This window comes from Leptosomus discolor, chromosome 12 (assembly GCF_034619465.1).
Source record: "Leptosomus discolor isolate bLepDis1 chromosome 12, bLepDis1.hap2, whole genome shotgun sequence".
In the NCBI taxonomy this organism is placed as follows: Eukaryota; Metazoa; Chordata; class Aves; order Leptosomiformes; family Leptosomidae; genus Leptosomus; species Leptosomus discolor.
Genome location: NC_141402.1, coordinates 11,023,626 through 11,153,307, shown reverse-complemented (window position 1 = coordinate 11,153,307; position 129,682 = coordinate 11,023,626). Strand labels below are relative to the sequence as shown.

Sequence of the window (129,682 nt, the reverse complement as noted above, 5' to 3'; positions counted from 1 at the left end):
AAGCCTCTCTGCGGCTGGTGCTGTAGGTTTTGCCCAGAAGCGATGTATGGGATTCATGGACAGTTTGACCTTTCTGCAAATGCTAATAAAACAACAGAGTGGAGGCAGCTGGGTGAAGCCAATTTCCAAGGAGATGGTTAACCCATTCTCTGCCCCACAGAGATGAAAATGGCCATATGCACAGGGGCATGGCACTTGGTTACGCCTCAGCTGAGGATCTACCCTGATAACGGTGGGTATAAAGGTAAAGATTCACCCCTTCCTATGGAGGGGTTGGCTGTGCTACGCAGAACAACTTTCCTGAAATGCCAGTGTAATCTGTGCACTGGAAAAGGGTGAAATCCATGCCCTGAGGAGAGACACCTCTTGGCTGTCAGACCATTGAGGGGGCCACAGGCGAAGTCTTGGATCCAGGGAGTCAACACTCCCACTCCCTGTCCCGAAAAAAGAAAGAATTGGTCTGAAGGTCCAAGAATTCCAGGATCGTGGAGAGGATATTTCTGATATCTTGTATCTTTCTCATTCAGCGGTGACAGTCACAACAAAATACTAAAACCCTCAGATTTCTACATGACAGAAAACTAAAGAATGTTTTGAGCAGCCACAAGCCCTGAACTACTCCTCTGCAGAGTGGGATAACACGTGCAACTGGAGGGCACATGTTCCCTGCACACCAGGCACAGCTTAGTGCAAGGAGCAATGAAAGCAAGGAGCAGCATTTGAAGCAAACTCAGAAGCAGATGCTGCCTGAGAGGTGCTTTTGTACAACTGTTCTGGAAAAGGTGAAATTATGGGGGGGGAGGAACATTCTCCACTGACAAAAGCTGTCACTGAGTCAGAAGCCCACAGCAGCAACACTGATGTAGGATTACAGAAAAAGGAGGGGGCAGGGGGGGAGGGGATAGGTATACTTGTGAGAGATAGTGGAAAATTTCCTCACAAATGTTTTTAAAGAAGATTTTCAAGGTCTTTGCAAAGTATGCAGCAGAAAAATCCTCAGTTTTCAATCTAACCAGCTCAAGATATCGATTATTAAGAAAATGCCACAATCCCACCTATTCTAAGCATGTACTTTTTCCCCTTTCCTTTTGAAAACGTAACCATTGAAGCTATTTATTTTAAATCAGCGGCTTCCCAAATCAATGGGTCACTAGAATTAGTTAAGCAACCTGCAGAACCATATCAGAACAGAGAGCAAGTTTCTTCAGTTCAGCATTTGCAAACTGAAGCATTAACCATGGATGTTAATTAAGCACCTCCAGCTTGTGAAAACAAATCAATAAATTTTCCTTCCTCCATCACAGGAATAACAGCCGTTTTCTGCAGTGATATACAATGCCACTGCACTTGGTGAGTTCGACTCCGCGGCTTTAAAGCAGGAAGTCAGAACAGAAAGTTCCAAAGGAGAAACTCTGCTGAGACACAGCAACTCACAAACTCACTCAGACTTCCTTCCCAAATAATTCCTTGCCCAAACGAGAGGGACCTTCTTCCCTCCCCTCCACTCTGTTGCACGACCTCATTTTCTCTCTCTGCACGTGTCCCCAAATACCTTGAGCAGCAGGACAGTATCGCTCCCCTTCCCTGGATCCAGCGGGATATTCCACAGCAAAAAGCTAGCAGAGAACAAACACCACCACCCCAAACAGAGTATCAGAGCAGGTCCAAGCTAGGAGGTGTGGTTTGCAATGCTCCCTACGCATCTCGTCCCCTTTCCAACACAGGCAGTAGCCATCGGTTCAGAAAGCAGCACAAGAAAACCTGCCATTAAGCTCCCGAGGTAAATTCCTTGTAATCCTGCCTCAGCTGTGAAGGAGAAGGGCTTGTTTCCGAGCTGCCTTAGGCAAGAGGGGAAGGGGTGGTAAGAAAGCAGATGATCCCTCGCCTCATGCTGAGCTTACCTTCCCTGGGAAACTCTAGCTGTGCTGGCAGGCAGCTCGCTGCCTACCTCCCATCTGATTTCAACAAGGGCAGGGCTGGAAACTACCCCTGTGAATCCTGCCTCAAGTTCAGTTCCACTTCTACGTAGCTGGCAACTTATTTCACAGCAAGAAGCACCGAGAGCTTAGGAAGAAAGGCAGGCAAAGCATAAGATGACAGTGCAAGGAGCATCCTTCCAAAGCACCATAAAACACATCCCAGGGGTGGGGTGCACACCCCAGGACTTCTTCACCAAAGCAGCCCTCTCCCCTGCCGCTGACCGTAGCGCCCCTCTATCCCACCGCACCACAGAAGGAAGTAAAGCCACCCCTGCCCGCTGGCAGCCGGAGATGCTGGCGGGGATTTGTCACTCAATGGCAGCTCCAGGGCCTCCAGGCAGCATGAAGTTGCTCTCAGCTGTGTCAGCTCCCACTAGTTAAGCCTGAGGACTTCTTGGAAGGTGACGAAGAAAAGAAAAAAAAGAGCATGTTGAGACTCTGGCAGGCTGGCTCGTCATCACCTGGTGTGGCTTTGTCCCCTTTGCTCACCCCTACCCCAAATGCCTCTTTGTATCAGCCCCCAAGGATGGTATCTGCCCAGCAAACAAGCTTCACCATACAAGTCGCAAGCAGACAACCCCAGCCTCTACAGAGAGCAAAACCCATTCTTCCACCAATTCCCACTGAGAAGACTTCAGCTGGTATCTCAACAGCAGGGACTTCATCAGCTCGCAAACAAAGGAGCTCCAAATAGCCCCACCCTCCCAGCAGCAAGCCATGATGGGACCTGCAGAAAGCAAAGGTAAAGGCGGGTCCTTTCCCACCTATTTTAAGATGCTTATTTCAAAACCCAGACTAAAAAAAGGACATGAAGACTAGTACAAACCATCACATTTGTCTTTAATAGAGTTTTAACAGGGACAGCGAGCTCCCCTGATCCACCCGGGAGGGCTCTGTGCTGCCAGAGGGGAGCTCTGCTTCTCTCAGACCGGGATGATCACCTCTCCACTCCTCATGGGCTCAGCTTTGCCTCAGCCTCAGGACCATATGTCCTTTGGGGCAGGCTCTAGCAGTGTAGCCAAAGCAAAAAGACTCAAACCAACACATACAAAGTAAGGTGCCTGCCTCTGAGCAAGAGAGTTTACTCACCAGTTTGGTTACCATTGCTGCAGAGGTGATGCTTAACACTGAACTACAGTCTCGGCTGCGATGCTGCTGGAACGGCACAAAAAAGGGAGCAAACTGCTCTTCTGCAACTCGCAGCCTGTCCTGTCTCTAATCTCCTCCTGGGGTCCTTTATAAAGCTTCTCTTAGTACTGACCAGAACAAAAAAGCTTATCAAACACAAAAAAATAAAGAGCATTTTGAATCCTTAGCATTACATGGATAAAGGTCAGGAAATACAAAAAGTTATGGTTCCCATAGTAATGCTAATTCAGCCATATTGCACATCCTGTGTATTTAGTGGTACACATTGAAAAGAAAAAGGCTTCATCCACTGATGCCAAAAAGGTTTTTCATTTAGTAAAGACACTTGAATACCACCCCCCACACGCAACATTTATTGTTCAGAGAAGTGGATTTTCAGATAGAATTGGATTAAGCCAATCCAAGCATCATTACAGCTGCCCATATCTAGGGCAATAGCAAGAGCTCTCAAGCATGATTACAGACTGAACGTTATTTGCCCAACCTGAATAGAGGAATGGGATCCAGGCGTCAGAAGGGGTTGAGTCACCAAATCGCAGTCAGTGCTCATTCTGCGCTTGGATGCAGCGGGGAGGTGGTGAAGAGAGAGGGGAGAGAATAACTGACCAACACCCCCCTCCCCGCAACTAGTAAATGTTAATCCATTTCTATAAATGCTCAATTACTTTGATTCTAACAGCTTGAAACATCCTCCTGCCCAGTATCTCACCTCACGAGTCTGGCAACAGGTTGTGAATGAACTACAGCCACGCTGACCTCTCCGCAGCACAAATCCGCGTATTGCTCTGCTCTCCAGCTTCTGAAGCCTTATCTTCGTGCTTTACATAGAGCCCACACCACTCTTCCCAGAGGGAACGGCTACAAGTGGTCCATTTGCATGTAGCAGCTTCGAGTGAGCAACCAGATTTGCATGGGAAGCAAAAGACTCTTTTTGTGCCATAGGAAACGCATTAAATCAAAGGGATTTGCGCATCTGGAGCGGAGGATTACTCCTCTGGCTATGTCCCTAGGAGGAAGGAAAGGCAGAGCAGGGATCTTGCAAACTCCTTTAAGGAGCAAAGAGGGCGAGAAAGAAGGCAGGCAGCCCTCAAGCACAGGAGCAAAGCGTGCAATGGTAGAAACATGTACATTGGTGGGAGCATCTGCACGTGTCCTTTTTTGCTCCCATTGGTCTGAATTCTTTCCCTAGTTCCCTGATCTTAGACAGAAGGGACAGACATCTTTGAGCTTCAGAAACCTGGCAGGTGAAGAGAGAGGTTCCGGCAGCGCTGCTGCTGAAGGTCTTCAGTCCTGCTAGCCAGCAGGGCACCCGCACAGCCCTGCTCAGAGGATGCCAAGCTGATGGCGCTGCTCATGGAGCAACATCAGCCCCACAGTCTGCAGCACGACACAGTCACAGGAATGCACGGCAAAAGTCCTTCTGCCCACAGCGTTACTGGGTGGCTGTCCCTTCACTCACACCCCTCAGGCCCTTGCTGTCACCATCCCTTGGGGGGCACCCACCATCCATTTTGAGCTCCAGCATCAGGTCTCCACGTTTTAAAGAGGCTTTGCAACCCTCCCCACAGCTGCAATGCACAGCTGCTCCTCAGAGCTGTGCAGATCCCAGTCAGCACTTAGCCACACCCGCCAAGGGTAACAAGGATTTGGTCAAGCTTTATCTTATCTAAGCGGGGATGACGCTCACCTCTTCTTGGGCAAAGCTCAGCAGCTCTGCATCTGCCAAGGAGGGGAGCTGGGCAGAGGCCAGGAGCTTCAGCCTGTGGTGATTCACACCAGAGCGAGATGGCTCTGCTGGCCTGCCTGTCCCACCTCACAAACCACCAGGCGTTGAGTCCACAAGCAAGAGTTATGGGGAAAATAAGGGTCAGCAGCATTTACCCATCTCGTCTCACCTCAGCTGCTAGCACGGACATACAGCTCACCCTCCCTAGACACAGCACGGTCATGCTAGTCCTTGCCAAAAGATAAGCCAGTCAATTTTATTTTACAGGGAGTGAGACCATTTGTCCAGAGAGAAGACTTCAACATCCATCTTGCTGTCAACCTACAGATCACCTATGGCTGAAATTCCCAGCTGGAGATGAGCTTGGTTTCCTCCTCTTCATTTTACAGAGTGGAAACTGAGGCAGAGAAAAGCACTACTCTTACTCAGAGATGTTTTGCTGAATGAGATGGAGAGCTATTCAGCTACTATAACAGTGAGGGCCACCAAGTCTTCCTGTGTTACGCATTAGATCTGCCTCTCCACACCTGCACATCTCCCAGGCTCCTGCTACAGCCCACCAAGGGCTTAGGGCCAGCCTGCAAGCCTGCGGTCTGCTCCTAACCCTCCTTTTCCAGGGGCTGGATTCACCTAGCTATGCCCAGACATAGCTGGATTTTTCCCAACAGGTTTGCTTTCCATAGCCAAAATCACATATTTAGACATTCCCCAATGTTATTTTTAACACCACACAGCTCCCAGCCCTACTCCTCCAAAGGTCTGCAGATACCCTACTTGGTATTCTTTTGAAGAGCTTGAGATAGGGAGCAATAAAAAGCTAGATACTGTTACCTTGATTGCACAGCTCCAAGGGGACTCCACATTTTTCAAGCCTTCACTGCATTGCTTTAGCCTTCACCCAGCTCACGAGCTGAAGGCTAATTCTCTCAAAAAGCTGTAGAAGAGGTCTTAAGAGCTCTCGCCTTATTCATGCTCTCACCTCGTCTTCAGAAACGCAGGTTGCCTCAGCCCATGGTACCTCATCTGCTGTCAACAGTGACATCTTTCTATCTGCCAGGATCTTACCAGCATCACAAGCTCGGGCCAGCCCCACGCCCAGACAGCACTGGACACCACAGTAGATGTCAGGAGGTTCACGGCTCCCAGTCACGTTTTTAGAGCTCTCCTGCCATCCTCAGAACAACCCAAACCTCTCCCGCAGGGCTTTCGGGTGTATTCTCAAACACCCTTCTGAACCAGGCAGTCCCTTCCACATAGATGGGGCCGTTAACTGGTGCAGAAAAGTGATAGGAGGTCTTGTACCAGCACAGGGATTAAAACTACAGAAGCAGGGACAACAGCTCCTCCTTCAGATGACATCTCTGCTAAATTAATCACAAGCGCACACTTCACTAGATGGAAAGCAGGGATATTACAAGCCTCTTTGCTCTCAGTCTTATTACTTGACAGATTTTCCTCCAGCTATGCCAACCAGATGAGAGCACTGTACCCTTCCAGAGCATTGTACCATACACCATTTCCTCCACAACAAACCTACGATTAAAGTCACAGGCTCTAAGAGCACAAGAGACAGTATTTGCTCCTGCTTCAGGGCTCTGAGACACACAGTTAAACAGAAAAATACGCAGTTAACAAGTCCACAGGGCTTCCCAATCATGTTACCCAACCTGAACAAGGCACAGGAAAGCCCACCATGGCTCCAGACTTCATTTGAAAGTTCACAGTACCACAACCTAAGCACAACCCGAAACAGCTCTTAACCTGAGGCTTGGCATCGTTTTCTCCCAAAGCTCACAATATTTGTTATTCCACTTGAGGCCTCTGGGTCCCGCAGTCAAGTGAAATACGGAGATTCAAGCTTTCCTGGCAGCTTATACAGACACACAGAAATCTCTAAGACAGAAATCAGCATGAGAAAGCAAATTAAGAATATAATTTTTGAAAAAAAAACCCCACACTTATGTCATGCCATGGCACTTTTTTTTTTTTTTCTTTCCCCCATGTCTGGCTGATGGGTTTTTAGAAGCTTAGGGCTGGCAAACTTTTTGAACATATGGCCCAAGAACAGCACGTGGTGCTCCTTGCCACAGCAGCAGCGCAGAGGGAATGTTTAGTGGATCCACCCCAGTGCTCCTGGCACAGCTGCAGAGGTCAGGTTTGATTACCAAAATGTGCAGTTAGGCCTACACACAGGGAAATCCTTGTCAGCATCAGCCAAGAAATTAAAGCTTTAGGATGCAGGATGGGGGAAAGAGAACACTGCTAGAAAAATACTAAGAGGAGTAATCAGAACATCAACAGCACCTCCCTTTCAAGCGGCTGGGCTGTCCATGCCTTAAAGGATACACAGTGATAAAGGACAGACAGCCTTACTAACTGTTGCAATTCTGCTCTTTTGATGCGACAACAAAAGAGATCATTCAAGAGTCACACTTCAAAGTAACCCAAGTATTTTCACCTCAGACTTTCTATAGACAGCAAGCAAAGTGTCTGGCAGGAGCAGGGAAGATGCTACATTCGCTACAGCTGTCTTTAAACCCCAGGTGAGCTCCTGCAAGCAGGTGAGGAGAGCTGGGAGGATTCGGTCCCCAAAGCAGCCTTATCGAACCAAAAAGATTTAGACAGCGAGTAACACGTGGGCTATATCATGGAAACCAAACCCAGTTTACTGTACATAAGGATCAATATCTGCGAAGCTCTGTGACCATGAAGGACACTGTGCATGGAGCTGTGCCCATGTGATTTGTGTTACCACCGATTGTCCTCATCCCATTAGTTCATTCTCTGGGGCTGCCTGGCAAAGTCACGAGTAACAGCAGACCCCAGCACTGTCTGTGTGCTGCTAAAGACAGCCCTACATGGCGTTCTCCTCTGCAACACAATCTTCAGATCAGTAGATGGAAGGGTCTTGATTCATTACCTGCATGAAACTGGGGTGGGGGGAGAAATTTTCCTGTTTGACGGTGACAAAACAGACTTTCCAGTTGGATAGTTTATATTACCCAGCTGAGCTTGCCACAGCAGAGAAATCAAGGGAAGAGTGATGCTCTGGAGAATGAGAACAGCAATGTTGCCCAGAAAAGTAGCTTTGGAGAGATTTTATACCATCTTATGAAGGAGGCTACAATTTTATGCCCTGGGACGACAATGCCTCACTCTGTGCAGCAGGATGCCCTGGCAAAGAGAGGATTCTTCCACTCTAGCCCACGGCAGTTTCTCAGAACCTCCTCTGGACCACCTGAATTGGCCAGAGGACGACAGACTAGACTGATTATCTGTTTGATCTAGAAAAGCAATTTCTAGAGCTATATAGATACACATACCTCTCAGGAGGTGTGTGTGTATATATATATACATACACACATATTCATCTGTATATAGCTGCTTATATGAGCCTCTGACATAAATATAGATCTAGAACACAAAAAATAAGATGCAATTGGCCCTGAACCTGGGTCAGGCGAGGCTAGAAGTTACCAGTTTTCCGAGAGCCCCTTAATGCACGACAGCCATCATCTCCACCAGAATAAGCAAGGACTCAACGGGTCACGTCTAAACAAGCAAGCTGTGTTTGGATTATCTTGCCTCCTCAGGGTATTCCTGAGCACGGCCATCTCCCTGTGTCCAAGGCTGGCAATCGCTGGCCTCTTTTCCCCTTGGCTGTTTTCAGGAAGTCCTACAGGAAGGACCTGAGGTTCAACACACAAGTTCACCGCAGTGCATCCCACACGCGCGGGGTGTTAAAGAGAAAGACGCTGCAGTCTTAGGAGAGGGAAAGCGCTGGTATTTTTTCCTTCCAAAGAGGAGGAGAAGCAGCACTAACGCAGCTGTCCTAAGGACCTGCAGCATCTTTATCGTGCAGTGTCACCTGCACCCGGATCGTGGCAAGAATGAACATTCCCTGAATGTTGATGCTGAAGGAAAAAAGAGAAAATAAAAGATCTCCATTCAGGTCCAGCACGCAAAGCCCCCGGCCCTCATCTCAAAAGAACCTGCAGACTTCAGCGCAAGAGAGGAGGGGAGACGGCGGAAGGGCGGGCAGCTCCTCAGCGCGGAGCCCCCCAGGGCCGCTCCCCACCCCGCACCCCTCAGGAGCGGTGGGTGCCCGAGACAGCGGCTTCGCACCGCAGCGCAGATCCTCCGCGCCCGTCCCTTGCCGGCAAGGGGCCGCCGGCAGCCGGGCACGGGGCGGGCAGGTCGCTCCGGCCAGGCGAGGAGCCCCGCAGCCCACAGAGCCTCCCCGCTCCCCGAGCCGCCGGGCGGCACAGCTCAGAGCCGGCGAGCCCGGGGCGAAGGCGCCGCCGAGGCCGTTCGCTAGGGCGGCCGCTCCCCAACACCTCGCCCGCCGGGTCCTCGCCGGCTCCCCCGCCCCCGAGGGGGGGTCCTGCCCGGCGACCCGGGCGCCACCGGCCGTACAAAATGGCGGGGGGCAGCCGCCCCGGTGAGGGGACTCGTCCCCAGGGGCAACGCGCCCTCGGCCCGCCCCGGGGAGCCCCTCACACCGCTTACCTGGTCCGGCGCCAGGGGAGCGGAGCGGCGCGGACACCTGCGGCCGCCCTGCCCGGGGGAGCGGGCGAGCGGCGCCGCAGGCAGCGCGGGAGGCGGCCCCGACCCGGAAATGAGCGGGGCCGCGGGCGGGCGGGCGAGGGGAACCCGCCGGGCGGCCGGGACGGGGAGCGGGCGACGGCCGCCCCCGCGCCGCCGGCCCCCCCCCCCCCTCCCCCCTCCGCCGCCCGAGGTGAGCAGCAGCGCCCGCCCCGACCGCAACACCCCGCAAAGGACGCGAAACCTGCGGGCAGGGGGGTCGCGCCCGCAGCCGCTCCCCCGGCAGAGCCGCAGGCATCGCCCAGGCCGGTGCAGGGCAGAAAGATCCCCTTCAGCCCGTAACGGCACCGAGAGGGGACGGGTGGGTTTTGCTGTCACTAGGAGTGAAAAAGCTGTTCGCCGCATCAGCTGCTCTAACACTAATCACAGCACTTGTGCCTGCCCTGCGAGAGCCCGTAATAAAGCGTCTTCCTACGGTTCACTGGGGGGAATGAAAGCCCAAGCCCTGCAGCACCGCTCAGACACCGCAGTAAGGAGCCCCCGCCCGTGGGTGTCACGGTCCCTGTCCCCGCGGACCCCAGCGCCGCAGGAGCCATCCTCGGCTCCCTGCGCTGGCCCCGAGGACAGCCCCGGGGTCCAAGGACCATTGCTTTTCATGTGCCCCAGCTAGAGATACACCAGGACGGACCTGGGCACCCGAGGGACACACCGCAGCCAGGACCATCTGTTCCAGCGCCTGGCCCGCCGAGGCGTAAGGGACAGGGCTCCATTTCCCCAGAGACGCCCCCGAAGTGGAGAAGTTTCAAATTCATTAATACCTTTTTATTAACCCTTTCACAGGTGCCAACCACCTGCAGCTCCCAAAAGACGGTGCTTCATTCCTCTTGGAAACCAGGGTCTACCCAGAAGCTCCAACAAAACAGAGACTAATGTAATTTGGGGCATTTTGGGTCAAGGAAGTCAGAGCTGGGCCAAAATGCACTATTTTTCACCTCTAGGTCAATGCCCCATTCATTGCATGCTGATGCGTGTTTACCCCGAGAGGCTTTTGAACAGGATAGGACCCAGCAAAACAAACCCACACTGTGTGCATTCAAAAAATGTTTAATAAACCTTTAAATGGCACGGCCAGCAACCTATAACAGCCAGATAAATATATTGAGAAAGTTTTTATTAGAAGGTATATTTTAGCCAAAATAAATAGTTACATTTTCTTCAGCAAAACATTAGAAAAAAAAAAGAAACAGGAGGGAAAAAAAAAAAGCATCAACACTGTAATACTGAACTTTTAAAGTGACTGTGAACACTACTTAGTGACATTGACGTGTAAATGCATGATTTGGGTATGCTATTGCTGGTCTAGTTGCTGCTCTGATATCAGTAATTTCCACAGGATCTCCACGTGTGTCATGTGCTACAGGGTCTTCTCAAACTCAGCGACAGCAGTGGAGTCCCAGGATACATTTAGCTCAAAGAGCTGCTTTAGATGCTGTTTTCAAGAGCGAGAGAAAACCCTGGCAGAAAGAGGTATTCATTTCAAAGTTACGTTTCTCAGCCTTCTGTTTGGAACTAGAGGCTTCCCTGCCCTGTGCAGGAGGGCAGACGTGGATCCGCACAGGGAGATGGATGCGGTCAGAGACCAAGTGGAGCTGCCTGGAAGCAGAGCAACGTCCCTCCGGCAGGCAGGGAGAGGAGAGCAAGTACTGCTGCATCCAGAAAGGCGGATGCCGCCGGGACATGGAGGGCAGGCAGGCCAGAGCCTGCTGCAAAGGCATGGGGTGTTTGGCACAATCGAGCTGGCTGGCGGGGCAGCCGGGTGAGGTGGGCCGTTGATTCAAGGGGAAGACAGAGACAAAGCTCGAGAAAACTGTGGGCAAGGCCCTCCGACTTTGGCAATGCCCGGCCCTGCCCCCACTGCAGCCCGTCTGCGTCCGGGCACAACAGACCCCTGCGAGAAACACACACGTGGCCTTTCAGGTGTTTCTCCCACAACGACCAGCGAAAGCAAGAGCTCTCCTCTCGGAGGAAGGAGTGAGTTGCTAGATTCACTTTTAAAAATGGACAAAACCACCAGGGAACATACAATATGCACTAGGGACACCCCAGTGCTGGCAGACAGCAGATTCTTTTTTATTCTCTGGTCTGAGTGTTGCAGGTATGCAGCCCTCCAAGAAGTCAGGAGAAAGCAATTCCTAGGTCCTAGAGACAGTGGTCAGAAGCAAAGTCTTTCCTCCTACCCCTTGAAAATTGGCTTGCACCAGGATTAGCAGTAGGGCAGGCAGCAAACCAAACCCAACATACCACAGAAATTGTGAGCCTGACCTAGATATGGGCTGTGGTGCACAACAGAAAACAATCCACAGTGTTGCACAGGTAAGGGGCTAGTTAGATGCACAAGAAACTCACTGTTAGCCTTGTTAAAGGCAGCAAGTAGTATCACAGGAAGGAGGAAAAAAAAAAAAGTGGATTCCTGAATGCACAGACCCTTTATGTGAGACAGTGGAAAGGGCAAGGGTCAGGACCCTTGCAGAGTTCAAGTGATTGCTGTAAGGACAACTGGACATGGACTGCAAGATGAACTTTTGGTCCAGGAACCTGACCTCTCAACCACCATATACCGGAGAGCAGACAGGCCCTGACACCCACACACTGGGCCGCCCAGCCACCCATTTTGCTGAAGGGACTGCTACAGATGATTACCTTGTTCCTATAAACTTGACAAGTGTAGGTTAATCAGCAACTGCTGCCCAGAAGATAACGCATACCACGAGGTACACTTAGAACAAAGGCTTGAAGAATTCCAGATAGTAGTAGCACAATAAACCCCTCCATATCCAGTCCAGAGCCTATCATGAGGTTTCCAGGGATTTCAAAGAAGCGGGGTCTGATCTAGGCAAGGCAGCGCCACACAAAAAGGTGTTCTTCAAAAGCAGCCACAGCCCTTTTTCTGCATCAGCAGGCAATATCTTCCCTGCTTTCTTCATCCTTTGCAATCTGTGCGAATGCATGAAACTTGTCTTAAGGAAGAGGAGGGTAGTTTGAGGTATTTGACAGATCTGCAGTTCCTCTATCAGAGCTCCACTCTATAAAGCCAACAAGCTACCCTACAACAGCCATTGCATCACTTGGGGAATGAGCACAGGCAAAGAAAGGGTTAATATGGAGTGGTGTTTTCCCAGTATCCGTTCACACCCGGCAAATTAGCATAGGAAAAACAGGAGTTTCCTCCCTGAAGAGTTAGACCTTTATATTTAAAGCCAGGCTTTGGTTTGTGGTTGCAGTTTGAAAGGTACAAAAGCTTCTCTTTGCGAGGTTAATACAACAAACAGAACGACAGATGAGGTGAAACACAGACTGGAACGCAGGCCTTTTACCAGGCACAGCGCTAGTCTCTTGAAATGCACGGACCAGAACCAGCAAGCCTTCTGGGTCAGGGAGCACTGGAAGATGGTGGCACCAGCCCAGTCAGTTCTGATGCAAAAGGAGAACAAAGGAGATCCAGGGGATAAGGGTGCCAGGCTGCAATTTCTTAGTGCGCTCTGTTGCCAAGATAATTTTGTTTCATAGTTTAGTGGTTGACATAATCACTCAGTGGTTTTACCAGTCCAGGAAGAAGGGATTAAAAAAAAAATAGTTGCATCATTTTCTCCACCCATGTATTAAACACAAACAAGGCAAGAGTCAAAAGGGCAGCAGCTTCCAAGCACAAGATTTTCCTTATCCAGCTTTGCCCTTCACAGATGTTTTGCTTCCGTATGAAATGCCTTCATTTCTTGCCATTAAATATCTATAAGTTCTTGCAACTGCTTGCCAAGAGATACGCATTTGGCCAACTAAGCAGCTGTGCATGTGCCATTACCCTGACGAACATAGCCCAAAGCAGTGGGAGAAATCCCACACCAAACCACAAAATAAACACCTCTTCTCAATTCCAATTTTCATCAAATTCATCCTGCTCCCACTAACTGACAGCAGCTTGTTGCTGCTTCACTTTGGTTAGCATAGTAAGCTTTTTCCACAGGCTTTAGACAATCCCAAGATTGACTTGTTTTATAATCCAATGATCCTATTCTTGTTTTGGAATCCCCCAATTTTCTCTCTTCCTGCAGTGACTTCCCTGTTCCCTCACTGCCTTAACGACGTGAAGCTTAAGACTCAATCTGACTGCCCGCTTCATGAGCGGTGCAGGCCCCCATGTTCCACAGGCAGGTTACATCCAGGAAGGGCAGCGGGGTGATACCCTAATCTGCACCGGTGTCTCCCAGACAGTCGGTCAGCACCACAGCTGCCCGGTCTCTTGCCTCCAAGCTTGCCACAGCCACAGCAGAAAAGGCCTGATGCTCATCACTGTCTCCACCACAAGCACCCAAACCCATGCCCAGTGCATGATGGTGCTGGTAGGAAACAGCATCCACCACCTCGTCCACACTGCTCATGCAGGTGGGATCAAACAGATTCACCACTTTCTCCAGCTATTAGTAGAACTTCTGGGGTTATTTTCCCTTTCTAAATCAAAGGTGCAAAAGAGAGTCTGTTATAAATCACTGTTCCACAGGCTATGTGGTGTACGTTTGCTTTGGCCAGTGGCATACTGTTTGTGCTAGGAGAGGTAGAAGACAGCTCACGCTGCCAGACACACTGCAGAGAAAGTTACCAGGAGCTGGTTTTGTGTCATAGTGCAAGGACTTAAGCTTAAATATGTGCAATCCCCACGGGAAGCCACATCTCACCCTGTGAAGAGCAGAGTTCATGCTTCTGCACAGCAAGTCACAACCAGAGCATCACGGAGAAGTCAGTACCTCACAAGGCACAGCCCTGCCCTGCTACAGACCCACCAGCTCTGGTCTTTTAAGGGCCAAGACAAAAGTAGCCAGTTCCAAACAGGCTGCATGTGCACCAACACTCCCACCTTCACTTCTACTTCTCATGCTCCTGCGATTGCCAGCTGCAGAGCTGTACCTGTGAGCCACAACGCCAGACAGGCAAGCTGTGAGGCTGGTACAGCTACAAGCCTAAATCCTTCTCGCTCCAAAGCCTCAACGTCCAAACTCTTTGAGCAAAAGACAGAGCCAAGCCTCAGTTTGGCAGGAGATCCCTTCTGTATCACCCATTTGGTATTTCCTTCAGTTATATGGTCCCCTAAGGAGCAAAGCCCGACCCCCATCAGAGGCAGCCACTTCCCCAGCACTTGCTGTGACACTCCACCACAAGCTGCTCAAAAGTTAACATGCCCTGCACAATCTCACCTTCCTACGAGCACTTCCCATTGCTTCAGCTGCTAAGCTGATCCTGAGATAGTCAGGCTGAGCTTTTCCAGAGCAATCCCACATTAATTCCATTCACAGTGACAGGAATGGGGCCTCAAATTCAACCAGTTTCCCTGGAAAAAAAATTCTGTCTAAATCGCTTCTTTAAAATAAGTTCAATTACTTACTTAACACTCAAAGAGTTCAAGCTGCAGCAGTTCCATGAGGATGAAAATCAAACAGGGAGAGACCATGACAATATGAATCGGGGTAAACACAAGACTTTTCTACCACTTCTGCAGTCCCAGTGCAGTCTGCAGCAGGGCCAGCTCTGGCTTCCAGTGGGGATGCAGTAAACAGAGAGAGGAAAGGACATGGGTTCAGCAAAGAAGAAAGTCCAGAGGAGATTTGGAAGCTGTGAGGAAAAACTGGTTTGGCAAGAGGCTACTTCATCTTTCAGTAGCACAAAAAGCTGAGGGGATGTCAGATGATTTAAGAAAAAAAACAAGACTCACGCTCTAAAAACCAAAGGAAGCTAAAAGCTGTATGAACTTGAGAGCGTCATCTACGTCCTGATTATTTGGCAGTAAAAAGCCAATGGCAATTCAAAGTGCGTTATTTGGGAGAGCCCAGCTGGGTCAGCATCAGCCTGGCCACAGGCAATGGCCAGGCCTCAACACAAGTCTGCAGCAAGGTACCGGCCCACAGGTGTCTGAATACAGAGATCCCTTGCTTGGCCCAGTGGGCAACAAATGGCTACAGTTGATTCCACCAGTCTCCATCCTGGGGAAATCCCCTTTTCAGCACATTCAGGAGCACAGAGCAGCCTGCTGCTGAGGAATGAGACTGGTCCCACCCTATGCCCGCTCCCCTTCCTTCCCACCCACCCGTACCCCCTCACGGCAGCAGGCTCAGAAGAGTGGCAGGCACTCTTTCGCACAGTCTAGAGGTGGAAGCTTTATCTGAAACCCTTCCTGAGGGAAGAGGGAGGCCTGCATGTCCACGTTGATGCAGAGTAAACCCAGCATGATCTGGCGCTGGTACTCCTCCCACTTCATCATGACATCAGACAGGGAACGGTTGTTTCTCATCCACACAGGCAGTGCTTCACCACAAGCTGATGCAGAAGAAATTGGCAGGCTCTGGGGCCTTCCAAGCTCAAGGTGATAGTAGAGCCTGAAAGGCAAACACATGCAAATAATCAGTACCTGGGAAGACTTGGGCAGGTCACCAGACCAGAGCTCCAGAACCACAGAGCTACCTCCTTCTACCACCGACTGCGTGATCTTAGTCAGAAGTCTCTGTGTGTGCCCATCCTCCCCCTCACATCTCCTGATTATTCAGATCATGAGCTCTTGTGGGTAAGAATCAGCCCCTCGTACTAGGATCTGAACCACAGTTGGGACCCTCTGCCTACTACTGTAATACACCGTTTCCCATCCTCTTCCAAGCCACACGGTCTTGCCTCAGCCTGAAGACACAGCCTGCTGCAGGGAGTTCCATTCAACAGCACACACAGACCCAAAACACTCCGTCTCATCTGGAAACGCTGTCATGGCCACCCTATTGCCTCCCCACCCTAAACCAGGCCTAGATCTTGAGGCAGAAAAGGTCATTCGGACACAAGTACCTCTTCGAGGAACTTTTAGGGGACCCTGGGCCAGCAAGTGCCACAGAGACAAGCACCTCTGTCTTCTACAGGGAGCACGGAATAAGCTAGCATATTGGTTTAGACCTACATGTTCTGCCCTGTTGCTGTAGTAACTGCTTCATTACAGGGTCTGCCTTCTAACAGGAAGAAGGAAGAAGACCATGTGCTGAGTCTATCCAACAGTTAAGGAAGCCAAGAGATCACGGACCACATTTGCATTTTAGGTTGGGCAGTAAATCCTTCTGGTCAATTTGTGCTTTACTTGCTCTGCTCCAGTGGAGTAGAGTCTGTAGAAGTCAAAGGTGAAAGGGGAAATGGAGGGCTCCTCCAGAGCAGTGCTGTACCTGGCTGAAAGATGGCTGCCCAGTTTCTTCTTGGCTTTCTTCACAAGATAGTTGCAGATTTCAGTCATCTGCTCCCTCATCCATCTAATATCCTCAGGGATATCTGGGAGCCATTCCAGTAACCTGGGAAGAGCCAGGAGACAACCATCAGTTGGGCCACACAAAGGACAGGATGAAAAGAACACCGGTTTTGCCTCCTATCAGTGGTTACTCATTATTTTTAGTGACAAATGCATTAAAACCCATTTACTCTACCATTCATAGAATGGAGATAAGCCATGAAGGTTGAGAACAGTTCAGGAACTTACGCTTTACATTTTGCCTGCATTTTCCATATTTTTCATTAATTTTCAGATCTGGAAAGTGTTTTTCCCTAAGCCTTTCCCTCACAAACTATCTCCCTCCACAAACTTTTCATAGGGTACTTTGTATAAGGACAAGTCTGACAGACCCATCTTCCCAGCCATGTCAGTGTAGGGCTGGAAATGGCTGGGGCTACTCTACCCTCTCGCTCCAGAGGAGAACCACCTCTTGTGCAGTTCCTACTTTCATCCCTGCACTCCCAGTTCAGAAGTCTCTCTCCAGGCTCCAAAATCTATCACCATTTTCTAGGGCAAGTTCCATCACAGACATATTCCTTCGACTTGGAAGTACTGGCTGTAGCTAAATGGCACACAAAGGCAGGAAAAGTTCTGGGTTGGTTTGTTGGTTTTTTCTCATTTGCCTGGTAAGTGGCAGGAACTCTTTCCCCAGAAACTCTGGCACTGCAAAGTTTGAGAGGATCCTCCTCTGTCCATTCATGCTCCACCGGCTACACAAACCACTCCACTGCACTGGGAAGACCACCACCGAGGGGACCAGCCACAGGCCCACCTGACAGTGAAGGAAACAGCAGACTCCAGAGGCAGCATATAGGGGACCATCATTGCCGTGGCCACACGTATAGGCAACATATTGGTGATTCCGGTCAAGAAACTTCTTCTTTCAGCACAAGCCTCCAGAAGAGCTGAAGACAGAAGAGAACACGTCTGAATCCCCCCAATGGGACTACCCCTTTCCTTGCCAGACCCCAGAAGTTACCCAGCCTGAGGTCTCCCCTCTCTACCTTCCACTTCTTAAGGAAGTCTTGCCTGGGGTAGCAATTCTCTCAGCACAGCTGAGAACAGCAGCTTTTAGCTTTATCAGACTCCCACAGGAGCAGGCGACAAGATCCCCTCCTCTCCTTACCACGCAGAACACTGCCAAATGAGCCAGCCTCTCCCAATTCCGCCTCCCCAGGGCAAGCCACAACTTTATCCGAGAGGCTCCGAGTCCATCGAACCACCAGCGGGTGCCAGTTCCAAAACCCTGCGCATGGCCAAACCCAGCCACAAGCAATACCCCCACATCCCAGTAACCCTCTGAAGCGGGCCAGGCAGCACAGGAAGATTGCCTAGGCTCTCTCCCTTCGGATCACACCTTGGTTCAGTCTGGGAGGCAAGTGTTCAAAGATGTGCTCTTCAACAACAGCAAGGGCGGTGTTGTCCTCTAGTTGGTCCTCAGCTTCTGTTTCTTCCTCTTTCTTCTCTCCTGGGGGGGCTTCTATGGCAAGGAGAGGACGGGCAGGACTTGGACGATGAAGGAGACCTGAGGAGAGAAGTGATATCATAAGGACAATACAAACTAGCTGCCCTGCCTTGCCTGGCACTCAAAGTGTCAGTCCTCACTTCACCCTGACTCCTCTCAGACAGACAGATATCATACCCAGCCTCTTTAGCTTACATCTATTGTAATGCTTACCACAACGAGTTGGAAACCTTGCTGCTTTAAGATCATCCTCTCTTTTCCCCACCAGAAATTCTAATTTTCCCCTTTAAGTACTGCAGGATGCTGTTTGGCAGCGTTTTGTTGCTACAATCTGCCAGTCGCCAATCTTGCAGGCAAGATTTTCCTCCTGCCCCTTAATGCACAAGCATAGCTGCGTGACTGCTCTCATCCCAGGTTAAGGTACACATCACAGAGCCAACAAATGTGCTCGACTTGCTGCAGATTGACGCTAGGTGGCACGAAACACACACCCAACCTGCTCCAACAGTCGGGAGGCAAGAAAGTCCGGAGCTTGCTCGAAGAGAGCGAAACAGCATCAAACTGCCGGGCGCTGGGGGCTGCCGACGGCATGCCTGCCCCCTGCACTGCTGTGCCACATGAGACCTACTCTAGCTGCACAGAAAAAGGAGCAGGGTACCTGCAGGAGGTCCAAACAGCACTGGTGCCTAACAACTGTGCCGGTGCAGCACTGAGCACTTGCTAAGCAGCTTCAACACTCAGTTGTGCCAAAACCACTGCTCTGGTATCAAGAGCGGTTAGAGTGTCCAACCCACCTCTGCTTCCTGAAGTGCTAAAACAGACTTATTAACGGAAATTCCATACTCTGCTATCTGAGGCACAGCTCAATTCTGCCCTTCCAGCTTTCACACGCACCACTGACTATCCTCAAAGCCGAGCACCAAGCTTGGCACAGAAGAGGCAAGCCAAAACACCCCGTGCCTCACCATTCCTCTTCAGGAAGTGCAGTGCGTCCCGGTAGCCCTGCTTGCACATATCCCGCAGCACCTGTGGGCAGAGGAAGGCAAAAGCAGGTCATTTGGAGACTGCCTGGCTGAGCAAAGCAAACACCCAGCTCAGTGCAGACTTGAGAGGAATTCTCCTGACTCCTGAGCTATCCCAAGGACAAGTCTCATCCTTGCCAGCAATTCCCAGGCTTTGAGCAGCAATGGGACGTATAACATGAATACACTGGGCATAGGAATCACAGGATAATTCAGACTGGGAGGTACACCTGGAATCCGACCTAAGTTTGGGCTTAGAGTTGCGGGCATCTCATTTCCCCATCTAGAGCTGACGCTGCTGTGGGCAGCCTTCAGCAAATCACTCTGACAAGCAGCCCAGAATACTTCCCAGCAGATGCCAGGAGGGGCCACCAGATTTACAGATAGAGCCAGCTAAGACTAGAGTGGGCAGGAAAAAACTTGTCCAAGTAATTCAGCACATCAATGCATGCTTATTGTGCCCAAATGCCAGGGCTGCGTGAGGCTGCATCTGCTTCTGCACACAAAGCTGTTTGTGATGCTACTTGCTCCACTTTTTAGGAGACAGTCACTGGCTGCAGGCTGGCAGCTCCAGCTTGACCTTACAACACTCAAGAGCACGTTGATTCTGACAGCTGATACAGCCTTGTTTACAAAAGAGCCTAACTTCCTGGCAAACGCTGCTCTGGAGAGCGCCACACAAAAATACTTTTCAAGCAACTGCTGCCACCTGAATTCCAGATCTCCCAGCAGCGAAAACGAAGCCACCTATACAACCCTGTGTAGCTGTGGTCAAGGTTTGCCAAGTCACTGGGCTGATAATGTCAAGGTTAAAAAAACAGACAAACAAGAGATACAAAATGAACAGCGTCTGGAATCTTCTTCTGTCAAAGTGCACAGTCTAGCCAGTGCCTACCTACTGTCCCCACGTTCTGGTGCTGCCAGGACACTCACCTGCGGCTCCGGAGGAAACAAGGCCTTCGAGAGGCGGTAGAGGTTGCGAAGGTTGAACTGGATGCTTGTGTTGGTGACTCTCAGCTCATGCATGTTTGTGGAACTGTCCCTTGGACAGATATCGCTCTCTCCTGAGAACGGAGACACCGTGATGGTGTTCTTCAGCTCATACCGTGGCAAGTTGTCAGAAATCCCTCCATCAACATATCTCTGCAATCAAGACAAATGAAGTACTCTTCATTCTCCTAACTGATCAAGCGGCTTTTTTACCCTGTGCCCCTGTTCATATTTGTGCCAACAACTTGGGAAGAGAACGGAGAACACCCACCAGCACTGGAGGAGTCAAAACCAGCGACAGCACAGCTGTGTTGACTACAGTCTCCTATTGCTATGTGTCTTTCTTCCTACGCTCAAGCATGTTGGTCACAAGTGTTCAATGAGAGGCACATTCACTTGTGTGACTGCTGATTTACACCTCCTATGAGGTCTGACTGCTGTCCAGTTAAGTAATATGACACACCAACAACCACCTGCAGCGCAAATCAGCAGTGATCTAAGCTGTCACACTGTGTCACCGTGACATTTTCCACTTGAGTTTAAAAAGAATAAGCTCAGGCATGAATCCCCACTGGCAGAAGTTCTGTTACCTAAGAGCAAACCCATCTGATTTGCTGTTAGCAGGCTTACCGAGCAGCAATCCCAACACACGCGTATACATTTGGAATCTACTTGCTGCCGTGTGGTAAACAGAGCACAAGAGACTCGTGTCTTGCTCTGAACAGGCACCCTCTTATCAGAGAATGTTCTGTACCTACATACCATAAACACATGTGCGTCACCCTTGCAGGAAGGGCAACCCCAGTAGCCTGTACTTGATTCAAAGTATTCGTTGGAGTACCACAATTGCACAATGAGCTGAGCAAGACAATCCCTACCACAGGCCTTTAGCAGAGTAAGCAACATGCAGAAGATAAAAGGAAGGGGATGTTGGTCAAGCGAAAAGAGCAGGAGGTTTGAGATCGTTGCAGAGCAACAACTCAAGCTCTTGTGAGCCTCCGTTACAGAAGAGTCCTACTGATCTCAGGGCTGATCCTGCCATTTGCTGCCTGGAACCCTTCCCCCTGGACAGGCTCAAACACAATCATCCTACAGGAGCTACACAGCCCCATAAGCAGCAGCTGTAACACCTTTCAGCTCTCTGCTGGCTGAGGAGCTGAGCTGACAGAGGCTGAACCCAGGCAGAGCACAGAAATGCTGACCAGCAGAGGAGGTGCCCCATTCTGCACCATGCTTTGCCTTGTCTCCCAGGCAAGACTGACCACTGACATCAGTCTTTTGTTGCACAATGCCCAGGAAAATACTGGCTGCTTCACATTTTGTTCTCTCTTGGGTAGCAGACAGGCAGAGACCTCTTTGAGCAGCTTCTTTGAGCCTGGGAACAGTTCACAGGCTGAAAGCAATCAAATTCAGCTATAGGAATCCAGCTGCAGGCTCAGGGTGGACTGCACAGCAGGTTTCTTGGGGGCAAACTAAACCTCAGGGCTACCTCTGCATATAGCCTACAGGTTCAAGGGAGGTGGCTTGTGAATACAGATGTAGGCTACAGCAGCACTAACTCACAGCACAAGGCATTTTATCCTCGTGTCAGGCCTTATCAACCAAACAGAGTATCAGGACAGACATAGAGACTCCTGCACCACTGGATTTGGGCAGTGAAGAAAGTGGAAGGACGGGATAGATTAAACTCAAGAAGCACACCCTCTCAGAAACAGCAACATTCAGCTTGCTTACAGGATGCCTTCCAGACAACAGAGGTTCCAAAAAAACCCAATTGAACCCTTGCTCCCTTTTAAAGCAAGCATCAGTTTTCCCTAAGCCAAAAGCAACCATAGCAAACTCTCATTGTCATCATCTCCCCAAAGCTGCTCCACTGAAAGCCAGAGTAGGCATGGCTAGAGCTGGAGACGTCTGGCTGACTCCCGCTGCAAGGATGAGATCGTGACAGGCTGAGTGGGAAGAGGACAGAGCAAAGCAGGCAGGACCCGCTTTGCTTAAAGAAGATGGAGGCAAGTGTTTTGGATACTTAAATGACACCACCAGTTTTGCGGTCAGGGTGCAGAAACATCCGTTCCCCTGAGGGCGGCAGCATGAGCGCACGGATGCCATTAGAAAGGAGGCTTAATTACAGTAAGGCTGACAGGCAAAGCCTTCTCACTGCCTGGAAATCTAGCAGTACACGTGCAGACCCCACTCTCTGGTCCACCGTTCCCCAAGCAACACCAATTACTATTCCTTACTCAAGATCAGCTGCCACTTTGGACTTGCCTGAACTTCGAGCAACCCAAACCTAACCACCCTCCAACCTCCCACAAAGCCCCTAAGAGCATAGAGCCAAGGCTGAAGCCACCAGCTGCTTGCAGGCATGAGCAGCAGCAGCTTTTGGGGATGGTTCACGAACTGGGGTAATTTCTGGGGTGCCCAGTTCCATTTCCTTATCATGTCCTCCCACACACAGGGCCCCTCACTCGCATGAGCTGACAATTAGCTTTTTGACCCTTGTTAAAGGTTCATCTCACCCATGTGCTGCAGACAGTTCATGACCAGAGCATGTATTTCCTCCCCCCAACCCATCTTCATCATCCACCCCATGAGGCTACCAGAGGAAGCTGGAAAAAGATGAGGAGGAAGGCAGAATATAGATTTTATGCCTTGCACACAGTCATATTGCCTTGAAAACTGGTCCTCATGCCAGACCTGTCAGTCTGCCCTGTGGTAAACAGTCATCACAGGCACACTAGGAACCATGCAGTCCTGTTTCAAAACCTTTCCCAGGCTCATACCCAACCTAATTTAACCTCTCCCCTTGCCAACCCCTCCTTCAGAGACACAGAGAGCCATATTTTCTGGGGAAGAGGTAGGAATTAATTTCCTCATCTCATGTAATCCCTCCTCACCCTTCCCCATGAGGAATCTTGACATGAGAAGTCATCCCTCAGCGTGCCAAGGCAGCTGGCACATTCCAGACACCCTGATGTTGTACACAGTTTTGGAATTTTGAGATTTTGCCTGATCCACACTGACCTCAATTAGCCCCCAAGGAGGTGGCAGGCAAGAGCCACTGCTATGCTCCCACCAGCTGTGGGACAAAAACCCTGCCTGCAGTTGCTGAGCAAAAGCCAAACTATTACCAACTCTGTCACTTCTCTGAAGGGCTAGACACTAGACATTCCTTCTAGGTCATTTCCCTGCTCAACATGCTTGTACAATGTCAAAACCAGCCATGTTGTACATTATGCAGGAGCAAAACTGACCTCACTTTTAGAACACAGGGAGCAACAGGAACAGATTTGACACTTTGCTCTGACAGACTGAGGCATCTTGGTCAGGGCACTTAGGGGAAACCAGGGCACACATACACTAATTTCTCCTTCCCCCGTTTGACTACCTAGTTTGCAAACAAACTGCCTTTTAATGCATGCATTAACCTGTGTAGCACAAGGGGAGCCCAAGCTCAACTGAGGCCCTGCAGTGTGACTGCAATATTCAGAGATGCTCCATCTCTGCACAGCTTTCAGATGTTTTCACCTCTAACATGCAAACACAGAAGGGGGAAATTGCTCTGGACAGCCTTGGAGAGGTTGTCAAAGCAAGCTCTAACAGGCAGCAGAACATTATTATCAGAGGAAGGACAGGAAGAACTCCATGGGAAAGAGGTCTGGTATCAGCACCACTAGTTAAAACCCCACAGAAAGCGTCAGGCGTGCACAAGAGGGACTACATTATTTCTACCCTGGAGCCAAGCTCTTTCCACATGCAGAGGGCTGGAGCCTCAGTGATGGACAGCAGAGTACCAAGCAGCCAGGAGAACCACTTGCCAAGTCAGCCAGCACCTGCCCAGATTGCTATATATTAACATCATGTCAAACCCTCCAGTCTTTGGGACATTTGTAGGCAACTGCAGGCAGCAGTGGAAAGAAGGCACATCCACTGTTGGAAGTTTGTTTATTTGGGAATTTCTCATGCCTCTTCAGGCTAATTGCTGACAGCAGACTGCCAAAATCAAGTACCAGCATTTCTGCCTTCTTATCCGTTAGTACGTGATTCAATGAAGGAGAATCTTAAGAGTCTTACTTACCACTCCGCGCAAGGTTGGAGGTATCAGCCCACAGTAGACAGGGATAAAGGTGCTGCAGACACAGGCCTGAGGGAAAGAGATGCAGAATGTAAGAAGCAGATCAAAGCCTACTGAACCTATTACTCTTCTCAGAACACCACGCTGGAATTTACTGACAATTATACTCCAGTACTAACGACATTTGGAGACCGAGGCAAACCAAAACTACATTCAATTCCTGCCTAGCCCTCTGCAGGAAGTATCCTTTCACCTGGATCAGCTCCTCCTTGGAATTGAAGTCTGACAGTATCACGTTTTCTCCATCGGAGACCCGTGTCAGGGAAATACCCAAACGTCCTGCTGCAACCTCATGCCCATTCTCTGGCACTGTCTTGGACAGGCAGAGCCGAATGATCTTCACCAAGTTGAAAGAGGGGTGGAGGGGGCCCAAGAACCTCTTCCGGGCTTCTTTCGACACTCGAATAATGCTGGCACCAGCCTCACCTGCAGTGAGAGAAAGAAATAAGCACCATGAAATCCTAGCAAAACTAGCCTTCTGCTTTACAAAATCAGGCACAGAAAAGCCTCATTCACAGCTTACTCGGAGGTTTCTCACCCCTGGCTGATACGTAACTGAAGATGAGGGGCTATTATGGGCAGCGATACAGAAGTCATGGAAGTTGGCTGTCTTGGCCCCATCGCAAAGAGCTCCCCTCATTTTACATATGTTTTATAAAGTCAAGGAAGATCACATCATCTGGCTAAGGCCTCGCACTTTTTCTTAGCTCCTGTTTCACTGGCCAATGCAGGCCTGGTGAAAACACAGGCTAACAAAGAAAACAAGGGAGATGCTTTAACAACTTTGAACTTATGGCTCAATCCGCTTCAAAGCATCTTCCACTGAAACTTTTCTAGTAAGCATCATCTTTTTTCTGACATGAAAAAAGTCATCTGCCTGCAAGCAAAAGTGCCAGTAAACAGGAACGTTCGTGCTCTCTAGCAAAGTGACTGTCGTCCCATCTCAGGCGAGCAAGATGGACACTATGCTCCGTTAGGGAATCAGTGGCTTAGTGCCTCCTGCAGAGGCTCTGGTGTCCTGTCCCTTCTGTGTCCAACTCCACAGCACTAAACTAGGCCCTGACAGCAAGCAGGCCTCCTGAAGGCATGTCTGCTTCACCCTTTCACACAGTGACCTAGCTGGGTTTGGAGGAAAGGAGACATCCCATCTGCACAAAAGGGAAGGCATCTGCTAAGCCCATTATCTCACGGTCACTAGGAGCCCGAGCTGGCAAGAGCATCAGAGCTCTCCAGTGGGCAAGGAGAGAACAAGGAGAAAACAAAACAAAAACACCAACCCAAGCCAAACCCTCAGCGCCCAGCGTGCTGCCCTTTGCACACGCTGACTGCTGCTCCCACACGTATCTCCCAGACGTGGTGAGGGACAAGACAACAGTTCCTCTAAGTCCCAGCCAACCACTGTACTCCCAGGGGCAGCGGGATTACACACAGGAGAAGAATGTGAGGGGAAAAGTTAAAGAAACCAGGAGAAGAGAGATATGCTTCCAGAAATTAAGACTTCTCTCCAATCATACTGAAGTTCAGCTCCTGGAGAAAGATGAAAGACTAAGTTCAAGACAACTGGAAGCCCCTCCATTTTGCTCTCTTACCCAGTCTTGCAATTGCCGAAAGGAGGCAGCAGAATTGCCGAAAGGAGGCAGCAGAACGAAAGAACCCAAGTTAGACCCAGGTTAATAAATACAATAGAAATAACAGCAACACCACCCTCCATGCTATGTTTACACATCCCACTCTTTTGCAATACGCACGAGCCAGTAACGTTTTCCATCAACGCAGCCTGGGAATGAGACTGTGCTTAGGAAACCCATCAACACCAGTAGCCCAAGCACACACAAGTACCCTTGAACATGAGGGGTCAGGATTTTAGGCACTGAGCTAGCAACTTAGCAGAACATCCAAGTTCCCCCCTCTGAAGCAATTTTTAGCACTATAATCCCAGTCTTTTGCACTGTCCTAGAGCAATGTTTAGCAGCCTAATTCTGATCTCTCTTACTCAATTAGCAGTAAGCCACTGAGCCCAGCCTGTTCCACATAGTAGCCACAAGGTTCAACATCTTTCCCAACATGAAGGAAGTCAGCCTCACAGAAATTACATTTCATCAGCACCACGACATTAGCACTTGTAACACTCCCTAAAACATGATCACATCTGGCAGGGGGAGGAAAGACACAAAGAAACTGCAACAGAGCCAAAAACTGAATGAAGCCGAGCCCAGCACCTTGGTCACGTGACCCCAGGGAAGCCCACTCCACTGAGTGCATTGCAGGGAGTTGCTGGCTTAGCTGAAAATCCCAGTGGGAGGGTGGGTGCTGAGCACGCAGCTGTGGGGAGGCACCCTGGTTACAAAGGCAGTGCTGGGGGCCAAAGAAAGAGATGGTGCTTAAAGAACAATGCTTTCAGACTTGGCACCTCAGTGCGCAGAAAAGAGTTGATACCAATACTGAAAACAACTGCAATTAAATGGAGATTATGATGGTTGAGCTAAAAGGTGAGCTGGAAGGTTTTTTTAAGAAAAACTAAAGAACAAAGTCCCAACTCTGCCAGGAAACAGACTGTCTCCACATTTGAGGGGAGGCTTCAGTTGCAGCTGCCTGCTCCATCACCATTTCACAGCCAAGAGGACAAAATAAGAATTATTGCTACTTAGCAATTTCAGTCTTTGAATACTTTCTGGGTGTTTGTTGGTTTGGGGTTTTTATACGTGTGTGCATACATGTGCACACACATGAGCTTCTGAGGTATCCCAATTTAAGGGCACCTGCGATTCTGTTGGACTTGCACCAAAGCCAAGTGCAGAACGGCTCTGCGGGAAGAGATGGGCACAGGGTGATCTGCAGCATCACCAGCTTTCCTGGAAATAAGGCCAGCTGAGGGTTCAGCCAAAGGAGTCAGGTTTACGTCGCCAGATCCACCACAGATGACAAGCCCTCTTGGAAATACATTTGGGAGAAGAGGTGAGAGTATTTTAATCCCATTACTACCAGAAACACTATTCCAGGAAAACCAGCTCAAACTTTGCTCACAGCCTGCCAAAGGGAGCAGCTGAACGAGAGGTGGTGAAGAGAGACGAGTCCTACAGGAGTCAGCCACAAGCCGGCAATTATTACTAGGACTAATCCAGTGCCAATTCCAGTCCACAGAAAAGTTTCCCATGGTTTTTGATGGATCAGGTGATTCAGGACACAGGGTCATGTGAAGAAGCTAAATGAAGTTCCTCCTCCCTTATTGAGGTAGCTACCAAGGGGCAGAGACAAGCCCTAATAGTTTGTATTGCTTGCTGAGGAAATACTTCATTCTTCTCCCACCACAACTAATTCCACAGTTGTCCCTATACAGACTTAACTAAGCCAATATTCCTCAAAAAATTATATTAATACATGGAACACTCCATTTCCATTAGAAAAGCCATATCCTCCTTCTTCCCTGCCCCCACCACCGCTCCAGTGGGTGCTGTTGCACACGAACCTGAGTACTTCAGGGCCACCATCCTTATCTGCATTTCAGTTGTGATGACGCAAAGGAGCATCAGGCAGTTGTGTCCCAATACAGCCCACGTGTCCCTTGCCAGACAAAGGAGGCCTTAAAGATCTGGCTTTCACCCCCACCAGGCATGCTCAACTCCAAAATAACCCAGTATCTAAGTCTCTAATGCCTTGTGTCCCCTAAACTACTCTTCTCTAACCTGAAAAGCACTCAGGCAGCATGTGCTATTTATAACTGTATACAAACACCTCCAGCCACTGCAGCCTGCTGCTGCTCTGTCTCTGGAAAAAGAGAAGAACCGAAGATCAATAACCTAAAACTGTTGTTAGCCGGGCTGCTGGGAAGACCCTTAACCGCAGGTAAGGGCTCCGAGATGAAACAGAAAGGCTACTTTACGCCTGCGCAATGCATAAATGAGGACCATCGCAGGAGGGGTGACGAGTGGGGAAGAAGGGCCTCTTCAGAGCCACATCTTCAGCAGCAGGGCTTTTGCACAAAGGGCACCATGCTGCTCTCCTGCTGATGTTTAGACCACACTGATATGCATTTGCCAGGCAGCAAAAGGACAGTTGACCCATAAAGTATTTCAAGTGGAAAAAAAAACCAACCCTAAGACACAAACAAAAATAGGAGCAGACCGGGCTGAAGAGGGAGAGGGGTGTTCGGGACATCCCACCCATCAGCTCAGCCATGAGCCCCCTCTGGAAGAGCTCCACATCAGCATGAAGATACAGGGTTATTTTGGAGTCAGGCATGACTGGTGGGGGTGAAAGCCAGTTCCTCAAGGCAACAATCTTATTGTGTCAATAAGCTGATGTGAAGCTGGCTTGATATAACTTAAAAATGTGAACTAGCAGATGCTGTCAGGTCTTTTCCCACGGCTAACAGTAACCTGCCCCTTGTAGCCACTGCAGAAGGACCACAGGATGAACCAGCAGAGGTGGAGCCGCTGGCTCCCCTTGTCTGGCAAGGGACACGTTGTGGTGTTTCAGTACACAACTGTCTGATGCACGAGGGTCATTCCTGCTCTCTGGCTAGTGCAGCAGTAAATAGGATGCAAGCTTAAAGGCAAGCTTTTCCATCAAGGATGGAGAGCCGAGGATGGCACCAACAGCGGATGGATGTAGGGATGGCATCTCCTGTCCCTCTGGTAGGAGGCACAGACAGAGAGGTCACACCCCAGACTGCAGATGCCATACCTTGCCTGGGGTACCGGGGCAGCCAGGGAACTGTGCAGATCCTCACTAAACCTGCTTCTCATTCAACACCAACAAGAATTGAAATGGACTCCTTCCCACACATCAGCAACACAGGAGGCACCACTCCTCTCCTCTTCAGTCCTATCACCCAGCTAAGGCTCCAGACTGGCCAGACACACCAATGCCAAAAGCTCTGAAACGAAGCCAGCTAGCAAGAAGGAAGTCCAGGTGCTTCTGGCATTCCTCCAGCACCTTGAGGGCCCAATGCCTTGTTAGTTTGAGAGGGCGTAACCCAGCTGTTTTGACCGCAAGATTTTCAGGACAGGAGCCAGGTCCTGTGTACCGTAACCAGGGACCTCATTCTGGAGCTGCTTAAGTTCTGCTTAGCCATCTGTTTGAGCGATGTTTGTGTGATCCTCGGCACAGATGCTCCCTGCAAGAGTCCCCAGCTACAATCGTCACACTTTGCTTTCAGCTCAGACGGTTGCTGAGCATCACTGGAGTTCTAGAGTTTCCCATTGGCAGATCCCAGTCCAGATTTGAATTTAGCAGCAGGATGAGTCAGGAGTTTCCTAGCATGATGTCCATCAAGGTTAATTTAGCTTGGTTGCCTGTCCCTTGCTATTGCAGCTGTTCCTGCACCTCATCCATGAAAAGCTAAAACCCAGTCTCTAATGGTGAGCGTGGATTTCAGGAGAGCTGTCCCACGTTCTTCCTGGGCACAAATGCTGAAGCCGCTCCAGCTCAGCACACCCAGCTCCTACACCTGCCTCTTCTCCAAGTACTGAGAGTAAGCAACGTACATAGTTCTTCTGCCTGGCCTCTCCCAGTGGATGATACAGTCCTAATTATAACACAGTCCTGTCACCAGCCCAAAACCGTAAAGCTGTAAGCAAGAGGCACCAAAACAACAGTCTGCAAGCTGACATCTAGAAAATATTTAACAGAGAACTTTATTGGATGTTTCCTCACAGGTAGCTCAGACCGCCAGAAAGTGCCTGTTCATCCACCCCAAGGAGCAGTGCATAGCAATGCACCGGTGAACCAAGGACAACCCCAATTCTTGTGGGCAGTGACCTCAGTTTGTGAGAAACCCCACTGCTTGACTGGACTGCTGTTCCTTTTCCCACACTCGCACTGAAGTGACCTGGTTTCCACTCATTGTCCCAAGACAGCAAGAACCAGACAGACCTTCAGCTGAGCGAAGCTGAACAAAGGCCAACTTGTCCTGAATGGGAACCTGACCCAAGATGTTCTCCAACTGCCCAGGAGACCGGATGGATGTCAAAGGGGGGCCCAAAGACACGTTCATGCCAGTGGGAAATAAAGTGAGAGCAATGTCTTATGATCTGCCCTTACAAGACATTTTCAGGTGATAGGTGTACCCCACAGCTGGCGACAGCTCTTTAATTTCAGCGTGAAATCCTGGACAGATGCCTAAAAGCATTGGGTGTGGAAGGGATCTCTATCCCTCACTTGCCAGAAGTTGTAGAACTCCCACTATTTAACACAAAGAAGAAATGCCCACTTTTAAACATTTGAGGCTGAGGGATGACAGCTAGCAGAGGAGTAAAGATTCTTTTCACATTTGTGCACATCTTCCTGTAAGCCAGTAATACTGAGAAACACCATGTACCAAAACAAACTGTTCTTCTGGGACTTCCCTAATTTTTGTTGTTCTGCGGTATAGTTCTCTTAAGGTTTTCACTCAATCCTTCTCTCCTATTTTGCCATCAGATAAGAAACAGCTTGGCTGACTTGGCTCCAGATAAGACACACAGGAAGGAAGCTTTTCTTTTTTTTTTTTTTTTGGCAATACATAGGTAGCAAACACAACTCCCCCCACGACACACACCCGCTCAGTCTGCAGACAGCTCTACTGCTTGACCGGCCAATTCCCTGTGGCAGGTAACCCTTCCCATCAGGGGCTCTGTGCAGGGATCGCACCCCAGAGCTCAACGAGCAAGTGACTCTGGGAAGGAGATTCCTCAGAAAGCCTGGCCACTGGCTGTCAATAATGGTCTTTCTCCCCCTTTGCTCGAGGGTGAGGGGCACCAATACAGACCCTATCGGAGTAACTCTTAGGGATCCCCATCAGACTACAGCAAGCAACACCTATCCTGACCTTACAGGTGGGGCAGGTGGAACACTGAGAGGAAGAGACTGCTTTTCAAGTAAGGCCAGCTCTGACAGCCAGAGACAGGCGCTGAAGGAAGGGCTCAGCCCACACTGCTTTCTGGCTCGGATTCTCAGTGCTCGGCATTGCAAAGTCTAGACACAGGCGGCGTTAAGACACAGCCTGCAACAGGAGGGCCAAGTAAATCCTGATCACCTGCAACTGCTTCAGCGCCAGAAGCCTCCCTCTTAACGTGTTTGTCCTCAAGATGTTTATGCTTCTTTTTCAAGTAGAATTTAGGAAAAGCAAAAAGCTGTTAGTCACTTTATCTATTCGAATAAAGCCAAACCAAAAGAGCAGTTTTTTCCCCTTTGAGCCAAGAGAGACAGTCATTTCATAAGCTCTGGATACCAGTTAACAGATGAACTAGAATTATTGCCACGTCCCAGATGTGAGGAGCCTAAGGAGCAGATCTGCTTTTACCTTGCCCCAGTTTTTCCCTCTTGCACAGAGCAGCTCACCAGGCAGCCCACAGCGCCTGTTGCCTGCCTGTCCACCCACTGGTACCCACGGGGTAGGACCCTTGGGCAAGACAGAGCGCAGATGCACAATTCATACCCCATCTCACCTTAAGGCAGGTTGCTCTGCTTTGCACAGAAGAAAAAAAAGCTTTGGAAGAACAGGCGCAAGAGCTGTCAGGCTTGATTATGTCTCTAAGCTAAACCTTTGCACTGGACTTAACGTAGTGTTTGCACATCAAGGCCTCACCAGGCAACTGATGTTCTGCAAGCTGAAGCCCGGACTTTGCATTTGTGGCCAGGACTGGAGCATTTACTCTTGCAACACAAATCTGAAAACAGCACAGCTGCTGCTGCAAAACAATCAGTAGGAAGGCCAAGAGGCAGCTCGGTGCAGGCAGGCTGCCAGGATCGTTCTCTGTCACAACCACAACAGCAATCCCCACCAGACTAATCTTTCTCCACTGTAATTCCCTAATAGGAGGCTTAATGCTTCATTTCTGTTCGTTACGTTAGAGAGAAATTAAATGGTATAGAGCTCATAAAAAGGAAAAGCTGCTCAGGACTCCAGGCAAGCTGTACTGAAAGCCATGTCCCGTCCTCATCCATCCATCCATCCTTGCCAATGCTACAGTGCAACTTGAATTGCATGGGGTGACAAGAAAAGGGGATTCACAGAGTAAGAGAAGGTGCAGCTCAGATCCCTGCTGCTTGCTCTGAGTCAGAGCAATTGCTGGGTATTGGGGTCACTTTTTAAAAGCAAGTATTCAGCAACAAAAAGCTAGCGGAGGGGAAAAACAGACTGAAAAACATGCTGTAGTAACACAAAATTGCCTTTTTCCTCTGCCCCACACAGAGGCAAAAATGCAACCACATCCAACCCTTGCTTTATTCATCCAAATAAAAACCACTAACACAAAGCTTCCAGCGGTTGTTATTCTGTACAGGAACTGGTGCAGAAAGACCAAGTCTCGCCCACACGCACAATGTTACACACACCCCTTCACACCCCTTTCTTAGGGTTTCCACCTCACAGCACAGGTATTGCTAGAGGCAGGATGCTTTGGAAGGAGACCAGTGCTATGGGACAGTAGGTAGCTTTGCCAGAGACCTGTACCACAGACTGATGAAGACAAAGTGGAGTGAGGAGTCATCACTTCTGTTTCCAGAGCCTGAAGAAACAGCTGCCATGCCAGCACCACTTCAGCTTTATCACACACTAGCCATCACCCCCAGCTGGCTCACCAACACCAAAGCAAGGCCCCCACACAACTTTTGGTGGCTTTCAGTCCAATGCCTGCTAAATGCTCTCCTGCATGCTTGCAGGCAGTGGTTGTTTTGTGTTCACCGGAGATGTTACCAGAGACACGGCTGGCTCTGTCATGCAGAAAAGGGCAGCCCGTCCCCCTCTTGCCTGTCCTTTCTCACTGTACACTCATGTGGCTGCTCAAGCACGAAGCACGGTCTCACCCTGGCACAGAATGAAAGGAATAGCTCTGCAGTCCTCCACTGGCCCTCAGCCTGCATCATGCCCGGCTAGCCAGCTGCTCCAACCCATGCCAAGCACCTCCTTGTATGTCACTTGCTGTGCCCGCTTTGCCCTTCCATCTCACACAGGCAAGCTAAGCGTCACCTTACACCCCTGAACTTTTCCCCACTTGCCATGGCATGAGCAGAGCCTGCTACCAGGAATGAGAAGCTTCATTCCAAAGCAGTCCTCAGAAGAGACACGGGCGTTTTGTTCTAGAAGGCATCTCATTTTGATGATGAAGCTTATTTGGGAAGGATCTTCAGTCACACTGCGGGGCAGGCTGCATTCCTTGGGAGCCATGACACATATGTTACCTTTCTTCCATGGACGTCAGCAGCAGTCCCCCAACCACAACCCCTGGGCATCAAGATGATTCAGGTTCTGAAAGCAGCCTCATGAGCAGGACAGGACCTGGGGAACTCTCCTGCAAGGCTGAGCAGTGCACAAGCAAGGAAAGCACCAAGACAGACGTAGCAATGTCCACCTGAAGCTCACATGCAGAGAAGAAACTCTTCTGTGTGCAGAAGCTAGTGGTTAAATGGTTAGGTTTCACCAATCCCACTATATAAGAACACTGGGCTAGATAAATCAGTGTTAACTCCCCCTGTGCCTACAGCCCACGCTGAAACAGGGCTTTAACTTCCCCCACGCATGACATAACTGTGGCAGTCTGGATCCACACCCTGCCTCCATGATACACAGGAATAACTTTCTTGCCAGGCCCAGCCCTGAATCAGCAGCGTTCAATGAAGTTGGCAAGAGCAGCTCTGTAACCAACATACGTAAAGGGCTCCCCGATTCATTTACACTCTCAGATGCCACCTCCTCTACTTCAGGATGCTAAATTAGATAATCCACAGAGGTGGCAGCTCAGAGGCGCTGCCAGAGCCTCCAGTGCTAAAATGATACTCAATCCTTTAAATCCTAACCCAAAAGGCTTTCAAACCCAGTATCCATCCGAACAAACTGCAGTGTATGAAGAGGAAGAGATCATTCTCAGAAGAAATCCTCCAGGCACAGCACAGCCGAAAGCCTGGGAAACAGCTGCAGAAAACACTTCATGAAGCTTGCTGATTGTCAGACAGAAGCCATCGACGCAGATTTGGTCTTTGTCTGTACCAGAAAGCACCACAGTTTCAGGCCTAAGCAAGTCCTAGAGGGCAGCACAAAGCCCTGGGTTCCTCCAAAACCAGCAGCTTCCACATCTGACCTACCCCAAGCACCAAGAACCAAGTGCACGCCACCCACCTGGACTCGTCACCACAGGGATCACATGGAGATTGGCTTCTTCTGAGCCTCTTAGCTGGCGAGAGTCCCTTTTCCCAGGAACACTGAGGGCAGCTCTCCCAGACACACTGTACTGCAGCCCAGCACAGCCCCAGGGACAGGATCAGGCCTGTCACAAGCAGCACACAGGCAGAGCTGCTGCAACCTAGTGGTAGCAGCAGGAGTTTGGAAGACAGAGCAAGGGATCAGAGGAAGGTTTTTGATTTATCAGGACTAAACTTCCAAACGTAATCAATAATCGGACATAGGACCCTGAAGACAGCTTCTAATGTTGAATAGGGAGGACTTGCACGTGCCTTGAAGAGTTTTGGAATGTGAGAGGCAGAAAGAAGTGGATCAGCCTGGATGTGCTATAAGTTCAAGAGAGATGCTGCAATTACGGGTCAGAAGAATGACCATGCAAAGACTGCTTGCGCTGCTGCCACTGACGCTGCACAGCTGATGGAGCAAGGCTGGGCACCAAGCTGCCCTGCACACCTCCTGTCTGTGTGCAGTGACCAAAGAATAAACCCAGGCCTTGCTACGACTCTGTTTTTTGCCAAAAGTGGCTGCTTGGCTTCCCTTGCACTCATCCAGCGAGATGCCTGCAAGAGCACTTTTCCTCACAGGGACTTCCTTTGTAGAGCCAGGCAGACACCAGAACAAGCCCCTTCCCTCCCAGCAGAAGGTATTGCAGGGTGATCCAGACACAGCAACTTCTCCACCAAGCCAGCAAACATTTCCAACCACATCAGCACAAAACATCCCCCCACCCACCTCTGTTTTCCACCAGAAAAAGACGCAGCAGCTTTACTGCTTCCAGGGAGTACCAGGAGGTTCCCCATGAATTACATCCACGTCTCCATGTACATACATAAGAGTGCGTCTCCTTCCATTGACTGGGCCGGGGCTGCTGAGCTCAACAACTTTTTCCCCAGCGAGGGCCTTTGCAGGAGACACAAATTAGTCTCCTGCACAGGGAGGGACTCGAGTTTTGTGAGGCCACAGATGCTATGAAGCTTTCCTTCGTGCTCCTGGGGAGATCTACGGATCTCTTCACACAGCCACACAAGACAGCATCACATATACCTCCCCTAGGACAAGCTTCACGCTTTGGCCAGCAGAAACTGGCATTCCTCCGAGAACTCCATAGAGACTAAGCTGATTTATTCCCCTCTCTCAATCTGGGATTTGGTTCTGACTCCACATACACACAGAAAAATAACCTCCATGACCAGTCCTTAAACCTTTGCACGCACAAAATCAAATTTCAGGAGCACAACATTTAAGATGCTGCTATTGCTCATTATCTCAATTTCAAAAGGTAAAAGAGGGGTTTTGGGGTTTTTTCCCTCCTACTACCCAATGGAAAAGGTCTCTACAGTTCAGCAGCGTATTTCCTGGTGGTCACACAGCGACAGCTGACAAGCAAACCTGAATGTCAAATACCTGTTACTTCATCCCAGGCCAAGCCTGAGACAGAGCCCTGCCCAAGATGCTAGTTTTAAAACCCCTCCTTTCTGTATTCTTCACAGTAGAAACATCCCCTCAGCTTGTTTTACTATTTTCTGCTGACAGCACCATGCTTTACAAGAACAGCACAGGTGGGGGTTCGATAGACAGCTTTGCCTCTGGCAGCAGAACCCACCTCTTCTCCCCACCAAAAAAAGAAGCAATTCAGCAGCTCCAACCCACCCTCAAATGAGAGCCATATAGGACAACCTTCATAAGCTACACAGACCATAGAGGTGCTGTTGATTAACTATGAGTCACAGGCAGAGCCTGGGACCTTAGCATCAGCTCAAAACCAGCTTTTCAGTGATTACAGGTTCACATCCCGTCATTTATCCAGGCTGCTACGCTTCCAAAGCGGGCACACCAAATCCCAGCTCACCAGAGTGAGATGATTCAAGACCCTTACCAAAAATATATCCCCTGCTCTGCATTAAGAACTTAAGAATCTTGACATTGGCTGCATTTTAGTATTAGTAGTAACTGAAGAAAGGACAGTCTTATCACCTAAGCGAGGTTTACTCATCCAGGCCCATTGGCTTAAGGATTTATTCAGACAGGTAAGTCCTCAGAGCTCCAGGCTTCAAGTCTGTGAAAAGCTGCAGGATTTCAGGTACGCATAAGGAGACTGCAGAGCCAGCACAAAAGGACTTCTCAGTTGCTTGGCATGTAAAGGTGCATTTCCTGGTGTGCTGCACTCCAACGGCCCCAAGAGAAGACACACACATGACAGAAAGCCATTTCCCAGAAAACCCTCAGGACAAGAAGTGATTCATGCTACAACACTGCAGTATGCACCATCAAGTAACTTGTAAACACACAAGACTTTGCCTGATGCACCTTGATAGCCACACAGATTATTCTAGTGGAAAAACAGCAATGAGAACTGAAGCACCTCAAAGCTGGAGAGAGCGCGCTTCAGATGTGGGACAGTATCACTGTTGTAGCCCTGAAGAATAAATCCAAGACCCCTACAACTTAATGGTAAAGTGCTTAACAAGAGCTAGGCGGGGTCACATCAGACCTTAAATACCTCCTGGCCTCTTATTTAGAAATATGAAAGCCCAATGTTATTTCATTTGGTTTTCTCAAATGCGCCTTTGAAGTCCACAGCAAGCTCTCAAGGCTGCAGGTCATTTGGCCGGGGCTTTCAGCTCAGTGTTGGCCCATACTGAAGCCTTACTGCCATATACAAATGATGACAGCGTGGTCTTAGTTCAGGGAGAAGGCAGAATCAGCTCAGAGGCAATCTGAACAGATGTAAAGGCCAGAAGGAAAAAGCTGGAAAAGAAAACAGTAAGTGAGATCTTATACTCTGAAGTCCACAAAATTTTCTCTTCTCTCTGATCAAGGTCACAAAGAGTCGGAACCAAAGAAAAAACCCAAAGGAAGAGGTTTTTCCACTCCTCCCCAGGAAGTACTTATCTTTGCACATTAAAGTCTCCTTAAATTCAGAGCCAAGTACAGATGCGTGAAGGCACCAACCTTATCTACATATAGACAAATAAGTAAGGCTTCTGCAAAACTCCCCTCTGCTTGCCACCCACCAAGAAACATTATTTAACCTTCCACTTTGATGGACAGGGCAACAGGCAGTGCAGGGTAGCAGATGCCATACGCTTCAAGGCCCGCAGGCACCTACTCTCAGGCAGAAACCAGCTGCACAGCAAACCCAGATATGGGGATCCTACAGGAGCCTGTACTGGGACAAACGGCTCTCCTAGCACAGGCTGCAGCTGTATCTTTTGCCCATCCCCTTCTTCCCTATGATTTCATTCTAACCCCTGGACCTCAGCCTGGAATCTGCACTGTCAGGAGGGTTTAAGACAGGGACAAAGTGCAGTGATACCGTGCCCCAAACAAGCACCCATTTGCTTTTACTTTCAGAAGTCAGCTCTGTTGCCTTAGAGCTGCTCTCTACTCAAGATCCACACCAGCTACACAGGCAGAGTCAAAAGAAAACTCTCCCAGAGAAGCCAAACTTCAGGAAAAATCTGAACACCCAAGATCCAAGCCTTGGCTGGCTTCAAACAGCATGGTTTGTCCTCTTTGAGGAGGGAGGTGAATGATGCCTAGAGGGCGGCCCCAACTCAGTCCTCTTTATCATGCCTCCCCTTGTACCTCACAGGGAGTGGGAAAACCTACTCTAACCCTGATTCACAGAAAGCTGGGTGACTCTCTGAGGGCAGCACCTAGCACACCATGGATGCTCTTGACACCTAAATAGCAAGAACAAGGCAGACATGCTAACATACTTGCTCAGTGCTGTAATGGCATGTGAGCAAGGCGAAGGATTTGGGTGCTACAGCCAGCCTGCCTCATTTCGTGCCACGCCTCTGAGTAGCACAGGGACCACCCAGTTAGCAAACTAATTGGGCAGCCACCTTCTCAACAGAACCAACAGCAAGTAAAGCAACCAAACCCCTGGCAGCTATCAGCAAATGGATCCCTGCAGGAGAAGGGATTAGAGAAGGACTTTTCCCTTCTCCGTGGTAAAAGCTGGCACCACGGCATAACCACTGCCTTTGAGATCCCAGACTGGTGTTTGAACAGCAGGTAAGAGCTTCCCACCAAGCTCCAGAAGCTACAGTTACACTTCATTGGCCCTTTCTGTAAACAATATGCTAAGGAGGGGGAAACTTAACTACACAGAAAAAGCTAACTTCTGCTGCATGAAGGCTACATCTCAAAACTCTACCTGTCCCCAAAGAACAGGGAGTGCCATGGAAAGACACCTGTGCTCAAGGCAAGACAAGTTCAGCAATAAACAGCTCCGGTTTCACTTGGCTCTAGGAGAGACTCATAAATAGATATGTCTGATTCCCCTCACACCACATTCACCTTTCAAGTTTAATGCAGAAAAGTATCTTACTCTCAAAATAAAAGCTTCCACGTACAGACTCTAGCATGCGTCTGTTGACTTTTCCCCCCATACGCAAACCAGCTGAACTTCAAAACAGTAAAAAGCCAGAAGGCACCACACACCGCTCTCTTCAGCTGTTCCCTAGACATGCCCTGAGCAGTGACAGAGCACACTGAAGCAGCACACAGATAAAGATTTTTAAGCTTTCTTCTGCAATTTGAAAACAGAGAGAACATCTACCTAAACTGGAGATCTAGCTCTTGCAGACAGCAAGAAAATCCCCCACTGTATTCCTGCACCCCCAGGAATAACCCTCTTCCAGAAACATAAATGCTACGAAAGAACAGAGATCTCCTAGTCACTTGAGATCCTATTCAGCTCTCATCCGTACACACAACACGCTACTTGATGTCTCTATCTCTGGATGCTTCGCCTCCCCTTCGCAGCCACCAAGAGCCGGTGCCCACACATCCAGAGGTCGGCTCCTCTACTCACCGAGCAGCTAAGCCCCCACAAACACAAGAACCGAACCCCCAAGTAAGTCCACATTACCCTGGTAGGGGTCAAAACCAGGGCCCCAGCGCCGCCTTCGCACCATCTCGGCGTGCGGCACGGCTCCCCTCCGCCGGCACCTGCTCTGCGGGACGCCGCCACCCACCCACCCACGGGGGCCAGGTGCCCATTTTGGACGCGTGTTTCACAGCCTTATGGGGCTGAGGTGCCTCAACTTGAGGCATGCAGCCCCCCGTGAGGGACCAGCGGGGGCTGAACACCGAGGTAAAGGCCTTAAAAACAAAGCGCCGCACGCATTCAGGAAGGAGGAGGGCGGAGCGCTATTTCCACACACCCCACCCCACCCCCCGCTGCGGTTTTAATTAAAAAAATAATAACAACGAAGGGAAGCCTGGGAGGAGCGCTCGGCTCCACTAGCCGGCCGGCCCCGCCGCGACAGCACCTCAGGCCGCTGGTGCCGGGGCTCCGCGCCCGCTTACCGAGACAGGCGCCGCTGACGAGGGCGGTGGCGGTGAGCGCCCCGGCGGAGGCACCGTACACCTTCCTGGCGTTGGCGACGAGGAAGGGGGCATGTTCCTGCAGGCAGCTGGCCACCCCGACGTGGTAGACCCCCAGGAAACCGCAGCCGGCGAAGGAGATATTCCAGGGGGAGTCCAGGGGGAACATGGCCTCCCGGGGGGGGGGGACGGGGGACGGGACGGGGGCGGCAGCCGCGGGGCTCCTCTCACATCACACCGCCCCTGGGCGGGCGGCAGACGCTGGCGCTGAAGGAGGCAACCGCTGGGTTGCTACCGGCTGCCGCCGAGCTTATATAAGGCAGCCCGGCCCTCGGGCCCGCCCTCGGCCCCTCCGCAGGCCCCGGCCTTGGGCGGGAAGCAGCCGGCTCCTCCTTCCAACCCTTCCTCCGGTGAACCGCCTCTTCCAGAGGATTACGGCTTCTCGCAGCACCCGAGTCCTTGCCGTGTAGCGGGGCAGCAGCCTGTCTTCCCCCCCCGCCAAAACATGCTGTTTTCTCTGCTTCGAGTTCTCGGAGTTTCCTGCAAGTGCTTTGTTTTTTCGGGAGACGGGCAAGAAACACGAAGGGAAAAGCTTTCCCCTTTCCTAAGAAGCTGAGGAGCCAGGGGGAGGCAAGGCTTGGCACAAGGAGAGAAAGGCAACCCTTCTCTCTTAACAGCTCTCTCAGCCTCTAAATTCACCAAAACACACAGTTGCTTACCGTAAATTTTCTTTACGTGGCTCTAAGCTCACCAAAACACTTAACCTTTGGTCAGCACAACTGTGATTTTCAGCAGTTCTTCTGCACAAGCTCGGCACAGGCAGGCCCCAGGGGGTATCAGCGCACCCGAGGGCAGCACTGGGTGAGAGGCCAGCACTGTTAGGAGATCAAAACAGATTTCAGAAGCTGGAAAGATCCCCTTGACATAAACAATACAGACTATAGTCATTCAAACAGTAAAGCTAAGTGTGAAAGGTTACAGGGAAAAGGATCAGCATAGCAAGAGGAGCAGCTCCTCAATTTGAAGCAAGATCAGCAGGAGGGAGGTTTGGCAGCACAAAACAAAAAGCCTAAGTGGTTTTTTAATGGAATCAACACAGGGCAAAAGCACTTTCTACCAAAGTTAAAAAAAAATAATAAACTACTTCATTCATCTTGGCATAAAGCTATTTGCATTAGGTTTCTTATAACTGGTTGGAAGTTTCTCATTTGGGACACTGTTATACCTGTCCCTGACTAAGCAAAGGTAGGCCTTCCTCCCCACAGGAATTTCACCAATTATGTTAGTGGAGGTTATCCAAGTAGCCCCCCTCCTGTTCTTTCCACTCCAAAAGTCCTTTCACAGCACACAAGGGAGGCCGGTACTCTCCCCCCAGAGGGGCCATCCGCGTTGTAAGAACAGCTGTCTACTGCCTCACAGTCAGCGCACTGAAGCGACCGAACTCAGCAGGTAACCCTTGCATAAATCCAATGTTTAGGCTCGAGTTGGGCCTCATACTCCAGCCTCTACAGACAGAGTGCTTTTTCATTAATATTTTGTGCTTTCTTTCCATCAGACGGGCAGGAGCCCAGCCTTATCTTTCTTCCAGGCCCTACCCTGGAGCCCACCAGCTCACCTAGCTGCCAGGAACTACCCTTGGTACGTATTAGCTCCATCCTGGAGCACCTAAAGAATTAACTCCACTTATTTCAAGTTCTCTGTTTATGCCCTGTACTCACCCCTCTTTCTCTTCTCATACGTCTACTTGCTTTTGTAATTTCCTTCCTCCCTTGCCCATTACCTCTTTGCGTAACCTTTGTCAGCCCTCATCTCCTCCACCTGAAGGGGTGAGGGTTGGCACACCTGAGCCTTGGCCCTCTTGAAGGCCCTTAACACCAAGACAATCATAGCGCTTCCACCCCACGCTCCTGGTGACATAGAAAGGTATTTCCATGTAGCCAAACCCAAAGAAAACATTGCATCTTGCATTGTATAGAACAGGGATTGTGCTGCAGAAGAACTAGTCAACAGGCTGTGACTTCAGTGGAAATCTGTGGCAAAACTGAGCGCGGAATCTTGTTTGCAGATACCACCCTAACACTTGTAACCACAAGGAGAGCTTTGTTCTCAGGCTGATGCTGCTTCCTCTTTTTTTCAGCATTTCACAAACCTTAAGGTTCCTAGTGTATCTGGAAAATAGAAACAGCAATGCTGCAACAATGCTGGGCTTAGTTTCACTTGATTTCTCAACCGCAATCTTATCCTGAGTTGTTTACATCACTCTGCCTTGGCCCTCAACGTTACCTGTTTGAGGAGGTTAATGCTGCCCTATTGAAACAGGTTAATGAAATAAGCCATGTGAACATTAATCTCTTGCAGAGTGCTGCCTGGGTACTGGCACTAGTGGGCTGCCAAACAACTGTGTTTTACTCAAAAATAACTTATCCCCCAAAACTAATCTCTTTCTCCTCACTAGGAAAATACTGCCATAATCCTGCAATTGCTCATAGCCCCGCAATGAGCTGGGTCAGCAAGATCCACATGGCAGCTTTTCATGTGTATCAAACCCCTGTCAGAACGCTGCAGGTTCCCTCATGCCCTTACGCGTGATGCCACTGAAACAGCTTCTCGTGCATTTTGTTTTCTAGTCTCATGAACGGTGAGCAGTTAGGACACGTGAGATAATAATACACAAGCAAACAATCTCTTCTTTCAGGTAAGACCTTGGTTGGTGGTGGCCAATGGGAATTAAACGGAAGCTTTAAAGAGGCAGTCTGTTATACTGGTGTCTTCAGCATGTTACTTAAGTATTGTTGCCTGTAGTCAGCAAGACTGGGACAGTGGTCATGAAGACCAGCCCGAGTGCTGCTGACATCACTGGAAAGCCTGACTTTGATGTCTTTTTCTTGCCTGTGATGGTCGTGTATGTCGGACAGTTCCACAGCAAACAGTTGGGACTTGCTTCAGAGGAGCATCCCCTGAGGCAATGGAGCTGTCCCTTTGTCCTGCCCTCTTGGGACTGAATTTTCCTTCTAGGAAAGCTGCTACAGATATCTCTGCCCTATGTAAGTCAAACCTACTGAGCTGAGCAGGTCTGCCTCCACGTACCAGCTTGCAAAATTGGGCCTTAGTAGTAAGAGTGAAACCAGTTATTTTGACAGCGGCCCCGGGGAGCCATTACTTAGTACTTTCCAGCAGCGTCCAGGACATCCTTCCTGCTTTCCAAGTAGCGAAGATGTCACATCACTCTCCCTGGCCCATGGTGTTTGTAAGGAATTATTTTTGGTCAGAGCTGATTAGAGGTGGCGCAGCATTTGTGTCCCAGTGAGGAAAGCTCACGTGTTTCAACATCAAGCCTACGACTAAATCACTCTCCCCTACCGTCAATCTTGTAATGATCAGTTACCAGTGTAATCTCCAGGCACAAGGCTACCCTTTCCTTTCCTTTCAATGCCTCTAAGCCTTTCTTTATGAAGTCAGGAAAAACCTGTTCTAGCTAAAATTGTTTCTAGGCCACCACTAGGTGGACACTAGTTTTCTCTGAGAACATCACGGAATGCAGCACATCCATCCCACCGCTGTTGCCAAGTCTGAAAAGGCATCAGTGACAATTGAAAATGCTCAACAGTGTCCACAGAGCAGGAGCAGGGATCCTGACTCCTTCACAGCTGAAGCTCACTGAGATCAGCAGAACAGAGAGTGGTGAACTCCACCGGCAGCACCAAGCAAGTCTGCAACAGACTTCCAGGCATGTCACTGCTCAGGTACGAAGCCATCAGGTGACAACTGTTTCATAAATAGGTACGGGAGGAAGAAAGCTTAAAATGCTTTGATTTTGCATTTGGAAGAAATGTCCACCATACAGAGGTTTTAGCAAATTCTGTAAAATGTGTGTGAAATCTTGATTTTCCCCCTGACCTTCACAAGGAACACCTATGGGGCGGTTACATAAAACACACTGGCTCCCTGTGGCAGTGTAATGAATACTGTCTTTTCAGGGCTTTCTCTGAGAGCTGCCTCCCAAAAGTTTCTTCTCTGAACAGCTTACCAGATGAGCTGTCTTCCTCTTTCTCAAAGCAGATTGAGCAACGGTTTATATCAAAATGATGCACTTTCAGGAAGGAATTTAAAGGTGATAAGAGAACGCCCAGCACAGGATCAGGTCCATTACTCAAGGTCTAACAGGACATAGGGAGAAGATAGAGAATAGGGGGAAGAAGTTAGTCTAGACGTAGCTGCAGTCCTCCCATCACAGTAGCCAGCAGCTGGCACCACAGGTTTCAGCCTCTTCCCACAGGCCTGGGCACAGCCAAACTCATGGAATAGCTCAGTGCCACCGAAACAAACTCCTTTGCTCATGGAAAACCCTGCCGAGCAGTGCAACAGGGCAGGTCCTTCCTGGGAAAAGTGACTTTGCTCTTGCGGCGCAGGGCGTGGGGGGCGGGGAGTTACCTCTCAGTAAAAGGACATCCAAGAACCACTCTTCTTCAGTGATCTGGAATGGAGAAATCAGCAAGGAAAGGAACACTACCTGCACCCCTCCCGGCGCCAAACCACAGCCCTTGTGAGCCTGCCAGAGAACTAGTGAGTAACAGACCGTTGCTGCTGCAGAGACCACCGTGCTAGGACTTGAGGCAAAGTAGACGAAAGGTATTGGCCTGTCACCCCGTCACCTCCTTGCAGCAGGCACGGGAGGGCAGCAAGGGTTAGCTGCTTACACCACAGCCATTCCGAGGTCTGCGGATGTGACTTCCAGCTGCTCTCCCTTGGCTGCTGTGAAGTAACGGGTGTTTTCTCTCAGTACATCACAGGGAGAGAAAATAGTTTTTCCCACTTGGACTTCACCCATGTCTCCTCTCAGAAGTACTTGCCATGCTTTGTCCAGTGACTCATAGCCAACACAGCTGTATCAGCTAGTGCTTTTTTTTTTTTCCCCACGACAACTATGTTAGAAAAGCTTCACAGTATAGTCTGCTCCAGGACACCTCTTTTTGACACTGCTTGTGCTACTTGTACTCTGCCTACTTACGGTGACAGCCAGGAACCGCTATAGAAGTCAGGGCAAGCTGCCTGCCAGAACCATCTCCTAGCAGAAGACACTTTATAAAAGCAAACTTTACTGTCCTCCGAAGCTGACACCTTCTAGGCACACCAGAAATCTGTTTCAATTCTCTAAAAATACCATTCTCCTCATAAAAGTTTTTTTTATTCAGATCAAGGTGATTCATGTCCTGATAGTTCAGCTACCCCCAGAAGAGCACCTTCACGTTGATCTCAGTGTCCCATGAAGAGCAGGATGCAGTATCCCTTTTTGTTACAGATTCTACATTAAACGTACAGATGAAACCCAAGCAGAAACAATTTTATTGGTGTTGTCCCTAGATCTTGGAAATCTGACACAGCAATGAAATTGGTGCCTTTAGGTATTTATAAAAACTAACTACTATAACTAGCTCTGAAATTATGTTTCTGGACTAATTCAGACCTGCTGTCCCCTTGGTTTCATATGTTTTGGAATCGATTAAACAGATCCTGAAAAATAGTCTTTTTCATCGCTGAATAGCTGGGACTCTTTCCTGAGTAACTGAGATGGCAAAATAGCACGGGGAAGGTGAACTTAAGTTCCCATCGGGCAGATTCAGCTTCCACATACTGTTGAAGGAACAGCAGTGTCAAAACAAGCATCCAGGTTCACACAAGCTTAGCCAGAGTCCCACAGCTCAAATTCACATACCTGTTTCAGAGAGAGATAAAAGCCAAAGCTTTGTCAGAGCTATTTTAAGAAGAGCTGTCTGAATCCAGTAGCACTTGTATGGTTGTAATAATAAACTCAAAAAACATTTAAAACAAAGAATTTTAATAACTTTTCTGTAACAAATAATTAATCAAATAGGCCAAATCCCATGTCATCGTCAGATTCTTCAGATTCCTCCTTCTTCTCTTCTTTCTTCTCCTCAGCTGAAGGAAAAAAAGAGACCAAGCCAGCAGTCAGTATTTACATTTTTTGCACCACAGATTTTTCAAGACCCATGTTTTGGTATTCCCAGCTTCCACATCATTGGTATTTCAGCCTCCATGGTCCATCTCATTCCCTTTCAACAGCCAAATACAGACGCGGGGGGGACACAGACACTGAAGGGATGTGCTTTACACAGTGAGGTCTGTTGGATTCTCCGTTCCAAGCCAGACCAATGCTAAGGTGGACAGAGAGCAAATGCATCTGATCCCCCAAAGGAAAGGGAACTGTTCAGTTCACACTTCAACCACACAGTGATCTGCCTTGAAATCTGGAATCAACTGTTAAGATTTTCCCAGAGAGAAAGGGAGCTGGCCTGTAACCCTGCCTCTTCTCAAACTCACCGGCAGCAGGGGCAGCGGCCGCAGCAGGAGCGGCGGAGCCCCCTCCAGCAGAGACTGCCACAGCTCCCCCGGCCGGCATGCTGGCCAGTTTTCCATTCCCTGAGTGGGACAGAAGAGAAGGTGTTTAAATGTCATTGCAAGCACAGAGGGAAGGTGAAAAGGCAGAGACATGAGAGTGCAGAACACACACACAGTCTCATGGACTGAACCTGTCACTATCAGCTGAAAGGAACAAGAGGCTGCACCTTTGATAAGAAAATATAAACTACTCTGTGAAAAAAAGAGTTGAAGATTCACAAAGGCTTATCCCAAGAACACTGACAGCACATTATTGGTAAGTTGTCTCCTGTACGCAAAGTCCCCTGTTGTTTTTTCCAAAACTGTCATATAAAAATAGTGGCAAACACATCCAATTTTACAGATGGAAAACCTGTGTTTTCTGAATACAGCATAAAAGCCCAGAAATCAACAATTTCAATATACCTCAAAAATAACTTAAAGGCAGCACTGGCTTCCTCCCCCACCTCCCCTTTATTTTTTAACAGTACAGAGAACTGCAAGGGCATGACTGGATCACACTTACAGGAGAGAAGGGGGGTGTAGGGGGGGAAGATGTATTTATGGCAGAGAGTACAGTATTTCAAACAAATTCTCCAGCACCCTATGAACCCTATTGCACCTCCTTTGAGATTAGCAAACTGCTGATTTATGCTCCCCTTCGGAAAGCCAGTGAGTTCTCTGGCATCTGCCTTCCACATACCAAGGCTCCCGCGGCATTCAGAGGTCACGTACGCAGTATGTTTGCCTGTATTCCAATTTCTGGGAATCAGTTTCTCAGTAATTCCCCATTACTTCAAACTCTCCCAAGCTAGCCAAGTAAACAAACATGTTTCATATGTATGTCAGTGTGTTCTAGGAAACCATTTATTTAAAGAAAAAGTCTTACAGAAAGAGAGAGCGTAAGTGTGTTGTAAGCACGTGCACAATGGCTCTCTTTGGTCTTCAGACCACACGGATAGAATGCCCAGCTACTGCTTGTAACGGCAAGACCAGGCAACCTTTAAGCAAATATATGCCTAAAAGCTCCCTCGTGTCTATGTGCTTGCAAAAAAGTAGAAATTAATGGATTAGAAACCTTTGCACTACCCCGGCTCTGCTTTATTTCAGCCCTATGACCCATCCAATTTATGTTAAAAGTTCCAGCTTTGGGAGGAGCACAGGCTTCTACAGAGTCCTAGCTCAGAGACAAGGGAACACCAGACTTGGGGAGCTCAAGAACAGCTGTGTCCTGGAGAGGCTTGTACTGATCACAGAGGGTGTCACCGTACCCTTAACGTGAACAGACACTCACATTTAACAGTCCGTTCTTCCTGTTTTACACCATCAGCACATCCAAGTGGGTAAATGCAAAGAAAAAGTCTCTCGGGGAACTTAAGGACACCTAATTCTTTCTCCAAACATGTCCAGAAAACTATGTCAGAGCAGACTACTGGTAAGCTCATGCATGCTTAAGTTTTCCAGTTTAATGTGGTCCACAAGCGAATCCCAGCAGGTACTGGCACTGACCTGCAGGGAATTAGAATGGACCTGGACTTCCGTCACTTCAGCTGAGATCCAGCATGGAAGCCCTCAAGTGCAAAGCCAAACCGATGAATAATCAGGGAGCTGGCAGCAATTCTACACGCTCAGGTCTAAGTCACCACAGGAGCAGAGGCAGTTACCTGTGGCTCTCGGAGACTGTACTTACCCTGAGCAATGACATCCTCAATGTTTTTTCCATTCAGCTCACTAATGACCTGTGTAAATTAAGTTTAGAATGTTAATAGCTCCAAAACAGCATGAGTACAAGCTACATTTAAACAAGGACTGATTCATCATCAAGTACAATGCCTCCATCCTGCTGCTTATACAGCCCCAACCCGCCTCATTTCTCAGTGCAAGGAACAGGATGTTGAAATGAAAACTTCAGCCAAGTCTCTTCTACTTTCCTGTGAAAGCTTCTGCATGAAATCTGTTACAATAAAGTCATGACTCCAAAGACCTTGCAGAAAGAAAGATACACAGATGTTCTGAAGCCAGTTAGGAAACCCCACTAATGGTGTGTTAGTCACTGAGGGACTGTTAAATGTATCTTGCCCAATATCCACTGGGAGGCTCTGAAGCACTGGGCCCTAGACCAAAACCCCCAAGGTCCTGCTCCTACAGCCAAGCTGGCTTTTTTATCCTTGCACTGGAACAGGGAGTCCCAGCTTCATTTTTGCTGCTGTTGTTGTATAAGCAGGGATGAGGAAAGCAAGACACAAAACTTGCTAAAGCAAGCAAGCACTTTAAAAACAAAACCAAAAAAAACCCCATGCCACAGACCTTACTGGAGGGTCCCTGCTACCAGGAGTCAGTGCTGAGCACTGCCCAGTCACCAAAGGACTTTCCCCAAGAGCTTTCCAACAGGCACCTCCTGGTGCACAGGGGGTGTGTGGGCTGTGACACACCGTGCCCAGCTGCTTCCTTCAGCCTGAAGGAAGCTGTTTTTAAGACTTCATTAGATTTACACTGGCATAAGATAAAGCCAATGCAAATAGAAAAGGATTAATTAATCATGACCAGAACAAATTCCAGAGAAGCTTTCCGGATATTGAAGGATCAGAGAAAACAACTAACTTATAAGGGTATTAAACAAGCACAAACAAGCCAAATCCAGAAGACCTGCCATTTCATCAGGAGCACCACGAGCTCACACCAACATCCCAAACCGTAACAAGGATGCTGTCAGCTCAGTCAACCCATCGTTTTGTGGGGCCTATGGAAAAATGGTGTCTCCAGCTGGGAAAGTGACTTGGTTTTCCCTCCACCTCTCTGGAAACACTCTGCATACAAGCACAGGGCAGGCGATAAGACCATTTTTGTGTGTTTTTTTTTTTTTTTTCCCTCCATGGCCATTTATTTTTAAATTCACAAGGCTGGAAGTCTATTATATCACACTCAAATTTAGATAATTAATTTCCAAAGTCTTCCCACATATTATTATTGAATACCTTTAACGTCCACGCTCTAATTTGCCTATGTTTCTTGGGGAAGGATCAAATGCTGCTTTGCAGTCACTAAGTAAGAATTTATTACTGAATATCAGGCCTTCAAAAGCGTTGGCTTTGAATCAGCACTGACCAAAAGCCAAAATTAAACATTAACTGCAAACTATACACTGCATCAGAGCAGAACTCGTTTTCAACACATACTTCTCTGTAGCCACCAAAATTGAACAGTCACAAGTGAGCAGCAACTGAGAGTGATCTTTGCGGAGGCCAGGTGTTAAACACAGAAGCCAGACCTTGACAAAACCGTTGTAAACCCAGTTCTGATCGGTTAAGCAGCGTTTCAGAAGTCACACATGTCACGCTCAGCCAACGCCTGAGCGGAGCAAGACCAGCTCAACCGCGGGGCCGCTGCAGCAACCCCGAAGGCAAGGGAACAACTGGGCCAGGCCCGCCGCAGCCAAGAGGCACCACCACCTTGTTCATGCGCTCGTCATCCGTCTCGATGCCAACGCTGTCGAGAATCTTCTTCAAGTCCTTCGACGTGGGAGACTCGTTGCCGCCGAGGACCGCGAGGAGGTACGCTGCGACGTAGCGCATCCTGCAGAACGAGAGACCCGGATCTGCACCGCTGGCGACCTGGTCACGCGTTCGGTGGGAGCGAACCTCGCCCTCCCGCCCACAACCGCCTTGCGCTGCTCTTCACCCAGGACCCGCGTTACCGCCCTCCCGCCAGCACGGCGCCCCAGTAACACCCCGAAGCCGTGGCGCTCCCGCCCTGCGCCCCGGGGCGCTGCTGCCCGAGGGTCCGGCACCTCCTCGCCCCCCGGAGAGCACCCCCGCTCCTCCCCGCCTGCCCGCGGCGCTCGCCTCAGCCTGCCCCGTCCCTCCGCTGGCTCAGGCCGGAAGAGCACATGGCCGCCATCTCCCCCCCCCCGAAATGGTCTGGCCCAAGCCCCGCTACCGGCCGCGGGCTGGAGCGGGTGGGCCGGGAGCGACCATTCCCGCGGGGGGGGGGGGGGGGAAGGCACCGCCACGCGCTTACTTGGGAGGAGGCGGCGGCACGGGAGACAGGCCTGGGACGTGCGCTCGCAATGGCAGCCCGGCGGCGAAAGGGAAGAGGCGGCGCCTCGGCAACGCCTTCTTCCCATCACCCCTCAACAACGCGCGCTGCCATTGGGTCAGGCCGGCGGGGAGCGGACAGGCCAATGGGGAGCCGCGGGCGTTGCTGCTCCAGCTGCCGCCGCCGCTGCGCTGACGGCCGCTGCGCAGAGCGTGACGCACGCGCCGAGGCGCGGGGGCCCCCTGAGCACAAGGCCGCGGCTGCTGATTTTCCGTCTTCCGGAGTTTTTGCCCCCAGACTGCGGCATCCGAGCGGCGCCACCCGCCGTTGTGCCCTGTCTTGGTGGGGCCTCCCGGGAAGCGCAGCCCCCCCCTCGCCGCTGAGGAGAACTCTCCGCCGGGGCGCGGGCGGCCTGTCCTGCTGGGGGCGGCCGGATGTCAGGCTCGGCGGGGTCACGGGGTTCCCGTCCGCGCTCGGGCCGTTTGAGTTCCTCCTGGATGAGGGAAATGGAGTAAAGTGTCACATCGTGCCGCAATGCTGCGGGCACGGGCAGAGCAGGAGCGCTGCGGCGGCGGGGCTGTGAGGAGGCGGGGCGGGCCCTGCGCCCCAGAGAGCCCCGGGCTGGGCAGAGCGCGCTCCGCTGCTCCGGCAGCTCTGGGGCCGCCGGGTTCGCCGTTCCCTAACGGAGGCAACGCTCCCGGGCAGCAGCCGGCCGTTGGGGTTCCCTCCCTGTGGGAAGGGGAGCGCCTCGGGGCACCGTGCGGGTTGTGTTGGGCCTTGGGCCAGGGGCGCCTCTCCCGGGGCACTGGTGTGGCAGTGCTGCCCGAGGTGCCGGCTGGAGGCTCGCTGGGATAGGGGTATGGGAGCGTCTACAAAAATCTATATAGCACTGTTTACCCAGGCTGGTACAAGGTACCCCAGACCTAAACAGTGATAAGGAGGAGTTTTTTGCAAGCACATGGCGCTGTTCATCCAGAGGAGACGTGTGTTTAGTGAGTAACAAGGCTAAGACAAGGGGATCTTGACAGATATACGACACTGTTCAGCAGGCCTGGTAAAACAAAAGGTGCCATATATCTCAGCAATGAGAGAAGCTCAACAGGAACCAAGGACAAGACTACAAAGCTCTGTTATGTAAGATAACGCAAAAGAAAAAACATAAAAAAATTTCCCTTGAAAAAGTCAAAGGAAGTCAACTTTTTAACTTTAGGAAACAGTGCGCAGGCTTAATTGGCTTATGAATATTCACTTCTCTGCCCAGGAGATGCATAATGACATGATAATGAAACATAGGATGTGTGATGCAAAGGGGGGTACATGTTAAGGGGTAAAAATGTAGTCTATGTAGTAGGTGGGTCAGGAAGTCTGTGCCTTCCTAGTACCTCAGGCAATGGGGAACAGGAGAGGGTCCTCTGTGGCCGAGAAATTAGGATAAAAAGGGGGCTGTGATCCCAGCAACTTCGAGAGACCCCACGGGATGTGCCCAGTGGACTCCCCCTTTATTCGAATAAAGTTTGTTTTACAGGACTCCTCTGTGAGCACTGAGCGCTGGTGCCAGGATTCCCCACCCGGCTTTGCCCCTCCGAGCGACGCGGAGCACGGCCCAAGGGCTGCGGGGCCTGGCCGGGATGCGGCGCTGGGCCGAACGCCGCGGCCCTCGCTGCGGGCACAAGGCCGGCGCCCTCCCGCAGCCTGCGGGGCGGCCCAGGTCCCGCCGCGGCAGAGCCCCGCGGCTCCCGGCGGACCGAGGGCTGGCCGCGCCGCACCCGGCCCTGCGCCCCTCCGGGCTCGCAGCCCCCGCAGCGCAGGAGCACCAGGCCGGGAGCCTCCCGCGCCTCCCGTTCCCCGCCGGCTGAGCTTGAGCCCAGCGGAGCTGCCCCGGGACCGCCCGGGGTGCCGAGGCCGCGTTAGGAAAACCTCATGTCGTGACATTTTCGTGGCGGGCCGCCCGAGGCCGCTTCCCCGGCGCGGCCTGCCCCTCGTCCCGCCGCATGCAGGACCTCCTCCGGCTCGTCCCGCCCCGGCAGCGCCGCTCGGCCGCAGCCTGTGCAGGAAGTGCCGGGGCTGAGCCGAGGCGGGCTGGGCCGAGCCGAGCTGAGCCGGGCCGGGCTGGGCCGGGCTTTCGGGACGCACGTTTTGGGTGCCAGGGACCGGGTGCGGAGGGGGTGAGACACGCGTGGCCGCGCTCAGCGGGGCCGAGGGCCTGTGCCCTGGCCTGGCTGCGGCCGGGGGGTCCGTGGGAGCTGAGCCTCGGCTCGGGGGGCGCTGTGGGGGCCCAGGGCCGCCGGAGCTGGCGGCGGGGCAGGTGAGGACAGCCCGGGACAAGTGTGTGCCCGTGGGGTGGGTGTGCAGGCGTGCGTGCCCGTGGGGCTGTGCCCCGGGGTGCCTGCCCCTACGCCTGAAGCTGCGTTCGTGCTCTCCGAGCCTCTCCTGCCTGGCCAGCTCAGAGCTGCCCTCTGGTTCCTTCACCATCAGTAGCTTTACAGAGTTACAGCAGATGGTCTTTTTGCTTACACGCGAGTTGTGTGTGTGTTGGGTACAGCCTTTTTGTGAGAAATACGCCTGTTTTTCCTGAAGCGGTAGTTCCATTTCCCAGTTCTTCCAGTCCTTATGTGTCCGTGAGGTTTCTGCTTTTGCAGGGAGCCGGGTGTGATGCCTCCCCCCAGACTGTGCCTTGGGAACAGCAGTGCTGCCGTGTCCCGCAGGGTAACAGTAAAAAGCGCTGCTCTTCAGGGTGTGGCAGGGCATTAGCTTGCTTCTGCTGGTCTTGGGCGTTAAAGCCGTGACAAGTTTTTTGTAGTTCTGCATCACTCAAAAGAAACTTCTATTTGCCTATTTGATCCGTGGCAGGGTTTAAAAAGAACTCCTGAAACTCACACCATAAGCTAGTTTAATTTCCAAGCTCAGGAGGAGTTGCAAAAGATAAAGGAAGTGGAAAGAGCAGAAACCAGGGACCTGGAAGTATGTGAGTACTGGTATAAAAACAAGCATGGTGCCTGTTTACCTTGCACTACCAGTGTGCTATGATAATAGTGGCTGACTTTGAAAGTCTTGGGTGGATGAAGGCTTCTTCACACCAAGAAAGCACAGGAATAATTAATTTGTTCCAATTTCATACCTCTGCTCCTTTAGGTTTAAATCCTTCTTAGCATGCACTACGTGATATCTACTTTTCCCCTTTCTCTTTGTCCGTGGAGGGTACTGTGAGGGGAGGAGACAAGGACAAGCTGGTAAGTACCCAGTGACTAGCTGGCCATGGCTTCATGCCCGGTTTGCTGAGTTACAGCATCCCTGTGGAGGCAAATCTGCAAGAGCCCCGGTCCTACGGCACAGTCCAGTGCTCCCGTGCCACAGGTGTGCCTTTCCTAACCCCCTCCCTGGCCCTGCCACTGTTGCTCTGCTGCCCTTTGCCCATTTTCATCTCCGCTCACTTTTATCTGTTGGCGCCCGGTTTCACAACTGGGTTTGATGAGGACCCGTTGCAGCCTGCGAGCAGCCTCCGGGCTCTGCTGCTGGCTCAGCTATCCCTGCCCTGCTTTCCCTGTCCCCTTGTAAACCTTCCCACTAAGATACTTTGAAATCTGTATAAGGCGCAGGCGTTTGCATTTATATCTTTTAAAGTTAATATTATTATTTTTTCTGATGGTGGGTCATTGCTCCATTCCCTGCCGAGATGTCAGCTGGGAAAACTCAGAGGTTTTCCCTCAGGGGAGAAGCCTCCGTGGCATCCATCACCTGCATTCCTGCGCTGTCTGCCCACAAAGCTTTCAGCAACGCGCATGTAATCCCTCCTGCCCTCTCGCTGGGATGATGAACTGTTTCCAGCCACTCTGGGCTAGGGCAGGAGGCCTTCATCGTGCACTTGTGTTCTCTTTCAGAGCCATCTTTCCTCCTCCTCCTCCTCCTTGTCCCGGCTGCCTTGTGGTGCCGCTGGCGCCTGCCTGCCTGGCAAGTCAGAGCATGTCTGGACCCCGTGGACGAGACGCAGAAGATGGCAGAGCTGCTGGGGCTCGGGGACAAGAGCGGGGAGGGGGCTTCGGGGGCTGCTGCGCTTGCTGGCTCCTGCCTTGCAGACAACAGGCTGAACCTGGATGTTTATCCTGACGGCTGCTGCTGGTTCCTCCAGCTGTTTGAGGGGCGACGGGGAGAGGTCGTCCAGGTGGAGTTCCTCCGGCTCAGCAGCAACGATCGCCTCCTTGGCAGCACGCTGGGCATCCTTCCTCATCTGAAGCACCTGAAATCCCTGGTGCTCAAAGGTAAATTCCTGGGCCTGTCACCATCCAACTTTTCTAGGCTCAGCATTTTTTTTTTTTTTTGATCCTTCTCTCCACATCAGCAGGACAAACTGGCCTTGGAATTATTTAATTCTGGTGCCCCTTACTACAGCTTTGGCTCTTAGCCTTGCTCAGAGCTGCTGCACACAGGTTTCCACAAGACATATCTTCTAGACCCTTATTTCCTTCCCTTGTTTCTACAGCTGCCTGGGAACCGCTTTTTGGAGTCTGCTTGGGTTGACGCTGCAGCATTTTCTTTAGCCATCCTCTATAAGAAGAGCAATTTTTTTGCAGAGTTACGCAAGAAGAGGGGGATTGAGAGGTGTTGGATTTTTTTGGAAAATGTTCAGCCCCTCTTTCATTTTTGGGAGTATAATGAGCTGTCTTCGCTGCGTTTCCAGCTGAATCAATCCCAGCTTAATCCTTGCTTAGTGTCAGCGAGCATAGGTTTAGCAGAATTCAAGACAGACGAGAAAAGGCTGCTCAACGTTTTATCAAAATGACTCAGGGCATGCAGGTAATTTGGCAAGCTGTAATAACTGTTAGACCTATAAATACTAGATCATTCTTTGACTTTCTCATCTCGTTATTGTAGGAGGATCTCAATATAAATGGTGCAATTTCTGTATCAGGCTGAATCATATGCTCTTTGGGAGGTGGAACTTTAAAAAGAAATAAGAGAGAAAAGGGGGAGTTTGTGGCCAAAATTCTGGGTTCTAGCTGAGAACTAAAAAGACTGAAGTTCATTTCTATATCTGCCACAGATTTCTCATGTGAATGATTTCATTTGTCTTTTCCGCCTTTAGTAAGGTGAGGATAACAGCGATACCTTCTCTCAGGCTTGCTTTGTGAGATGGGCACACACCCTGAGCATCCTGAAGTGCAATAAAACAGTTTGCCAAGATTTCCTTCTGTACAAAGTGCAATGTGTCCGTTAGTTTGATTGTTCTCATTTTCCATCATTATGCAGCGTAAAAAATGTTTGCTGCCCTCTGCTGTGTGTGTGTACAAACGGACGAGAGTGGAGGGAGAATAGATGATGATGGAGAATTTTTGGTTTCCTTTTGTTTGCTCAGCTTATTTTCCCATGGGTGCAGCCCTTCTTCAGATTGAGTGTCACAAGCTGGGCTGGGGGACTTGTATCCTTCCCTCTCTGTGCTGCCTGACCTACACAACACTGAATTATCTGTTTTTTTTTCTACATTTTCACTGCTTTCCTCATGTCTGCTCTCCAGTCTTGCAAGGGCAGATCTCAGTCCTCAGGGCTGTTTGTCCCTCAAGAGCACGGGCAAAGCCTGGGGGGCAAGGAATGTCTCCTTAGTCCATAAAGTTGTGTGTTGGCCACATCAAGTATTGTGTGTTGGTGGGGAAGGAGAGTGGGAGGCTTGGACAGGTGTGGGCCACCCTTCTGAAGGGTGGTAGATGTGTGGCATGGCTCTTCCTGAGCTTCGACTCCAGATGTGTTTAGCGGAGCTCTGCTGGTTGACTGTGGTATCGCTTGATTTCATAACAGGTTTTCGCCATTATACCCCTTTCGCTGATCAGGAAACTGAGGCAAGGAGCAGAGAACTAACTTCTCTATGAGTCCTTTGTAATCAGGGCTGCTCACGGTGATCAGCAACTTGCCATCTTCTGGGTCCCTGTGCTGAGGAGTCCCACGTGAGGCTGGTGAGGTGTCCCTGTGTCATATTGACCTCTTCCTGCGCTTCCCTCCACACCCAGGTGGCCATGCCAGGGATGAGTTTGGTTCATGTCAGCGCGGCTCCCTAACAAGCTTGCCACCAGACGTTGGGAACCTGAGGTGTCTCACCCACCTGGATCTCAGCTTCAACAGCCTTTCCACCTTGCCCAGCTGCATCCTCCACCTCCCCAGCCTCCGCGTGCTCCTGGTGAGCCACAACAGCCTGGTGGCACTCCCTGATGACTTTGGCGCTCTGAGCAAGCTGACTTTCTTCTCTGCTATGAAAAATCAGCTGAAGGACTTACCTCAGAGCATTGGGGACCTGGCAGTGCTGCAGGACCTGGATCTCTCAGAAAATGCTTTGGAATTTCTCCCCAAAGAAGTTGGGAATCTGCACAACTGCACAGAGCTGGATCTCTCTGGGAATCGCTTATCGAGCATCCCAGACTCCTTAGGTAAGTGGTTTTGAGGGGAAAAGAAGGACCTGGGCTTGCTGAGCTTTTGGTACAGTCTAGGACCCCTGAGGCCCTCGGTTTCTGTCCCCAGATTTGTCAGCCCAAACCATCTGTTACATTAAAGCCAAATGGAAAGGACATCCCAAAGAAACATCCTTGGTTCAGTCAGTCCCTTTGAGCGTTAATGACTCTCTGGACCACGCTTTCTGCTTCTGTGGATCAGCAAGACTGCTAAGATGTGAATACTGCTCATGATAGCCAAGGATCTGGCCTGGCTCGTGTTTGGTAGCACCCAGGATTAGAAACAGAAGAGCTGGGGTTTAATGGGATGCACATCTGGGCTTGAAATCACACTGTCCAGTGTGGACCAGTCTGCAGAACTGGGCTCTGACTTCTGCTGCCCAGCTTCCAGGCCCTTGGGTCCTGTACTACTTTGTGCCTGGGGCTGTCGCTGATGCTGTTATGGAAGCGTCTTATATCCATACTCCTAGCTGGGTGCTGAAACGCAGAGGACAGAGGAGGGCACGTTGCCTCTCAGCTAACTCCCTGGACCCCTGTATTTTGTGAGCTAAAGAAACGTTGGGCTCTTGTGCTTTTCCCATAGTGTGTGTGCGTGTGTGTGTGCGTGTGCGTGTGGTGAGGAGGGCGGCAGGGGGTGAGCGCTGACACGCGATGCAATTAACAGCACAGAGGCGGGGTGCTTCTTCTTCTGACCCTCAGCCAATCTGAAGTCTCTGCGGCGGCTGCATCTCCACAGCAACCTCCTGGTGACAGTCCCTGCCTCACTTGCCAGCCTGCCCAACTTGTCCAGACTTGATCTGCAGAACAACTGCCTCCGTGCTGTCCCCCCCGAGATCCAGACCTCGCCGTTCGTGCGCCTCCGAGGCAATCCCTTAGGAGAGACTGAGCCATCCCCGCAGGCTGGTAATTGCAAGGCTTCTGCTACCCAGCTGTTCCCTCACTCAGTGCAGCACGGTCCCTCACTCAGCCCAGCGTGGCGTGGATGGGGTTGGACTAGAGAAGACAAGCAGGGGGGAATCAGATCTGTGTTTATTTGTCTGGAATAATGACTAGGTTGTAAGGCTGCAGACAGTCCTAGTTCTGTTTTTACAAGCCCAAACCTGGTCTGAAGGGCTCAGCGGTCGCTGGAAATGGGCTTGCTAGGAAAGGTTTTACACTGGAAGTGAAAATGGGATTCACAAGAAACGGATCATAGGAGGCCTCTGAAGGGGTCCAGCCTTTTTAGCAGAGGTGAGCACCAGTTCTTGGACTTGCTGCATGGCCCTAAGGCTGTGGTGGTTCCAGCTAGGAGCACAGAGAGCAATAAGAGGTCATTCTGCTGTGCAGTCCCCTCCTGCTTCCGTGGGGTACTGTAGAGGAGCAACTCTTTATCCAAGATGAAGGTGATGAATGAACAGGAATCTGAGCAGGGTTTCCCAATGGTGCTCACATTCACTAGAGCAAGTGCTGATTCCCAGGGGTGGCCCCAGGCAATCAAAGGCGACCCTTATGGCTGCAGGTGGGGTAGATTGAAATATTCCCAAATTCCCCCTGCTTCTGAGTTTTCCTGGGGGACAGTCAGCATTTCCAGTGCATCTCGGGAGCCCTAGGTCTCTTCTGGTCCTGCTGCTGCTTGATCTGAAGCCTGCTGCAGTGTCAGCAGCGTTCTGTTCATGGCTTCTGTCAGATTAGGATTAAGCCAAAACTGAAATACAAGTTCAGCCTTTCTTGTCTACCCTGATTTAAATAACCTCTGTCTCCTCCTCCTACCCAACCTGTTGTATTGCCGCAGGTGAATCCAGTGCCGGAGGGCTACGAAGGCTCTTCCTTGCATCAGGAGAGGACAGGTAAGCCTCTGTTATTAAGAACTTCTATTATGGTGTAACAAGGTCCCAGACAAGATTGGTGCATGGTGGGTGTTGCACGTGTGTGTATGGCCTTGGCAGGCCAGTCAAACGCAAGGTAGGAGCTTTTGGGGGGGTGAAGTCGTCGCATGATGTTGTACATTCATGCATTTCTCCTGGAAGCTTTACTGTCACCTCTGAAGGCTGCAAAGTGGTCCTGGCCTGTGGTATCCATTTCTACTTTCCACCGGGGGCTGCCTGTGACCCTCTGCGGATCTACTTCCGAACCCTTGCACCGGACCCTCAGTGGGTGAAGCTGAGACACCATGATGTCCTGCTAAGTAGAGTCCTAGAGCTGCAGCCTCATGGGGTCAAATTCCAGCAGGTGAGGACACATCCAGGGCACCTCCTGATTAGTCTGCCTCTGCAGGAGCTTGGCAGAGCCTTGTGAGAGAGTGGGACTTTTGAGACAGCTAACCCCATCACTGTTGCTTTTAAGTAGCCGCAGGATTGCCTTTCAAAGAAGCCCCGCTGCAAAGGACACAGCCAGCTTCTCTGGCACTGTGCTGGTCTGGCTCCTTTGCCTTCCCTACTGCTCCTGCTTGCGCTGAGCTATAACCTTCCTCACTCACAACCTTTCTCCTGCGCCAGAGGGTACATGCTCTTCCAGCATTTGCCCTTAGCCTGCGAGGAGGATGGTTCACATCCTTCCCTAAAAGTCTGATTGTGTGGTTTTCCTTCAAGCTGGTGAGTACTTACACCGCCAGCCCTGTCATGGCTGACAGCAGCTCACTGCAAAAGTTGCTTTGCCCTTTCTGCCCACAAGCTGCTGCACTTTTCCTGCCATCACGCTACACAGCAGACCTGACATCTCCTGTCGCCTCCCTGGAGGCTGCAGGACCAAGCAGATGCCTATGTCCTCCTCCGCTCCCTGCCTACAGGCTGTGCTTCGCCCTCCCCCTTCCTGGCTGCACAGAGCAGAGCTAGGCTGGGTGTAATCCTTTCTGGTGGTGTCTCATGGGAATGCTTGTTGCCAGGAGGTGCAGATCTGGATGCCATATACCTCCCCTCAAACGCTTCACCAGCGTGAGGTAGTAGTTCGGACCTTCAGTGGGCAGAGCTGGAGCGATCTGAGGACAAGAGTGGAGCAGAAAAGAAAATCAAAGGTAAGCAGGTTGGAATGACCAGCGACACACATTGCTGCTGTTCCTCTCTTTGGTTTTGCCTAGCTGGGAGTGAGCCCATTTGAAACATCTCATGAGCTGTATTTTGACCCACTGCTCTAAAATGTGCGGGATTTCAGCTCCAGGTTTCCTCTCTCATGGAGGTGTCTCTCCTGAAGGTGTTGAGTTGCAGCCTGCCGTGCTTCATCCCTGTTCTAGTGCTTTCTTCTGCTCAAGCTGTTACTGGCACTTTTGTTCCTGCCTTTATTGTATTATGTTATATGTCTATATGTTTTCTCTTCTTCCCTGTCTTATGTTACAGAAGCATGTGGCTCACTGTAGTGTCCTTCACTTCTCTTGGTTCCTCGTTGTGGCTCGACTTGTGCAGAATGAATGTAAAGTGCCAACAGAGGGGACATTGCTCTTTTCCAGCGTGGATCCAAGCATCAAAGTGACCTTTCCTCCTGGAGTCACTGAAGAGACTCGCAGCGTCAAGCTGCAGGTATGCATGCTTTAAAAAACAGGCTCTGGTCAGCCCTAGTACAGCTGTTGTCCCGTGTTGTCACAGGTTGAGGCTGGGCCGGCCACTGACGAATGACAGACGCTCTCTATTAACCCCTCTCCCCTCCCAGAAGGGAAAAGGAAAGAGAACAAGGGAGAGAGACTTTATGGTTTGGAAAAGAAAACTAAAACAGCTTTAATGAAATAATAACAGTAAAAGGAAAGATGATAAGAATAAGGAAATAATGAAATAGATAAATAGATACAAAACCAATACCGAACCCAGCTCCCCCCACCCTAATGACGATATATCACCGCCACACTGCAGGGCTGGCACTGGGGCAGTCCCAGGCTGGACTGGGCAGCAGACAGGGATGGGATGCAGGAGCTGGACTCAGGCACTGGATTCAGGGATGCACGGATCGGGATCGACGACAGAAGGACAGACAGAGTCCTCCTCAGACGTCGGCCGTCGAAGAAGAAAGATTGACCCTCGTGACCCCTCAGCTTTACACTGACCATGACGTCTGTGGGGTGGAACACTCTGTGGGTCAGGTTTGGGTCACCTATCCGGTTCACTCCTCCCTGCAGGGGCGACCTTTTTCGTGCTTGTGACCCTTTTCACTCCTGGCACCCCAACACGGGGTACAAGATTCAGCAGTGACCTTGGTTGCTACAAGACCAAGTACAAGCCAGGGCCTCTCTGCATCCCATTCCTTGGTGCTGGCTGTAAACATCAGGGGTTGGAACTGCTGGGAGCAGTCGCTGTCTGGAAAAACGTGTTGCTGTTTCAGAAAGTGCCGTTAGTTAGAGGAGACTTGACTGGTTCAGCCCAACCCAGGACACATGCCAAGTAGGGGAGCCAAAGGTGAGATGTCCGCCCTAGGGTAATTCCTGTCTGACATGGATGCTTCATGGGCTGCCCCATCTCAGGTCACCTGCTGCCTTAGCTTCCCTGCCTGCAAACCGGGCTGTGCTCCAGCCTGCCCTGGGTGGGAAAGGGATCTCCTCACCACTCTGCCAGTGCTCCCTCCGGCAGACCAGCGGGTAGCTGCTGGGAAGGGAACACAAGGAGATTTTGCCTCTTGTTCCCTTGCAAAACATACTAGGCCTGGCAGAACAGCTCCATGAGTGAGACCCGGGGAGGATTATTTAATTCTAAAGCCACCCCACTGAAATGAATTGTTCTGCAGCATTGCTAGATAGTGCTAAAGGCTGTTGTAATACCTTGTTCTGTCCCAGCGTGCCAGGTGGACACCAGTATTGGCGCAGGCTTCAGCCAAAGTTCACCGCGCTTCCATTTCTCACCGGGTCCTGAGCCAAGAGCAGTGTTTGCCTGCTGGGTGCTGTGGAGCTAGGCGAGTGCCTGACTGCTCTGCTCACCGTGCTGTCTGCCACGTCCAGGTGCTGCTGGTCTCTGCAGAAGAGATAGAGGAAATCACAGCCGATGCAGGGTGTCGAGCCAGTCCGCTGCTCTGCCTCTCCCAGGACTCCCTGGTGGATTTTCTCAGGCCAGTGAGAATCCAGCTGCCCCTCCCGCCCGGGGTCACAGGTCAGTTTATTCCCAAAATTGGCAAAGAGAAACACCGTATGCGGAAAACCGTGAATGGCAAGCTGGGAATTCTGTTTGCCTCTCCTGTTGATGATAAAGCCTGCTGCTGTTCCTGCAGGAGCGGCAAGGTGTGTCTGTGTGGTGCAGGGTGGTGGGAGCTGAAGGTAGTTCAGGTTTTGGTTCATCATTGGGAATAGCTTGAGGCAGGTAATGAAGGTGCTGCCTCCAAGGGTCTGCCTTCTCTCTTACTTCCTTGCTCATGAATCAGGTGCTGAGCCACTGCAGTTTAAAGTGTACGATCATACATGAAGCCGTCTCCCAATCTGAATGCTGCTGTAAACAGCTTCAGCCTGTCCAGGATTCCTCTGTTCGTGTGCTCAGTATCCTTTGTCTCCTAATTCCTATTTTCTTTGACCTTTTCCTGGCTTTGTTGCGAAGAAGTGAAATCTTTCTGGGTGCAGCTTGGCCTTATTGTAACACTACCTGGTATTTGTATGTCTGAAGTGCATCAGGATTGAAAAGTCGGTGGGATGTACATTTAAGAAAGAGATAGAACTTAATTAATAACCCTAGATACTGGTGATGGGAATTGTCTAATGAATCTGTTGGTGGAAGTCAGCACACTATCAGTTTAAGTCTGCGTATTCTGCCAGAATATCCTGGAAGCATTGGGGGAGCTCATCCTTTTATTGCCGCTCTTCTTTGACCAAAGGTCGGTCCTGGATGCTGAAGAGAAGGCCATGAGCCTTACTTTGATGCTTTTAAAAAGTGAATCACCCAAAATTGTGGCTGGGTTTGTAAAGCCACGAATAAAGGCTTCTGCTGCATATAGCATCTCTTGATCTTTGTTGTCTTTAGGGCTAAATTTGGATCGGTCAAGGCTGCATCTTCTCCACGGCGACCCGGAGGGCCAAACCTGGGATGACATTACCAGTCAGGTCATGCTGGAATTCACCCATCTTTATGCAGTGTTTGAAGTCACCCACTTCTCCTGGTAAGTGCAGGATTAGTCCTGAGGAAAAGATGGGACGTTCCTCTGTCTTGCTTTTCCCACCCTCTGACTAGGGGTCATGCCATTAACCCTACCTGTTCCCTTAGCACTTTGTCTCTACCCATCATTTTTACAGTCTTGTGGGGGTGACACTGCCTTCTATTCCTAGGCAAGATTCCTCCTTTTTCTTAAATCCTTGTCTGCCAGGTACTGGCTGTGGTACACCACCAAGACCTACATCGGAGGCATTGCCAAGAAGGTCTATGAGCGGCTGCGTATGTACCAGGTGAACTTCATTGCTCTGCAGAGGAAGAAGGACCCCGAGCAAGTCCTGCTACAGTGTGTCCCCAAGCACAAGGTCTGATCTGGGTTGTATCGCTTTGCTCCTGAGCTTCCTGGGCCTCCCTTTGTAGGATGTAAGGGCAGCAGTGCACCAAATGATCTGCCCTTGCAGGGTCAGGGCTGGGGTATGCTGTCACCACGCTGTGTTGGTAGTGTGATACCGGCTCGCTGGGAGCTGGGGGAAGAAGGAAAACTCATTCTATGCATCGGTGGATGCCATGCAGTGATTTCCTCCCCTGCAAACCTTGAGGACTGGGCTGCTAAAAATCGTCTGACTGGCCATGTGCACGCTGTTGGTGTCCAGCAAACACGAGGCAAAACATGTTGGCTTAAACTTCAGTCAAAGATGTTAAAGTCAACACGTCACCTGTCTGACATGGGCTAGTAGTGTGGGCAGTAGCACTGCTTTGGTTTCAGCTGGAGTGGTTCGGAATGTTCCTCTTCCCGAAGTTCCTTGCTGTTTACAGTTCAAGCAGTGGAATAGGACACATGAGCCCTCCTTAATCTGCTTCAGTGCAAGGTCTGGTTAGTTTATGCCATGAGTTTGAGCTCATTTGACTGACGTTGAGATGGGAAGCGCTCGCACGTTCTCTCCTGGCGCCTCTGCCCCAGGGCCATCGGCCCTCAGCAGCGTTCCTTCGTCTGTCAGCAAAGTAAGGGGGTGCCTCTGTGGTTGGAGAGCGCGCACCCTGACAGAGAGCGCGGCTCAGTGAGGTGGGGGTTACCTTATCCAACTGCCAGAACTGGGCTGTGGATCTAACTCTCTGCATAATCCTCTGGCCTGGTGGCTCCATTTTTTCTTTATTTGTTCTCCTGTACTGAAATGGCCTGTGGGCATAAACATCTGTAAAGATTCTTTATATCTTGGGTTTTGGGATAAAATGGTTTCCAGAGGAGGCAGCAATGGCACTCACAGTGAGATGGGGGTTTGAGGAGTCTGCATGCACCCTGGTCACAGGGTGGGAGAAGGTTTATTGTTACAGACAGAAAGAAGAAGAGACACCTCGGCTCTAGGCTGACTGCTGCAGTGCCTCTGAGACCCCAGGTCTGACAGTGCGATCACAGGCTGCAGTGCCAAAATGAGCTTGCTCGTGGCCTCAGCCGTGTGCTATTGTAGCATGAGAAAATGTCTTTCAGTGGCCTACTGTGAGGGGGATAGGGTAGCAAGTAAATCCCTCCCTGTCTTTGAAGGTTACTGACCTGTTAAAAAAATAGAGACATTGCTGAAAATGGTTTTTTAAGAGCGGCTTTGGGCTGGCCTGTCTTTGTTAGTCCACATAGGCTTGTCTGCTTTTGCCCTGAGAAGAGGAATAGGAAGCCCCAAAACTCAGAGCACAACTTCAGGTCTGTAGGGAATGTACCTGGGGTAGGAGGGGGTGGGTGTCCGTTCACTTCTTTACGTCCTTTCCATGTGAAATGGACTTTCCCTGATGAAGGTGGGTGAGAGGAACATCACGGGCACAGGGACGTGGGTCGGGGGACAGATGTGCTTCAGACCACAGACTGGGTCCTGCGTTGTCCTTATCAGGTTGACCCCGTGCTGAAGAAGCTGCAGGACCGCTATCGAGGACCTGAGCCATCCGACATGGTGGAGATGTTTGAGGGAGAGCAATTTTTTGCAGCTTTTGAGCGAGGCATCAGCATTGATATGGGTATGGTAGCACTGGGCTCCTTTCTGCTCCTACCTCTTCGCTTCCCTAGCCCTAGGCATGTTTCTGCGGGGGGCTGCACTCCTCCATGACATCCCACTCTGTCTCCAGCTCACCCACCACTCGCAGCAGCCAGCCCATGGACATTGAACTTGTTACATTCTCTGGTCTCCCAACTTTTGTGTCTGCTTTTCCCGATAAAGTGCTGTTTGCAGGCTTTCATTTCCCCTCATGCTGTTGCAGCCTGCAGAGGCAGTAGCTGAGCGTGTTTGTGATGGATCTGCTTCTGCAGCCAGCTGTGCCCTTGTCCTGGCGTCTTAGGCACTGCGCTGGAACGCCCATGGTGATCCAGTTAATGTTGCCCATTTCTGAGATAACACATACAAAGGTGTTTTTTTGGAGAAGGTATTTCTGAAATAATCCAGAGCAAAGAGTCCCCCCTAGTGAAGCCATTAGAAGAGAAGGAAGGAGGGAGCAGGACCAAAACTCAAGATGATGTTTTATGCCCCAGTGTGTCTGGAGCTGTTATAGCTGCAAACTGAGCCATTTTCTGCAAAACCTGAACGTGCCGCTCAGTTTCATTGGTGTAAATTAAGCACAACTCTGTGAAGAACAGTAAAGTGCACTGGTCTTTCAGTTCATGAGGCCAGAGTCTGTCCATCTGTCTGATTTAGGCTGGACTCTAACTTATTTTCTAGATAATTACATACATGAATGTTGTAGTGATTATATTTTTTTTCCTTTAGCTCTATTCCTATTTCTGCAGCCACTGCAGGAATGGTGAAGTGATAAGGGACCTATTTTTGTGCATTACACGATGCTATTGCAGCTGATTCTACCCTCCAAGAGGCAGAATGGACCAAGGATGGGAGGGAAGTGCCAAGAAAGGACTGGACTCCATCTGAATGTCTTGCCTTGCCTTCCGTTCTTGAACTTGATCTCCACCTTGTGGCCATTCTCCTTTTTCACCTGTAGGACCTGCTTTCTCCACAGCCAGTTTTCCGCTTTCCCCTGTCACCCAGTGAGGAAGGGGGGGAGTTACAATTCTTTCAGGCATGAGTAGAAGGAGTGGGTGGTAGCATGGAGGCTGCTGGTGGAGGATGGGCTGTTGGCTGGGCTTGAGAAGCTGCACGCTGTCCTGCCCAAGGTGAGTGTTCGCTGCCTCTGCACAGATCGCCCCGACTGCGTGGATGGACGTCTCTCGTTCATTTTTTACTCCCACCTGAAGAACATGAAGGAAATCTATGTGACCTCCCCTGTGGACAGGAAAGGCCAAGCTGTAAAAGGCCAGGTGAGCAGCCGGTTGCGCTGACTTTTTGTTTCCTCCTTCATCGTCATCATCATTGCTTTTGCAGTGCTCCTCATCATAATCTCTGAGCACTGGACATGACTCTTTTCCTGCCCTCTTTCTCTTGGCTTTGGATTTCACTGACTAAACCCTGAATAAACAAGAAGAGTAGTTAGGAAGGATCACTCATCCCTTAGCTCTCTGACTTACATCCCTGCCATTAACTCTTGGGGTGTTGGCAGCGAGTCCAGCCTTTATGGCAGAACTTCAGTGCTCCTCCCAGTTGCACTTAATTGGGAGACCACATTTATGGACACAGGATAGGTGTGAAAAGCTGGATTCATTCTTTCCCAGGCAGAAAAGACGTGGTGCAAACAGGCTTGGCCACCGTGCTTGAATCTGAGCCTCACTGCGCGCTTTCTGTTTGCAAAGGTCTCTTTCTACCGAGGGGCTGTTCCTGAGAGCATCCCTGAAGATGCCAGCAGGAGGAGGAAAGGACCAGACTCCCTCTGGCTCGCTACTCTGCCCATCAAACTGCCTGTGAGTTGTTTTGTCTCCTCCAGAAAAATCAATGTAGATAGGGCAAGAGCACGGCCTCCCTGCTCAGCTAATTTTGTCTTCCTCCATGAGAACGGGTGCAATGAATGACTGCAAGAAACGGCTGCCCAGCCGTATCGTGGTGGAGATTTCCCACTCCCCATGAGCTCTTCTGAGAAGAGAAACGTGAACAGCTGGGAGTGGTCTCCATCTTTGCCGCTCATCTTGCCTGTCAAGCCCAGGCTTGTTGGATGGGTGCTCAGAGAGGGTGGATCCTTTGAATGGAGAAGGGATACAGAACAGGAGGAAGCTTGCTGTAATTAAGGGACATGTTGGCTTTGTTTATAAATTTCTTAGTCATGCAGCTCACGCAGCCGCAAAGAAGAAAGGTCTGGGATGAGGTCGTTAGGCTGGATTGGAACAGAGGCGTTGAGTATCGGTGTTCTGGTGTGAGCTGCTGGCCTTTCAGGGCTAGGCTGTATGTTCCGTGAGAAATGCAACTTTTGCTTGCGGAATTTAATTGATTTTTGGGAAGCTTAAGATAATAAATACCTTTGAGGGTGAATGCTTCCCTTCAGATCATGTGCCATGATCACACGTCCCTCTCTGACACGTGCAGCCTCAACTACAAATCTAGACCAAGTGCTCGCTTACCCTGAGGCAGACGGGCTTTGGGGAGACAGTTCAGTGACAAATGCTCTGTAGAGGCAAGAAAGGAAATTTCCAGTGTGAGTTACGCCTGTGAACACGAGGATATTTTTCAGAGGCAGTGGGCGTTGCTGGTCATTGCCAGCGTGAGCGCTCCTTGCTTCCTACAGCCTGACTCCTCATCCCCAGGATCTTCCTTCCTTCCCAGTAGGAGGAAGGAAATTTCAGTGTGGAGACCAAATGGCCTGACACTGTCCTCTACAAATACAATTCCTTTAGCATGTTCTCTCTCTCGCTTCTCTGTGACACAGCGATTGAAACCCCGCGGGGGGGAGAACCCCAGTCCCTTGAATGGCTTCTCCTTCCCTCCCTTGAACCTGGGCAATGCCGAGACGGGCTACCTGACGCAGGCCAACCTGCTGAGCATCGCCAGGCGCGTGGGAGCGGACTGGCAGACCATCGGCCTGAACCTGGGCCTGACCTATCAGCAGATTGAGCGCATAGGGTACAATAACAGGTACGGCAGGACACCGTGAGCCACAGCAAGGCATTCTGTCTGTCTATCTGTCTATCTATCTGCAGTGTAATACAAGTTGATGCTTGGCTGGCTGAAAGTTTTCCCACTGCAATTGTTTCACTGGATAAAAGATGGGTTGACTGACGGTTCTTCTCAAAACATTCCTTTTTTTTAATTGAAAACCAGTTATTTTCTCTTGCCGTTATAAAACAATGCTTTATGTTTGAAAATCAAAATTGGGAAATAACAAACCTGATGAGCTTTGTAGTTCAGATGAGTCGCATTCCTGTTTTGTTCTGTGATGTGGATTCCTGGCCAGACTCCATCTCTGACAATGAGCAGTGGTCTGTGGCATTAATCGTGAATATAATCGCTATTCAAAAAGAGCTTCTGGTGTGTCATGGGACGTGCAGTCTGACCAAAAAGCCAGAGCAGTGGGAGAAAATGAGACTTGTCAAGACCAAACTACTGCTTCTGGGGGGAATTTACATTCAAAAGCAGAATGCTTTAATTTTATATTTCCATTAGCAATAAAATTTCTAGAGAGATTTTAGTGCAGGAACTGCAGCCCCTGTACGATGGGAGGGGAAAAGGCAGGCCTTCCTGTGCTTTGTGTGCTGGATGGCTTCCATGGGGCTCCAGTCACGGGATAGGACTCAGGTAAGGCCTCTTTGGGGAGCGTGTTCGTTACTTCTGTGCTTCCCCCTTTCTTCAGAGAGGACCTTGATAAGCAGATCCTGGACATGCTTTTCTCATGGGCTCAGCAAAACTTGGAGGATCCTGACTGTGTGAGCAAGTTGATTACAGCCATGAAAGAGAGTGGCCGCCAGGACATCGCTGAGGAGGTCGAAACCGTCGTGGAGCTGGGACGGCAGAAATACAGGGAGTCCATCCGCCGGGTGGGCTTGGAGCAGGAGAGCAGCACTGAGGACTCTGCCATAGCTATGATGTAGCACCCAGCAGAAAGAACTGGGTGTCGTATGGGGTCCCTCTGCTACCTGGAGTGACAATGTCCTGGGGCTGCTCCCCCCTCAAAGGCCAGTGTCTTCCCGAGGAGCTGGACATTGATTGACTTGTGACCAGAGCTCCATTTGGTCTATACTCACGTGCCAGTTCTGCCAGTCCCAAGCAGTTCAGAGTGCATTTGTGAGCCTTTCCTGCACTTCCACTTCTTGACCTTGATTTCAGAAACATGGAGGAATTCAGAGACTGAAGTGTCTGTCAGTTGAGTAGTGGCTAAAGTAGCCTTTCATGAATTAATACTCACGTTATGTATATTTATTTATAACTTATTTCTGAAACTGTGTTCTGCCAGAAACACCAGGTGTGAGCATTTGGGTCTGTTTGTGCTCCAGTTTTACAAATAGGTAAAAATCCAAAACGCTGCTGGCCTGGGAAAGACTCGAATCTAAGTGAAAGTAAAATTTCCCTTGCCATTTCAAAAGGATATTCCTCACGTCCGCCCAGTGAACTATGCCCCTGTAGTAGTGAAGGTGTGACCCCTCATGAAGTTTGGTGAAAAGCAGGACATTTTAAAAACTGGTCTGCCCAGCTGGGAAACGGGCACTGTTGTGGGACTGGCATGAGCTGTGCTGAGCTAACCTCCCGGTTTTGCGGTCTGAACATCTTGTGTAAGGCTGGAAGTGCCTCTGCTTTTTACCTGCTCATTCATTGCTGCTGAGGTGCCCTTCTCCTCCTGTTCCTCATCTCATAAGGGGCCTCAACTAATGACCCACTAATGATGGGGAAATTTCATGCAAGCTTTCTGAAAGGCTATGGTCGTCTATGGAGATTCAACTCTTTCAAGACAGGTTTGGGTTCAGCATAACTCTGTAAGCACTATTTAATTCTCATTCTGAAAACCAAAAGTCTGTATACAAGGCCAGGTTGCAACACCCAAAGTCAACCTGCAGCTGCAGGTCTGAGAAATCCAGGTGTTTTCTCCCCCTGCGAAGAATCATCGGCGGTTTCCCTGATGCTGTGTTTCAGGCTTGCCATCAGTCCTGTTGAAAGAGAGGCATAAAACCCTTCTGCCTTTTTTATTTTTTTAAGGCCATTCTAACACCGTAGGCCATGGAGTGATTAGTGTCTAGTCCAGAGCACTGGGCGAGGGCTTGCAGACATGAGTTGTCGCCCTGGGCCTAGGGGCTGCCTCAGATCTGGGTTCTTAGGCCATGCTGCCCCTCAAGACTCATGTTGGGTTCAAGTCAGCAGTTCTGTTTCGAATGTACATTTTCTCTGGTAGTCTGTGTCATATGTTCCTGTCTGTAACGTTGATGTATACCAATGAGGTATTTGTTCTTTCCTCCAGTTTTGGAGAGATGCATTTGGGCATATTGCTCTGACTGGGAATAAAATAAGCACTTAACAGTCGCACAGCGTGATCTGCTAATCCATCAGTGCCTCACAGTGTTAGACAGAGACATGTCCCTTTACACCTGCTCGCAGAAAGACACAGGAGAGCTTGGCCATGCTGCCCAGCGGTGGCAGAGGAGCTCTCGTCTGGGCACTGCGGGCTGCAAAGCGTCCTGCGGCCCAGTTAGCAACATTGCTGCAGCTTGGCTGTGCTGCAGCGGGGCCAAGCCATGGACCGCAACATTGGGGGCATGGGTTTGCCTAGCTGGGCGGGTGACGAGGGCTCCAGTGGAGCAGGTCTAGGAAGCAACAAGGCTGGTCTAGAGGGGACAGTGCGTAGGCTTAGCCTGGCCTCCGGCAGAGGTGCAGGAGGCTTTTGGCCAGGCAAGGCCAGGCTGAGAAAGTCTGCAGGTAGTGTAAGGCAGCAACCACAGCTATGATGGGCTGAAGTGAGGCTGCGCTTCACTTTCTGTTGGTGATGGCCAGGCAATGGCTGAGTTAGGCAATGCCAAATAAGGGTTGGGGAGGCTGGACCCCGTGGAGGGGCATCAGCAGAGCTACAGCACTTCCAGATAACTGATAGACGGAGCGAGGGGAGAGGGGGGTTAGTGCTAGGTGCTTAGGTTACTCCAGGTAGGGGCTACAACCAGGCCAGGCTACAGGAGAAACCAAACCCTAGACAGTACCATCAGTAGAACATCTCTTCGGGATTTGGGCGGATCACTTAAGGAAAGTTAAGTAACTACCCCAGACAAGTATCGTTATCTCCAGGCTTTCGCTGCCGAGCAGCAGCCGCTGGGCTGGGCTGCCTCGCTGGCCTCTGCTTTCCTCCTTGCAGTGGCACTGAAGCAAGTGCCCAGCTGAGGATCCGGAGGTGCTGGTGGGAAAGCAGAGCGCTGTCCGACTGCTCTTCCTTTCAGCTGACTTGGTGGCAAATATTTGAGCTGGATGCGGGTCAACAGAAAGCACGGTATGTTCAGGCGTGTTATCTTGATCAATGATCTCTTTGAGGCACAGCAGCTCCTTCATAAGCCTGTAGTTGCTATGGCCAGGAAATGCTGCTTGCAGCTGCAGGAGATGGTTGAAGCAGCAAAATAAAACCCAACGTGGGATTTATCTTTTGAATCAAAAGATTGCTTTCCTTTCTGGTGCCTCATGAATTCATCACATACTGGAGTAATCTCCTTCCCTTTCAAGCTATCCGGCTTTTCCTGGTGCCTGTTAGGAACCTTACAGCGTCCTACTGATGATCTGGCAGATTTTGTGTTTTTTACTGTGCCTGATATGTCCAAGATTCCCCCAAATAAATTGCAATCAGAAAAAGCCTCCCTGCAAAAAAAAATTAAAAATAAAGGGAGAAATTTTTTGGGAGTGGGAACATTTTTTCTCCTCCTGTTTTGACTAACATCTATTCCTCTTTAACTCTCATGATTAAACCCTTTTCTACTTCATAAACTTCTGCAGATCTCCAGCAGAATGACCACATGGCCCTGGGAGGTGAACAGTGTGTTTCCCACATACCACCCTCCACTTCCAGATTCTGCTAACCACGACAGTCCTCTAGCTGCCAGGAGACGGGTAGATTCTGGTAAGGTGTTTCCAGCCCCTGCAAAGATTAATAACATAAATAGTTGAGAAATGAAAGCTCAGGCAAAGCTCAAATCAGTTTATTAATTCTATAAAAAGCACAAGGCAAAGCCTGACTGTGCCCTGCAGGGGGTTAAACTGTTTATGTGGTCCCGGCAGTAAAATGCTGTGTAATTCCCAGTAAAAGACCAGAAGGAACTACGAAGGTGGGAGGGAGCCCGCAGGGGCTGTGCTCAGTTTGTCTGTTCACTGTGGCCAGAGAATGACACTGAGAGACCCCGCACATCCATGGGGAGGGAAGGGAAGGGAAGGGAAGGGAAGGGAAGGGAAGGGAAGGGAAGGGAAGGGAAGGGAAGGGAAGGGAAGGGAAGGGAAGGGAAGGGAAGGGAAGGGAAGGGAAGGGAAGGGAAGGGAAGGGAAGGGAAGGGAAGGGAAGGGAAGGGAAGGGAAGGGAAGGGAAGGGAAGGGAAGGGAAGGGAAGGGAAGGGAAGGGAAGGGAAGGGAAGGGAAGGGAAGGGAAGGGAAGGGAAGGGAAGGGAAGGGAAGGGAAGGGAAGGGAAGGGAAGGGAAGGGAAGGGAAGGGAAGGGAAGGGAAGGGAAGGGAAGGGAAGGGAAGGGAAGGGAAGGGAAGGGAAGGGAAGGGAAGGGAAGGGAAGGGAAGGGAAGGGAAGGGAAGGGAAGGGAAGGGAAGGGAAGGGAAGGGAAGGGAAGGGAAGGGAAGGGAAGGGAAGGGAAGGGAAGGGAAGGGAAGGGAAGGGAAGGGAAGGGAAGGGAAGGGAAGGGAAGGGAAGGGAAGGGAAGGGAAGGGAAGGGAAGGGAAGGGAAGGGAAGGGAAGGGAAGGGAAGGGAAGGGAAGGGAAGGGAAGGGAAGGGAAGGGAAGGGAAGGGAAGGGAAGGGAAGGGAAGGGAAGGGAAGGGAGAGATCCCTGTGGTGCGTTGAGGACTGGGTGGTTCAGCCATGAACATACCGAGCTTGATGCAAAACTCAGGGAGCATTAGAAGATACCCTGCCAGTTACTAAGATCTCCTGCTGTTTGGTACCCTACAGTGTCTGTACTCGACAAAGTCATGCTGCTGTTGCTTTTAAAAGGCAAAGGAAACCTCATGATCCTTAAACTCACTGTTTTCCCCCAAAAGGAAGATCACAGCATGTTTTCAGCCTTTAAAGCCAAGAGTAGCTTTCACTGGGAAAAGTGTGGGGCTGGTTTTCAGACAGTGGTGTCTCAGAGCCCCAGCCCAGGGCTGCCTCGAGGGGAGCCCACTGTGCTTATCAGCAGTGTGGTATTAAAATGAAGAAAACAGCCTTTGCTACAATTGAGCATCGATCTGTTTCCTGAACTCCACAGAAATAACCGATCTGTCCTTCAAGCACTATTCCTCTGCAAATCTGTGTGGCTTGGAAATCCACAGGGAGAGTTTGCTGCTTGTTCCAGTTCTCATCTACCTTAAAGGAACTTGGTGACTGGGAAATGGAGAAGCCAGATAGGCACCATGATGATGGAAAATTCAGCCTCTACCCTTCCTGCCTCGCAGTAGGTGTGGAGGCTGAACCCGTGCAGCAGGTTGCTTTGGGAGGCTGGGACCAAGATCCTTCTGCTGGGTTTGCTCATCGAACACCAGTGCAGTTCTTGTCTTCTCCAGACAGGAGATAGTGGAACTGGGAAATGTGCAAGGGGCAGGAAGGATGGTCAGAGACAAGTGCTGCAGAGCATTTTTACTTCTTTTTACAGCACAGTATTAAATCTCCTGGGAAAGGATGAAGCCTGTGAATAGACGGTTGCCATCCACTGCTTCTCGACTAGGTGGCACCAAATGAAATAATCCCACATCACCTGCAAATGAGCCAAAGCAGGGAGTTTTTTCCCCCCGCTGTGCATAGTTCTAACGCTGACTCATCGCTGTGGGAGGTTTGAGGCCAAAATATAAATGTTGTGTTCAGAAAGTAATCGGTTAAATTGGTGTAAAAAATGTCCTCTAAAAAGCAAGCGAATACAGAAAGCCGCCTGCATCCCCACATGGAAGGAGTGAGCGATTGGGGCTGCCTTTCTCAGGCAGGAGATTAATAAAACAGCACCAACAGCATATGTGGAGAAACAAAGCAGGCAGAGGAGGCAGATCAGACATCCCTCCTTGCTTTCTCTAGAAAGGCAAGACAGTTGCAAGTCTTGCTTCTGCTGAAGCTGAAGCTGCCTTGTGGATAAGGGAGACCATGCCTGCAAGGGTCGGAGGTGGCTGTTGCCTGGACCCCTCCTCGGAGCCACGTGGGCAAGCTTCGCTCCTGCATGGAGAATTTCAGCGGTGACCCATAACAAACCAGCAGCACTGCCCAAAGGGAGGGATGGGATTTCTGCCCTTAAGCTTGAAACCCTCTGCTCTGCCTTGTTTTCACTGCGGCTCAGCAGAGAGCTGCAGCTGGAGGTGTCTCCTGGCTGGGCACACAGGTCCCACGTGCTGGGGCACCAGGTGGAGCCGCATCTTGGGGCAGGCCCTGTGTGGCCATCAGATGCTGGGTGGCAGGAGGCCACCAGGGAGTAGAGATCGGTCACAGGGGGTACGGGACAGCCTCACACTGTACAGAGAAGCTGGGAAGGTCTGATTTAGCTAACGGGACATGGGAGCAGACATTTAGTGAGTGACTTGGGAAAATGGCAAGCTAATCTTCCTCATCTTTTAGTTGCTCAGGCTTTTACCACCCTATCAGCCCTCTGCTTGAACCAGCAAGGGTAAACCTTGGTATTTCTAATAAAAAAAACAAATAGCTTGAGAAATTTTTGTGTTTTCTTCCTTCCTAATTCAGAAAACCTTTTTTCTTGATAAAAAACAGTACCATGGTGCTGCAAGTCCACCTGCAGGATGGCTCCAAGGCAGCACCAAGAGCTCAAAGCTCTGGGTATGAACAGGAGGTGACAATACACAATGATCTGAGTAACCCCAGGTGTGTCCCAGCCACACTGGCCCTGCCGGGTCTCTGGCACGGGCCAGACCTGGTATTCTGGAGGTGTTTAGCATCACAAGGTTTAGAAACAGCCAATCTGCGTGTCCAGGAGAGAGTGGGGCTCATGCAGGGGGTGGCTGCAGCCCCTATGGAGATATCTGCCCATCTCTCCCTACTGTGTCAAGAATCAGAGAATCCTTAGGTTGGAAAAGACCTCTGAGATCATCAGGTCCAACTGTCAATGCAACACCACCACGCCCGCTAAACCATGTCCCTAAAGTGCCACATCTACACGTTGTTTGAACACCTCCAGGGACAGTGTCTCCATCACTTCTCTGGGCAGCCTGTGCCAATGTTTGACTACTTTCAGTAAAGAAACTTTTCCTAATATCCAATCTAAACCTCGCCTGGCACAACATGAGGCCATTTCCTCTTGTCCTATTGCTTGTTACTTGGGAGAAGAGACTGACCCCCGCCTCACTACAGCCTCCTGTCAGGAAGGGACCTGGCTGATGAATCTGGGTGGTTAGGCTGCTAATCATGCTTTGTGGGGCTGATGAGGAGAAGCTTTAGATTACAGTGAGAAGTAGGACAGGAGAGCTGGCCAAGAGAGGTGGTAACAGGGTAGCTGTGGGAGGACATGAGCGGTATGAAGCTCAGGTATGAAGCTTCGCCTTACTGCTTCTTCAGCCTGGTCCTTCGAGGATTTCAGTCCCTCTGGAAGCAGCAATGGCTCAGGACAGATGTTTTCAGTTTTCCTCCCTCCAGGTTGGAGAGAAAGGAAACCCTTGTGATTCTTAGCTTCTCCCCAAGGCCAGAGCTGAGCACAAGAATGGGTTGTGATGCTGGTTGTAGCTGCTCCCCTCTAAGACTGCAGGTTACCGTCTCCTGGGGCCTGGCACATCCTTCATGTGCTGCAGGAGCATCAGGCTGAGTGACAGTCCTGGCAAGGCTTTCATCCTGGGGCACCAAGAGGAGCCAGAAAACACAGAGTCTCCTCCTCCAAAATCCTTTACAACAGATGATTTGGTTGCAGCCTGGGCAGGGAAACGAAGATCCTGCTGCTTAAACAGGCCATTTTGTGACAACTGCTGTGGCTGTGCCTCAATGATGGCTAGAGGGCTGAGGCAGTCACAAATGGATCCATCAGCTTTTTGGGGTCCCAAAATGACAGGGCCCTGAAGGAGCTGGCGGCAGCTCTTGGCAAGGCAGCAAGCCTGGGAAGCCATCACTCTCCCAGTGGGTCAGGCCTGTTTCATTTTCACCCATGACAGGATAGCAGCGTCCTTGGTGTCCACTTCACCCTCCAGCCTGGCAGCGTGGAGCCATCTCACCTTTCTGCCCTCAAGACAGCAAAGTGGGTTAATGCAGCCGTAGATTTCCCTTAGTGCTGGAAGGGCAGATGAAGAAATGAGCTGTGGGGAGTGGGGAACACCGTAAAATCCCGGAGCAAACGGCACCGTTTGGCGTGGCTCAGCCGCACACCCCGAGGAAAGAGAGTGGTGCTCCCTCCCCTGCAATGCCCCATAAACCCAGTGCCACCTCTGCACAGGGGCAGATGCGGGCGGTGGGACGCCACGGGGCCGTTTCTCCCTGGGATGAGGGGTAAGTCCTGCCAAAGGCTCCTGTGGCAACAGGCGGCTGCAGCCACGGGCTCCCCGCCAGCAGCTGTGCCCAGAACAGGATCTGGAGGCAGATCTCGCAGCCAAATCAGTGCCACTCGTCGGCACTCAATAAACAGAAGTGCCTTGCTGTTTTACCGGGGAGATAAGCGTGCAGGGCAGGAGATTGCTTTCCCTCGTGCTCTCTGTGCTGAGCGTGGGAGCTGGCGTGGGCTGCCGAAGGAGCCAGGGCACCGCTGCTGTGGTACACGCTGCGGGCAGGTGCGCAGGAACGGGGCTGCTGGTGTCAGAGCCCCACGGGTGCCAGGCGTGGCGAGATGCTGGTGTGTGGCAGGAGCTGGGCCATTTTGCAAACTAGCTCATGACACATGGCCTGTTAGCACTCCAGGGTCGACCCTGTGGCTCTAAAGTCACTTACAAAGGGAAGAAAATTCTGCTTTTATGCCTTTTTGGCTTCTTGACAACCAATATTAGAAGCCTGAAAGCTTTTTGCTTGTTTTTTTTTTTCAGAGACTAACATTGCTGAGCCTTGATTTCCCTGCTTCGCTGGAGAAAAGTGGCTGGAGAATTTGCTGGTGGGAACTGAGGAACACCTTGTGTTCCTTGTGTGCCTTGAGCATCAGAGACCTTCCTACCACTATTTGTTAGGCATTTGAATCAAAGCGCTACTAAGAAAATGTCTGCAACCTCCTTCCAAGGAGCGATGGCTGGACAGGACAGACCACATACGCTGGTTCACCTGCGTGGTCTCGCAGCCTTGAGCTCTTGGGGACAACAGAGCTGGGCTTGGGGTAGAGCTGTCCCCTTCCCACACCCCCTTTGCTCTCTGGCTGCACCCCCACCCCCTCTCACTTCTGTAATGTCAATTGTCTGCACAGAAAGTGAAGCCAGATGTGCTGGGTCAGTGGTTTCTGGGTGACTCCCGGCATCCCAGCTGACAGCCAGCTGTGACTGTTCATTTTATTCATACCCTTTGGCTGCACTCTCAGCAGTTGGGTGCTGGGTGCCTCCCCTACCACCTCTGTGCCGTCACCTTTGGCAACCCATCCTGTGGTCCCAATGGAGAACGAGATCAGGCTCGGTTGAGATTGATTTTTCCAGAAAACTATGTTGACTGGTGCTAATTGTATGTTACCGCCTCTTCAATCAGTTAAATCCTCTCCCAGCACTCTGATAGTCACATCCAGGATGGCCACTGGGCCAAGGGAACAGGGACCAGTTTGGCTTTTTGAGCATTGATTTAACACCCACACTCATGAGGCACTTGGGAGTTTCACGATTTATTAGAACAGAAAGTAATGCAAATGGTGGAGGAAGCTGGAAAACACGACCTCGTGAAAGCCTCTCTCTTTGCCAGCAGAGTGAACTTGACCCGTGTCCTTGGTGAGGCGAAACGAGCCCGCAGCCTCTCTGGCAGCCGGGCTGAAAGCAGCACAGGATTTTAGGACTCGTGTAGAGGGAGCTTTGTGACCAGCCGAGCACACACCTGCTGGTATAATGCTCCCATGTGTGCTGTGAGGAGGACGATGTCACCTCGTACAGGAGGTCCTGAGCTCTGCTTTTCACCTTGTATCAGATACAGGCATTGCTGCTTTTGAAGCTCCACTTTGTACCAAGCGGTTTTAAATGTCTCTTGTGTCTGTCAAAAGAAACAATTTATGTCTGAGAGCAGAGGAAACCTTGACAACCTGGCACTTGCTGAATGCAAACTTTCTTCCTCTGCTTTTTTTTTCATCCCCTCTTTTAAAGATTGCCAGAAGAAATGGGTACTTTGCACCATGCAGGTTACAAAGAGCAGTTGTTTTTATGCAGCAGAACCAAAAATAAGATCGGGTGATTTGCTTAAAAGTCAATGCAGAGCCGGACAGCATTAACCTCTTCTTTGCCAGGGGTTGGTACTGTCCTACCAGCACATCTAAGGGATGGCATGTTACGATAAATGGTAAAATCTCTCCTCCTCAGTCCATGCCGAGCTCAGCTCAGCTTTTGTCTGAGTTGGTACGGCACAGTGAAACCCACCAAAGCCTTTGCAGAGGGCAGAGCGGGGACTTGCCACCACAAAGGAAGGGGGTGGGAAGGTGTTTCACAGCTGGGGAGTGGGAAGGCGTGACTGCAGCTCCCCTGTGCTCTGTTTCCCGGTTTCCCAAACGGGTTGAGCCCCATGTCAGGGCCCGCCAGCGCTTTCCCAAGGACGCAGTGGAGAGAAGGCTGTGGGTTTGGACAGACTACGCCAGTGGCTCCCTGCCCACAGCACTTGCATTTTGCTCCTGTGACGGATGCCCATCCAATACACACCAAAAAAATGGCCATGGTGCACAAGTCTCCTTCCTTGGTCAGGCACCACCTTTCTAGAGTGAGCTTTGTCACCTCCTGTGCTCTATCTTCTCATGATTTGCCCAGCCCATGTTGAAAAGTGCACAAGCTGCTCCCTTTTTCACCTACATCCAATGCATCAGCACTGGCTTTTGATGCTTCACCAACCTCTGGTTTACATCTTCTCCTCACCTTGGGTTATAAGTCCCTGACTGTGGTAACAAGCTCCTCTCGTTTGGAGGTGTGTGCACAACTCTGATCTTGCCAGGCTGTTCGTCATGACTCCGTATAATTGTCACTTCTCCCGCGTACACAATGTCTTCATTAGCCTGACTGCTCCACCGTCCTTGTCACTGCTCTTCTTTAATCATCTCTGACCTATCGCACAGGCTCTGTACTCATGCTCTGCCAGCTCCTGCCAGCCTTAGCCTTCGGATCAGGGCTGGTAACCCCAAGCTCGCTGCGCCTGCTGCAGCCCAGTGCCCCGTGCAGGTGAGCGGTGAGGGACACTCTTAGGGACGTCCTCCCTCTGGGTGGAGATCCTTCCCTCTGTCCTTGGGGCTGTTGCACTGTGGGTGTCACCCTGAGAGGCACAGCGACCCGCCTGCTGACTGCTGTCCTCCTCGCCTTCTTGCTCGGTTTCCAAGGCCCACCGAAACGGCCTTCGGGGATGCTTTTGGGTGAGGCCTCGGGCCCCGTTAAGCTCCTGAAACCACGGCAGAGCCTCTTAAACCCAAAAGCGATGCCCGCCGGTGGCCTGGAGACTTCCCGGCGGGGCGGCAGGCGGCACGGCACGGCACGGTGACCCAACCGACCGCAACCCGCTCGGCCTTTATTCTGAAGGGTCTTTATTTTGAAGAGAATGACAGGTCGGTTATTTTCCCCCCGTTTCCCGCCGCTCCCCCCGCGTCCCGCCTGGCCGGGTGGCTGCAACATGGCTGACGGGTGGGGTAGGGAGAGCGCCCCGCGCCCCGCGGCGGGCCGAGAGCCACCGGCGGTCGGAGGGGAGGGCCAGGCGGCGGGCACGGCGGGACACCCCCCTGCCCCCTGCAGCTCTGGTCGCCGGGGGACGCTGCGCCCCGGGCAGGGCCCAGGACGGGGGAGGCCGCGGCGAGGCCCGGCCGCCCCGGCCCGCGTTGCCACGGCGACGCGGCGGCCGCCCCGGCGGGGAGGGCCCGGCGGCGGCGGCGGCAGCAGCGGCGACGGCGGCGGCTTTTCCTGCGCCGAGCGCGGCCGGAGGGGGCAGAGCTGAGCCGGGCCGGGCCGCGCCGCGCCGCGCCGAGGAGCTCCGCACCCCGCGCCCCACCGGCCTCCGGCCCCGGCGGGAACCCGCCGCCGCCCCGGACCGGTAAGTGCGGGCGCGGCCCTTCCCTGGCCCTCGGGCGGCGCCGCCGGGGGTTCCGGCACCCCTCCTGCCGCCGGGCGGCGGCTCGCCTCCCCCGGCCTGGCCCCTGCTGCACCGGCCCCTTCGTCCCTCGCCCCGGCCCCTCACCCCGGGGTGCGCCGGGCCCCTCTTCCCGCACCCCTGCTCCCTGGGGGTTCGGCCCCTTACCCCGGGGCTCCACCGGTGCTCCCCTCACCCCGGGGACTGCGGGCTGCCCTGGCCCCCCGTGTACCCCCCTCACCCCGGGGGGTGCAGGTTCTCCTGGTCCCCCACTTCCCCCCCTCACCCCGGGGGGCTGTAAGCCCTTCCGGCCCCCCAGCTGCTCCCCTCGCCCTGGGAACTGCCGCTCCCCCCAGCCACTCCCCTCATCCCAGGGGTGGGGGTCCCTCCTTTGCCCGAATTTGGGGCTGGGGGCGCAGGTGCCTGTGTGTCAGAGCCCAGCCCGGGGGGGATGGCCCCGTGCTCCCCGCGGGGCGGGGGTTGCCCTTGCCGGGCGTTGGGGGCTGCGGCGGCCCCGCTCCCCCCTTCCTCCCCCTGCTCACGCCGGGGAAATTGCGGGTGACACGTGTGCGGTTTCAGCCGTGCCCTTTAGTGCCCCGGAGCTGCTGCTTTTTATATCAAAAGCGACTTCCACGTTTCTCCGGGGCTTCTGATTTCTGGGGGGATGTGTAGGATTGTAGCCTCCGGTCGCAGGGCAGGGTCCTGCATCTAAGCCCCTCCGAGCTCCTCCCAGGCTCTCCTAAACCAGATCGTCGCCTCTGTGAGGTAGGTCAAGGTTATCGTGCTCTTCCTCCCGTGAATGGGGAACGTGGAAATGTGGATAGGCTGTGGAATTTCCTCAAGGTCACCCTGGGAACTGGACCCCAAGCATCCTTCCTCTTCGGCTGCACCCTCCGGAGCTGCCAGGCTCCTGCTGGGCGAGGGCGCAGTCATGGAAATCAGGTTTTCCAGCGCCCTGGGCCTGTCTCCTGCAGGGCTTTTAGCTTCTACACCTCGCCAGGCTGTCAAGTGTAACAAACATCATCAGGATCCCAGCTATGTTTATTTGGCCTGGTATCTTTTAGATATTAGGTGCTCACAGTTAAAGGCTGGGTGTCTTTACCACAGCGCGCTCATCTCCGAGAGCCTCGTTGCTGTCGGGGTCTGACCTGTCGTGGTGTGGCTGCTGCTGTTGGGGTTGTACCTGCAGTGATTTTGATCACTGTAAGTCACTGTGGCTTTGGCTCTGGAGAACTCGCTTCTTGGCAATGGCAAGCAAAAGGTGATCGAACTAGGGTGGTACTGCACTGATAATGATGTATCGTGTGGGGCTCGGACAGCAGTTGTCATCTTGTCCTCTGCTTGGTTTTTGCTTTCCAGGCTGTTATAAATAAAGGTATAGATGAGGTCTGATAGGAGGAGTTGCTTTACCCTCTTCACCAGAAAACAAAACACCAGCATTTAATGAGGATTTACCCTTTTGAAGGTCTTGCCTGTAGGATTTTTAACCGTGCGCTACTACTTTTTCTCATTCATACAGTTTTTCTGCTGGTGCTGTGCCCTTGGGATTGTTTGCTTGCTGAGTGCCTGTCGTAGTACGGAGTGTTATGTTTTGAGATGGATGGTGATCAGTGGCAGAGCTGGATGGCCGAGTAGGAACGGGGAGCAGACCTGTGTCATGAATTGGAGCCTGGCACTGCTCTGAAGGAAGGTCTGCAGTCTTGTTGGATGCCCAGCAATCTTGTTAATGTCTTACTAAGATGCCAGGGCCCTAGAAGATCCTCCTGCTGCTGTTTTAAGAAGGGGTAGTGTGCTGTATTAAGTTACTAGGAGGTAGAAATCACTGACAGCCTGTCAGGGCCATTTGCTCCTCTTTTCCTGCCAAGATTTAAATTAACGGGCCAGAGAGGAGGAAATGTCTACCTGCCTGCCTGAGGTGACAGCAGTGCGTACACGGGGAAGCAGCCCCCCTGCTCGCCTGTGTATTGTAGGTCTCTAGCAGGGCGAAGGTGGGATGGAGGGAAGAGACTGAGGTGCAGTGGCTGGGGTTTGGTCTGCCTCGAAGCCTGGGAGCTGTGAGGATTTGGAGCTGTGCTCTGATGAGGGTGTTAAAATGGGGAAAGTCTGGCTTAGGAGCTGTAACCATTTCATGTGTCTGTACAGTTGTTCTTGCGCAACTGTTGTCATGCTGAGAGTTGTGAAATAGTAGGAGGGAGAGATTTTCTGGAGTAGGGCAGCAGCATTTTTAGGTGGGGTAATGTGCTGCGTTTAGCTAGAGTAAGACACATTTAGATGCAGCATCCCTGACTAGTGGCCCAGTCTTGCAGATTCCCGTAAGAACAGCTTTTCCATGAGGGGTGAAGCCTGATCTGGGAAACACCCTCGTTCAGCATACAGGATGACCTTGCGGTGCTGTGAAAACAGTTAATTATCCCTGGCACTCTGGGTTTTTATTTGAATAATCTGCAGCCAGGAGGCTGTAAGAGGAGGGACTGGGGAGTTGCTCCTCCCTCAGCAGGGAGCGTCTAGGTGTGGTGTAGGGCTGCGAGATCTCCATCTCCCATCCTCCAAAGGGCTGGGCTTTGGGTTTGCTGCTGGGCTGGGGGTTACTTGTTTTACAGATGTCGGCAAACCTCTGGATTCTCTTTCACTTCTTGGAGGGCAAGTGCCAAATTCACAGCAGCTGCTGGAACGTGGTATGTCCTTGTGGAAGCCTGGTGTGGCGAGAAGAAAAGTTTACCAGCATTGAACGTGGCTGTGGAGGGCCTCGTGTCCCTTGGTGCTGTCTCGCAGCCCATCTGCCTTGTTCCAGTGTGATTCTTTCTTTTGTCATTTGCTCCCTGGGCTCACTTGGGGGCAGGGAGCTACCAACGTTTTGCACTGCCAACTTTCCAGTGCCAGCAAGATGCCATGTGCGGGGTGTATCTCTTAATGGGCTGTTTCTATCTGCCTCAAATCGTATTGTGCTGCCAGAATGATGTGAAAGAGCTTTGAACTAGGCCCCAAGGGGGAAGGAGAAGGGGTGGAAAAATGCCAAATATTTTTGTTCGGTTGTTAGGAGATCCTGTGCTGGGGAGATGACATGTAAGCCAACCAGGTTTGGAATGGCTGGGACAAATGGGTTTCCTTGTGATCCCAAGTGCTGCAGTTCATGTGTATTACGGTAGGGTGCTCATGTCCTACAAAGGGAGTTTCTGCAGTTTACCATTTTCTAGGCTGTTTCAGAACAGAGAGGCATTTCTCCTAAGCTTTGTTCCTGGCTGTCATTTTTCAGAGTGTTTTGTTTCCCTCTGGTTGTTTTTGTTCGGGGTTTTTTTGTTGTTGTTTTTCCCCAGAATGAAGTTTCTACATAGGTGCTGGGAGGCCAGCGGTGTCCCAAAGTTGTGCACCTTGGCCCTTGACTGGAGTAAGTTGATGTAGCTCTGGCAGAGGCAGTGGAGCAGATTTGGTTTGCATCAGCTGAGGTTGGGCGAGCTGAGGTTGGACCACCATGTGGGAGCCCTCGAGCAACGGGAAGAGCCTGGGCACACAGCCTCTTTAGCCTGTCGCTTACAAGTTTGTTAATGTCCTGTTAGGCTTCCAGTTGGACACACTTCTCCCCCAGCTGCCTCTGTTCCTCTGTTTAAACCCGCCATACTGTGCAAGGACAACTGCCTGCACTGCAGCAGCAGCAGCAGCGCGGGATGGGGAAGGATCTGCCCAGTCTTGGCGTCCTGCCCTCTGCTACTGCAGGTACGTAAGGACTGGTGGTTATTCCTTGCACATTGTGTGTGTGTTCACCTAAATCCTTCACTGTCTTTTCAGGAAACGCAGATGCCTGCTTTGATGCCCTTGTTTGCACATTTGGGCTTTCTTAGAAGTAGCTAGACATCTGCACTACCAGAAAGTTAAGAAAGTTGGAATTTGAAATTACTTACCATGGCAAAGGAGCTGTGGGTGCTGCCGGTGCGAGCCAGCACATTGTTTTTGTTTTTCACTCTTGAACATACCGTGCACACTACATGGGTTTCATTGTGCGTTTCTCATGAATGGCTGCCTGGGCTCAGCCTTGCTGGAGCCGGTTGCCTTGTCTGTAGCAAGGCAGCAGAACGTGACTGCAAGCCCTCTGCTCCCCTGCTGAAGAGGTGCCTGGGGTCTAACAGGACAGTGTGTTTTGGCTTCCCTGGCGCCGTCATTCGATGAAGCCTGCCTTCTTCTGTGAGGCTGAGTCCTCTGGCCTGTGCCTGATGGGAGTGGGGACCGTCATTTGGCCACATCCAGCTAACAGCATAGAAGGTTGCTAGAGCTAACGCTGGGTTGCTCCGGCTGATCCTAACAGCAGATAAACGATTTTTTCCTGTCCTCTCCTCTTTGCCTTCCAGCGCAAAAATAGCAGGAAGGAGGCGGTGGATTGAGCTGTCCAATGCAAAACTGGGTGTTGCTTTAACCTCGCGGTATTGATCGTGGGTAGTTCCAGTTGTTGTGAAGATAAGGTAATGGGGTACAAAAGCTTTAGAACAATGAAAAGACCTTGTCACTCTGGGTGGTTTGGATTTCTCTCTGGCAGTTTCCACTTACACATCTGCAAATAAAAGCTTTTGAGTATTTAGGAGGACTGCTTACATGGAGGTTATTTGCTTGGGGAGGGGAAAGGCACCCAAGCAGCAATGCTTGTTCTGTGTCAGGAGAAATGGGATGGGATATCGTTTATTTAATTCGTGGGGTCTCTGTTGATCATTTAATGTGGCCTGTGTTGAGCTGCTCACAGGAATGCAGTCTGATGTTTATTGTGTTAAACCTTTTCATAGCTGGCTCTTGTTCTTGTTTTGGTGGTGCTGTTGTGGGTGGGTGGCTATGCCTTGTCAAACCTCCCTGTGCCCTGCTCCTTCCTTTGGTGCTGATGCTAGGGTGTGGCTTATCAGGAGAGCTGTCTGGATTGTTTTTTTTTCTTTCGTGTGTCTGCAGCATTTATCCAGAGGCCACAAGGAGAGAGGCTGATTTTGATCCAGCTGAGTTTCACAGAATGGCATGAATTTGGTCAGCTGGAGATGACTGAAGTCCCAGCAAAGTCTCTGCCTGCCCCACGTGGAGTTTAGCTCCACAATTGGGGCTCATGCTCTCAATTTAAAGGCTGCCCTATCTTCGCGGACAAAGTGGGGAGAGGAAGGAGAAGGAAAACTTCCACAGGACAGCGGTGCTGCTGCACTGAGTGACTAACTCTTGGAGGAGGCCTTTGGGAAGAGGGAAGGTGTGTGCTTTTTTAATTGGGCACAAAGATATGGGACTTTCAGCAAGTCATTTTGGTAGGAGAGAGATGCTGTGCAGGTGAGCTCAGAAGGTTGTGATCAGTGGTGCAGAGCCCAGCTGGGGGCCTGTGACTAGTGGTGTTCCCCAGGGGTCAGTACCGGGTCCAGTCTTATTCAACTCCTTCCTCACCGACGTGGATGAGGGGACAGAGTGCACCCTCTGCCAATTTGCTGAGGACACTAAACTGGGAGGGGTAGCTGAGACGCCAGAGGGCTGTGCTGCCATTCAGCAAGAGCTGGACAGGCTGGAGAGCTGGGCGGAGAGGAACCTGATGAGGTTCAACAAGGGCAAGTGTAGGGTCCTGCACCTGGGGAGGAATAACCCCATGTACCAGTCCAGGCTGGGGGCCGACCTGCTGGAGAGCAGCTCTGTGGAGAAGGACCTGGGGGTTGTGGTAGGCCACAGATTGAACGTGAGCCAGCCATGTGCCCTTGTGGCCAAGAAGGCCAACGATATCCTGGGGTGCATGAAGAGTGTGGCCAGCAGGTTGGGGGAGGTTCTTCTCCCCCTCTACTCTGCCCTGGTGAGGCCACATCTGGAGTCCTGTGCCTGGTTCTGGGCCCCCCAGTTTGAGAGACAGGGAACTGCTGGGGAGAGGCCAGTGAGGTCTATGAAGATGATGAGGGGGCTGGAGCATCACTCTCATGAGGAAAGGCTGAGGGACCTGGGGCTCTTTAGCCTGGAGAAGAGCAGGCTGAGAGGGGACCATATCAATGCCTATAAATATCTCAAGGATGAGAGTCAAGAGGATGGAGCCAGGCTCTTTTCAGTGGTGCCCAGTGACAGGACAAGGGGCAACGGGCACAAACTGGAGCACAGGAAGTTCTGCCTGCATGTGAGGAAAAACTTCTTTACTCTGAGGGTGACAGAGCCCTGGAACAGGCTGCCCAGGGAGGCTGTGGAGTCTCCTACTCCGGTGATATCCAGACCCGCCTGGATGTGACCTGCTGTAGGTGAATCTGCTTTAGCAGGGTGTTGGACTAGATGGTCTCCAGAGGTCCCTTCCAACGCTGACTGTTCTGTGGTTCTGTGAATCCTTTTTGCTTCAACAAGGGGCTGTGCTGTGTCATGTGAAAGCTCCGAGGCAGGGCGAGCACTGGCTTTGCGCGGATAAACGTGTGGAAGGAGGTGGTAGCATGTGGCGTGCTTAGTCTGGACGAGCGCATCTGTCGCTTCTGTTGCTGCTGAGTAGCATGTCCTTGTCACTGTGATGCCTGACCCCTTACTGCCTTTAACGGGTGTGCTGCCTGCGCACTTTGGCAGAGGAGACAAGGGCAGTTCCCTGTTGCCCGCCGGGCACGGTGGGACGGAAACATCTTCTCCAAGGCCACGTGCAGACTGGGAGCTTGTTTGGTGCCCTGTTCAGTGCTGTGCTCTTTGCTCGGTGATAGGGATTTATAAGAAGAGAAGAAAGCATGTTTTAGGGACAGGATCTGTCAGGGGCTGACTGTGAATTTGGGTACTGCTTTCTCCTTTGTGAGATTCGGAGTGTGACCTTGGATAAGGTGTAAAACGTCTGTCTCTGACCCTGTCCCCTACAACCAAATAGGGACAGCAGCACTTCCAGGGTTTGCCACTTGTGCACAAGTGCAGTGGCAGCTGATGTAGTAAATGGTCTCTCCTCCTGGGTGCTTCATTTTCCTTTTTCATTTCGCGTTGCCTTTCTCAAGGATGGGAGGTAGCTTCCTTTTCCATCCCCTGGGTAAGCTGAGCTCTTCTCTGTAAGGCAACAGGAGCACTTGTTGGTTCATCTCATCCTTTGGGAGCAGCTGTTGTTTATGAAGGCTATTTTCTAAGGGTAGTAGTTCTTTTAAAGGACATAAACCACGTTGGTTTGGCCTGACTCCCTTCCCCTGTACTGTCCTGCTCGCTTTGTTAGCAGGTAAAAGTGTGCATGCCCTGAGCGTCTGTTGTCTTTTTGGTGCCCCTTTTTTCTTTTTTTTCCCCCCAGAAACTTACAGTGAAGATCCGTTGGTGCCCCACTCGGGTCCTTCAAAACTAATCCTTGAAGGAAATAGCTTGGATACTGAAGTGATAAGCGCTACAGAAATGCCAGACGCTATATAAACAACTAAACTCAGCCCCCGGCCCTTCCTGAAAGAGGGATGATTTGCAGAAATACTTCAACAGATGGTCTGAATTTGGTTTTGGAAAGGAGGGGAAGAAATGCCAGGCCGCTGCTGAGCCGTGTGTGGGCGCGTGCCTGAGTGTGCCGTGCGGTGTGCTGCCTGCCAGCCTGCTCCCGGGGAGGCTGAGCAGGCGGCTCCTGCAGCCTCTGTGCACTCGGGAGGCATCTGCGCCCCGCAGACTTGGTCTCTGCGGCTCCGCCAGGTCCCTGGCATGGAGCAAGCTCCTGCTTCTCCTGCGGGGAGGTTTGGCTGTGCCTGCCCACTGGGCTGTTCTGGTGGAGGTGAGCTGCGGCCAGTTTGCAGAGGTGCGGGGTCAGCTTGTGGGAGAGAGGCTGCGGAGCTGCTGTGCAGCTTGCGAGGCGTTGCTTGGCACACAGGTGGGCTTGCGGGAAGGCCACGGTGTGATCTGACACTGGGTTGCCTCTCGTGCTGGCGCGGTTCCCTGGACCTGGGGCAGTGCAAATGGAAGTGGTCTGGAGCTGGAAGCAGACAGATCAGCCGTGGCAAAGGGCACGTGCAGTTTGGGCACACCTGTGCCTATATGTGAGCTGACAAACTTGCTGGTAGCCTGGAAGGACATGGGATGGGAGAGGGTTGATGTGTCACAGTCAGGGACCCCGATGAACTCTGGCAAAGCTGGCTGCTGTGGCCAACCTCCCCTCTCCCCTGGGGAGGTTACTGCTCTTGCAGGGGAAGGAGAACACAGTTTCCCCAGCTGGTACCAGACCTGTGGTCCTGACACCAACCGCTGCTGCACCACTTCTGGTGTGGGTTCTGCCACAGGGCAGGCAAGTTCCCGTGTCAGTAGCCACAGCTGGTTCCGATGGGGATCATGTGTTGGAGCCCAGAAGTCCTTGTCTGAGGGCCTCTGGAGCAGAGCAGTGTGTGTGGTTCCTGCGTTGCCAAACCGTTGTTCGTCTCCCAACGCAACTGCTCGCTGGCAGGATGATTTGTTGTGTCTGAGGCCGTTTGCCGTTCGTGCCATGCTCTCTGTGGTGAGACAGTCTTGGCTGGTAGGTAGAGCAGGGCTGTGAGGTGTGCTTCAGGGGTGGTTGATTGGTGTTCTTTTTTTTGGTTTAAATTTTCTGAAAACATCTTAAGGAATGCAAGATTAGTTGCTTTACTGAGGCTGCTTAATGTGTCAGGTAAATTCTTATGGATATGCCTGGCAGGTAGTAGCATTGTACTGTGCGTGTGGAGTAGCCAGGTAAGACATTTAATGTCCAGAGAATGACTTTCCAAGTTTGACTTATTTCACTTTTTTCTTCTCACTCTTTTTCCTTTCTTGCGTTACCCCATCTCCTCCTTCTGCTCTGTTTAGGTGAGCAGGACTGCATGTGTTTTCATTTGCCTGTAGCCTCCTAAATATATTGTTTTCCTGCTGGGAACGCCATGCCTGCCTTGCAGCCTGACGAGTGACAGCCCTCTGTGAGCAGGGAGCTGGTGGATGGATTATGCCACAGAGCCCCAAGCCATCAGGCGGTGGTTGCAGTCCCCTTGACGATTCCTCCACTTGTCACGGAATGCGTAAGAGTGTCACTGGAGGAGCTGCTAACCTCTTTAGGAGGTGACCCATGTGGGGCTGCTGACATGCATTTAGCGAGGAACCGTTTGGCTGTGATCTGAACAGCTTTGGCATAAGCAAACAGCTGAGGTGGGAGGAGAGAAATGCTGTTAGTGATGCAGGAGCGGAGCAGGTTCCCACAGCAGTGTCCAGTGTTGCCATTCCTGTGGCTGAGAGGCAAGGAATATTGATTAACATGACATTTAACTGGTGTTTCTTATGGTGTACTGGGGGCATGAGTCAAATTCCACCTTCAGTGGCTGGAAGTAATGAGATAAGCTTCCTCCCTTGGAGACGTCTCTCTACCTGCTATTGCAAAGTGTCTGGGAGGCTGGGAGGTGCCCTTTGTTATCCTGTCTACTCTGTGTCTGGTCTGTTGTACAAAAGGCACCCGAAATACAGTCTTGGCTCAAGCGAGCAGCTGAGCTTGTGGCCTGTACACTAGTGTTTGCATGCTTATGTGGTGGCTCCTGCCCAATGCTTCTCTGTCACCTTGCCTTAGGTGGAGCCCAGCTCCTAACTCCAGGGGGTGACACAGGAGGGTTTACATCCTTTCAGACCCTGGGGTCCTCTTTCATTAACCTCCAATATCTTAGCGTTGACACCCACGCTGGCGGACGGCTCGCTCGGGGCACTGTGGCTTTGCTCCAGGGGCAGGGTGTGGGGTTTGCTGGACGCATTGCTGTTCCAGCCAGGCTCGTACAGTCCCCCTTTAGGACTCTGAGTGACAGCTATTAGTTGATGTATAGCCCCACAGGGCTCTGGATTTCTAGGGCCAAGAAGCCCTTATCTCCCAGGCTTCCCTGGAGGGCTTCTTGTTCTATTTTATTGGTTTGGGGTTTTTTTGCAGTGCCCACAGCAGTCAGGCTGCAGGCCGCTGCTAAGAAGGCAGCCCTGCTTCCCGCTCCTGACTCTCTTTTTGTGCTGGCACAAGCATTTGTGTGTTCACAGCTATGTGTCAACCTGGGAATAGGTCTGGTCTGGAATGAGTTCCTCTAGTTGCTGGAGGAAGGAAGGGCACCCTTCTTTTTGGCAGTAGCCTGAAGTTATGCTGGACTAGTGGTTGAGTAACCACAGCCTCTGCTGACAAAGAGAATCACATGGCTTAAGAGAGATGCACTTTCCAGGGGCTAAAAATCCCTAATATGGTTTCCTTCATGAAAATATTTGCATCTTCTCTGTCAACCCACTGTCAAGACTGCATTGAACCTGTACTGGTGTCTCTGAGCAGGACAACCTGTGTTGTACTAACCTTCTGCAGCCCTGGGTCTCGCCTGGTGCCTGATTGTAGGTTCTCTCTTTGAGGGAGAGAGTCAGCATCATGTCTTTAAAACACCCCGCAATTCACGTGGTGTAGTCCTTGCTGCCAGAGAAAGGTGGTTGCTTTTCAGGCCTCTTGGTGATGGCCCTGTGTTCCACCAGATGCACACCATAGGGAGAAGTGGGAACAGCGGGGATAACCCCCACGCCTTGGCTTTGCTTTGCTCTGGCACAGTCCCCTAGCGTTCACAGGAACAAGCACACGCTTCAGAAAGCCCTCGGCGAGCACGTGTCCTTGGAGATGCAAAGAAATACCACCGACTTCCTCTCCTCTTCCTCTTCCTCCCCCTCCCTTGTGTGCCAGGAGGTGGTGGCCGTGCCTAGCAGACACCCTTAGTGGGAGCGCAGCTGGTGCGGAGGAAGGCTCCTCGCCAGGGGTGGTGGAGGTGAGGGGCCTGGTTACCCTTGGGCTGCAGAGGTGAGAGGCTGGTTATCTGAACCTTGCTGGGATTATGTGTGTCTCTTTCCCACTGTCCTTTTGCTTCTGCCCGCTGCAGTCTGTCCCTTCCCCTTCCCGTTTTGGAAGGCTCTGCTCCTCTTCTGACGTGGGAGGTGCATGCAGTCCCGCCTGCCTGCCCCCATTGCCAGAGAGGTGCAGGGAGCTGAGCCCAGCCCAGGAACAGGTTGGGATTGCCGAACTTAGTCGAGCTCACACCACGGGTTCTGCATGCTGCGTGTCTGGCCGAGCTGTCCCCAGCTGACTTCAGGGACATGGAGGAGACAGGTCGATGTGAGCAGCAGCTCATGGCAGGAGGCTGGGTGACCTGCAGCCCCCGGTGCTGCTCCGTGGCCGGAGGCTGCCAGTGCCACGTGGTCCCTGTGGGAAGGGGGCTGTCTGCAGGGTCTCGGGCTCATGGTCCCAGCGCAGCAGGGTGGTGTCATCCCAAGGCTTGCAGTGTGCTCTCGGCCATAGAGGCGGGAAGGGACAAGCCAGCTGGCCCTTCGGAGAGGGGATCCCGTGTCTGTGGTTACACCAAGGGCTGGGTGAAGGCTTTTCGTGTGCCAGCCAGGCAGCTGGGCTGAGCGAGCCGTAGGGTGCGAGCCGCAGCGCTCTGGTGCTTCTCCTCCAAAAGCTGTGTCAAGGCAAGCACTTTCTGCTCTCACACAGCTATTATGAAAGAGCCTGGGTTTGCTGCGCCCTTCTCTCCCTTTGCCCTCAGGGCACGCTGGGCTTGTTTGAATTAATGTAATTAGCACATGCCTTATTAGCTCACTAAGGCACAAAGAACTCATGTATATTTGTAGCCAGGTTAAGCAGCCCCTATTAATTTAATAACCGTGTCCTCCTCAGCGCATGGCAACAGTTAATCGCTGGTGGTGACTCAGGATCAGCCAGTATGGAGGGAATTTGGGCAAGGTGTATGTGTGTGTGGTTCTCTTTTATTGTGTTGTATTTTTATTAATGAGCAGAGCCGTGAAAGGAATTAGCAGCAGGCGCAGTAGATGGAAGGAAGCTTTCAGTGCAGGTTTGCTACGCAGCCAGCCCTGGATGTTTCCCATGTTTGATGCTGTCCATAGAAGAGGATCTGTAGAATGAATCAGCGTGATGTAACACAGACTGGGAAGTGGAAATATACAGAAATAAACTTCAGCAATCCACGCTTGAACTCCGCTCCAGTCAGGTTATGAACTAGGCACTGATAATATGGGTAGTTTTGCTGCGTTGTCTACCCTATTTCCCCTCGGTGAATCTTGGGGCAGAGGAAGTGGCTGGTGTATTCTGGCACTGAGACTGCAAAAGGGCAAGGTTCTCATGAAAGGATGAACAATAGTTGCAAGCAGCTTCATTCTCTGCAGGGCTATGGTCCTCGGTCCATTTGCTGGTCTGGGTCTTGCCACGCACAGAGCTTAGCTAGGTCCCGTGGGATGCTGCCAGGATGCTTGCTACCAGGGGTGGGGTTTTTTGGTTGTTCGTTTGTTTTTCCGGAAGATGCAGGTTAGGGGGGTGAATGCCAGTTTCTGCTCCACCACCCTGGAATGATGCAGCCTGCGAGTCCAGGACAGTGGTGTGTGTCTCTATTCCTGTGGTTCTGCATGTGGGATAGTAAGGTCCTGTGCTGCTTCAAAACTAGTGAGTTAAGCATTTTTGGGCTCTTTTCAGCCAAGATCACTACGCGTGCAAAGGAGGCTTCCTGCATTTCTTCTCCTCTTCCCTTTCCTGCAGCAATCACAGGTCATACTCCTTGCGGTGAGCACGAGCTGGAAGGAGGAGCAGGAAGAGTGGTGCTGGAAAGCACCTGATGTGCTCACAACAGTTTTGGTCAGGCATTCTGCAAGTAGCTGTTGGGGTGAGATGCAGGTATCCTACCTGCTCTCCCTCCCTCTTCTTGCTTTTCTCATTTGGTGTTTCTCCCCCTTGCCAATAAGCTTGGGCTATCAAGGCCTGAACTGTTCCTGGTCATCATGAGCTTGTGCAGGAGCATCATTGAGAAGATGAGGCCGTTACAGGCAAGATGGGCAGGGAAACCTCATGAAACTGGACAGAAGTGTGTATGTGCTTGTAATAACGTGCCCTCTCACTGCAGCTGGTGGGGGACCAGGCTCCAGCAGAGACAATGAGCTCTTCTGGCTTGCATCTGCTGAGAACCTGGCCCTCCTGGGAGGCACAGTAGGAAAATAAAAGTCTCTGTGAGATCTCCATGGAGTGACGGGGGATGCACACGAATCTGTCTGCAGCAGGTTGCAGCACGTATATTTATTTCTCCTTCCTTAGAGCCTCTTCCCGGGACAGCCCAATGCTTGGATGAAGGTACTATGAGTGGCTTGTGGTTAGAGCTGCAGTGGTATATGTGGTATTGGTGGTATGGAAGTATCCATGTGCAGCTCCTAACGGGTGCATTGCAGGGGGAAAAAACCAAAAATAATTAAATACCCTGCGGGAAGAGAAGGTGTTGCTGGGGTACCTCAGGTGCTGGCCAGAGGTGGTGATTTTTAAAATTTTCTAATTTTCCTCTTTTTTTTTTTTTTTTTTCCCCTTTGTTTCAGGGGTAGGACAGGGCACTACTTGGCTTGGTGGGTAGGAGGCTTTCTGTGCAGGATCAGAGCAGCCTGCTGTCTCAGAGCTGCGGGCTGCTTGGCACACACTGAGACAGGCAGTGTTTTCCAGGCCAGCTTTTTTAGCCAGTGAGAATTCTTGTTCCTGTCTCTCTTCTCTCTGTCTGTTCACTGGCTTGGATGAGTTTGGAGAAGGAAGGAGCAGCCTTGACGTGGTGGAGTTTAACCCAACAGCTTCGTTAGTGTTCCCTGGTGCTGTGCTGTGGGAGCAGCCATGTGTCAGAGCCGGCTCAGCAGGCCCTTTGCTGGCTGCTGGGCTGAAAGGGATGGAGCTTAGTTTATAGCCCTGGAGTAGCTGAACTTGGGGCTATTTCTGGCACACATCAACATCTGTCTGAAGGAACACAATGTAGGGGAAACAAACTTGGATTTGTGAGTTGCTTTTGTTTCTTCTGAAAAGAAAGAGTTTGTATTTCCCCCTGCCCCCCTTTCAAGGAGGAAAAGCCTTTTCTAGGGCTGCATGCAGTGTTCTCAGAAAAACCATACTCCTCTTGTGGCGTGAAGGTCGTGGACGTCCATAACAGTTGGTCCTTGACACAGCTGCCGCCAGGCTCTCTGACTTGAGGGCCGTCATCAGGGTCCTGGAGGCCTTGAATTTCATTGCGTCCATCCTGCACACCCTGTGCTAGCCCAGAGGCAGGACCACCAGTTCATGGCAGGGGATCTGCAGTGGGCACTGCACTGACCTGCGCTGTCGGTCCTTCCCCTCTGCAGCTTCAGGTCTGGCTGCAGCGAGCCAGCACTGTGCCAGGAGGACACACTTTGAGGCATCTAACAGGAACAGCTCTGTGAGTGTTTGGGTGTCGCTCTGGTGACATCTTGCTGCAATTTGGCCCAAAAAGATGCTTATTCCTCCCAACAGGGCCACTGGCGCCCCTTTCTTTCAGGGGAGATTGGTCTGCTGAGAGCCAGGAGCCCTGGTTTTGCTGGTGGGGAATGAATGGTCCCTTTCACGCCCCAGGACTTCAGCTCAGCACTCTACCTCATTTCTATCGAGCAAGCTAGAATCCAACCCTCACTTTCCCTTGGGCTTCTGAGTTAGTTGGTTTTAATTACTGCTTTGTACATGGTGATGATTTTAAATTGGAAGGGGGGAACTTTTTTCTACTCTGCTGGTCTGTTGGCAGAGCACCTGAGGGAGGGATTTGCACCATTTAGTTTCTCAGTGGCAAGTCCTTCCAGATCAAAGTGTTGGTCTGTCTGTCACCGTCGGTTGTCTCTGCCTTTTCACGACCACCTCAGATTATTGAAGAGGAAATGCTGTCTGTAAGTTCTTGTTTGTTTTCCCAACTCTGTCTCCCATCTGCCAGACTCCAGCTTAACGAACCTGTCTCTCTCTCTAGCTAACACTGTGTGTCTCTGAAGCTGTAATTTCATAAAAACTGGTGTGGAGAACTGATCCAGAGGAAGGCAGATTTAAAAATAGTTAGAATCATACCAGTTCAATGCGTGTATGCGATTTCTCAGTTGGCACTTGGAAAGGGGCATCACTGGCAATAAGCACCCACTTCTGTCATCCAGAGATGTCCAAGCTGCAAACTTGCTTGTACACCAGCATGATGATGTGTGGGCAATTTTATTATGTCAGTTGTGCTTCCAGTGTTGGGTCTTCAGCTGCAAAATAACGCAGGCTGTTATGAACTTAAATTAAATAATAATTTTCTCTAGAAGTTGCCACATACATATATAGTTCATTGTGTTTGCATATGGATTAGTTCTGTTGCTACTTTTTACAGATCCCTTTGAATTGGTGCAGGGACTTGCAGGTCTATACAGACCAAGGGCTGGAGCCCACCCCTATTTCCAAGCAAAATGCTGGGCCTGAATTTCTGCTCTGACCTCTTTTCTCCACATCACTGAAGATTTTGTGATGAGAGATGCATGGAAAGGGTTTTTGTCCCTCTGGCTCCTACACCTCTCGGTCCATGTTTCTGTAGAAGCCACAGAGAGCCAAGACTGAGTTTGCCTTTGAGCATAAGTAGTTGGCTGTAATTTAGAGGCTTGTTACTTGTGTTGTAAGTGTTCAGAAGAATGACAGCAGAGCAGGGCTAGAGCATGCTTGATGTGGCATTTGTGCAGAGCAGAGGAGCCAGGTCTCTTGGGACTCGTCCACTAAACCCAGTTGCCTTTTTGAGAACCTGGAGAGGAGGCAGGTTGGGATGGGAGAGTGCCAGCAGCTCCCATGAGTTTCCTTTGCTCCTCTCAGTCTTGCCAGGGGTGCTGTGAGCACTTCTAGACCTGTTGTGTCTCTCTCCTGTGAAGGAAGCGCTGCAGCTACTGCGTTATGAGAGTGTTTTAATGTGTTGCCCTCCTGTGCAGTGGGACTCTGCTGTGTGTTCTCAGTGAGATGACTGCAAGCTCACTTGTCCTGCTGAAACCTTCCCTCTGGTTCTTCAGCTTGGCTGCCCCGATGTCTTGGACAGCAAAACTTGCTGTGTGAGCCCTGGTGAGTCACTTCTCTTTCTAATGGCTGTCCTGGTTCATCCTGTCTTGCAGTTCAGCTGCAAAACCTCCAGGATAGGGACTGTCTTTGACTGAAGGTCTGTGCTGCACCTAAAATAACAGTCTCAAATCTGCGTTGGGGCCTCTTGGTGTGCTGCAGTGCTGATACCCAAGCCCAGCTTCAAGATGAGCGTCGACTTTCTGGCTCTCGATCCGGACAGCTTCCCCAAGACATGCGAAGTCGAAGGGCGTATCTGGCGTTTGTTCCAGATCAGCACAGACCTGCTCCTCAAGTCTTTCTGTCTGACTTGAATGCAGATGGCTTGGCATTGAGCAGTTGCCCTTTGCAGACCTGTCTGCCTGGCTGAAGTGGGATGTGCTCTGGTAGCTGGAGTGTGATCTGCAACAGAGTCCAGCTCACAGGTCCTGAGCTGCCCCGGAGCAGAGCTGAGGGGTAGAAGACTCATCTGGGAGGGAGAACATGTTGATGCAACGGGAGGCCTCCATGGGACTCCTCATGTTAAGCAATAGGGCAAACAGCTTCTGTACTAATCTCAGCAAGCTCCTGGTTGTTTAGCCTGAAGAAGCTCTCCAGGTCAGGAAGGCACTTCTCTTGCTGCTCACAGTGCTTTTTGGAGGCCTTTCTGCAACCCTTAACTCTCACAGAGGTAACGGAAGGTGCTTGTTGTCTCCTTGCATAAGGTTTCTCAGCAAAGCATGCAAAGTTGCTTGGTGCTGTACTTGGGGTGGGGGCCAGCCTGTTGCTTCCAGCAGGATGGAGGGCCCACAGGGGAGAGCATGGGAGAACTGGGTGTGTTAATCCTGCTTCTATTGCCCGGAGGCAGGAGCATCCCCACTTTCTTCCCTGCTCTTTTGTCCCCTTCCTTTCCAGTAATACCTGCTGCTCCACTCACTCTGATCCTTGCTTTGGAGTCGACAGCTGGGTTGGCTTTTCCCAGTACAGCCAAGGCCAAGCAGAGAGAGGGACTGTTGCTAGGTGCAGTAAAGTGTCTTCTGATGTCTTTGATAACTCCTCTGCTTTGCATCAAGGAGGCCCTGGTGACTGAGGGAAGTCTGGAGAGAGCAAACTGCCACCAGCACACGGTGGGACTTTTGTCCCTGAGATGGGAGGGTTGGTTGGACCAGGTCAAAAGAAGTTCTTGAGAGCTGAAGTGGTTGTGTTTACAAGGCCAGTCTCTGCTGTCTCTGTTTTGTCATCTTGGCTGCCATTATGTGAAGGTAAATGAGGTCTCTGAATTTCCTGTGATCCCAAATAAATGCTGGGGGAGAGGATACTTGCAACACTGTGCAAGCAGTATCAGAATGTAGGACATTTCTGCAGTCCTAGGGGCTTGCAGGATTGTCCCCTGTGACACTTCCACTGTGGCCCTGTTGTGGCTCCTGTCCTGTCACATTGTGGGTACCGGTCCGGATGGGTGAAGGATATGGTGGGCAAGTGCCTCTGCGAAGATGTTGGACTATTTTTGTTCGTGGCTTATTTTTTCCCAAGGTGGAATGTTGTCATGGGAGCAGGATGTTCCTCAGACTGCCAGTTGTGGTTGGAAATCCTGTCTGAAGGTAAAGGGCGAGTCAGCGATGGAGCTGGAATGAGAGCTCAGGAGCCTTTGCTGCTAATGAGGAGTTTTGGTCCTCTTTTTCCCCTTTGTGGGCATCCAGGTAAATCTATACTGCCACTGCAAAGCCAGACACCTCTGTAATGTGCCCACAGCCTGGGGACTGTCCTGCACTGCCAGGGAACTTGCCTATTTCTTTGTGACATGGGGGAGATGTTTTGAGGCATTCTTCTATCGTCACAAGGCCTCGCAGCATGGAGAAGTTAAGGCTCCCCAGACTGAGCCCAGTTTGCCAGGAGTGTCGAGGCCAGATACCGGGGCAAAGTTTGCCTGCTGTTTTGCCAGGGTGCCAGCCTGACTGTTTTCACTGCGAACGTGCTCTGGCATTTTTGGCTGTAGCTAGGAGGGTGCCGAGGGACACCCATCCCGAGCAGCCAGGGGGAGGGAAGCTGCACAAGGCAGACATAAGTCCTGGAGGATGGAAGGGGCTGCAGGAGCTGCGGGCCCTTGCGGGGGGCTCTCGGGAAGGAGGAGCGAGTGCCCTTCGTGCTGGGGCTCAGCATCCCCACTGCCTTGTGAGCTGAGCGGGTGCTGTGCCACCGAGCCTGTCCCCACAGGGGTGCAAGCAGCCAATGGTGCAGGCAGGTGGTGTGGCACCTCCCCGCTGGGACTTTGGCCTTTTTTCACCTGAGGCAAGGGCGGGACCTGCCCTGGGCTTGGTGCTTTCAGAGCCCAGCGTTGTACTGGGACGGTTGGCCGCTGACCACGAAGCAGGTGAGTTTGTGTCTGCAGCCCCGGGCTTCTGCCTGGTGGCAGAACGGTGCGAAGGGGCTGCGCTGTGCCCCTGCGCAGCCGGAGAGGTGGCAGTCTGTGATGGTGGGGGAGTGTCCACCAGCGTGTTTGAGAGCTGCTTTGCTTTACTGAAGACTAATGCCCTGCCTGGTGCTGCAAGGAAAGTCATGGCAGGCCCCTGCTTTTCAGAGCCTAATGGCAAGCGATGTGCTGGTCCCAGAGGGTTTCTCCTCTCCCAGCAGGTACTGGTTGCTGATGGCTTCCCCCCACCCCCGCCGCCTTCTCTGACTGTGAGCGGTCCCACGGCTGCGTCCGTGGTGGATGCTGGCACGGCTTTGCTTCCTCCTCTTGCCCTCTGAGCCCTGCTTCTTGATGTTGGCTTCTCTGGCTGGGGCACTGAGTTTGTCTGCTCTCAAGACGAATGGAAATATGTGGAAAGGGGAGTCCTGTCTTCCCCTTCTGCTGTTTATTTTCCAGTCAAGGTTGTCGTTTGAATGTTTGCTTTCAGTGACAGCTCCAGCATGTGCTGGCCTCCAGTTCTGTCTCATCCCAGCCTGACCGCTCTGCACAAATGTTTGTGCTGGCACGAAAGCGGGGATGGGAACACATGTTTGGGTGTAGGGAGAGGACAAGATCGCTTCCTTTGGCCGCAGCGCCAGCTGACGTTGGCTAAAGGTCTTCTGTCAAAACGGCAGCCTGCATGCGCTCAGATAAATGGGCTTGCCTGAGAGGCTGCGCTCAGCTGCAGAGTGGGGCTTCTGGGCCGGGGAGAGCCTGGAAATGGGAGGGCTGGAGGAAGGTAGAAGTGAAGAGCCGGCCTCTGGGGGGTTGCTGCTGGCAGGACTGGGGGAGCTGGTGGACTGGGAGCTGGTGGCTGGCTTGGAGAAGCCAGTGGTGGCTCTGGTGGCCTGGCAGAGTGAGAGCAGGACAAGAAAGAGGGTGCTGAGTTGTTGGGACCTCCAGGGTCAGATTGTGGGCAGAGCAGTGGCATCTAGGGGCAGAGGTGGCAACCCGCAGCCGTAGGGCAGCGTGGTGGCAATCAATGCCGTGACCATGGTCAAAGAAGTGTGGGTAAGCTTAGCCTGTTCCTTCTCCCGTGATGCTTCCACTTGCAGAGATGTTGGGTGCTCTGTCCCAGCCTGCTGGCAGCACACGTGGCATGTGATGGTGTGCTCTCCCCTATGCCCTAGGCTGGGCCGTGATTCTCCTGAAAGCACTTTTCCTTCAGGTGATGAGGCAGAAAGGTTAAGAGCCCAGGCTGATCAGGTCTGCACTACGCAAAGGCTGGCCATCCTGAAGAAAACCTTACTGTCTGGGTGGCGGAGGTGGCTGAGTGTGTGTGGCAAGGCAGGGGAGCGAAATAGCACCATTTTGCCAGGGGCTGGGGCTATGAGGACCAAATACATCCAAAGGTGTCTAGGTTGGCATTGTGGTACCCCCAGTCTGGGTGCTCTGCTGCCCTCGGGAGCTGGGAAAAGGGAGAGGCTGGGTTGAGGAGGCTCCTGGGCTACCTGCACGTGGCAGCCTGAGCTCTGGGTCGTTTGCACGGCTGCTGCCCTAGCGTGGAGGCTGCGCCGTGTGTGTGTCGCTCTGAAACTAATTTGCTTGATCATTTTAATAAACGTAGAAGGGATGTCCCGGTGTGTGAGTAATGGGGCATTAATCCATGCCTAGCTGTGATAACAGCACTCTAGGAAGGAATTAACGCCTCATAATTCATCGCCTCTGCAGCTCTCGCTCTTGTAGTTATGGGATGTTTGATTTAGGACCCCCCTTCCATGAGGGCTGCTCAGCCTCTTTGGCTTTGAGGTGGATCTCTGGCAGCTCTTGTTTCCCCTGCCCACCCACTGCCAGTTTCTTCCCAGCTCTTTGTGCCACGTGGGTTCCCAGTTCCAGCAGTGCTGTCGTCCGCCTGGCCGTGAAGTTTAACCACATGAAGGCTTCTTGGGGCATCAGCACCTTTTTGGTGCTGCTGACTTGTCTGCTGCCCCAATGCAGGTGCTGATGGGAGGTTTGCTGGGAAGATGCAAGCCCTGCTCGCTGACCCTACTCCCATAGGAAGCCCTGGAGCTACACTCCTGCTTGGCTGCAGAAGCTTTGCTTGCCTGGGCTTTTTTGTTTGCATTTTCTGGCTCCTGAGAGCATTATGTTCCTGGGGAGATATACTTAGGTCTTTACTTAATCTCTTTCCTTTCTATGTTAAATGTATAATGTTGTTCTGGATTTGTTTTTTAAATATCCTATAGAATTACTGGCATTCTCTTCCTAGCCTGTGTTTTTCCTCCTCTCAGACTGCAGCAGCTATTTTCCTGCCCTGGGGGGGACTGGGGTCCAGCTCTCGCCAGGAACTCCCTGGCCAGGGCACTGGAGGCTTCATCATTCACCATCTTTTAAGGGACTCGGGGAGTTCTGTAGATTAAGCAAAGTGCTCAGATAGAGTTTGCAGTGGCTTTGGGTTTGTTTTGCAAATGGTCATTCGCTGGAGCTCTGTTTAAACAAACAGAGTTCAAATAAACTTTCTGCTTCAGCGCATTAAAATCCCTTAATGCATTAAAATCCCCTGGCCGTGGACATCCCGGCCTCCTCTGTGCCAGGTGCTGTATAAACAGTTATCAAGCACTGGTGTCTGCTGTAAAATGATCACATCGTTCGCTTCCCCTCGCTTGGCCGTGAGTTGAGTGGCTTTTGTTAGGGGAGATGATACCAGTCCTGGCATTTGCTGGCCGTACAGCCAGCACCAAGGAAACCTGTAGCTTTGCCCAGTTTTAAACCCAGGGGAAGAATGGTTTTACCCTTTCCTGCTGTGCAGCTGCAGCAGGAGCATCAGTTCCCTGGTGGGAAGCAGCAGCAGTTTTCCAGCTGGGCTGGGCAGCTGGGGAGGGCTCTGCGGCAGCCGTGGAGAGCCGAAGACAAAACTTAAAAGAACAAAAGGGAAGAGATAGCTGTCCCAAGGCCTTCTTGGTGCAGTAGCATCTTCTCCAACCTGCACCACCCTACTTGTGTCAGTCAGCAGGTAAGAAACAGCCCTGTGATGCGTTTGTGTGTCCATCTCGGTCTCTTGCCCTCTCGGCTACCTGTCAGTGGTGAATATTAGCAGCCCGGCTGTCTTTGTGACGAGTGCCTGCCCTCCTGGTTGCCCCTCTGCAGGGAAGGGTGCCACAGGAGCAACAAGGTGGGAGTTTGCTGGAGCTTGGAGGAGGCTGTCAGGACCACTTGGTGCATTGTATTTTGTCAGAGCTGCTCCCTCAATAAATACGAGTATCCTATTGATGGTATAGACGTTATCAAGTGAGTTTTCTTGGTTCAGGGCTTGTTTATGCCGGGGTTACAGGCTTTCAGCAACTGGTCTCCCTGTGTTTTTATATTTTGGTCTTACTCTGGTTAGATTCATTGAGAATTAGATTAACCTCAAACAAACTATTCTTGTGGACATGGATATGAAAGGGCACACAGTGAAAAGTGCAGACTTAGCTGATCTGGAGAGGTTTAACATCTGCTTCCACAGATTAGTTGAGATCAGGTAAACTGTCCGAAGAGGGGTCACGGGAGGGATAGAAGGTGTGGTAGTGGGTGAGGTTTGCATGCAGTGTTTTGGAGAGGAGCCCCTTTCCTTAGCGAGCTCCACGTGCTGGTGTCTCATGGCTTTGGCTGAATGTGGGGCTCCAGAAAAGGCAGCTTTAGTCTCGTATCACCCAGGCATGGGGCTGTGCAAGTGCCTTCGTGCTGTCCTGTCCTTGGCACTTGGTGTAGCAAGGAGGGGAGCAGGTCGGTGCTGAAGTGTCAGTAACCTCACCCCCTGTCCTTCCAGTACCTGTTTGCACCATCACCAGCTCTTTACACTTTTTGAGGGACCTTTTATTCTCTGGAACACCTCTGGCCCTCAGGTCGTATCTCCAGAGCAAAGTGTCAGCCTGAAAGCCACCTTGTTGGATGTGAGATTCTGTGTGGCTTAGGAAATCTGCAATTAAGGGGCAAATTTCATTCCAGAGGCAAAGGGCAAAGGTATCTCCTCCGTTTCTGGCTCGCCACCCAGGTGGCAGCTGGAAGGGGAGAGGGAGGAGAGTGGCTGAGTGCTGCTGAGGTGCCTGATGAAGGCATGGGGCACCCGATTCCCAGGTTGGAGGTGAGGAGGAGACAAGGGCACCTCCAGAAAGCTGAAGGTTGTGGCCGCTTCTGAAACTTTCTCCGGTGTCCAGATTTCTTTGTGTGGTGGCTCCTGCCAGCTCTCATTAAACAGTCGCAATTGGGAGTCTTGGAGAGAACTGTCTTCCTGCAGACTTGGAGCTTCAGTGCTGTGCCAGCAGGCAGTGAGCTGACAGGAGCGACCCAAAGGGCAAAGTCACATCCATAGCTTGGGGAGGGAGAGGCACTACTTAAAAGATAAAGTTGGCACAAGACTGAGCATGGGCTGTCTGTTTGGGCTGGGAAAATAGAGGAAAGATTGTCACCACGGCAGGAGCAGGTTTTTGAAGACTGTCCTTTAGAAACGGCACATAGGTGTTGGAGGGAAGTGCTGAACAGTCTTGTGATGGCACATGATTGTCTTGGGGTGGCTGGATGGACCTGCGGGGGGTTTCGAGGTCCACACAGTGCTGTGTGAAATGCTTCCTGGAGTTCGAGAGAGCTGTGACAGGTACTGCTGTCCTGGATGCTGGGCAGAGCTCGTGCACTGCCTGGCTGCTGCCCTTCCTCGTGGGCTGTTGGAGCCTGACAACTCTGCCAGCTCTTTCCTCCATATGTGCTTGTATATTTATATACACAAACACATTTATAAGGCGCTCTCTGGAGCTCTGAGGTGACCAGATGCTCCCTTAAGTCATTTGTTCCTCGGTTGGCCTCACCCTGCAGCCTGCACAGTAGGACCTGAGCTTCATGAAGAGTATAAGTGTCTCAACTTTGTCTCCTTTGTGTCTTTCTTTCCTTTCCCAGGAAGAAACTGAAGTGAAAAAGAAGTGACTGAATAAGAAATTAAGGAGTGATTTGAAGGAACAGATTCATTCTTTAACAAGATCAAGTTTGAATTAAATGGCTGATAAACAAATCAGGTAACTTTTAAAAATTTTTCTGGAGTTGTTGGTTGTGATTTAGATTTTTCTTTTAAAGTCTTTCAAAGTTAGTCCCTTTTGTGATACAGGAGGCTGGAGGAAATCACCTGATCATAATTTCCGGCCTTAAAACAGTTATGATTCCTTTTCTGCTCCTTTCTTACCTGCTCTTTTCAAACCTTCTCTTATTTTCTGTCTTTGCCATATTGTCACACCTCTGCTTTCTTCAGTTCTTTTTTCTCACTGCCTTTTTCTTTCTGCCCCCTGCTTTTTACTCTGCAGGAGTCTATTCCTTTTTGCTTCCTCTTTCAAAGGTCAGCTTGACTTGCTGCCATCAAGGGAGCAAAGCCAGCTCCTTGACCAGCTGAGGATGCAGTGCTTGTAATTACAAAGTCCACATAGATGCAGCCTTGTGCTCTTCTTCTAAAGCCGGTCAATGCTTGAGTGATTGCAGGAACATGAAGTACCAGCAACAATTAGTGACACTTAAGTTCACAGCAGGAACTTAAGAGTGTTGATCGTGGCATATGCAAAGGCTGGATTTGAGTCCTCCCAGGAAATGAATTGGGCTGCTCTTTCTGGAAAGGTACAGTTGTACCCTTAGTTTCTGAAGAGCTGTGTCAGATGGATCTGCACAGTCCTGCATGTGGTTTAACTTTCTGCTGCTTGTGAAGTTGCCCCAGTTAAATGACTCCTACATGCTGTGGGATTCCTGTGGGGGTTTTTGTGGTCCTCTTCTAACATCTACTTTTCCAGGTTACCAGCTCAGGACAGGAGGGGTCAGTGGGTGAAGGAAACCTGGTGACAGGGGTGCAGTGCTGGAATGCTACAGGCAAGAGGGCTGCCTCTTCTTAACGTTTGCCGTGATTAGGGTATCTTCCTGCGTGCCTGCCTTCTGCAAATGAAAACGGTCCTGAACTGCGCTGATAACAAGACAGCGTGTTGTTTGTGTGCCTAGATTTGCCAGTCATCAATTAGGCCGTTTGGAGAGCACTTGGCACTTCTCCTACACCCATGAAGGGCATGCTGAGATTCACCTCCGTGGAGCCTGTTGGGTGTCTGTCCCTGATGGCCTCAGCAGAGCAAAAGGACCAGATGTCCGTGGCCATTTGAAGCTTGGTATTTTGAAGGAAGAGGAGATGCATCCTCCAAGATCTCCCCCAGTCCCTCTGATGTCTTCTTGGCAGTGTGAACAGGAGCTTGCTAGCTACAGAAACTAGTTAAAAGGGCTGAGGAGGAGCACTAGGAGAACTTCATTTGTATAGGAGGGCTTTATTTGTATGCTAGCCCATGTTGTCCCTGTTTCGCTAAGCCCTGTGCGCCTAGGTAGTGAGGGGCAGTAGCTGAGGAGAAGCTAAACAGGACAGAGGGACCAGGCACAGTGGCTTCTCATCCCATGAGAGTGGAGAGCGCTGAGGTGAAAAGTGGGATGGCTTAGTCACAAGGGAAAAAGCTTTTGATTCAGGTGGGGTTCTTCTCTGTGCCCCAAATCCCTCACCTCTATCCCTTACATCATCTCTCCCATCTATATGACCCCAAGTCTGCAGCAGTCACAGGCAGCCAAGCCAAGATCTGTTTAAGCTTGGAGGATCTACTGAACCTGTTTTCCCTTGCAGTGTGCATCTGTCATCCCTTAGCAAAATGAGATTGATGCCAAAAGACTAAAATCCACAGCAGCGGTTTGCTGCAAGGTGAGGTCAAGGGCATTGCATTTCTGCAGCAGTGAAGAACTCGATCTCAGCAGTTGCCGGGTACTGCCACATCGGCCGTCGGTATTATTCTCCCTCCACAGCGCACGTGGGGGCACCTGGATGGTTGGGTTCAGGTGCGATGGGGGTGTTGAGCAAGGGTTTCTCACTCACAGACAGAGTGAGAGGCTCTCTGCAGCCCACATTGTCCAAATTTTTGGCTTGTCCTGCCACGTCAGACTATTCCCCTTTATTGCTGGGGTCTGTGCTGAAATTGGGGGATCTTTTGCACTTACAGTGCCAGCAGGCAAGATGTTTGCCATGTGGCTGTGTCTCACTCCCACCTGATAGAAACCCTGTGATGATTTCACTGTTGGAACAGGTTGAGAGAGGCAAGTATCTGCCTGCCCCGGGTGTTTCAGGGACTCTTAGAGAGGCGATGACAGTACTGAGGCTGGAAAGGGACACTGGTTGTGCCTTGCAGTCTGTGACTTGCCAGCAGTGATTTCAGAGCTGAATTTGGGGAGCCTGATGTGATCCTGTCTTGAAACACCCACCTTCCCAGTGATGCCTCCATCTTGGCATGCTTTCATCTGGTCTCTAACCTCCTCTTTCAGTATGACTATGGGTTAAATAAGGAGAGAGTCATGATGTGAGGCTTACTGTTTGAAATTTTCCCATGTCCTGAGAACAAGTTGAGCATAAGAGTGCGCAGGAGAATCTATTCCCTTCTCAGACTGTGGTGCAAAGACCCCTGAGGCAACCGAGTCTCAAGCTGGTGAGATCTTGCAGTCTGGCCCTGTGCTGAGCTCACACGCTGATTTGGGCCTGCCTTCCTAATATGCTGCTCTTGATTTAATCTCGGTCAGCACTGTCTTGTTCGGCAATGGGGGCTGAGCTCAGGTCTGTCTGCCTGTCCTTGGCACCTCTTCTTCCAGCTGTGCCAGCCCTGGGGCTGCGTGTGTGTATTGTGTCGGTGTGGGTGTTGAGGAGGAAGGAGCTCTGGCTGCAGAAGAGCGGAGGCTGAAAGGAGTTTCGTGGAGTGTCAAGGTTATGCTTAGCACTTGTGGGCAGAGATGTCTGCTTCCCGCAGAGACCTCAAGTTGAAACCCTCAGTCTCCATACCCTGCCGTTCCCTCGAGCCTGGAGCGGAGAGGCAGCTCTTTCAGTACGGCTGTTTGTTGATCCTCTCTATGCAGAGCACTCTGCAGTGCCACTGAGGGAGAATGTGTTTGCAGAGCTTCACCCCACCATGCCGTGGCCAGCCTCACTGCTGCTGCTTCCAGTGGGTAACACAGTCTGTGCCCCCATCCAGAGCATCCTGGCACTGTCATGAACAGCAGTGTGTCTGTTCCCCGGTGAGAGGACTCGGCCTCGCTGCCTCACCCAGCTGCAGTCTAGGACTGCTGTCAGCCGTTAGCTTAATAGCTGATACGTCCTGTGCTCAGGGAGCCATATCCTGCGCTTTATTGGAGGGAGCTGACTCAAACAGGCTTCCTTTGCCTCTATGTGTAGTGGTTTATCGAGCATGTAAGTGCCGGACATCTTTTGTAATTAAATTTGCTGGGAACCCATGTTTAGCTGATCTGGCTTTCGCTCAGCGCCACTTGCAAGAATTCCCTGTGGGAACCCAAAGGCGAGCAGAAAAAGCCCCGCGTTTGGAAGCACATGCAGCCAGCCAGGTTTTGATTTCCCCGAGAGGTATGAGCTCACGTCTCTGCATCTGTGGTCATGCAGGCTGCCAGTCCGGTGCTTTCACTGGGTTATTGGTTTGTGTGTGTTCCCCTCGCCCTGGGCCGTGGGTCTGGAAACAGTTTCCTGGAGCTGCAGCCGTCTGCTCCTCGGCTGCCAGCTGGGCACTTCTGCTGGGCTGATTCCCACACGATGGGAGCAGCTGACATGTCACGAACTTCTCATTAGATGCATATCTGATTGCGGTGCTGAAAAGCATTTGCCAGTGGACCTGCTGGCTTGGATGCCACCAGGCCCTAACTGAAGTCTGTCCACGTGATATAGATGGTCCAGTACTCTGTCTTTTCTCCTCTAGGGACAAGAGAAACCCGTGGGTCCTGGGGAAGAGGGTTTTTCCTTGCTCTTAGTGATATGTGGCTTAGCTGTTTGGCTGCACTCTGCTCATCAGTGGTTTGTCCTGATGCTATGTGCAGCTTTCCCCTCCTTCCCTGTATGTACAGCAAGGGCCAAGCTTTGCCCTGAGGCAGAGCTGCCTTGGTGCTGGGGGGGACGGACAGCCTTTTTGCACAGCGATGCGTTAACTCTGGTCAAGCAAGAGCTCCATTCTTTCCTCTTTCCCTCCCCTGACATTAGCCCAGTGCTAAGACATCTGTTTCTCTGCATCTTGTCCCCTTACAGTTTACCTGCCAAGTTGATCAATGGAGGGATAGCTGGGCTGATTGGGGTTACCTGTGTATTTCCCATTGACCTGGCAAAAACTCGCCTGCAGAACCAGCAGAATGGCCAGCGGATGTACACCAGCATGTGAGTACCGCCCGCACGGGCAGCATCCCCCGGGGCTTTTGGTGGGGAGTCCTTCCACTTTGTTGCCCTTTCAGGTGAGTTCAGCATTTCTAGGAACTGGGCTGTCTGCAGGAAAGCCAGGGGACAATCTTGAACCATGCTGTGCTAGAGCAGATGAAGCAAATAAAGGAGCTATTCAGGCTGCTGAGCCCAGCAGGCGAGATCTCTGCAGAGGGCACATCTGTTTGCGTCCCTTGCTTGGGAGCAGCATCTTCGCTGCTGTCAGGGCTCAAAACACAAGGAGCCCCATTTGGTTCTCTGCTGGGCCACAATGAGGTGCACGAGGGAATTTCTGCCTCTCTTGTGTTTCCATGACTCTTATTTTGGAGGTCCTTCCTTCTACTGTGTCAGTTTTAAAAAGAGGAAGCAGTCACCCGTTCCCCGTCCAGAGCACTGCACACAGACCTTTCGAAGGATCACAGGTTGAGACGTGCTGTAGTTACCCCAGCAGACTGATGTCCAAAAAAAATCAAGTGTTGCAGGCTGTAGGAAGCCATGAATATAGCCAGCCCACCAAATTCACCTGGGATTTATGTGGGATGCTTAGGGCTGTGTATCTGCTGTGGGAATGTGCACCACACTCGGCACGAGATGTTCTGTCCTGGGAACCAGAGTCAGGCCTTACTTTTCCAGAAGTACTGGTGTCATTGAGGGCGGAGAAGGGACTGGGACTGATGAGGTGTGTCCTATCTTCCTGCCACTTTGTTCAGAAGTAGCATTACCAGCTCCCGCTCCTCCACACCAATGTTTTTCTCTTCCTGCCCAGGAGAATTTGAGGCAAAGTGTGAAAAGGAAGGAAATGCTCTGTATGTTGGTGGTTTCAGTCTCCGGGCCTCCTTGCTCTAGCTGACAACATGTCATGACGCATGAGGTTGTAGGCTCCGGCGTGCCACGGCAGACTGGTTCTTCCCTTGACAGTCACAGCGCTCTCTGCTCCTGGCATTGTTTGTGTGCCCAGGTGTGCTGGCAGGATGTGGCCTCCTGGCTTGCCTGGCCTCTCCTTTTTGTTGTGTTCTGCTCCTCCAACTGCTGTGGGTTGCTCTTCTCCCTGACCTGGTAGGCAACAGCAACAGGAATCTAGGCAGGCTGGAGGATTTGAGGGCTCCCCTTGGGAGTGTGTGCCAGGATGCCTCATGTCTGGAGGGGTCTCAGGAGGAGAGAGGCTTTTAACCTCCAGCAGTTGAGTGCAGATCTGCTCCGCAGGCAGGAGCTGTTGTGGGATGAGGATGTGGGTGAGTAATGCCAAAGGTGTTCCTTTGGCATTGGCAGCAGCTGTACGGAAAGTGAGCTTGGGCTGGTGGGGGGGGGGGGGTAAGTGAAAGGGTCTTTTGGGGGCCGAGGGGCCAGCAGGGACAGGGAAGCAATGGGGATAACACGTCCTCTAGACAACATCAGGCCATCCTGTGTCCTACCTAAGCAAACAAGGGAAAGGCGCTAAGAGGATGCTGTTACCGTGTGTGGAGCATGTCTTCAGAGACACCTTTATGTTAGTTGGGGATTTGGGAGGGCTTGTTACAGGGTTTATTTTTTGGGAAGTACTGTATGCCCATCAATACTCAATCTCAAAGGCATTTGCTGAACACCCAGGGAGGCATCCAGTTCATTTAAAACTTCAGCTGTCTTGCTTCTGCTCAGCTGGAGAGACCTTGGGCATCTTTCCCTTCAAAGAGCCAAAGACACTTTGTAGCAGCCCTGAGGGCTGGAGAGATCTGGGCTTTTGGGCTGCGCCACCCCAGGTATGTTATATATAATTTTAGTTGGCTGTTGGCTCCCTTTTTCCAGGGAGAGAAAGGAGCTGGGCATGGTCTTGGCTCCATCTCGCTCTGCTGCAGCTCGAGGGGCTGGGAGTGATGTGCAAGCCTTATGGTGAGGCAGCAGGGCTGCATGAGTGTGGTGGGGAGCAGCTCTGGAATCCCACTCCCCTCTCTACCACTGGCTCTGGGAAAATGCCTTGCCTCCAGCATGGGCATGGGGGGAGAGAAGAAAGGCGACCCAAGATTTCTGGGGCTTGCAAACGTGTGTGTGTGTGGGAGGCTGCTCCCAAGAACAAGATGGGTGCGTGCAAGCTGCAGGAGCTGGGATGAGATCTGTGAAAGACGGGGTCCCAAAGGATGTGGGGAGTCCCAGCAGAGAGGGAAGACTCATTGCTGTGACTGGCAACAGTGCAGGGCAGGCTCTTCACAAACAGCACAGGGTACCTTAGAACAGTCTTGACCCAAGCAGGGCCATAAAGCCCTCGAGGGAACTCTGTATTTCCTTCTCTTCCACCTCGGCACTACTATGGAGCGGAGGTGAAGTTTACTCCTTGTGTTGCCAAATCTCTTAGAAATACATTTTTGTTTTCATCTGCTACCCTTCCCTTATTACTACTTAAAAGAGCCTCTTGTTCCTTAATTACGTACACATGCATGCATGTGCAGCTCTCCCTTCCCCTATGGCCACAGCAAGTACCTGTCCCTTCCCAAAGACCCCAAAGCACCTTCAGCCAGCGCCCCGGCTTCATGCAGCCATGGTCCAGAGAGGGAAACTGCCAGGGGACCTGTGCTGCCTTCCCGAACGGCACCGCTGGATTTGTTAGGTGCGTGGCTGTGCCTTGAAAAGGCGTCGAGCCATTCCTATGCTCTGCCCGGGTTTCCCATTTGCAGTAAACGTAGCTGAAACAAAGGCGGCAACAGTTTTCCCCTCGGAGAGGACCTCTGGGGCACCCTGCTGCGCTCCCCAGGGTGAGAGCCGGAGTGCTCGCTGCCTGCTGTGGGGCCAGGTGTGTTGAAAGTCCCTGCTTTAATCTGCGTGGGAGGTCACAGATGACTGAGCGTTGGGGTCATCTAGTGTTTGTGTGCCTTGTGTCAAATTTCACGGAGTAAGTGGAGCAAGTCAGCACTGGGGGTTTGAGCCCCCCTTATTTCCTTTCCAGAGCTGGATTTAAAAACATGTGCATGGGGATCTGCTTGTTAGAGCATCTCATGCGTGTTTGCCACAGGGGACCCTGGATAAACAGCCCTTGCAGCGACACTTTTCCCTTTTGTGTTTCTAGAAAGCAGACAGCGCGTGCAGGGTGAGCCGGGGGTTTCAAAGCCCCTGTGAATCGGGGGCTGAAATTGGACTCAGGCCTGAACAATGGCGCATTCAGCGGCAGACGTGGTTCCCTTCTCGGCTCAGGGTTTTGCTGACAGATCGTAAATGAATACCACTCCAAGAGATTGGCTTTGTTTTTCTCTGCTCTTGCCCACCTTTGAGCCCCTGTGGTTTATCTCTCTGTGTTTTGTTTGCAGGTCTGACTGCCTCATTAAAACAATTCGGTCGGAAGGCTACTTTGGCATGTACAGAGGTACGTAAAGCTGAGTCAGGCACAGCGCAGCTTTTGCGTTGGAAGCACTGGTGCATAAGTGGGAGGAAAAGCCTGTGTTTTCTGGCTTATAAAGCAATAACCTAGCAATATCCTAACACGTTGAAAGGTGCATCTGTCTCTGGAAATAAACTCCTCTACACCAAGTGGCTGCTCAGCCCTCCATTGAGGGCTTGAGTCCTCCCTGTGGCTGTTTTGGTGTTCAACCTTACTGTTTACTGAAGTTCATCTTTTCTAGCAGTTTCAGTGAAGCTGCTGGACTTTGTTTCAGGACTGGGTGTGTGTTTCCCAGCTTGGGCACGGTAACTTTTGTCGGAGGGGCAGTAGCGAACCTCTTGAAGTGTCTTACTTTGTTGTTGATGACTGAATTTATGCCAAAGCCCACCACCAACGTGGTCAGGCCTGCTGTCCTGTCTAGTTGGTAGCTTGCCTCCAAAACTAGTTGCCTCTTCAGCATGCCTGAGTTCTTTGTTCAAGTATTAAGACAAGCTGCAATTAAAAAAAAATAAATTAAAATAACCTGCCCCCAGAAAAAACTCCTTTAGGGTGGTGAGAAAATCAGAGGTTGGCTCATGGTGGAGCTTCAGCTGTTTGGTTGTTGTGTGCTAACCTGCTAGAAATCTCCTGACTCCCTGGCTTAGGCTGTCTGTTGCAGCAGTGAGTTCTTCTGTTGATGCTATACCTTTTCTAGTTTAAACACAAAATCCTTGCTAGTTTTAAAAGATTTTGAGGAGAGGGGAACAGCAGGCCAAACTCTGAGTTTACTCATAGCAGCGGAAAATGTGGAATACCTTCTTGGCTTTCAGCACAGCCCAGCTGGCTTAGTTGACACTGAACTCCGGTTCATTTTATATACTGGTATTCAATTGCCTTAATATGCAGGTTTTATCTCTGAGGCACTCCGATAGCGTTCTTTGTGGCGTTCATTCACTGATAAAGCCTGATTAAAGAACTGCTTTGATTAAGCCAGTTCTTGCTCTTTGATTTTTTTTCAAGTAGGAGTCCAGAGATGCCAGTGCCTTGCTGTTGGCAGCAGTCACGTCTCTTGCCACTTCTCCCACAGCTCCTGAGGAAACACAGGCACTGCGGCCGGCTGGCCTGGGAGCAGGCACTGGCTGTTGAGGCAGCGTCTCTTGCCCAACTTGCTGGTGGGCGTTTCGGGGGAGTGGGGTGGATACCGGGGATGGATTGGCTGCTTCACACCAGCTTTTCTGGGAGCAGGCAACAAGACAAATAACCCCGAGGAACCCTGGCAAGCTCCATCTTCAGTGCTAGCAGTGACGTGTTCCTCCTTGATTTTTCTCAGAAGCTGTCTGCTTCTGTTCTCCTAGCCAGGAATGGAGCCTGCATTACCTTTGGCTGTAAATACGCAGTGGCAGGCTGCTTGCTGGGGAGCAGAAGGAAGAAGCTGTTCCTGGAAACTTAAGGGGGAGACTGCAGAACCCATCAGGGCTTTTGGGAGAGACAGCTCAGTCCTGTAAGGTGGAGAGTGATGGAGGGGATGTGCATCTCCAGGCCACTTTGCACTCCCAAGCAGAAATCTCAAAGGGTGCAGAGGGTTTTGGATAGCTCTTCTCTTCCCAGCCCTAGTGAGTCCGGTCAGCTTGGTCCATGTCCCACTAACTTTGTACCCCCTCTGTTCAGGGAGCTGATAGTGGCTTGAATTTACTTGTCACCTATGACTGTTAAATAGGGAGCTGGGTTTGGAGACGATGTTTGTAAATAGCTCCAGCTCCTTCCAGAAATTCATAGATATTTCAGCATGGCCAGGGTGCAAAGGTGAGTCCTCCAAGTACAGCAGTCCTGGTCTCTGTGCCTCAGTTCTGTGAGCTGACTATTAGCAGCCCTTTCCTCCCTCTCGAGGAGAGGATGAGCACGTAAAATACATCCAAGGTTCATGAAGAATGCGAGTACTTTTCTGGGAAGAAGGTAAAGAGATGGCTCAGCCTTGCAGACAGGGGAAGATGGAAATCAGGTGGTGGGATGGGTTCCTGCTCCCTGCATCTGTCCCAGTTCCCCAGCAGAAGTTGCTGTATGACTCACAAGCTCTTATTTTCAGCCTTTGAGCTGAAATTGGGAGGATTATATGGTAATGTGCTAAAGTGGCAGCTGCTGTGCCCCATGGAGGAGTCACAAGCACGTCAGTCATCCCTGCAGGGCACTTGGCCTCTGTCAGAGGACAGAAAGGGTCTGTTTGGGTGCGCCCGTTCCCACTCTGTGACTTCAGGTCTCCTTCGTGTGTGAATCAAAGCTCCTCAGTGCGGACAGGAGAAAGGCTTGAGCTTGTAGGATGCTTTTCTGCAAAACATCTCTTAAGGGTTGTGTGTGGGCAGACAGTCCTTGCTCTGTATGAGTAGCCCATAGTGAATGGTGTGATGTGTAAGGCAATCCCAACATTTCTCTCAAATTCTTCCCCCAAAGTTACAGGGATTCTTGGGTCTGTGTGTGGGAGGAAGGAGGAGGGTTTCTTCTCACGTTGTTTCCTTAACATCTAGGTAGCAGCAGTGCCTCAAAGCTGGGTGGTGCTGTCTAGCCCCGTCTGTGCTGGAGGGATGACGGTGTGCTGCCTTCAGACATGATGCCAAGTGAATGAATCCATGGTGCCTGTGGGCTCCTGGGCCACATGGACACCAATGGAAGGGGACTCTGGAGAGGTGCTCTCTCCTCCCTGCTGCAGTCCATCCAGAAGCCATCTATAGAGCCCAGCACGCATCCTGGAAAGCCCCATGCTGTTTGCAGACTATCTCTTTAGCCTAGCTGGTGGGAGCCAAAGGCCTAGGTCAGGCTGGGAGATGCCCTTTGCTGTCGATGACGGTTGGAGGGTAGCTGTGGTTTAGCTACAGCACTGTGGCAGCCTTCCCTGGCCTCTGCTGATAATACCTCCCACGTGCACCAGTGCCGCGCTGGGGATGACTCAGTCCCTGTTACGTAGGTTGCTGGTGGTGTATAAGGGCTTCTGTGAGAAATGTGTTTTAATAACAAAACCCAAGGCTCAGCGAGAAGAGGGCACTTACAAGTTCAGTTGCAAACAATTGGTTTTACCTCTGCTTGACTTTCTTCTTTGTAGTGCTTCCATACTTCTTGTCAAAATACTTTCTATTTTTTAATGATTGCAATTTATTTTTGCATTCCGTTTGTCTTGTCATTGCTTTTGGTATGTATAATGTTGCCTGTAGGGCAAGGTTAGCTTTAATTAGGGAAATAGAATCACTGGTGTAGCTAGAATTGAAGAGCTATGAGATTTTGTAAAAAAGTAGAAAACGCCATGGAAAACATACAGGCAGCAGCTGAAGTATCTCATTTCTCCTCCTCCAGCGAATTGAAACTGTTACGGATTATTGAGGACAGGGATTATCCATTCTCTGCTAAGCAGCTTTACTGAAAATATCAGAGATGTAGGAGAAAACTCAGGTTCATTAACTTTTCTCTGTATATTATGTGTTTTTACCCTCTACTTTATTTGCAATTGAAGCAGAAATTGCTGTGAAAGCCTCCTGATTACTGGAGGAGGTCAGCATGTGGAAGCATACTTCTCGCTTACCTTTCTTGCTTGATGAGTTTTTCTTTCTTTCAGTGAATGCTTTGCACTGGTGTTAGAGTAGTGGGTTTATTCTTTTTTTCTTTCTCTCCTTGTCTTTCCAAGGAAATGGTTATTCATGCTGCATGTCACAATGAGCAGGTGTTTTACTTTCTAGCCGTTAGGAGTGGGGTTGAAGTTGTCCTCAACTTGGCATTCGAGGAAACACTTTACGGGTAACCACTTCTGCTTAAAAATCAGGCCGTGTGGGTTTGCTTTGTAGATCCTGGTATGACTGACATTAAAAAGTGGAGGTGGAGCGTGGGGTCATGTCTGTGTGGCTTCTCCTCAGGTGCAAGAGCCATAGCGGCAGCACATGGTGTGTAGGAAGCACATCAAACTAAAGCACCCAGGAGGTGAGAGGGCTGCCCTGCTCCCTGGCTGGTTCGTTTGGCTCCTGGAGAAGATCGTGGCATTTGTTGGATGTCGTGGCCGCTGCGGAACGCAGGCGTTGGCTTAGCTTGCTACAGGGCGGCGCTGCTCTGTATTTTCTGCAAAATCTGAACATGGCAGACGGAAGGGGGGAAAATGTGTTGGGATGCCCAGCCTTGCCCAGCAAAGGCTGTCTGTTTTCTTGCTGTGATTTCCCACGTGATGGAGATGTGTCCTCTGAGCAGAGGATGTGGAGCCAAGGACTGCCGTGTCCTGGTCCCAGTTGTACTGGTCCCAGAAGTCCCAGTTGTGACTTTTCTTCCTAATCTGAGGAAAGTCCCCCTAAACCTATGTCTTTCCCTGTCGAATTTAGGAGTTATGTAATCATTTTTGTAGGGAGAGGAGTCCATCCTGGGGAACAGATGATTGTGTTGCCTTTCAAGGGGGTGTTGAGCCCTTATAGCTCCTGTCCACTTGTGCTCAAACCTCCTGAAAATGAACCCCGCCAGGTCTTCGGAGCCTAGTGGGAGTGCAGCCTTCTCTATCTGCTTCCTTTTGGAAAATGGAGCTTTGGGATGAGTTGTTTAAATCTCTACAGCAAGCATAAATGCAAAAGGTATACCCTAGTATGTGTGTTTGTCCTTGCAAAGGTGTCCACAGGCCATTGGCAAGTCTCAAGTGAAGCTCCTTGGGAGGGCTTGGAGGTCAGCATGCTCCAGTCCAAGCAGGGACAGCTTGTGGTCATCTGCTGGAGGACTTCTTGAGCCATAAGAGAGGAGAATATTCTGGAGCATTAGTCTAATGATGCAAAACCCAGTGTGCTCAGAAGGGACTGGCCCTCCCCTCACCCCGTTTCCCCCAGGACAGCTTGAAAGCTGCCTCCCAACCACTGTGTTGCACTAATACCAGTGTCCAGCGGCCGGCCAGGCCACGCAGACCTTTCATTGTGGCAGGGACAATACAGGGATTTGCTGTTTGTTGCTCCTGACAAAAGGGCACTCCAGCGGGTGCGGGGGGAGCCAAGGCTTGTTTACACCCCAGGTCCCCCAGCAAGCCTTGCCATGGTGCTTGGAGGGGAATTTCTGCAGCCTGTGGTGGACAAAAAGCCACTCCAGCTGTGGCTGTTCTGAGGGTGACACCCAGTGGTAGTATTCGAGGGAAGCTGCTTCACTCCAAGCGTTGGTCTAGAGCTGGCTGACTGTGCAGATGAGCCAGTTGGCTTCAACCAGCCTCCAAGTCTTTCAGTGGCTCTGCCTTTTCTGGGCTGCCTGGTGAGCAAGACGCTCTGCTTTTGGTGGTGGTGGGGCAGGACACTAGCAAGAAGGTGGAGTGGGGAGCTTTTGCTTCTCAGCGTTACAAAATATTTGCAAAGGAGTTGGGATTGGTTATTAATCCGACTTGTACTCCTTTCTTGAAGGTCTGATTGGCATCCTTCTGGATTCATAGGAATGCATCCTTGGATGAGAGAAGAGGATGCATGTATGCATGGTGGGAGGTAGTAGTGAAGCTAAAGGAATTACAAAAACAATGTTGCAAATGGAGTAGAAACCCATCAGGGGGTGTTTTCAAAAGCCCAAGGTTGCTGGGAAGCAGAAATGCTATTAATTTCCAGCGGTGCTTCACGTTTCTAAACCCCTTTGGTGCATTGGGAGCTCTCCTTCGTCAGTCCTTGGTTTTGAGCAGGAGCTACAACACATTCCTGAAAGATCCAGTTAACAGTTCCTTTATTCTCATTCTCCAGTGGCCTTTTCCTCTTTTCCTTGCCTAGGGGCTGCAGTGAACCTGACCCTTGTGACACCAGAAAAGGCTATCAAACTGGCAGCCAATGACTTCTTCCGGCATCACCTCTCCAAAGACGGGTGAGTAGGGGACGCAGACCTTTTGCATTTAACTTAAAAGACACCAGCTCCTGGGACAAGTCTGGTGAGATGTCGGGGCAAAGGTGGAATGGGGTGATGTGATGGCTGAAGTGTGAGTTGACCTTGAACAGCTCAGCCGGTCGTTGCATTTGGGCTAAGGATGTAATGTCTAAAATGGGAAGTGAAAAGCGCTCCACTGGATGACTGCTTTTTATTTGAGCTTCTAAAAATAGTCCCAGATCTAAGCCAAGGTTAGCAGATCCAGAATTTGTAGGCAAAGTATTTGGGAGGAACCCAATGGTGCTGATCACTGCTCAAACAGCTGCTGGGAGGACCCTTGTCCTCAGCATCTTATTGGATGCTGTTATGCTCTTTCTGGCTTGTTCTGTAGACCCCAAACTTAACATCCCTCTTGTCCTTTTGTAGCTTGAAAATAGTTTTAGAGAGGTGGAAAATCTGAATTGACAAAGGACACTTGCAGCCTTGCCCAGCAGCTGACCTGCAAATAAATGCTGAAGGAATAAAATTATCTGTTTAGCTTGCAAGGGGGGCTTGGTTCATGTGAATTTAATGTGAGTAAAACATGCTAGCTGAGCAGTTGAGAGGGGCTGGACCCTGAATATTTAATGCTCTTTTCACCAAGATATTTCTCTTGCGATTCGGAGAACACTTGTGTCTCCCTTCAGACCAAGACCTTTCTCCAGAGGCAGTGAAGGACACTGTCTCCAGTCCGCAGTGACAGTAGTTCTCACAGCCTGCTTGAGATAAGATCCTGACTCTTCCCATCAACAGCGATGGGGTGGAGCCTCACTGAAAATGCAAAGCTCTGCCACTATTAATTGGTTTAACAACTTCCCATAACGTACCACGTCAGTCTCGGCTGCTGCAGATCAGTGGCTCAACAGCTCCAGCGGAGAACATGCACTGACACAGGATGAGGATCTAGTTGTTTTTTTCATGTACGTAATTTTTTTTGTTCTGGAGTCTTTTAAAGTAGCAGCTAACATATGTCTGTGTGACTCATCGGCTCGCAGCGGTTTGTAATTTTCTGTCTCTTCCAGTAGTGTCTCTTCTGTGCTCTGCTCAGGCAGTGTGAGGTAACGATGTCCTCATCGCTCCTCACTTCTGCTGAGCGGTGGGTCTGATCCCTGCAGCAGACAATGCAGCGGGCCCTGGCGTACTGCGGCAGACAGGAGCACAGCTAGCTCTTCGCCACCACCTGCCAAGGGGAGCTCAGTAGGTTGTACAGGGAAGACAAAAGGGTGCCAAGCTGCCATGCCTTGTCCCCCCTCCGAGAGAGTGGTCCGTGGAAGAAATCACACCAGCATTGCAGCGTCTTTGGCGTTCTGAGAGAGGAACCACTGCTGTGGTGTTTCAGCTCTTCAAACATGGCATGCCTCAATATGCCATCAGTAGATCAGTAGATGTCCTGCACCACTTCCTCATGGGACAAACGTGCGTGTCTGCCTCTCAGTGCTGAGGCAGGCTTTGAGCAGGTGTTTGGGTAAGCGGGGTGCAGCTGAGGTCTTCACCCAGGCCTCTTCCAGTTTGACTTCTGGGTTCCTGGCTGATCCACACATGACGTGGATGATGTGCTGTGCTTGATTCAGAATAAAGGAGTTTTTGCCAAGAATAAAACACCCTGTTCTCCTAAAACATGTACACTGGTGTGACTGGCACTGCAGTGACCTTGACAGGAGTGTGATACCGCTCAGGTAGTGGGGAGCCTTGGTGTCTTGACACAAAGCATTTTTAACTGCTTTAGAGAAAAGAAAGGTTGAGCCACAGTTAGGTGACAAGAGCTAGACAGCATGTGGAGTTGGGGTCACTCATCTCTTTCAACCACTGTGGGGGGGCTTGGGTGAATAAAATCTGGTCAGCTGTGCACGTGGCAATAGCCAGGGTGAGCTGGACAGAGGCAGAGCCTGAGTGCTGCTGTGATAGATGGTTTAAGGGGTTTCTAACTAGAAATGTCACTCCAAGATGTGGTGGGAAAGAAAATGCCTTGCAGGTTGGCTGTGGCTGGTATAGGCAATGAACCTGGGATCTAGCTGGAAGGTCTGGTGCATGCTGTGACCATTGCTTAGTGCATGGGGAGCAGCAGGTGATGGAAAAGGCCATGACATTACCGGTGAGGATAAGGGCCCTTAGAAGCTGCAGGGCAGCTGCTTATCGTGGGATCTTTTTCTTGCATGTTAGGGAAATCCCAGGGCTTACCGTGGGATCCTTTTCCTCTGTACTAGGGAAATCCCCTGGCCATGCTGCAGTCGTTGTGTGCTGCCTTGCCTTTGGCAGTTCTCAGGATCTTTTCCCATCTGTAGCACGTGTGGCAAATGGGAGCGGTGGCGAGGGGCCGTTTCATTGAGTCACGAAGCCGTGTGTCCCCCAAGGGTTTTCCTTGCTCTTGCTCCCTCTTTCCAAGCTGTTTGCAGTCTGCAGGTTTCTCCCTTGAGATGCTTCTGTCCCCTTCTCCCCAGTTGTGTTTGTAAGACAGGGCAGGATTAGCAGTGCTGGAATCCAAATGCCTCTCCTACCCAGGGCAAAACAGGGTGCGTACCTGCTAGCACGCTACAAGGCTGGGCCTCTTGTTTCACAACTCCAGTCAAAGCCTAGGTATGAGGAACAAAATAGTCCGGTGTTAGAAAGGTGAAGATGCGAGCCGCCTGGCATGTCCCTGTTGTTTCATTTCTAGATGTGTAATCGCAACTGTCAAGGTGTTGTATGGTGTAAAGCACAGCTGAGGGAGTTAGGCTCAATGTAAGGCTGGGGGCTGTTTTTTCATGGTGAGCCACCAAGATCTTGGTTCAGCTCCACCAAAGTCCTTTTTGCACAAGCCAGACTATCTGCTAGACATTCACAGCATGCTGTGCTCTTGGGCCAGCATCCCAAAGGATGCTGTGGTGCTTTTCTGACTCAGAACTGCAAAAATCTTCTAGACCTGTTTGACACTGAATGCCTTTGTTGCTAAGCTCCTAGCGCTTGTCTCGCTCGAAATGTGTTGCATGAATTGGAGATCTTTGTCTAACAAAATGTGCGTGTTCTCTCAGTATTTGCCGATTAAAATAGGCTGAGTGTGTCCTCCCCATGCAAGTGGAAGAAGCATGTGTGGACCAGAGAGAATGTGGCAAATCCAGCATGACCCAAAATAGCCTCAAGTTACAGAACAACTTTTAGTATGCATTAATTTTTTTTTTTTTAGTCCTTTGAAAAACTTTGTGTTGAAATGAACTTGCTTTTAAACTGCTAGGGGAAAAAGTGGCATAAAGCCTGTTTTCAAAAGGCCAGACTGAAAACACCACCTGTGGCGTGGGAAGCTCCTGGCTGCAAATCACTGGAAGAGTATTTTGGGGATGTATCACTGCAGGTTTGTGCTAGACTCCCTTTTCCCTGGCAGCGCTCTTGGATGTGGCTGGAGGTAGAATATTGGGGCAGCAGGACCTCACACCTTGTTGGTGCACCCGTCTCCCTGAGTCTGGAGATGTCTGTTCCTGCAGCCCTCTCCACCCTGGGACTAACTTGGGTCAGGGTGGGGGCACTCCTGGCTGTACAATGCTTTTCCTCTTTTTTGGTGCAGGAAGGATGTGTGCTCACAGGCTAGGGGACTTGATTTCTGCCTCTTTGCTTGTTTCTATTTTGATGGCAAGACCATGGCTTCTTATAAAAGACCATTATGACAGCCTACTGCTACAGCTTCTTGGATTTGGGACATGGTGGTATTAGGTCAATGATTGGACTTGATGATCTTAGAGGTCTATTCCAACCTAATGATTCTATGATTCATGAGGAGACAAAACTGTGGTGGTCCTCCCAAGTCCTGGTCATGTGGGAACAAGGGAGGCCTGGGGGAGTTGTGTGAGTGCTGGAAACCCTGTTGCTATGCCATGGAGGAACGGAGGAGATACTGAAAAGCCTGACGGGGACCCCTAACCCTAACTGAGAAAGGCAGCAAGGGTCAAACATTGTTCTGTGATGACTTTCGCCTGAGGGCTTTGGCCAAACCCTGCTGTTCCCAGGAGAAGAAGTAGAAGAGGTGACCCACAGAAGAGTCTTCAGGCAGGTCCCTATTCCTGTGACACTCTGTGCTGGCTGGACCACATGGCTGGGGAAGGCAGGATGCGAGAGAGGGGAAAGTTCCAACCTTCAGGCTGCTGGAAACAGATGAGATTTTTTTTTTTTTTTTCCCCTCTGGATTTCTAAAGGTAGATGTGAATTATGAAAGACCCATAATTCACAGCTGCTGTTACAATAGCAGCAGCTTCGTTGTCCAGACCAGAGGATGTCAGGAGTCACTGGGGTTAAGTGAAGCACTTGAGTGTGACGTGCTCCGGTATGAAGCTAAGAAAGTGATTTAAATCAGTAGTACACCAGCATGCCTTTAAAGTACATTGTTGATTTTCCAATGCTCAGTGTGCAAGGCCTCTTCGATAGATGTAAGTATTGGCTACTTTTTGCACCTACTTTGAATTTGGATGTTAAACACTTCATAAAAACCAATCCCTTTAAAGTGTCCTACAAGGTTTCATGTTTATCTCCAAAGTGTTGACTGCCAGGCAGCTGTTGTGTTTGGCACGTGTTTGCCAGGTTTTGTTGTTAATTTTTCAGGTTCTTGGTTAAATACTCTGCCTTGGCTGCGGTAAAAAGTGACTCATGGCTTCTTATAAAAGCGATTTCTTGCTCTTAAAAGCTTGGATTTGTAGGAAGACCAGCACGATTGTGTTAATTGTGTCTTTGTTGCTGCCAGCAAATTTTCCCCCTTTCTGTTTCCCCCTGCTTTGCTCAGAGAAGAGAAATAGCCAGCTGTAATCCTGAGACAAGCAAGGCACTTTTCCTTGTCTCCCATGCAGGTGGGGAGACTGGAGCTTGTTCTCCATTGCCTTCCCGGCTGATACGTCTCCCCAGGGCTCCTTCCTTCATCTGCTCCTTTCAGGCTCTCCTAAAATACTGGGACTATCTCTTCTGTGGCATCTGTTTAAGTAGCCATTGCATGGCCTGGTTGATTCTTGAGCCTCAAAAATGCTCATAGCCAGGCTGTAAAGTGAGGCTCTTGATTGAGGAAGGAGGGGTACTGCTGCTAGTCCTGGTGCTGAGCTCTTGTGTCACCTTGCACACACTGTGCTTTGGTTTTTTCTGGGCAGGAACCCTTGAGGGCCAAGGCAGCCTCTCCTGTAGTTATCTACTGGATGCCCAGACGCTTCTTTAATGCAGGTCACCCTCATCCAGCCCACTGGGGCTTGGAGGTGGGGGAATCCAGCCCTTCCCCTAGAGAAAGAGCCAGTTGAGAGCTGATAATCTCACAGTGCCTATTCGGGGAGAGCTACCAGCAGGGTGGGGGGGGCTCTTTGGCAGTTTATATGCATACCCCCATGTGGCTGTGGCAGACAGGTTGCCCTTCCTTTGAAGGACAACTCCTGTGTGTTGGTCCCCTAACCCATATCAAAGACCCTTATTTAAATTGTTTGAAAGCAGGTGACTCTCTGGTTTGAAACTCTTGTGGCACTTTCTACAATCTGCTGGGTTGACAGAGCAGAGACAGGGATTGTTTTACAAGAGAGGAAGGCGATGGCCAAGCTGGGAATGGTAGCTTCTTGGATAGCAAGTAGAAACATATGTTTCCTTAGGTCAAAGATTCCCTGTCTTTGGAAATCATGTCATCCTGATTCCAGAATAGCTGATTTTGGTCCCTGCCCAAGCACAGTCAACTACACGGTTGAGATTTTTCAGAATCTTGGAAAAAATCCTACTGTACTCCCATGTGACATCAAGATACCGATGCTTTCAGAGATCCTAACTTTGGACTGGTGCATTGCTCTTGAAAAGCCCTCTGTAAACCTCTAGTTCCTGCTTTTTGACTTCCTCATTTTTCAGCTCTAGTTTGAAACTCTAATTTACATCAAGCATGAATTTTCTCCCTTCCCATTTGAAATTGTTATTTGTTGCTAGTTAACTGCATGTCAATTAAAAAAGTGGAATGACTTATTTCTGCCAGTGCAGGATTTGGGGCTATTGTGTATCTGCTATTTTTAACACCCTCTTGCTACGATAAAAGATGGTTTCTGCATTTGTAGGACCAGATCCTTGCTGGTGTGGCAGCTTTTGAAGTTAGTTGAGATGTGCCAGTTTTTAAACCACTGAGGATAAGGCCCATGCTGCTTTAAATATTGAAACCTCTTTGTCATCTAGAGGTGAATCGTTTTCAAACTCCTTTTATGTGCAGACTGGTGAGGTTTTGCAAAGGGAGTTTGACCCCTGTATGGCAAATTTTAAACCTCCTGACAAAAGGTTGCTTATCTTGGGCTGTTTCTTTTCTTGAACTCCCCCTGGTTCCCAGGATATGCAAACCAAAAGCTGAAAGTCCTTGTTCTAGATGCTTTTGATGTAGCTGTTTGACATCTATAAAATACACCCATGCACATAAATCCTTTGCTGACTCACACTGGCTCCATGGCGTTCAGTGAAGCCAGGCTGACTTTTGTTGGCCAGGGTAATGGTCTGCAGATGAAAATGTAGGGCAAATCTTCCTGATCTTTTGAACTGGGTATCGAAGCATTCAGCCTGGATGAAAGCCAGGAGACACATACTCCAGGGATGCTCCAGGGCTCTTGCTAAAGTGGGAGACGCTCTGCTGTGCCGTAGAGGTGGACTGGCAGCCAGCTCCTTTGGGTGGTTCGCTTCCTCCCACGGCTGGACTAGGGGTTGTGCAGCCTTGCTGTTGACTGTATCGAGCCGCGCAGAGACTGGCCCTGTGCTTCAGGCCACCCAAGAGGACAAGTTGGCCACCTCCACGTGTCAGTGCCAGGGGGCACCTCTGGATTTGCACACCCTGATACCTCCAACCCTCCAGGTGCACACTTCAGCACCCGTGTGGGTAACTCCACAGGAGGGATTGTTCTTTGCAGCTTATCATCTGTGGGGGAATTTGGAAAGGGGAGACCATGAAATGTTCCTCCCTTCAGCCTCACAGGAGAGCTCTATATTTAGTCACTGCTAATCTCCATTGTGGCTCTGTGCCTCTAATTCCCTGCTCCGATAGCCTCCCTGGAGAAGACGAGAGGTGGAGAAACAGGCCCAGCTGGCATGGTGGGCCAGCAGGATTACAGTGCCTCTCCCCTCCCTTTCCTGTAGGGTTGGCATCGAAACTTCTTTGCTGGCCCGCGATGCCACAGCTGTGCTGTCTGTGTGTGCGTGTGAAACTGCCGGCAAGTGCATCGGGCTTGGTTCTGCGAGGGAATAGGGCATCTTGGTGTGGGACTGCTTCTGCCATAGCGCAGGGACTCGCCTGGAATAGGTTAGGATGAGGTATTGCTGCAGGAGCAGAGCTGGGGGGAGTAACAATGGTACTTGCATTTAAAACAGAAAAAAGAGGAGGCTGTTTCCCTCTGGCTGTGTGATTTATATATGCTCCCCCCCCCTTTTTTTTAGAAAAGAGCAGATCCGCAGGGGAACTGCCTCCCTGACTCTCATGTTTACTGTTTATTTTGCTTTTGTCAGAGAACTCCAAAGCAGCAACTTGAATATTTTCCTGCCTTGCTCCTTACCCTGTGGTCTCTGTTTGTTTGTTTGTGGGGATGTTGATGGTGTTTAAAGGACTAGGCTGGCAGAAGGAAAGCTGCTTATCCCCCTTAATGCCCAGGTCCTCTGCTGCCCTCTGAAGTGATACCCTTTCTGAAGGCTGTGCCCTGACTGGGGGCGATGCCGGGCTGGAAGAGAGCTGCAGCTCTGGGGATGGAGACTGTTGCGTGCTGCTGTCTGGGACTGTTCTGGCTGGGCTTGTGGCTTTTTCTGAATGTTGTTTCTGGGGCCAAAATGGGCCTATTCCTCTGGATCAGGTGATGCCAAGCCTGGGCCATGCTGAACTGTCAAGCCTAGGAGGTCCCCCAGTCCCCCGGGTTGCCTCTCCTGTAACCCCCAGGGTCAGAGGTGTGCCCCGGGCCCCTGCACCCAGCTGCCTCGGTGTCACCCCAGGCCGCCACCTCCGACTGACTGTTCCTTTCTTTTCTCTGGGCAGGAAAAAGCTGACGCTGCTGAGGGAGATGCTGGCAGGCTGCGGCGCGGGTACCTGCCAGGTGATTGTCACCACTCCCATGGAGATGCTCAAAATCCAGCTGCAGGATGCAGGGCGAATTGGTACGTGGGCTTCTCTTCCCTGTGCTCTGAGCAGGCAGCGGGGGAAAGGGCTGGGACGGGGCTGGTGAGGCAGAGCGGGAGGGAATGAGCAGAGAAAACCCTTTTCCTTCCCCCTGTTCTGCCAAGTCAGACGTGTCTCAGGCTGTAGCAGAAGTTTCTCCTCCCTCTCACCCCCAACCCTTTGCTCATCTGGCTTTGCAGAGGCCCTTGCAGTTATAAAAGATGATTTTTGTTCAAAGCAATAGGCTTGGAAAGGGAAACAGCCAATGCCGCTGGTAGATGGAGAGAGATGGGAGAGATGACTGGGCGGTCAGCTTGTGAGTGATTAAAACTCGTTAATTACTGTGCACCCAAGAAGGGATTAGCATCCTCCCGTGCTTTTCCTGTGGTGCTTCCTCCATCTCCATGTTTTCTGATGTCTGTTCCTTCTCTACCCCTCTGTAGCACCTCCTCAACGGCTTCCCAAGGGGACGTGTCCTTTCCAAGGGACTTGTCTCCCTTCTTACTCTCTTTTTCACTTCCTGACAAAAGCAGCAGTTGTCTCAGCTGAAACAGTAAATAAAATTCTCCTGGCATGCTGGAGTTGGGAGAGGTTTGGGGTCAGCTCTGGGGGCTGTGGGCAGGACCTGGCAGGCAGAGGTAGGAGAGGGTGCAAGCCTTTTGGCTGAAACACTCTGGGGCATTTCTGGTGAGAACAGAGACCAGAGTCTGGCATGTTGACTCTGGGGAAAGAGCTGTTTGCTATTGCCTTAATCTCTTCCAGAGGTAAGCCCAGGGTATGGTCTCCTTCCCCTGGAGCCCTACATGACACTGTTGGATGACACATACATTTGTGGCCCTTCCTGGAAAATGGGCCAATTTGTCCTTTAATCTCTCCTTTGATGCGGCGTTCCTGAATAATCACGGATTTACTTTTTCTTTCCTCTCTTCGCTGTTTTTAATGCAGACCTTATCCTCTTTGTGCGTATTATTTTAAAATGTTTGAAGGAATTAAGCCGTGGTTTGAGGGTTCAGAAGAGGTTTCCACTGCTGTGAACAGCCTGTTCTCTGTGTGGCAAGAGACCTGTGGTGTGCCGGTGGCAGCCAGAGGATTGCCTACAGGTTGCTGTGCTCTCCATCTTCTGGCCAAGGAGCAGAAATGCATCAGTTTGAAAAGGCTGGGAGAAAGCAGGTTGCGTTTATAAATGTGGCTGAGGCACTCCCCAGGTTAATGATTAAGGGAAAACCTCTTGAAAAACCTCTGTCGAACCTCTCTCATTTATGAATAGCTTTAGTTTGTCCTGCCGGGGCCTTGGGGATGTAGCTGGAAGCAGGTACTGTCATCTGCCTGCTCACGGCACCTCCTTTTCTCCGCACCACAGAGGTCACGTGTGACAGGCTGCTCCTGCTTAGGTAAAACCAGTTGGCAGGAGAGTGCAGCAGACAGCGTGGTGATGTGGCAGCAGCCAGCTCCAAGACTGGGACAACCTGGGTTGTCACAGGCTGAGGGAGATGGGCAGACTGGGAGCAGATGCTTGTGGGGCGCCTGGCTGGCCTTAGTCTGCCTGTTCTGGTGCACCTGGAGATCTGCCTCCTCCTCCTTGTCCCGTGGCAACGGGCAGCAGGAGACTGCTGTCGAGCACCTTGCAGACCAGTGCTCTCCGCTCCTCCCCAGCGGCACAGAAGAAGCTGATGGCAGCGCAGGCCCGGATCTCCTCTTCCTCTGCGGCGGGGGCGGCGGAGCCGGCGGTGGAAAGGCGCACCACGGCCACGCAGATAACGAGGGAGCTGTTGCGGAGCAAAGGCATCGCGGGACTCTACAAGGGCCTGGGAGCCACACTGCTAAGGTAGGATGGCATGGGCTCCAGCACAGGGCACCAGTGTTCCCAGTCTTGAGCCTGAAGCACCAGCCATTCGGGGGATGAGCCTGCAAAGGGCGTGTTGGCTTCAGGGGCTGTGGGTTTGGTTCGGTTTGGTTTCCTTGTGCGGGTTTTGTGCCTTAAAGAAGGGAAGGTCAGGGAAGCGAGGGAGGCTGCTGTTTGGTTCCCGGGAGATTATTAAATCTGCTGCTGTCTGTGGAAGGCTTTTATCTCCTCTACAGTCCATATTTTAACACTAGAGAAGTCCTTGTGAGCTAGCGAAGCAAAACTGTCAGCCTGAGTCCCCAAAGTGTGAAACAGATTCTGGCCCATGGAGCATGTTGGAGGCAAAGACTGGTGCCCGCTCTGACACTCTTCACCTGGGCTTTCACAGTGATCCTTCTCTAGCTGTAACAAAGGCAGAGCTAAAGCAATGCCCAGGGGGATGGGGGGCTGCGAACCTCTTGGAATTAACAGAAGTGGACAAAATGATTGACCTCTGAATGGGCTGGGGTCTTGGGTTGGAGCGTTGAAAACCCAGGGGGAGGCCATTGGCTCCGCAGGGCTGCGTGCCTCCTGTGGGCCTGTTGTCCTTCGTGCAGTCAATTTTGCCCCTGCCAAGTTTCGGCCCCTGTCTGCAGTGCGCTGGCAGGGCTGGGCTGTCTGCGTTGCGCTTGTGGCTGTGCTGCCAACGCGTGATGCTGGCAGCCCGTTCTGCGATGCTCGGTTTCTTGGTATCCTGCTCTGACTCCGCTCGTCCTTGTTCTCCTTTCGTCCGCTTACCCTCTCCCCACCGCAGGGATGTCCCGTTCTCCATTGTTTACTTCCCGCTGTTTGCAAACCTGAACAAGCTGGGCCAGAAAGACCCCAATGTCAAAGCTCCATTCTACGTGTCCTTCCTCTCCGGGTGTGTGGCTGGCAGTACGGCTGCGGTGGCTGTCAATCCTTGCGATGGTGAGTCCTGAGTAGCCTGTGCTGGTGGCCTGGTGCCAAGTGACAGGAGTCGGTGGCCCACGAGTGGGCTGGGTGAGGAGGAGGGTGACCGTGCCAGCCTCTTCGCAGCACGAGTGCCTAGGGAGGTACAGGAGAGCTCTGCTGTTGGAGCTGCCTCCAGCTCGGATGATGTTTCGCTCCACCAGAGCCGCACCTTTGGCCACAGCTTCCGCAGAGGTCTGCGGCACTCGCTGGGGAAGGCAGGAAGAGGGTGTCATTCCTTTTAGTCAGTCTCTGCAGGAACGGCTGCGATCGTGCCCCTGAGAAGGCACGTTTCCATGTGGAGCGATACATGCAGACCGTGTACATGCGTACAGTCGTGGACAACCAGGGGGAGCCTCAGATCTGTGGCCTTTGCTGCTGCTCCACAGCATCTGCCTTAAACACCATCTTGGTTTCTCTGCTGCGAAAAACACCAGAAAGTAACTCCTCTCTCCCCAAAATTGCACATGCTCCAGGGTGTGAAGAAATGTAAGACCAGCATTGTATATTTTAGATACTTCTTCCAGAAGGAGCTGAGTGTTTGAAAAATCAGTTCCCACTTTGCAGAAAGATACCCAGATTTGGAAGCATTTAAAGCTTAAGTCAGCTGTGGAAACCTTGGTCACAGTGAGGGGGAGGGGTTGGTTTTTGGGTGTCTGTTTTTCTTTTATCCCTTTGTAAAGGAATGGGTTTGTTTCCCCTGTTTTGCAATAAATACATGAAAATGGTCTGTGTTGTTAGCGATCTTGTTTTGACTCTGTTTCAAAGACACTATCTTAGGGTGGGTCATGCCTGCTGGAGAGCGTGCTGCATTCCCAGTGCTCACCAGTGTCTCTCTTTCTCTCCAGTGATCAAAACGCGGCTGCAGTCCTTGCAGAGAGGAGTGAATGAAGACACCTACTCAGGAATCCTGGACTGCACCAAGTAAGGCTCCTCGTGAAGCAGGCCACCACGTCAGATGTGCGGCGTCTGCTGCTGCCCACCGCCAGGCAGTACAGCTTCTAGACACAACCGGCAGCTTCTCTGTTTCAGGTTCCCTCCGAACCTGTGCTTTTATCTGTCAGTCTGTATGGACAGATGTATAGATACATGGCCAGATACATCCTGCTCATATGTATAGGTATATAAAAGAGAACTTCTTCCTATTTCGAGCAAGGTAAATGGAGCATTTATGTTTAAATGCTTCTGTCCAAACCCCAGCAGTCATAATGCTGAGATTTTATTTCTGCAAAGGGAGGCAGTGCTGTGGTTGTCTCTCCTGAGGCCCTGTTGCCTGAGAATCCTACAGCATGAAGTCTCCAATCCCTCCCGGGACCGCTCCGAACAGCGGCTGCAGGAGTGCTGAGTGGGTGTCCCCAGCCCCGCTCTCCTCTGCTGCACCATGATCTGGCTGCTTCAGAACATGAAAGGAGCTTCAAAGCACAAGCGCTCTGCTTCTGTACCGCTGCTGTCGCCGGACCCTCTTGCCATCCGGCTGGTGGGAGGGTGGAGTTGGCCCCGGCTTTTGAGCAGGGGGACCTCTTGATGGCAAGCACGGGGTTGTCTCAGCTGTGCACCCAGGCCCAGGCAGACGCTCCTGCTCCTGGCCAGACGTAGGGATGGGACACGCTCCTGCGTGGCCGTTCGCTGAGCACATGGGAGATGGTGGCTGGTCCGCTGTGGAGGCAGTGCCGGGCGGCAGCGCCTGCCTGGGCTTAGTCTCTGGAGGGAGACAAGAAAGCCTGGGCATGGCCAGAGGCTCTCCTGGTGCGGTGGAGGGGTGGGACGGACACTGACCTGTCTGTGCCATTTCTCCCCAGGAAGATCTGGCAGAAGGAAGGGCCCATGGCCTTCCTGAAAGGGGCATACTGCAGAGCCCTGGTCATTGCCCCGCTCTTCGGCATCGCACAAGTCGTCTACTTCATCGGCATCGCGGAGTTCCTGCTGGACATGCTCCCCAAGCACCGGGCCTAGCCCCAGCGCGCCTGTGTGTGCCCTCCCGCCCCCTGCAGCGCTGAGTTCATCCCCGTGTCAATCATCTGTGTCGACTAATGTCAGAGCAACAGCACAAAGGGTTCGTGCAGGGACGCCGAGGGGATGTGGTCTCCAGACGAGCAAACGCGGAAAGGGAGAGAGTCCCTTTTCCATCTCGGTCTGGAACCTGCCCCCTCCCACTCCTTCCACGGACAATACCTAATTATGCATATCTTTTTAAATTTTTCTTTCCTTTTTTTTGTTTTTAAATTGTCATTCTTAAGGACACTGGTAAGCACAGACTGGGCT

General features: G+C 51.2%; 4 protein-coding genes and 1 non-coding gene across 8 annotated transcripts; 2 read left to right on the top strand and 3 right to left on the bottom strand.

Annotated features, from left to right (window-relative positions):
- Positions 1-15,556: 15,556 nt before the first annotated feature.
- Positions 15,557-40,021, bottom strand: PNPLA2 (patatin like domain 2, triacylglycerol lipase). The gene is made up of 9 exons (XM_086472465.1): positions 39,835-40,021; positions 24,547-24,779; positions 24,297-24,362; positions 20,162-20,371; positions 19,172-19,232; positions 18,099-18,266; positions 17,514-17,646; positions 16,641-16,763; positions 15,557-15,821 (listed from the first exon to the last, which is right to left on the bottom strand). The coding sequence occupies exons 1-9, from the start codon at positions 40,019-40,021 to the stop codon at positions 15,557-15,559; spliced, it is 1,446 nt and encodes a 481-aa protein (XP_086328591.1).
- Positions 40,022-45,667: 5,646 nt separating this feature from the next.
- On the bottom strand, positions 45,668-50,345 carry RPLP2 (ribosomal protein lateral stalk subunit P2). The gene is made up of 5 exons (XM_086472041.1): positions 50,266-50,345; positions 49,698-49,821; positions 47,939-47,987; positions 46,192-46,290; positions 45,668-45,789 (listed from the first exon to the last, which is right to left on the bottom strand). The coding sequence occupies exons 2-5, from the start codon at positions 49,818-49,820 to the stop codon at positions 45,713-45,715; spliced, it is 348 nt and encodes a 115-aa protein (XP_086328167.1). The 5' UTR covers position 49,821; positions 50,266-50,345; the 3' UTR covers positions 45,668-45,712.
- LOC147414615 (small nucleolar RNA SNORA52) lies at positions 47,649-47,780 on the bottom strand. The gene has a single exon (XR_015183858.1). It is a non-coding gene; the product is annotated as a small nucleolar RNA SNORA52 (small nucleolar RNA).
- A 3,917-nt stretch (positions 50,346-54,262) lies between the features above and the next one.
- On the top strand, positions 54,263-70,098 carry PIDD1 (p53-induced death domain protein 1). The gene is made up of 15 exons (XM_086472057.1): positions 54,263-54,539; positions 56,280-56,693; positions 57,414-57,617; positions 58,486-58,540; positions 58,721-58,922; positions 59,575-59,703; positions 60,023-60,202; positions 61,606-61,753; positions 62,612-62,747; positions 62,952-63,102; positions 64,615-64,738; positions 65,908-66,026; positions 66,456-66,563; positions 67,520-67,725; positions 68,441-70,098. Exons 1-15 carry the CDS (start codon positions 54,275-54,277, stop codon positions 68,676-68,678), a joined length of 2,679 nt encoding a protein of 892 aa, XP_086328183.1. The 5' UTR covers positions 54,263-54,274; the 3' UTR covers positions 68,679-70,098.
- Positions 70,099-103,086: 32,988 nt separating this feature from the next.
- SLC25A22 (solute carrier family 25 member 22) lies at positions 103,087-129,373 on the top strand. 4 transcript variants are annotated; one of them, XM_086472175.1, is made up of 9 exons: positions 103,087-103,106; positions 107,165-107,290; positions 110,602-110,645; positions 116,393-116,483; positions 124,489-124,607; positions 126,262-126,433; positions 127,245-127,399; positions 128,269-128,344; positions 129,220-129,373. In XM_086472175.1, the coding sequence occupies exons 1-9, from the start codon at positions 103,087-103,089 to the stop codon at positions 129,371-129,373; spliced, it is 957 nt and encodes a 318-aa protein (XP_086328301.1). The 4 variants fall into 4 exon arrangements, with proteins under 4 accessions (XP_086328301.1, XP_009960352.1, XP_086328299.1 ...); XM_009962050.1 differs by having other exon boundaries at positions 110,602-110,657; XM_086472173.1 differs by having other exon boundaries at positions 110,602-110,657; positions 124,489-124,611; positions 126,242-126,433.
- The last annotated feature ends 309 nt before the right edge of the window (positions 129,374-129,682 follow it).

Bases quoted from the DNA above. Each gene is read 5' to 3' on its own strand.
- PNPLA2 (XM_086472465.1), bottom strand. From the start codon at position 40,021: ATGTTCCCCCTGGACTCCCCCTGGAATATCTCCTTCGCCGGCTGCGGT. The intron at 20,372-24,296 runs GTAAGTAAGACT...TCTTGATTGCAG, and splicing joins CTCCAACCTTGCGCGGAGTG to AGATATGTTGATGGAGGGAT. The intron at 19,233-20,161 runs GTGAGTGTCCTG...CTCTGCCCACAG, and splicing joins TGTTTCCTCCGGAGCCGCAG to GTGCTGCGGGATATGTGCAA.
- RPLP2 (XM_086472041.1), bottom strand. From the start codon at position 49,820: ATGCGCTACGTCGCAGCGTACCTCCTCGCGGTCCTCGGCGGCAACGAG. The intron at 47,988-49,697 runs GTGGTGGTGCCT...TAATTTACACAG, and splicing joins ATGACGAGCGCATGAACAAG to GTCATTAGTGAGCTGAATGG. The intron at 46,291-47,938 runs GTAAGTACAGTC...TGTCCCACTCAG, and splicing joins TGAGGATGTCATTGCTCAGG to GGAATGGAAAACTGGCCAGC.
- PIDD1 (XM_086472057.1), top strand. From the start codon at position 54,275: ATGGCAGAGCTGCTGGGGCTCGGGGACAAGAGCGGGGAGGGGGCTTCG. The intron at 60,203-61,605 runs GTATGCATGCTT...TGCCACGTCCAG, and splicing joins CTCGCAGCGTCAAGCTGCAG to GTGCTGCTGGTCTCTGCAGA. The intron at 67,726-68,440 runs GTACGGCAGGAC...CCCTTTCTTCAG, and splicing joins CGCATAGGGTACAATAACAG to AGAGGACCTTGATAAGCAGA.
- SLC25A22 (XM_086472172.1), top strand. From the start codon at position 103,087: ATGGCTGATAAACAAATCAG. The intron at 107,291-110,601 runs GTGAGTACCGCC...TTTTGTTTGCAG, and splicing joins CAGCGGATGTACACCAGCAT to GTCTGACTGCCTCATTAAAA. The intron at 116,484-124,488 runs GTGAGTAGGGGA...TTCTCTGGGCAG, and splicing joins CATCACCTCTCCAAAGACGG to GAAAAAGCTGACGCTGCTGA.